We start from the raw sequence: 127,618 nt of genomic DNA, 5'->3' as shown, positions 1-127,618 counted from the left end.
TCCACGGATACCTTATAGAAAGCCGTCGCGCAAAGGCAGAAAGGTCCCTCCGATAGTGAGAGATTGCGATAATATAACCCTTTAGGCAAAACGGCCGAACGAGCCCCAATACCTAGATACTCCAGGAGCTCGAAGACTCTTGCACACCTATAGTTACCGGCAACGCTAAGGAAAATATAGACACCCTCTACAACGGTTGTAATACTGCTAAAAAGCAGCCGGAACCCCTCTGGCCCTACCTAGGCTAATTGGAAGATTAAGCGCTAGAGGCGACTTTAAGATCTTCCCCTAAGCTAAAAATGCCAGAGGAATACACTAATGTATCCGACCAGGGAACCAACCGGAACCCTCCCGGAAGACCACCAGCCTATAATCGGCATAGTAGTGGTATATAGACTGCTTACAAGCTAAGTAGGCCTACCCCTTTAGGTAATCTAAGCTAATTACTAACTTAAGACCCGAGCCCCGTTAGGAAGCCTATACTAGCTACTAGTACCAACACTACCTCTATAGTAGGAGCCTCCCTAGGCCTAAGTTTGGAAGGTTAAGAGCCCTATACCAATCTCCTTTAAGATAGATATTGGGAAGCTATTGCAAGGCTCTCGGAAGCCATGCGGGAGGAAGCCACTAATAAATATATTAGAACCCTCTAAGGGTAAATCCAGATCTAGTAGGGTCTAATCTAAGCTAGATAAATTCTTTTATAACCTAGTTAAGGCTAAGGGCTTCCTAGGGGCTACCTAGTACCTACCTAAGGAGGTATAGAAGACTTAGAGAGGCACCTACGCAATAAATAGAAAAAGGATATAGACTAACTGGCTAAGGCCTCTAATAGTCTAGAACTTTGTTATAGACCCAACGCCTAATAGCTAGACGATTGGGTTTATAAGGTAGACAACTTCTTTAAGATGCTAATAATATAAGATAATACCAAAGAGCGTACACACTGGATTATTAGCAAGATTAAAAACTAATTGCTAAACTAGATCGCGCTTAATTAACTTAATAAAGAGCAAATTATAATATGGCTATAGTTATAGACCTTCCTAAAGGGTTAGACCTAAGATCCGTATGTCGTATAATATAATAATATAGAACAATTCTGGAATAGTACGTAGCTAAACCGTTAAGACTTCCGCTAGTTTATAAACTTCGTAGAAACTTGTACTTAACAGATAAATCCAAAGCCCTTTAAAAATAAGGACGGCAGCGTCTATAAGAAAAAGAAAATTGGATTTATCTAGGCTAAAATTAAGCTAGTAATTTGTGACGAAATAAAGCGCGTAGGAGCCCTACCGTGGATTACCGCATATGCGGATTTTGAACGAGCGGTTCTAAATGCTGAGGATACGGTAAGGAACCAGACCTCTTCCGGTAGGAAGCCGGGGGGTTACTAAAAGCGCGGGTACTCTAGTAGTAACGTAGGGTAGACCTAACCTTTAAAGAAGCCGTTCTTAAAGAGAACTTCAGAAGGGTTAAAGTTAGGAACCTTAAATAACGGGAAAGACTCCTAGGGCCAACCTAATACCCGTCCGGCACCTTTACAGAAACACTCTAAGAAGTTAAGAGAAAACTCCAGAGGCAGATCCTATTGGAAAAATAAGCAGGGCGATAACTACACTAACGATCTAAAAAAAGAAAAGCCCTAGTCGTAGACCTCTTCCGGCTATAACTAGGGCAAGATATAGAAGGAGAGACTCTCTATATTACTGTTAAGCTAAAAATAACACTCCCTATGGGTAAGGTACGACAGTTTTAAGCACTATACGACAGCGGCGCTAAAATTAATCTTATATAATATAATTTGGTAAAAGAGTATAAACTTATCCTATTGTAAAGGTAGCGGAAGCCTATTATAGGCTTCCTAGATAAGTATTGGATCAAACTACACAGTGCCTATAAGCTTATAGTGTTAGTAGCCGACATATATAACTGCACTAAGGTAGTCGGCCCGTAACCCTTCTAGGCGGCTAACTTCGTAGGTTACGACTTTATCCTTAAATACCCTTAGCTAGCGGAAGCAGATCCTAAGATACGCTTTAAAACTAGAGCCTTTAAATAGTGGAACAATAAAGATTTAGAAGGGCGCATATTACTAATAAGCCTAAAGGACATCTTAGAGAATGTAGCCCTAGGCGAAATAGTATACGCTCTATACCTAAAGGAGTATCAGATCCAACCCCTATTTAGTAGCAAGATAGGTATAGAGCCTAGTATAGGTAATAACCCCTCTATAATGGAGACCCTATAGGGAACTACTGGATAGGTCGCGGAGATATTGCAGGGAGGCGGCGATCTTAAGGATCTTATAAGATACTTTAACCGCTACGGATTACTCTAGCTTAAGTAATATGCGGAGAGCATACTACGGCACCTTAAACGCTGTGTTAAGGAGTTCCCTACCCTCTACTAGCTACCGCATAAAACGGTTTAACGTACGGTGGCAACCATATACGAGTAACTATTATAGCGCACGACGCTGCCCGCGAGCATTTTAAGGGAGCTCTGGGACCTACCTAATAATAACGCGAAGGATAAACGCGACCCTAATTTATTAAATATCCTAGTAGGCCTAAGGGACTTACTAAGGGTATTTTCGGGCAGAAGAGTAAAAGTCCTACCGCAGAACTTAGAGTATAATTATGTAATTAATCTAAAAGAAGGCAAATAACTGCCGAACCTTCCTATCTATAACCTCTCGCGTAAAGAGCTTAAGATCCTACGGGAGTACCTTAATGGGTCACTAGAAAAGGGGTGGATCCGGCCTAGTAAGTCGCCGTTAGGTATACCGATCCTCTTTATCCCAAAACCAAATAGAACTATAAGGCTATGCGTAGACTATCGCGGTCTTAATAAGATTACAATTAAGAACCGTTACCCACTACTACTGGTTAGTGAAATGCTGGATTAACTATTTAGGGCGAAGATCTTCACGAAGCTAGATCTACGAGACGCCTACTATAGGCTCCGTATTAAAGAAGGGGATAAGTAAAAGACCGCTTTTAAGACCTGATACGGCCACTTTAAGTATCTAGTGATGCCTTTTAGGCTAGTTAATACGCCTGCGACATTCTAATTGTATATTTACAGAGCCTTAGGGGGACTAGTCAACCGTATATGCGTTATCTATTTAGATAACATCTTGATCTACTTAGAAGATAAGGATTAACATAAATAACACGTCCGCGAAGTGCTGGAACGTTTAGATAATTAGGGCCTCTACGCTAAGGCGTTAAAGTATGTCTTTAATACTAAGCAGGTTAAGTTCCTAGGTTATATTATAACGTTTATAGGTGTAGTTATAGACCTAGTACGGGTGTAGACGATTTAGGAGTGGCCAGAGCTAAAGAGCTATTAGGATATTTAAGTGTTCCTAGGCTTTACCAATTTCTATAGGCGCTTTATCTATAACTACTCGGACGTCACCTGATACCTATTTAACTATATTGCGAAAGCTTCCTAAGACCTAACCTAAGGAGCAAAAAGCTTAAAGGCGGTAAGGAAGAAAATTAAGAAGGGACTAACTAAATGGTATAAGCTATGGTTATGGCCCGGAAAGGTTTAGGAGGCCTTCTGGGAACTTCGCGTAAAGTTTATAGAAGCTCTATTACTACGGCATTTTGACCCAAATTAGCTATTAATAATGATTACTAATGCATCGAATTTTGCCTTTGTTGGTATCCTATTATAACCTAATAGGTATCTAGACGCTACCCAGCTCTATTAAAGACTAGTAGTATTTTATAGTAGAAAATTCTAGGGACCTAAAGTTAGGTATTATACCCACGATAAGGAACTGCTAGCTATAGTCGACTGCTTTAAATAGTGGCGACACTACCTTAAGCACGTAAGCTATACCACTCGTATACTCTTAGATTACTATAATCTACGCTATTTTATAACTACGAAGGAGCTTATACCTCGACAAGCTAAATAGGTAGAGGAGCTTACGTAATTTAATTTTAAGATTGAATATAAGCTAGGGGAAAATAACCCTACTAATAGACTATTATGACGGCCAGACTATGCCAAAGGCTTTAAAATGGGAGAAGGAAAACAGATAATAGATATCTTACTCCCTATATTACAGAACAAGCTCCGGGTGTGGGATGCTTAAGTACCTATAGCTCTATGCACTAAGTCTTAGGCGGTGTAAGCCCTATTAGTTTCTACTAACGTTCCGGCTAGTACCCGGTTTATTGCCGATAAGGGTCCGAATATACCTAGACAGGACGTCCCTGATATATTCTTAGAACCTAGTAATACACCATCTCTAATTGCTGAGCTATCCCCTTAAATAAATAGTGAAGCTATAGAGTAATCGGAACTCGGAGCCCTGTAATAACTAAAGGACTTTAACCTCGTAGCGGCCTTCCTAACGTATGCGTATCGAAGAGTTGCAAGATCCATGGTACTATCTAGTCTTGTACTTAGAGCAGTATAGGATAAAATAGCTTTCACCCAGGAACTATCTAAAGGGTTAACGGATTTCATCCGTGAGGTATAATGGAGGGACGCTTCCTATGCCATTCTTAATACGGAAGTAGACCGGAAACGTAACGGAAAGGAAGCTGCTAGGCGCTACTATTGGGAACTAGACCCGATGGGCCTACTACGTAAAGGTGGTAAGGTTTGGGTACTATAAGAAGTAAATCTACGACAGAAGATTCTTATAAAGAATTACGATAATCCTTTAGGCGGCCACTATAGTTAAGCAAAGACAGTAGAATTACTTTAGCGTAAATACTATTGGCCAAGGCTTAATTAGGAAGCAAAGGAGTATATTAGCTATTGTAAGAAGTGTCAAGTATATAAGATCCGCAGGTATAAGCTATGGGGTCTACTTAAATTAGTTCCCCCCGCTAGTAAGCTATAGTAATATTACGCCATAAACTTTATTACGGATCTCCCGCTATCTAAAGATAGCTAAGGACAAATATACGATTTAGTCCTCGTACTTATTAATAGGTTTTTAAAGTACGTCTAATACCTTCCCATTAATAAGACGATTAACGTATAAGAGCTTACTAACCTAATTAAGGAGAAATGCTTTCTTAAAGTAGATTAGCCGCACTCCATTATTACTAATAGGGGTAGCGTCTTTATAAGTTAGTACTGGTCGGATCTATGCTTCCATTTAAAGATAGACCACCAGTATAGTACGGCTTTTCACCCGCAAATGGATGGGCAAATAGAACGCCAGAACTAGGAACTAAAGTCTTACCTATGGATGTATTTAAACTATTAGCAAGATAACTAGTGTAAGCTACTTCCGTACGCGGAGTACGCTTACAATTTAAAGCAATATATATTGCATAAGTATGCACCAATCCAGATTGCCTATAGCGTTCAACTATTTGGGTTTAATGGTATACCCGACGATCACTAGCTAAGGCCGTATAATTAGTTATGGGATCCTACCGGAAAGTCTAAGGACATCTACTGGAGAGTATAAGGATACCTCTAGGAATGGGAGGAGTAATGGAAGTATGCAAAGTAGAGCCTATAAGATGCCTAAGAGTAGTAGAGACTTTAGTATAACCGCAAGCACCAGGACAAGTATTTCGGAGTAGGCGATAAGGTTCTACTACGTTTAATAAATATCAAAACCCGTTAACTATTAAAGAAGCTTAATGTAAGATACCTAGGTCCCTTCCAAGTCAAGGAACGAATTAGTAAGCTAGCCTATCGTCTCTAGCTACCCCTATCTATGGCCTATATACATCTAGTGTTTTATATAAACCTACTAGAGCTATAGTATAGACTACCGCCGGAAAAGAACTTTCGTCTAGGTCTAATTGAACACCCTAAAGTAGTAGGCAAGCGGTATAAGGTTAAAGCTATACTACGCTATAAGTCTATTAAGAACAAGCTTCAATTTAAAGTTAAATGGCTAGGCTAGCCCGCTAAGAACTCTACATAGGAACCAGAGGATCACCTTAATTATTACAAAGATATTCTAAAAAAATATTAGGACTAAGGTCCATAATCTATAAGTCGCAGAAAGCGCTCTAATACTACGGTGTCATCGCGACCTATAAAGAAAGCTCGTAAAAAGAGTAAATAGGTTAAATTGGATATGAAACGGATAGGCTCCGGAAACCATAGGGATAGGGCTACGGCCTAAGGTAGGACGGGTCCTTAGCCTTTTCACGTACATAGTATAGAGTTAATAGGGTATTTTACTAGAATTGCATTCCTATTTATTAATCTATACTAGGAACATTATTCCTAGGGCTTCTAAGCCCTTTCTAAAAGCCTTATAAGGCCTTCCCGAGCACCTAATCGAGGTCCTTAATTGCTACTATGTATAAAAATGAATCCCAAAAGTCTAAACCATAAATGCCCAATCTAAAAAGCCACTACGCCTTATCATTAGGAGTAGGATTAGTATCCATCGGGCCACCAAGTGATGGCTAACGAGAATAGGATCTAGATGCCTTAGTAGGCGTACGAGTAGGTATAAAAACAGGGGCAGGACGATAAGGTGTAGCTAGAGTAGAGACTCTTAAACGCTTAATACTAACATTAGGTCCAAACCAATACCAACAAAGCTCTTGCGGCGTAAGCTTATAGTTAATAAAGACACGCTTAAGCCCAGAATGAACAGAGACATTAGCTGGCTAGCATAGTCTAGAACTACTAAGACCTTACTACGGCAACTGTTAGTTACCTATCCGGCAGGTATCCGAAGGGTAACCTACCTAATAACGCATTATATTATGCTCTTTTGAAACTTAACGCGTATACGCGAACTCCTTCCTATGGTAGATAGCAACCTTCTTCTCATTACCCCCATCCCTTACCCTATCCTTAGTATACTAACCTTACTCTCGCATTAGGCGTTACTAGCTAGCTTGCTAAGAATTATAGGTAGTGTAGATGGCCGTAGCATAGTCTTAAATTCGGCTAAGTTGTTTAGCATTTACGCTAGAATAAGAGAGAGCCCGGGCGATGTAGTAGTTAAGGACATTAAAGGAACGTCGCCACTTAGGCCTAGGCTATTAAAGCTTAAAGTTAGCAATGGAAATCTATCAAGAATAGAAAAGCTTACCTTAACGCAACTGCCGCTCTTGGTACGCATGCATTAATTATAAGGACTAAAAGTATTGGATCTAACGCAGTGCGTCTTATTACAAGCCTCCAGAATCCTGTTATTAGATTTCTGGTCTTTCAAAGACGTGCAGGCAAAATCATTTAGGTAGGACCAGCACTAGTTGCGAGTTAGCGGAGGTTAGGGTTTTATATGCAAAGGCAGGGCTAGGATACGCTATAGAATCTGCTTAAAAGAGCAGTCAGCAGGAGAACGAAGAGGCATATTAAATTATTAATGGAAAAGAAGAAAATCTTAATAATATATCAAAGATACGTCCAAAATTGGACGAAGGTTAATAATAGGAAAGTAAAGTATTAAGGAAAAGGAGCTACTCGATGAGTAAAGGTGTCCTTATACTTCACCGTCCAATACCCTTCCGGTAAATAGCCGCAACCTTACCAATATAACTCCGTTACAATAGCGCTATTTAGAAGGAAGGAAACACGCGTATAAGTCATTTAACCATCACTTCCTTATAAAAACTAACTACGCGGCCGGGGGAAGGCAATTAAGACGTTAAATCAAAGACGTATATAGGTTAAATTAGACCTAAAACAATACTATAGTATTAAAGAACAACGTCATAGACGTTCTTAACAATCGTATAATAGCTACAATTGCCATCGCGAAATGTCCCTGTTTGCTAGGCAGTAGAGCTACGCCAAATATACGGTATAGGACCACCAGATTTAAAACCACATGCACCAAATCTTAAGAGACAAGTCTCTTTAACTAACTAATTAATACCTTAACCGCATCTAATAGCCTAAGGGTAAATGTAGGAGCAATGCGTTAGTGACGCAGAGGATTATAAGAAAAGGATTATAAGAAAGAATTATAGACCACATCTTAGCAGTTAAAGACGACGGCAAGCTAAGGCTCTATACGTCAAATCCTATACCAAAAGGTTCTACAGAACTATATTGGAACATCAAATTGCCTATAACACTTGTAATTAATTACAGACCGGCATAAAGGCTTGGAAGCAGAGTTGCATAAAAATCCCTATATTAGCCTAGGTAGTCACTAGCATGCTTCTAGTAAACTTCTAATAGGTCTCCTAGCAATCCTCGCGTCTTTTCTCCAGTCACGTTTTTCCCTTATTAAGGTTTTTCAGGAGTTTAAAGCAGGGGTTAGATAGATAAATGATATACAGCGGCATGCCGACACCTCTCCAATATCTTTCCGAACCTCTTCCGGGACGAGCCCTTATAATCTCCCTACCGCAAGGTAATGGCGATCGGGGGCCGACCGCAAGAAGGGGGGGGGCAATGTAAGGGATATTATTGCGGACACCTCGGATTGCCCTTAGGACAACCCCCGGACGCCCCTCGGATGGTCGCCGGTCACGTGCTAGAGGCACGTGCCCGTAGTATATAGTCTCCATAATCCTAGAGGCCTTACCTCCTCAAGGATTCGTCTCTCTCACCAATCTATCTTATTCCAATCGTGTCCTTATAGCCCCCTGTCTATAAGATCCCCTCACAATAGTAGAGCAATAAGGAACTATATCTCGCTAGTAATAGTTAAAAGAATGGGATTACCTTATAGGCAAAAGGAGGAACCTTACCTATTAGTTACAATTTTAGGAAATCTAATAACCTATAGAGGAGGGATTATTAATCTTAAAATAGGACCTATTTAGTTAACTATTAAAGGGAGATAAATTGAGATGTCTTTTAATATATTACTATTAGGAAATAATAAGGCAGTACTAAGAATGCCTTAGTTATAGGAATATAATCTAAAGATCGATTAGATTATAGGTCAGGTCGATATTAGGGATACTTAACGCCACAAGATGCAATAATAAGCTAAGATAGTATAGTACTAAGTCGGAGCGATATATAAAGAGACTAAGCGAGGCTTAAGTTATATACTAAAGAGATACCATAAGTATGGTAAGAAACTATAGTTACCGGAAAGTAAAAAGCTGTTAGAGTATATAGTATAGGACTATAAAATAGAATTAAAACTAGGAATAAGTTTAAGGTTCTTTCTAATCTATAAGCTTACTAAAGAAGAAGGTAGAGCATTAAAAGAGTTTATCTAGGAAAATCTATAAAAGGGATATATTAGACTATCGCAGTTATCAGCGGGTTATCTAGTATTATTTATACTAAAGAAGAATAGCAAACTAAGGCTATATATCGACTACAGATAGTTAAACAGTATTACCAGAAAGGATAGGTATCCTTTACTCTTAATTAGCGAAATCTAAAATAGGATAGGCAACGGGCAAATCTTTATGAAAATAGATCTGAGATAGGCGTACTATTAGATTAGAATTAAGGAAGGCGACAAATAAAAGGCAGCCTTTAGGTTAAAGGAAGGACTATATAAGCTATTAGTTATACAATTTAGGCTTATAAATGTATTAGCAACATTCTAGAAGCGAATTAACAATATATTAGGTGAACACTTAGATGAATTTGTTATAGTATACCTTAACAATATTATTATCTACTTAATAACTAAGGAAGAATATAGGGAATATATTAAATGGGTTTTAAAGAGACTATAAGAAGAACAGATGCTAGTAGCAATTAAGAAATATAAGTTCTTTACTAGGAAGACCAATTTTGTTAGATTTATTATTAAACTAGGCTAACTTAGTATAGATCTAAAGAAGATCGAGGCTATAGTAAATTAGTAAGAACTAGAGAACGTTATATAGTTAAGATCGTTCCTAGGGTTTTATAATTACTATAGAAGGTTTATAGCGCAATAGTTAAAGAATATTAAGCTATTTACGCAATTAATAAAGAAAGAAGAACTATAGATATAGGGAGAGGAATAGCAAGAACTCTTTAAGATAGTTAAAGGGTTGTTTACCTAGGAGCTAGTTCTTAAGATCTATTAACCAAAACTAGAGACGGTTATAGAAATAGATGTATTAGACTATATACTAGGGGTATACTTTATATAAAAATATTAAGATAGATGGTACCTAGTAGCATACTATAGTTAGAAGATAATACTACTAGAGTTAAACTATAACATCTATAATAAGGAGTTGTTAGGTATAATTATAGTATTAAAGGAATAGAGAGTATTCTTACAAGGCATAGAGAAACTATTTATAGTTAAAACAGATTATAAGAACCTAATAGGATTCCTAATAATAAAGGAACTTAACTAAAAATAGGTTAGATAGGCAAAGATGCTTACAGAATACCATTTTAAAATTTAGTATACTAAGGGTATAGATAACACGTAAGCAGATGCTCTAAGTTAAAAGGCTAAACTATAAAACGATAAAAAGCTATTAGGGGCTTTACTGCGAAAAGACATAGACGGATTAATTAGGTATAATTATCCAAAAATTATAGCAACTTAGAAAAATAATAAGTTAGAAAGAGTTTATAAGATACTAAAAAGCTTTTAGGTATAAAGAATTCTAAAAGTATAACTAGAAGATCTATAGACGGATATATACGAAAATTAAGAAGTAAAGTATATTCTAAGAAGCATAGCAGAGTAATTCATAGAAGAATTCTATAAGGGGTTGATTTAGGGACATAATAGAGCTATAGGCTTAGTATTAAGACTCTAAGAGGAGTATATTATTAATAGAATCTAGAGAATAGCTAGAAGGGTTATAAAAGAATACCTAGATTACTAAAGGAATAAACTAATAAGGTATAAGCTATATAGAGGGCTATAACCTATTAAAACACTAGAGAGACTATGGGAGGTTATATTATAGGACTTTATTATTAAGTTACTAAAGTTAAGAGATCCTATTACCGGACAAGATTATAACGTAATTTTAGTAATAGTAGATAAGCTTACGAAGTGGGGATACTTTATAGCCTATATAGAAGAAATATTAGTGGAAGATGTCGCTAGAATCTATATTAAGGAAGTGTTTATAAGGTATAAAGTACTAAGTAAGATTATATCGGATAGAGATCTAAGATTTATAGCAGTATTTTAGGAAGTATTCTTAGTAGAGTAAGAAGTTTAAGCAGTAACTTCTACCGTATATTATCCGCAGACAGACGGTTAAATGGAAAGATTAAATTAGATACTAGAGCAGTATTTAAGGCATTATATTAATTATATACAGAATAATTAGGTATCGCTATTACTAGTTATATAGTTTATATATAATGCAACACCTTAAGAGGGAATAGGCACATTACTATTTAAGGCAAATTACGGATATAAGCTAAGAATATCATTATTACTATAATAAGTAAAGAAAACAAGTAGTATAACTAAAGAAAGAATAAAGATATTAATAAATCTTTATATAGACCTTATGGAATTAGTAAAGGAAGTATAAGAAAGAATAAAAAGGTACTATAATGCTAAGAGATCTAAGGGACCAGATCTTAAGGAGGGAGATAAAGTATGGCTACTATATAAAAATTTCAAGAGTTAATAACTAAGTAAGAAGTTAGACCACGTTAGACTAGGACCTTTTAAAATTACGTAGAGGATTTTACCGGTTATATTTAAGTTAAACTTACCAGCTAAAATAAAGATCTACCCTATATAGCATATTATAATACTAGAGCTAGTATATGGGAATATTAAGCCACTAGTTTACGAAGTAGATATATATAGAGGGTAAGAAGAAGATAAATAGCAAGTTTTAAAGATCGTTAATTATAAGGACATTAACAATAAAACATAGTATAAGGTTAAGTGGATAGGCTATAATAAGACTACCTAGAAACTACTAGAGAATTTAAAGAACGCTATAAGAAAGGTATAGGAGTATTAAAAGAAATTAGGTTAGGTAGTATTAATAAAAAAGGATTACTAAAGAATAAGTCACTTAAGGAGAACCTAAGAAGAGCAGTTGCCGAGCTACTTAAATCTATTTCCTTCTTTATTAGAAAAGAATCCATTTTTTTATTACTAAGTTCCTATAAACCTTATTTCACAAATTTCTATTCCTTAAAACGCACCTTCTTATAAACCTTCTTAAGATGAAGTAAACAGGTAGACGCCACAATCTAAGCATTTAGGGCCTTCTGTTCCGCATTATAAGAACATTTTAACTTAGTAAGGGCTTAAGACAGTTTACCATCTAGCTATATAGCAGTAGATTAAACACAAAACCTTAAGATAAATTAATTAGGGAACTAGATAACTATTAAGAGTAATAGGTCGCGTATATTTAGCATTAGAGGTAGAGCAAATATTATAGGATAAATAAATATTCGCTTTAGTGCACTCTAAGCAAGAAGACGGTTATTGTAAAGATAGGTTCGCTAACGTAATATAAACTAACCCCTTTTTTAAACAGCAAGAATATAAAGACGGTATAATCTTACTAAGAGACAATATCGCAGCAATAGTGCGAGCACGACGTTAGGCGTATAAAGAAGAAATTGCTTTAGGCATAATAAGCAATAATATTAACCAAATTAATTAGACGGATATTATACCTCTAGTAAATAACTTAGAGATATTTTAAATCTTTAAGGATAAAGATAAAGAGGAGGGAGATGGTATTACGGACGCTTTAAGTATAATATTATAACTACTTAGAGAAGAGATAAAAGAAGCTAGTTAGTTAATTTAAGCACGGTCTAAAATGGAGCTAATAGAACTATATAACGAGGAATAGTAACTAAGGTTATATAATGTGCTATATATTAAATAAAAGAAATAGGAGGAACTTATATACCTTATATATAAGACGTATATTATATATAAGGAGGATTTTATAAAAGTACGGTTGTGTATTTAAGGACCCTTAGTCCCTACCTAGATAGTTCCTTCCTTATAGTAATTCTTAGAATATAATTAGAGTTAATCTGTTAGGCAACCACTCTACTAGTTATTATTACGTTGTTAACCTCTATACCTGCATTTCCTACACACCTAGCCCAATAATAGGACCTACCGTAGTTCTTACTATAAGGTTCCGTTATAAGCAAGATAAGGAAAACACCCTTAGCTTTAGCCCTCTCTACCTATAGTTTATTGCCAAATTATAGGCTATAAAGTAGTACCTTATTAATAACCTAAATAAGGGCTTTATTAAGCCTAGCTAAGCCCCTTTTAACTTACCTATTCTTTTTATTAAAAAGCTAAATAGAGGACTACGCTTCTATATTAACTACTATAAGCTAAATAATATAACCTACAAGGACCGCTACCCGCTGTCCTTACTTAATAAAACTCTTATCCAAATAAGTAGAGCTAAGGTTTTTATAAAGCTTAATATCTGCCAGGCCTTTTACTAAATTAGGATAAACCCTAGGTTTAAAGATCTTATTATATTTTAGACTTATTACAGGACGTATAAATATAAGGTACTTCCTTTTAGACTAACTAACGGACTAGCTATATACTAGCGGTATATAAATAATATACTCTTTAACTACCTTAACGATTTCTATACGGCCTATTTAAATAATATTATAATTTACTTAGAGAACAAACTAGAACACAAGGAGCACGTCTATAAAGTCCTACAACGGCTCCACAAAGCTGGCCTCCAGGCCAATATTAAAAAGTTAGAATTTAGTATTAAGCGTATAAAGTACCTAGGTTTTATTATTAGTATAGACGGAATTAAGGCCGACCTAGAGAAAACGACTATAATTAACTAGTAGACGCCCCCACAGACCGTAAAGGGGGTGTAATTATTTTTAGGTTTCTATAACTTTTACTAACGCTTTATTAAGAACTATAGCAGGATTACCTAGCCTTTTAACCGCCTTACTAGGAAAAACCAGCCCTTTTACTTTAACGCTATATATATACAGGCCTTTAATAAGCTTAAAAAAAGGCTAGTATCGGCCCCCCTACTTACCTACTTTAACCTAGAATAGCCCTTAATGCTAGAAACTAATGCCTTAAACAGCGTAATAGCTAGTGTTTTTTCCCAGAAGTAACTAGACGGAGAATAGTACCCTATTGTATACTATTTAAAGACTATAATAAATGCTAAATTAAACTACTATATCTATAATAAAGAAATGCTGGCTATTATCTCTAGCTTTTAGCACTAGCGTGCCTAGCTAGAGGGGACCCCTAATATTACGGCACTGACCTAACGCATACTGTTTCATACTATCTCGTACTATTTCCTACTGTTGGCTGGCCCACTACTAGCGACTTGGCGGCCGGCCCTACTATTTATATACAATACCCCCTTTCTACCTTCTTTCCCTCTTTATACCACAACGTAGTTATTTAGTCTACTTTATTGCAGCACTGTAACAGTTTATAGTATCTTTAATTTGCGCCCCATTACAATTACTAATTCCTTATACCCTAGCCAATTAACCTCCGCCCTAGAGCAATCGCGACCTACGCGCGCCTTTGCTGAAACCAATACGTCCCTAGTACAGTCCTAGAATGATCCTTAGTTTTTACCTAGCGCTTAGATGGGCGACACTAACGACGCCAAAATGGCCGAAACCTAGAACCCCCGCGACATTTTTGTAGACCTCTTTATAGAGACATACCCCAATATCGCGTGGACAATCCGCCGCTCCCCACTGTACCCTAAGACCTTTAAGCCTAGCAAAGCTTACCTTACTCTTGTTAACTATACTAACAAGTTCCTTAATAACATTAAAGCAGAACTATAGTATATATATAACACAAACACCGCTAATAAGAAAGCCAACAAAAACCTTAGTACCCTTATCGCCTCCTAGATAGGAACTATTAACTCCTAGGCAGAGACTATTACCATTCTAAAATAATTAACCCCTATAATAATGGTAGTAACCTAGCAGAAAAAACGGAGATCTAAAGACCCGCTAATATTTAGCGGAAAAGGCACCCTGCTAAAACAATAAGCTAAATTTAAGACCTGGCACATTAAGATTAAGGGAGTCTTTAATTAGGACTAGGACTACTTTAACACAGTTTAGTCCTAAATCCTTTATATCTCAGATATGCTAGAGGACAAGGCCTATAAGTTTATTAAGTAGGGCCTAGAGCTTATACATAAGAACCTAAATAACACATCTACGTGGAAATGGCCTATTAAGGAAGATATACTTAAAGACCTTACTACCTACTATAAGGTCCTTAACACGACCTAGGTTATAAAGAATAAGCTTAACTATTTCCCCTAGGGCGAGCGTAACTACTAGTTCTAAAAGGGAGAGCTTAATAAGCTAATAGCCCGCGCCAAAAAGATAGACGAATAGAAAGTAAACCTACTCTAAAAGTTTATCTCTTTAAAGATGGAAGAGCTAGCACTTAGACTTGCCTATAAAATCAATAACAGTAACTATATAGGTTAGAGCAAGCAGATGGATATATTTGCTAAAAACCTCGCGAACTATATACACCAAGCCAACCTTAAAAAGAACGCTAACCACCGCCTACCTGCCCAAGCCCCTACCCCTATATTAACCCCGACCCTAATAGTAACTAAAGAACCTATAAACCTTAATAGAATCTTAGACATAGAGTGTAAGCGCTATATTAATAATAAACTATGCCTTGCCTGTAGCCTACCCGGCCACTAAAAGGATGCCTATAACCCCGCTAAGATAGCAAACCTAGTTCTAATGCCACCCCGTTAAATAATGTAAACTAATAACCGCGGACGTGGCGACTATAGAGTCCATTATAGACGCGGCGACTGTGGAGCCTATTATAGCCGCGGCGGACAACCCCCCCCCTTTAACCCTACGGCTTAGTTACTCCAAACCATACCCTATATAGGAGCCCAACCTATTAACAACGCCTAGTATTAACGACTTCGCGCTAGCGAATACAAACACGGCTACGTCGTTAGCGAGGTATTGTCTTCCTATACCCTAACCAAAACTAAGACTAATACCACTAGCTAGACGGACACTGGACCGCCCCGCTAAGACAGCCCCGTACCCTAGTTGTTAAAAGGTAGACCTTTAAACTAAGTCGCGTCTAAGGGTCTAAACTATATAAGGAGGAAGACGAGAAGATTAGGTCCCTATTACTAGATTAATTAGTCCTTTTTATTAATAAACTACTACTTAATCTTAGATTAGTAAATAGTAATAAGAAATTAATCCTTATTTAAACCCAACTCTCCTTATTATATAACCTATACCCCTAAGTTTATATTAATATAGTAAGCCTAGTGGACTCTAGTAGTACTATAATAGTATTTACTAACATAGAGTCTATTATAAGAAAGTATAATATTATAACTAAGAAGCTGCTAGCACCTAGGCTACTACGCCTTATAGATAGCATCCCAACTTCGCTTATTATGGACTACTTTACCACCTAAATATTAATCGGCCTCCATACTAAAGCCATGCTCTTTTTTATTACTAAACTCTCACCCACTACCCTAATTATCCTAGGTATGCCCTAGCTTTAGAAGCACAAGCCCTGCCCTAGCTTTAGGAAACTTAAGATCCGCTTTAACTTAGACTACTACTCTAGGCACTGCCTTCTATAGGGGATAACCGACGTTAGCAGGGACGCCCTATATAGATACTTAGCACTACTAAGCCTAGTGCCTAGGACTATATATAAAGCCCTAATAGTAGAAGATATTCCTAATAAAGGGGAGCCTATATAGCTGTAAAGAAATAAGATAGTGGAAGACTGGACTACCCTAGCACTTAAAACCAAAACGATAGGCTAGCCAGCCCTACCGAGACTAAGGAAGAAGGTCCGCTTCGCGCCGCTACTACTAAGAATCCAACCTTAACCCAGGCACCATTTAAACCCCAGCCGCCTAGCCCAATACCTAAAACTAAGCTATATGCCATATACGCACACTACAGCTCGCGTTATAGCAAGGACTGGCTATAGAACTACTAAAACCCGGATAATAAAAACCGCACCACTGTAACACCTAACCTTATACCTATCTCCCGCGCGTACTATATAGGGCCGCCGCCTTATTTCCGCCCCCCTAGGCTAACTAAGCTATATTAGCTTAGCTATAGCACCAGAGAACCAGATACGCCCTAACCTAGATAATATTAAATATACTTATGCTATTAATTTCACCTAGTTCTATAAATAAAAAGACGTAAAGGTAATAAGGATCTATATAGCGGAGCTAGTAGAGCTAGTTAAATAAGATAAGCACTAATAGCTACTTAAAGAGCTGCCTATAGGCCTAATAGAAGTACCAAACCTATTAGAAAGGTCTTTCCGCCGGCTAGTAAAAGGCGACTATATAATAAAGAAAGCCTATAAAGCGCTCCCCCCCCTATTTCTATAACTTCCTTAAGATAAATCTAAAAACTAAACCCAAGCTTTTACGTCGGAAGATAGTCAACACTAATATTAAAAAATTCCTAAAAGGTAAACCAGGATTAACCCGCAAAGACATTCTATAACGCCTACTAAAGGAGTTTAGTAAATATATTAAGCACTTCCTCCCTAAAAACGCAGATAAGCTACCCCCTTACCAACTATAGGACCATAAAATTGAGATTACCCCTAGAAACTAGGCCCCATACTAAAAAAAATAGACCACTCTTACCTACTAAACTTAGGTGTGTAAAGAAGTGGATTAATAAGATACTAGATAAGGGTTTTATCCGTAAATTAACCTTACCAGCTACTATACCACTCCTCCTCGCTACTAAGCCCGGCGGCGGTATATAAATCTGCTATAACTACTAAGGCCTAAATACAGTCACTATTAAGAATTAATACCCACTACTACTAATCCGCGAGACACTTAACGCACTTTATAGTGCTAAGTACTTTACCAAACTTAATATAATTACTACGTTTAACTAGATCCGGATTATAAAGGGCCATAAGTAGCTTATAGCATTTATTACCCAGTTTAAACTCTATAAGATACTAGTTATACCATTTAGCCTTTATAACGCACCTACTATATTCTAGAACTATATTAACTATATTCTATATAACGCCCTTAACAACTACTATACTGCCTACCTTAATAACATCCTTATCTTTTCTAAAACACGCGCCGAGCATACTAAGTATATAAATGAAGTTATCTAAAGACTCGGCAATGCTGGACTTTAGATTAATATTAATAAGTCTAAGTTCTACTCTACTAAAACAAAATACCTTGGCTTAATTATCTCGACTAATGGCATAACTATAGACCCTAAAAAGGTACAGGCCCTATAGGAATAGAAGGACCCGACATTAATTAAAGAACTATAACAATTTCTTAGCTTCGCGAACTTCTACCAACGATTTATCTAAGGCTACTCTATTATCGCTATACCTATAATAAAACTTCTAAAGAAGGATATTGGATAGCTATAGGGACTAGAATAAGCTAAATCATTTAAGGCCCTTAAGGGAGCCTTTACTTTAGCACTAGTACTAGCATACTATAACTATATAAAGAAAACAGTGGTAGAGATAGACGTATTAAATTAGGCTTCCAGCGGAGTCCTTTCCCAGTATAACAATAACGGAAAATTAAAACTAGTTACATTCTTCTCCGTAAAGCACTCTACGCTAAAGTATAACTACAAGATCTATAATAAAGAACTTTTAGCTATTATTAAGGCTTTAGAGGAATAGCGTCCTAAGCTGTAAGGGACTAAGGAGCTGTTTAAAATTACTACCGACTATAAAAACCTATAAACGTTTATAACTACTAAGCAGCTAAACCAGCGCCAAGTCTGGTAGGTAGAGTTCCTTTTATAGTTTAACTTTATAATTATATACAGACCTAGTAGCAAAGCCACGCTCCCTAACACCCTAAGCTAGCTACTAGGAATAAGGCCTAAGGACGCTAATAATAAACGCCTCCGCTACCAAGCCTAAGTCGTTATACCGCCCCAGAAAGTTAACCCTATAATCTTAAAAGAATTACTATATAAGTCCCGTAACTCTAACAACGCGGAGTTTCTAGCCGCTCTAGACCCTAAAATAGCTAAAAAGTCACTAAATAAGTTAATTTAGCTAGGATACTAGGAGAACGAACTCGCAAGAGATATAGTGGCAGCCCTATGTAATTAAAAAGCTCGCTATTAGCTAAAGAAGATTAGGAAATTACTTTATTGTAATAAGTTAGAATATAGTATTGTTAACGGACAGATCTACTTCCGTTAACGTCTCTTTATCCCTAACGCCCTAGACCTCTACCTAGAAGTTACCTATTGCTCTTATAGCAGCGGCCCCGCTAGTTACTCTGGCTGGGTTAAAACTCTTAACCTCTTAAACTAAATATACTAGTGGCCAGGAATCTCCTAGTTTATAGCTACCTTTATTAAAGACTGTGCCTTATACTTTCGCACTAAGACCCCCTATTTTACCCCGCCCGGTTTCCTAAAGCTACTAGAATTACCCGCCCGCCTATAAACCGATATCTTAATTAACTATATCATAACGCTGCTAGTATGCTAACGCTATAGTAAGGCATATAAATATATCCTTATTATTATAGACCGCCTAACTAAAATATAATACCTTGTTTTAGTAACAGGACTCTTAATAGAGGAGCTAGTTAATAGCTTTATTAATAACGTATATAAGCTCTATAGTGCACTAAGCATAATTATCTCTAATTACGGTATATAATTTGTTAGTAACTTTTAGCAACAACTAAGTAAACGCCTTAAGACAACCTTATAACTAAGCTTAGCCTAGTACCTAGAAACAGACAGCTAAACTAAAATTATTAATGCTGCTGTAAATAAATACCTTTATACTTTTATTAGCTTTATATAGGACAACTAGGTTAACTATTTACCGCTTACTAAGTTTACTACAAATAACTAAGTCAATAAGAGTATAGGCATCTCCCCATTTTTTATAAACTATAGCTTTAACTCTCGCCTCGGAATTGAGCCTGCTAGCCCCTGCCCACTAATACTATTAGCATAAGTAAAGAAGGAGTTCTTCTGCGCAGACTTTATAGCCAACCGCTTTAAGCGGATATTAATATAGCTTAAGGCCCTAGCCCGGATTTTATAGCAACGCTATAAAGATAATACTAATACCTATAGGGATAAGAGCGCGTTATTCTATAAAGGTAATATAGTTATAGTTAGCTTAGAAAATATAAAGATAAACAGACCTAAGAAGAAATGGGACGATAAATAGGACGGCCTATACCCCGTACTCGCAATATACTAAGGGGTAGTTATAGTAGACCTCCTGGACTATATCTAAGTAAATAAATCCTTTTATACATTTAAGGTCCGCCTCTAGGCTGCTAAAGAGATCCCTAGCTAAGTAAATATTAATACCGCAGAGCGACGTAATATATAAGGACGAATGGTAGAGAGAGATAATAATGGCAATATAGAAGACAAATAGGAGTTTAAAAAAATTCTTAATATATATAACGAAGACCCCTAGGGCCTAACTTATAAGATTAAATGGAAATATTATAAGGATATAACCTAGCAGCTAGAGGAAGACCTAAAGGGTTACGAACAAGCTATATAGCGCTTCTATAAGTAATACCCTAAAAAGCTAGGACCCCCAAACTGGGCATAAGATAAGGAAAAGTCACGCTAAGGTCGCGGCCGACCACCATATTAAAATTTGTGGTGGTTAAGATGTTATAGAACTTTAACTAGCGGTCGAAGTTGTTTAATTAGCCAAATTCTCGCTAAGAAACGCCACGCGGATTGATTTGGGTGGCGGTATGGAGTTCTGCCGACCTTACTTACTAAACTAACCAATTAGGATTTTTTATGCCCGGCATAGAAAATCGCCATTAGCTCAGTTAAGGGCGGTAAATAAAACTAATATCTTTGTAGTAAAAAATAGGCAACCCCGTACACTGCCTATTTTTAAGTTATCTATTTAGTTTAGGGACTAAACCATTTAGGGGAGAGGAGTACTATTACGGCACTAACCTAACGCATACTATTTTATACTGTCTTATACTATTTCCTACTATTAGCTGGCCTACTACTAGCGACTTGGCGGCCGGCCCTACTATTTATATACAATACCCCCTTTTTACCTTCTTCCCCTCTTTATACCATAACGTAGTTATTTAGTCTACTTTATTGCAGTACTATAACACCTAAACCTATTAAAGTAGTATTAAATTATAAGGCCCTAGAATACTTTATAATAACTAAGGCCCTTACGGCCTGGCAGGCACGCTAGGTAGATATCCTATCTTAGTTTAACTTCTTAATTATATATAGACCAGGCGCTATAAACTATACGGATACTCTTACTAGGCGTAAATAAGACCTAGATAACTATACGGCTATAAAGATCTTATTACAGACCTAGACGCTACTATAACTAGAGCACTTTAACCCCTAAATATAGGCAGAACTAAGTATAAACTCCTTAAGCGCCGAGATATATCCTATTAACCCTTTAGGACTTAACTTAATTAACGAATTACTGCAGACAAACCGTACGGCCCCTTCTCTATAGGAGTACCGTAAAAAGGTAAAGAACGTTACCAGCCTATAGTCCCTTAAAAATGGATTACTTAAGCATTAGGAACGGCTAGTAGTAGTAAAGGAATAGAACTTATAGACTTAGCTTATTGCTAAAGCATATACCTAGGTCTCTACGGCCTACCCTAGAAAGAATAAGACCCGTAGGATTATTAGCGACCGCTACTACTAGCCTAAAATAGTTATAGATATTAACCGCTATATACAGAACTATAATAACTACTGTAGGTCTATAATCCTATAAGATAAAACCCTAGGACTATTAAAACCCCTCCTAATACCCGACCGCCCCTAGTAATATATCTTTATAGACTTTTATAAGCTACCTCTAGACCGTAACGGATATAATATGGTTATAATCCTAGTTAACCGCTTTAGTAAGCGCCTATTCTTAATTCCCTGTTATAAGAATATTAATGCTAAAGAGGCAGCCTAACTGTATATCTACTACATCTACCGAATTTACGGACTACTAGATACTATTATATCTAACTACGGGCTATAGTTTATATTAGCCTTTTAGAATAAGTTTACCTAAATCCTAGGTATTAAGCTAAAGCTTTTTATAGCATATTACCCCCAAATAGACGGTTAAACAGAAATTATAAATTAATACTTAAACTAGAGGCTTCGGCCTTTTATTAACTACTTCTAGGATAACTAGGCCAAACTGTTACCCTTAATAGACTACGCCTAAGTAACCCTACCCCACAACTCTACCGGATTTGCCCCTATTTAACTAGAAATAGGTTACCTACCNTATATAAGCTTTAACTAGGAAAGACTAAAAGGGCCCTAAACTATACGCGAAAAACTATCTTATAAGGAAGCCTAGCAGTACGCTAAGCGCTTAGAAGAAGCCTAGAAAGTAGCCTATATAAACTTAAAAAAGGCCTAGAAATTAATAGAATAATAGGCAAATAAGTATAAGCGCGAGCCTAACTTTACTATAGGTAATATAGTCTAAGTTATAATAAAGAACTAAAAGATAGAACGGCTTAGCTATAAGCTAGACTATAAGATAGTAGGACCATATAAAATTCTTAATAAAGTAGGCAATTTGTATAAGGTTAAGCTCCTAGACTTAATTAAAGTCTACCCTATTTTCTTACCAGATAAGCTATAAAAAGCTATAAAAAACCTATTACCTGGACAAAAGAATAAACCTCCTCTACTAATTTAAGTTAACGATAATAATAAATAGGAAATTAAAGAAATACTAGCCTATAAACTTATAAAGGGAACGTTAAAGTATTATATTAGTTGGAAAGGATATAACCTAGACCCTACTTAGTACCCTATATAAAACTTTATAGGTAGCCCCTATAAGCTTTAGGAGTTCTATAGCTGTTACCCTAATAAACCCGGACCGCTAAAGTACCTAGATAAGTAGATAGAATGCTAGTATAATAAAGATAATAAGCTACTAGAAGAATATAAGGATAAAAACACCCCAGAAATTTCTTAGTTATGTAAGGTATTAAAATATCTAGGAACTTTAACCGGCGGTTAAAGTTGTTTAATTAGTTAGATTCTCTTACTAAGACTTTTAGCGGCAAAGCCTAAGGGCAGGCTTTTTTAGAGGGGGGGTAATGTTACGGCACTAGCAGAACTACGCACCGGTAAGTTGCCACAGATTGCCGTATGTTGCGGTTACGTGGCGCGAAGATCGTATATAGCTTCGAGCGGCGCTCCCCTTCTTCTCCTTTCCTTTCTTTAGCTTTAGATTCTCGTTTATAGACAATCCAATCATACAGGCTTGCGCGACCCTTTTGCTGTGCTTATGTCTCGATTGACTAAGTCGCTAACAGGCTATGGCTATAGTCCTATATACATAAAACCATTAAGGCAGCTTAATATATACTAGTAACTATATCCTAGTTTATAAATCCCTAAGCTAGGGGTTTATAGTTTTTATTTATTTATAAGGGCTAGTAAAATATTTAATTATTATTACTCTTTATAAATAAATATATCGTTATAAAGCAATAAATAAAAATATTATTGTAAGGGATATTATTGCGGTCACCTTGGGTTGCCCTTAGGACAACCCCCAGACGCCCCTCGGATGGTCGCCGGGCACGTGCCCGTAGTATATAGTCTCCACGATCCCAGAGGCCTTACCTCCTTAAGGATTCGTCTCTCTCACCAATCTATCCTGTTCTACAATCGTGTCCTTATAGCCCCCTGTCTACAAGATCCCCTCACAATTATCTACTTAAGTCTCTATAGTTTATACCCCTAGTATTCTAACTAACTTAATAAGATAGATTTAATAGTTAATCGCTATCTACCTTAGGTAGATTAACCTTCCTATAATTCTTATATACCTTCTCCTATTCGCGGAGCTCCTTTTTAATATTTTAACTCTTTGGGGCCCTCTTTATCTTAAAATATTAAGTAGCTAGGTTAGCCTTCTAAGTGTTATTAGTTAGAGCGACTACCTACTTAAGTAATATAAAGATATTATAGACGATATTTCCTTTAAAGGTATAATCGATATAGTTATAAGAGATTGTACTAATAATATAGGTATATGGGGATCTGGGGGCTGCTTCCTCCTTCTTATACTGCTTATAGATATACACGACTTTTCTCACATTTGATTGTCAGATTTAGGCTCACCGCCTTATAGATCCACGCGATGTCACTGGTGGCAGAAAACTTAGACTGTGCAACCAGTACTTCATTGCAGGTTGGCATCTGATGCTATTAGGTGTCCGCAGATAGCACTTCGAAGCAAGCCATTGTGTAGTATTATGTAACGCTCAGCTTTGTTAAATTCGTCTAGATTATCCTTGCAGTATCGTCTATGCTATTCTCTCATACAAGTTAGATAATTAGCCTGGTAAAGATCTTAAATATTTGTGTTGCAAATTAAGCTTTGCGGGTTGGGTTAGTATACAATATATCAGATCTACCCTTCTGCGCTTGAAGAGAATAGAGCATATATATGTTTGTTGTCGGAATCTGCTCAGAGGAAAAATGGAAAAGCAACACGCCGTGAGACTAATCATCTTATTTGATGCGAAAACGCCACTCTATGCATCCCATACATCCATAAAGTTACCTTCGGCGAGCGGTATAGTCAGTCACCCACGCCAGCGCTATGCATATACGATCTCAAAATTATTTGTCAAAAATGTAGTATATGGAGAGATATCCCAACTCGTAGTTTGCGCAAGGAGAATGCCATCGAAGGCTCTACGGCCGTTGATCCACGACATGGAATTCTAGCCCCGGTAGCTCGAAAACATGTCCTGGCTTCAACGCATCAGTGTATATGTTGGGCACGTCGTGTGGGTGGAAGAGTCCACTTTTATGGCAGTTTAAGACTGTTTTCATGCCAGGAGGGTCGGTTAGACGGAATACGCCCCAGCTAAAAGAAAATAGTGTTAGTGATAGTGTTTGGAGCTGGTGTTGCGATTCAATTGGAAGTAGTCCGATTTGACAGTGGGAAAATAGAGAAGTGTAACATTAGCAAAGGTGTGAGAAACTCACGATGGGTCTTTGCTTGGTGCGCAAACAATCGCAATACTTTCTGGCATCATCACTTGGTATCCGCAATGAGTATGCAGATCGCGACTGCTCATAAAGCAGGTCTGGCTTGGATGTGTGTGGATCCAACCTAATACCATAAGATCTTCTGAATCACAGTAATCAAAAAGAGCCGACTCGTTCAGGGTCTCGCAAGTGTCCGAGGTACTCTTCTGTTCTGGAATGACGAGGCGTGATACGAAGAGAGCATTAGAAATGAGTGTACCACATAATATGCCGCAGGTCTCGAGGTTATTGCGGGTATTAGATGCAGCTACGTTGAGAAAACGGGTTCGGAGATTAGGAGGAAGAAAGACTGTGCGTAATGGTGTACCGTTTTCGAGATATGCTGTAGGTTTAAAAGTATAGTCTTTGGCATTTAGTTCCTGAGGTGGCGTCGCTGGTAGGGATCGCGAAATAAGTTCAGAAGATTCGAAATGAGGTAGTTTACCAGGAATGGGAGGTGGAGCCACTTTTGTTGGCTCTTGAACTGGTTTAGGGGGTAAGGTTGGAGGTTTAGCTTGCGATAGCGCTTCAAGCGAATGAATTGTTGGTTTTGGAGGTAATTTCGGGATAACGCTTGGTCTTAAGGGTGTCATATCCGTATCATTCCATCCTTGGTAAGTGCTCTTTTGTGGGACGCTAGGGTAATGGTAAGAAGATGTATGCTGGGAGGACGAGCCCCAATACGAAGAAGGATAGAATTGAGTGCCATCCTCGCCCGCCCCGTGATTCCTATTGTTGACTGCATCCCTCCGCCGACGAGCTTCTATAATGTCTCGAGAAAGCTGATCGGCTTCATCCTTTTCGCCGTGAGTTGACAGTGCCTTCTCCCAGTCTCCCCACAAGCCACCAACCCGCCTCTCCTGCTCCTCTGCTTCCGAGACACCTGCTTGTCTGACGGCTCTGCGAGCAGTGTCTCTCCTTCTGATTTCTTTATACGCGAGCTGGGCGGCTAAGGCTCGGTTTTCTCCAGCATCCAAGGTTTGCTTCTGATCAAATAATGCCGGATCAGAGATCTGTCTGGAGTGGATGGAAGCTTGGCCCATACCATCCGTCAGCCCCTCAATGTTTTGTCCTCTGCCCTCAAGTGATTTTAGCTTCGCTTTCTTAGCAGTTCGTCTAGCTTGATCCTCCAAGTACAGTGTATATCGTTTCTCAATCCGTGGCTTGAGCTGTTCCAACTTTGCCAAGTCTCTCTTTACAATCTTGTTTGCGTCTACTAGTGCGGACCGAGCCTTAGGATCTTTGGCTTCTGGATGTTGGGTAAGCTTGTCCAAAATGAGGAGTGCATGTCGGAAAAGTAATAGGTAGGTTTGTTGGTCATTGCCTTCCCGTTCGTATATTTGCGCCTAATCGAGTCAGTCAAGGCTATAGTTAGAGAGAACTGAGATTGCATCATACGAACCTCTTTCCGGATTGTGTCGGCGCTTCGTAACCAGTAGCGGAGGGGTATATGAACATTGTATTCAAAGTTGTCCGCTTGCTCCACTATCTCTCCAACGCTCATAGGAGCCACATTAGAAGCCGGTTTTATAATAGCAGCCATGGTGAGCTTCGCAGTACAAAAACTCTCGGTTAGCGGAGGTTGGCTAGCGTGATTGCGAGGCTCATGGAGTCGGGCGGCTAGGTTTAGAGTAGGTAGGTACAACAGTGAATGTATTCTTTCGAGGTGAATGATGTCGCGAAGACTTCATTTTATCAAAGGCCGCTGCCTGGATAGATTCTTGGAAGTCGCGCGTCTGGTGTCAGGCAGGCGCTCAAACGTCCATGCCCAAGACCACCGCGTGCTAGGATACATCACAACGGGTCTTTTGGGTCCGTCCTCCGCTTGAACTTACCTCGGTCCCAGACAATCTAATCACACGTGATCGCTTAATCAGGTTTGACGACGTTTAGAATTTTACTAGCGAGTATCAAAGTTGTATATTCCTCTTATATAAGCACTGTCTTTTTGGCGACATGAAAGGCGGGACACGTTACATTTAATTAGCCTATTAGTTATTATAGTATTTAGAAAGGAATGTTATAATTTTAGTAGCGATTATAAAGCCAAAGCTATTAAGTATTATTATTGCTCTTTATATATAGCTCGCTTTATTAATACCTATAGTAAATATATTATATATAGACTTGTTTAACGTATTGATACCCATATACGCTTCCTTTTCTACTTCTGCATCCGAACGTCCTTGACCCATCACGCAGTTAATGTACGATAGCATGAGCAAATAGCTAGCAATCAAGCTTATTTCAAATTGCGTCGTCGACCCCCGTCACACGGGCTATGTTTTAACAACTTAGCTTATTTATTTTATACTATAGCTAGTGGGAGGCATATGCCCCGTATATGCAACTTAAGTGTTATATAATGTTTTTATATATTAAATACTTTAAATTCCTAAAAAAAGTTATTTATATATACGCTGCAAATGCATAAACTCAGCGTGGTCAGAAGCTGACCACGCCGAGTTTTCTCCTGACCGCTGTAAGCCCCGCGGATATCAGGGGGTGCCCTAACCTCGCACTAACTCGGGTCGTAACTGCGCAAAAATGGCCCTCCCGATATGTGATAGATATTAATCGGCAAAATTACGGTATTAATTGAGTAGTAGTTAGCACCAAATACCCCAAAAGAATTTAATATAGAGCCTCTATTATATAAAAATAAGGCTTTATAAAACTTTAGTAATAGCGTAATTACCATACAATGCTTTTACAAGTGTTTTGCCTACAATCGGGCATTGGCAGCATTTTGGTGTTCGTGAGCCTAATTAGGAAGGCGGTAGTAGCCGACCGTTTCAAAGGGTTTACGCCCTGTTTACTACGAATGTTCTTCCGCATTCTCTCCCACAGTATTCATCGCATCATTGCCTGTTTGCTCAAGCAAATTATCCACACCGTTCCTGTAAGTCACTGTTCGATGTAGTATCCACTCATCTATCTGAATAGAAGGGTAAGCGATAATCGTTCATTGTGATCTGAATCGAATAAATTCACGCCATCACACATAATTATACATGGCATAGCTTTGCCCCTTAGACAGTGTCCTCCTATTTAAGCATTCAGCCAAAAACGAAGCCACTCCACCATACCACTGAACTCTTCATTTCATAAGAGGTTTCCCGTTTTCCTCCATATACCGCCTTCTAACCAACATCCTACCGAATAGCGATGTTCAGGTTTGACGAGAACCATTACCTTCTAAAACGGCTTCGGCGTAGGCGGTGAAGGAGCCGCCAATCTCCACGTCCATCGCACCACTCGCGCCGAACTTGTGGTCAAAGTTGTCAAGACTCAGCTCGAGCGTGAAGACTAGCGCTCGACCGAACTCCGCCGTCTCAAATCAATACCAAACTGCAATCGCATTATGAAGCTCCTTGGCGCAGAAATGAACAAGCCCAATTCAGGATAGTGTTCCTTATTCCTAGAATTCTGTCCCGGGGGTGACCTCTAAGTCCGGTACAGAGAGAAACTTGGTAAACAGAACAACAAGCGGGTGCCTGAGTCGTGCATCTGGAGAGCTTTCACACAGCACTGGCTTTCATCCACGAAGGATACGGTACAACAGGAGCAACGTTCGACGACTGGAGGCTGATAGTTCATCGTGGCGTTAAACCGGAAACGTCCTGGTTACGACCAACGGAACAACATACCCATCATTCAAGCTCGGTGACTTTGGAATTTCTACAAAATATAATCCAGACAATACAGATTGTTCATGTGATACCTATATCTAGCAGCCACCCGAGATTCCACGAATATCAACCTCAGCGGCAGACGTGTGAGCTCTAGGCGCGATTATTCATTTCCTTGCGCCCGGAAAACCTCCGGTGTGAGATATCGAAAAATACAAAGCCGAAGTGATATATGAAGGGGAAAGGAGCCTTGGAATTACGATCCACAAAACGGTAACGGATACTGGAAGCAGAGGGTACCACGTGAGGTACCGCATATTAATATTTTAGTTAATGACCAAAAGCCTCGAAAAGGAAACGACCGCAAGCTGCATGCGGTGTATAGTGACACGCTAAATAAATGGATTCTCAGATCATTGTCAACGAAGGAGAAATACAGAATTATAAGAGATCAACTAGTAAAACATGATTCCGGTTACCGAAGGATGATCCAGGGTTTTGCTGGAAAGGTTCGCATAATAGATTTAGAGATATCATGCGAGGATCGAGAAGAGTCGGATGATGAAGGGAATACGGAGGCCGACGAAGATGAGGGTAGATCAAAAATAGATAACGAGGCCGAGACGGACATGGATAGTACAAGCGACTATAGTCCGTGAAATCTAGGCGTGGATTTGGGATGTTTATAACATCAACTGGCTAATTTTGTTATTTTTCTTTTGCATTCTAATTTAAGTTTAACTGTAAGTCCAGAGACTGTTTTGCGGGAGATAAAGTAGCTCAGTGCTTGAAACAGAATGTGAGGTTCAATTATGAAACGTAACTACTTTGGACTTGATGAATGAGTGGCCGGATTCTCATCGTATAGGATTCATGAATCTATCCAGCAGATGCAATTCTCCAAGACTTTGAATACCGGCCGAGCAAATTGGTGTTGCTAGCTCAAATAATTTTATGGCTTTGAAACTCGTTCTTAGGCTATTTTCAAACCCAATGTTTTGCCACAAGATCTTAGTTCTAGACATATGGCTGTCTTGCTCGTAAAACGACAATATTCATCTTCTGGGCTTTCATGATATTAGTACAGTGTCTAGAGCGTAAGCTCAAATCCGTCCGATCTTTTGCTTACCACTTAGCGCTCTGCTGTTCCAAAGCTATCATCCATTTGAACATACTCTCCATATTCTGAGAATCTGAAGCTTTTCCCATCCTCCTTTCTTCCCACTATATCCGACAGTGTCTACGGCCCATGACTGGCCCCAGTTTCTGATGCACTCCTTAACCTGGTTTGGCTTATTCTGCGCGCATAGCAAGACATATGCCACCCCCAGTTCTGGATGGAGTATGTCCCTCAGCTGCTCCAACAACTTGTTGGTAATTTCCATTCCATTCATACCCCCAGCATATGAAAGAGCAAGGAGATGCGAGTCTTGTTCAAATGTAGTGGAGTTTGTTTCGGGGGGAAGTATGTTGAAGGTATCATGCAGGGCAAGATCTGGAGTTTCTGAGGTTGGCACGTATGGCGGGTTGAAAATGAGGATATCCACAGAACCAGGGCGAATCGGAGTTGTAAGATCAGCATTAACCACATCGAGGAAGTTTCCACGCTCTAGATGATCTGATGGCTCTGTGATAGCTATTTGAACGGTCTTTGTGGATGCTCGGCAGGCGAAGCTATTAATGTCAGTACCGAGTGTTAGCAGGTCGCTGCGGCCGAAGATGGTTCTTGCATTAGCTGCAACAAACGCTAAGACTATCCCAGAGCCTGTCCCAACTTCAACTACAAGCGGTGCGCCTAGATTATGTGTAGAGCTCTCATTTTGGTGTGTATGTGGGTTACTGAATCGTGCTCTCAGAAAGCTCGACTCTGCAGATGATGACAGCGTGTCTAGCAGCAAGAACGAATCCTCGGCAGGCTCATAAACATTGTCGAAGAACACGTGGGAGGTAGAAGGCGTTGGAAGCATGCTATGGTTGATGTTAAGGGTAAATAGATGGTGCAAAGTTCGATGTCGGAGAAGATTTATCTCAGTGACCGACCCAGCCGGCAGGCCGTCTACTGCGCCACAGCTTTTACTCGTCCTGCCGTCTATAGTGCGAGTTTTGGTAAGGCTCGACTTAAGTTTTCGTAATTTTATATAAGAGATCCTGTCTCATATCTATTTAACTACTCAATAACGTTAATTTAATCTAATAAGTTAATAAAGTAAGTTATTTTAATCTCTTTTATAACGTGAGGCAATAGGCTCTACGCCACCTGAGCCAGACAAACCCAAAAAGGTGAGCGAATATCTGGCACACGGGCCCGTCACCTGACATATAACTAACTAGATTTTTATTAAAATACAAAGCTATTAGTTAGGTAAGATTTAGGTAGATTTCTACTAAGATTGCAATATTTTGCGGCATTTTGCAACAAAATCATGCCTAGGCAAGGCTCCGAGTCGAATTAAATAAGTTATTCTGCTTCTTTCTACTATAATTTTAATAACTTTATAGGGTTTATATATAAAAACTCTTAAAAAGTAGCTTTAGTTATATAATTAACTAAAAAATTAAAAGTATATCAATGGGGTAAGAGTAGGGTATTAGAAAAGGGAGTAGAAAGGTACTGGTGTTGGGTAGAGCATGTACAAATTTGCACCAAAGGCCCTCAGACGAAATCTAACAAAGTGTGGCGCTACTGCGCCACCGTTGGATTTGCCATCTCAGTCGCTTACTGAGATAGAAAAGACGGCGGATTGCCGAGGGACGACATCACCTTTTTTTCTCCTTCAATATAACCATTGAGTCCAACACGGAACATTATAGTCAAGATGAAAGCTTCTCACAGAATTTTCGCAACAGCAACAGCTGCTGGGTTGGTGAAACCTCTTAGACCAGCACCAATGGCATTACTACCACCAATACCACTCTATAGACGATTGCTTCGAGCACACAGGAATAAGCTACCTCCGCAAGAACGCCTCCTTGGTGATGAGTATGTAAAGAGCGAGTTCAGAGCACACCGTAACATTGATAATCCAGTGCAAATTGTAATTCATAGCTCTTCAAAGTTCTTTCATAAATTTCAGAACACACTAACTTGTAATCCGTAGATTGGATTTATTACAGAATGGCAATTGTATGCTCAGCGTATAGAAGGAGATACATGGAAGGGTGGGAAAATGGAGAAAGATAAGGTCGATAAAATGACGGGTTGGTGTTCCCTTTCACTAGCCACTGCTTCCTTTCACGCCCACTCCACGTCACGCGTACTGATCTCTTATCCCCTAGACCAACAAATTGGACAACTCTACGAACTCATGCAAGCGATCCGGAAACAGGAGCTCGAAGAGAATGATCCAGAGTATGAATCAGACAATAAAAAAGTCATCACGTAGTAAGCATGCCAGAAGATTATCAAGAACAAAAGCTTCACCTAACCACGTTGGTTAAGAATATAAGAGCAGTCACTGTAGAACAATGCACCAGGCCTCCACCACCGCAAGAAGTCGCGATGCGAGTCATAGATTTACACCTCAAAATATTCACCCACTTAAAAACGTACAAATATGCTAGCGAACAGTCCGGAGCTCCCACCGCATACCTTCCTCTATCTCCATCCCTCAGGAAATACCTCAGTATTCAAGGTGTACGCCTCTTGGACTTCAAATATCTGCTATTGTGACCTCGGTGAGGCGCTTTCGCTCAAGTTTCTGGAGTCCTCAATCTAGCGTTCATAAGTAGTCACACAGCATCCCACCTCTAATTAGCTCGTTACAACCTTCTAAAATGTGCATTTGCACCATCTACGTCTCCCCAATCTGCAAACATTCCTGGCTGAGTCTCGTAAACCCTTGTCTCCCTGGCAGAAATATATCCAATTGTCCACGCTTCCAGGACGGCTCTCCGACCATTCTAGATAGTCTACCACCATTCCAGCGACGAAAGGCACCCAAAACTGCTGTCCGCGCTGCGACCTGCCAACTTACGACCCGAATGCTACGCAGATTATTGAGAAATATGAGACCGGGTGGAAATTTAGGTTTGGGCCACGGATGCTAAAGACGACGTCGAGGCCGGTGCCGAGCGCTACAAGTGGGTATGTTATTTGCTGTGTGGTCATGTAAAGGGAATAAAAGATGTGAATATCATTATTCTGACAATTGTGTGATATAGGGGCTGTAACCTAGGGAATGGCGTAGTTGGAGCGGTACAGCATTCGGTTCTGCTATGTTTTGTTCATATCAATGCACCGAGCGCCATGTTGTTACAATGCGCAGGGCATGGTACCCTGTTAAGGAAAATATCCACACGTTTCAATTGTAACAGTCACAGCAATACTAAGAAAGGAAATTTCGTCTAAATCTATCTACCCAGTATCATTGCAGCAGTATCTCATAGCCTTAACACCTGACGCGTAAACCCGAGCTCACGCATCACCCTTCCACATCACTTCAATCAGTGCGGCCGCGCTTCCTGGTGGCTGCACAATGCCCTTGAACTCAAACCTGCTCTCTGCCATCTCAAACAGCTTAATCCAATCACCAGGCGTCCTCTCCTTCGAGTTGCAAGCTGCCAGCATCTGCAAATCTAGACTGGTTAGCAGCCTCTCGACGCTCAGAGGCACAGCGCCCTGCGGCGGCAATACCCCGTCCATGACAATAACGCGCGCGCCGGGCTTCAGCGCTGGGATAATGTTGCGTAGGATCTTTAGCGCGTACTTGTCGGACCAGTCGTGTAGGATATGTTTGAGGAAGTAAACGTCGGCATTAGCCACGGGCTGTGGCGTGAAGAAGTCGTGTGGTTGGAATGAGATGCGCGAGCGGACGGATGAGGGGACTAGAGTGTTGTGTTGGGGCTCTAGCTCTGCGAAGTCTTGCACGATGAGATGGAGGTTGGGGTGTTTTTTGGCGAGTTCGATTGATGCATGTCCGACAGAACCGCCGATCTAATTAAATTAGAATGTGTTAGTGAAAGGGTCAAGACTGTTCAGAAAAGTATCGGTGAGACAAGGCTTAATTGTCGTTCGAACGCATGCGGAAGAATGGGGGAAAGAGCTGACATCGACAACAGTGGCCTCCCCAAGACTATCCCAATCAAACCCAGCATTTATATGATCGATCTTCGCAGGCCCTGAGTTAGCCATGCTCTCCATGGCCTGTCCAAATCTTCGCACCCGCCACCCCTTCGCCTCCCCCTCACGCTCACTCTCTCCTGCCCACTCAAAGAGTGTCTTATCGGCCGTCCAGTTACCTTTAAACGCCAACGCCGTCGCAACCTCGCCAGGTTCTTGGCTATTAGCGTACCTCCGTAGCGCTTCAGACTGGTAGATCGAGCCGGCTGCGATTTCTTCTAAGTTATGTCCTATCCAAGCTTTTTGTGTCTGGAAGCGGGCTGGCATAGAAGACGTGGCCGTGTGCATTATTTTTCCTGACCCTGGTACAGTTTCAGTGAAGATGCCTGTGGTCATGGCATGTCGCATCACGCGGATGAGTATGTGTTCTGCGAGCCCGGTTTTGGCCGAGATGGCTGCGTAGGTGGTTGTGCCTTCGAGGGGCACTGCATCCCAGACATTGAATTGATTCAAGATGTCAATGACGGATTGGTCGTGCTTGAGCTATATGGGTCCAAAAGTTGAGCACAGGTTCAACTTGAATGACAAGCTTAATGCACAAGCAGCGAATACTTACGGTCAACGACTGCTGCCAGATGTAATCATCCGCACCAATAGCTAGATGGTGTATCTTTGCGGCAGCCTCAATTAATGCCATTCGTGCTGCCTGGACTTCTGGAACGTCTGGAAGCGACCGTGGGGAATCAACGGCAAAGGTCGGCTGAGGGAGATTGTTCTTCTCCAGGTAACCTGCGATCATTGCAGTGCTGGATGAGATTTGGGCCGCCAAATCGGCGAAATTATCTTTGGGGCCAAACATGGTGACGAGGGCAGATGTAGAGATTAGATTTCAGAAACTTCAATACAATGATAGAGGTGCGGAAGAGCTTCTTGCTTGGTCCTTTCGAGATCCTTCAATTCGAGGCTCTTCCCCTGTTAAATTATACCTCGTACCTAGACGTTCATCTAATCACAAGCTAATTACATAATTGATTTATAAACTTAGATGATGATCGTCTAGTATACTAATCGGATTTTTATTAGGATCGCGCGCCGATTTGTAACGGAGCATTGCATAGTTATGACAGTTTCTAACAAAAATTTGTCTGTGCGTAGTTTTGATGTTCCAAACCGTCATACCTCAAGCTCGGACCCGAGAACCCGGTTGCCCCCTGAACGTCAAAATCAAATCACTGATTTGTCAACCTATTTTCTCCACAACGAATCGATTTATAGGCCAAAAGGAGCAGAACTTATACAGTCAATTGCACGACCAGAACATTCAAATTCGCTACGCGCATCCAAATTCGCTTAATCGCCACCCACTGTACGTAGTAATTGTGGCGAACGGCTGTGGCTACATGCAAGGACTTTTTGGTTACCCTAGAGAATCGCCTTAGTTGACCAGGAGAATTAAAGACATACGCTTCTTCTTCTCCCCCTTAACTACGCCTCCGTTGTGGCCGCCAAAACGCGAATACAACGCCGTCTCTACAGAGAGATCGATGAAATTTGGCAATATCGTCGGGTGGAAACCTTACGACATTTAACGAAGATCACGGCACTGTACAGTTGGTGGCAATCAAGCGAGATTGGATGCGCGTACTGAATTTGAAATCTCGCATTGCTCACCAAAGGGGGTGAAGCCAGTGCACACCAACGATCCACGGAGGGTCTGAGCACTGATGAAGGTACGGGAAGGGTTCCACGTGACGTCTGGTCAAGGCTGGGCAGAAGTTGACTTAGCATGCTTAGACCAAGAAACAGATGAATATCCGCAAGCTAACCTATTTGATCGATCCATCTGTTTCTTAGTCTGAGCCACTTTGGTAAGCTTTTGGAAGCCGAGCCGGTCTATTTATATAAGGCAAACCATTAACTTTAACGAAATTAATGTAAGTAACCGCTACGTCTATTATCCTGTTAATACCTACATTAGAATTGCCTTAATTAGCTCTCTAATTAATGGATTTTCCAGAACTAACTGCCAGCCATGGGCGCATCTAAAAGGCGTTAAAGAAACCCCTCTATTTTGTCTAGCAGGAGCTAGTCTTCTTAAGCTTTTAATAATAAACTACCCTCTCTATTAACTAATACCGCTAGAGGATTAAGAGATATAGCGGATATAGTGCCCGAGGGCATTAGCCGTCTTGTCCTACCCCCATTATCTCCCCTATTGTCTCCCCTGTCGTCTCCCCTATTACTATCTATAGCTTAATAGCGGTCCTTAATAGCCTACTTACTACTGCTAAACTATATAGATCCCTAAGAGGATAAAGAAGTAGGAGTTAATAAAATACCCGCAATATCCGCTGTAGAGAAGGTCTGGGTAATTATTAACCGTCTTAGGCCATAGTGGATGTCTATAAGAGACCTAGCGCTTAAATGGATTATAATGGCTAAAGGTTCACGTAAGGCACTAAAGAAAAAAAGAGTAAGGGAGCTCCTTAACAAACTCCTAGAGGATGCTAATATCCTAGATATCTATACTAAAGAGATAGAGAAGCGCGGTATAGTGGGTGCTAGTATTGCTCTTACTATCTAGGGAGAGCTTAAAGAGCTAAGGGAGAAAGAGTTACTATTTAGCAGCTTTAACTAATATGCGGATATTAAGCAGCTTAACCTTAGGCAGTGCTATTAAGCCATAAAGACTTATGCACCTATACTAGAGTATATAATTATAGTATGTTAAGAGGGTTAACGCAAATATTTTTTATATAAAGGCCGTGCGGTTCTAATAGCTTCTACGCTTGTATTTGGCCTTTTACGAAACTCCGTAAACTGTATCCTACGGCTACTAGGGATGTATCTCTAAGCTAACGGCGTTAAGCGCCGTATACTTTCTGTGCTCTATAGGCTTAAATTAATTAATAGTTATACTACTTTAAACCGGTAGAAGGAGCGGATAGCCTAGAAATTAAGGTTTAGCCTATAATCTCCGCGGTGCAGGTATATACTAACCTATATATAGGTAAAAATCCGCTTAATAGGTGCAGCTTCTAATACTATTGTTATCTATAATAACTTCAACTACCTCTAATAAGTTCAGCATTAAACACTTAGGGATACTGGAACGTTCTATTTGCGTACAACTGGTAAGCTTATCTTTGGTATAAGTATACCTAATAGTGGGCTTTAATAGAGTATGCTTTATACGGATATTCTAATTAAGTTCTTAGATATTATAGAGGCTCTAGGTAATTTATAAGACAAAATACAAAAGCAGATCTTAATAGCTTTAATCTATAAAGCTATTATAGAGGCGTACCCAGGCCTTAATATATTACTTAGCAAAAACCCGCGGTTTAAACATCTATATATGCCTTCTATTAATATAATACCCGCTACGCGGACGTCTAGATTTAATCTAGGACCTATTATAACTAGAGAGGCTTCTATATCTAAAACCTATAAGGTACTAGACAACATTTTTTTCTATTAAATAAATCTATAACGCACTAATAAAGCATTTAAGGAGCGACTGTTTCTAATCTATAGTAATTAAAAGACCGTAAAGCTTATTCGGTTATATTAGGGAGAACGTACTAAGTTAATATCCGCCTATAATAGCCTGCGTTAGGCTCTGCCTATTCTAGCTCTTTAGTACCTAAAGCTAAACTACCTATATATAGTTATACGGTATTACTATAGTAGCAAGCAATTAGCCTAAGAGTACTCTACGCTATATACCTATATAAACTACCTAGGTCGAAGAAATATCCCAGCTAAGCGCGCGCCGTTTTATTATATAGAGGAGCTAATTCTCTATAGCTTTAACGCTTATATCGTAGCGTTGCTCTATACTTAGATTAAGGAGTCTTATAATACCAAGTCGCCTATAGATATTAAGCGGTACCTTAAAAGCCTATCTCCGCAACGTCTATTAGCAGTAGTTAAGGATATCCGCACAGCGGTTTTCGGTTAGGAAGTCTCTTAAGCGGCTAACTATGCCAGCCAGCCTGCGGAACTACGGCAAAAGGGTCACCTTAAGTAGGCTAGCAGTGCTATATCCTTACAAATACTTTCTAAGCCTACTAATGCAGAGTTTCTAACGCACGTCCGCTTTTTACAACTGGTAGAGATATATAAGGTCCTCAAGCACGCCATTAAGCTTGCGGATATTGGCCTGCTTAGCCGCGTGCTCCCCCACATTTATATCTATTTCGCAAGTAGTTAAAACAAGAACTATCTACCAGAGATGTTACGTTTCTTCCAGTTAACTTTAACAGATGCTTGTTCCCCTAAGCTCTAGCAAGCTATCTTAGTAAATAGTCTAGTAAATATCCGCGGCAAATAGGATAGTTACTACCTAATAGATCTTAACAACGAGCTACTTAATAGGGAGCTAAAGCAGCTTATATATACTTGTGGCAATTTAACATTTAACCTAGACTTACTCTTCCGCTGGAGCATTTATATAACTAATTATACAGGGCCACTATGTGTAAAGTTTAAGATTATATTCGGTGAACGGATGTCTACTTAATATACTGTTAAATCTCCTGTAGCGGATATTTAATTGCTTACTAATGCGATTGCTAAAGGTTCTATTATCCGCCGTTAGGCACGGTAAGTAAAGATAGAAGCGCCGCCTTTACTATAACTAGGTATTAAACGACTTAATTAATCTGCCCTTAATAAGTTCAATTTATGGCTAGGCGGTAATCTTTCCGCCGTGTTTAATAAGCTTAATCTCTATAATGATGATAATAAGCTAGATAGCTTTGTACTCCCTACCAACTTTACTTAAATTTAGCTTTAACCTGTATATAAGTTACTTAATAAGTAATACAAGATATTAGCTATAAGCTATTACTATAACCGTTTAATATCCGCTATAGTTAGTAGCACTAGTATATATTCCTAAGTAATTAATATTATTAATTAATTAATCTATTTAGTTCCTGGGCCGCGCTTACTAGAGGTATAAGGTATAAGGGGAAGGGGGGGCGTCATCCTAATAGATATTAGCTACTATGGTTATAATATCCGCTTGGCGGATATAAGGTAAACTTACCTAGTATTAGCTAACCCCGCCTAATATTAACTAACCTCGCCTAATATTAGCCCGCTATATACTAATTAGCATTGCCATTAATTTCCTATAGTACTCTTCGTATATATTTGCCTCTATTTAATCGCGCTAACCGCCTTTACGGTACTAATAAAGATATATCTAACTGGCGGGTTGCTAGCGGTATAGATATATCTAATGGCTAGTATAAGGGTAATAATAGAGGAGTAGGAGCTAGAGACCTAAGAGTTGGTAAAGGTATAGGTATATCCTCTTTCTAAGTTATTAGTAAGAGGTTTATGGCTAACTATTAACTAGCCTATAATATATTAGCGCCATAGTAAGGCGCTAATTGCCACGGCGCTAATATTTTAAATCTCCTATCTAAAACCTGCGAAGCCTGTATAAGAGCCTATAATAAGCGCTTATCTGTAATAGCGTGCTGCTCTAACGCTTAGGAAAACCGCTCTAATATCTGTATAATTAACCTAGAAGAACCTAAGAGTTGCCCTATTTCTTTCTATTTCTGCTTTTATTCCTTATCTACTAAAAGCTTAATAAGGGATGGAAGCTCCTTACTAAGGATATTAGGATCCCACTTAGGCATTACTTACCTTAATAATACCGCATTTGGAACCTACCCTATATTATAGAGGCGACAAAGCTACTTATCTAGTATAATATAATTAACTATAGGCGTTTATAATGTATTCTAATACCTAGCCTCCGCCTATTACGTAAACCACTTCTATATATTACTTAATATAGGCTCCTAGTGGGTTTTCGCAATATCCGCACTATAGCTAGTGCGGTGTAAGAGTATATATATTAGGTCCCGCCGCGCTTGCAACAAGTTCGCAAGCACTCTTAGTCTTTTTGGCCGTATGGCGACGTGGAGGCGGGCCACGTTACAATTGTGCTTGCGAACTTACTGGGGCCAGGTGTCGTGGGTTCGATCCCCATCGGTCACTTCGCTCTAGTACAGTCTAACGCGCATCCGTGCGATGAGGCGTCGGTGGAGATTCCGATCGCTTATGTTACTAGGGACTAACTAATATGGTGATACTCTTGGCGTTTAATCCCTGTGGAGGCCCGGAACGGGCGCACAGAGGAATCCCTGCGAGCGCTCGAGGACGAGCGCGCAGAGGAGAGGGCAATTGTAAGAGTATATATATTAGGTCCCGCCGCGCTTGCGACAAGTTCGCAAGCACTCTCAGTCTTTTTGGCCGTATGGCGACGTGGAGGCGGGCCACGTTACATGCGGATATCGTACTCATAATCCATAAATATTGCTAGGTTGCAGTTACTGTAATATAAGTCTTTACTAACAGTAGACTATGGGTCTCTATAGTATGTAAATTATATTGCTTATAAGCATACCTAATTCTTATTAACTAGCCGCCATAGGGTGAACGGTAGTTTACTACGTAACTGCGTATTAGTTAACCGCTTCTTTAGGCATAAAGTTAGTACGATAAGCTCTTTAGGTAGGCGTACTGTAGAACCACTAGGGCTTAACCTACGCCTGCTTCTTATATCTACCAACTGCTTAGTACTAACTAACGCTATAGATAAAGTATCGCCCGCAATATCCGCAGTCTCTACGTTTTGTCGCCCGCGGATATTATTACGCAGCGCGCTTGCGCGAAGATCGCCTATATACTAAGGTTATGTATGCTTAGAACCACCTAATTTATTATAAGGACCCCGCTAGCGGCTCTTAACTATAAAGATTGCTTCGCCTAAAAGGCCTTCTCCTTAGCCTGCCTAGCTAAACCGCTATACCAGCATATTACAGGATTTGTGGCGAGGCATTTTATATTAGATTGAACGGTAGATATCCAGGATATCTGTACTATGTGCTACTATATTTAATATAACGAAAATTTGAATTTGAGACGTTAGGCGCGCGTATTCGGCGTATAAGCGGTCTTTATTAATATCTGTAAGCGTTGCGTAGTAGCTCTACACCGCTTCTTTAGCAATAGCAGTATTATAGCCGCGATAGATTAACTAGCTACGAATAGTATTACGATAGGCAGCTATCCACTCCTTAGAATTAAAGAAGATGATCATCTTTAAAATTAGCTAAAGTTAATTAAACTGTTGGCGGTATATCTGCTATATGGATATTAAGCGGCTTCTTAATTGCTCGCCTTTTTTTTGGTTACTATTACTAGTAGTATATAAATATACTAGAGTAGTAGCAATAATAAAGTAAAGAGCTTAAAAGTCCTTCTTCTCTAGCACGGTTATAACCCTCCGTATAATCTTTAGCTCCGGCCGATTAATTAGGGTTTTAATAATTTGTATATTAGGTTTAAACCTAGCTAGCTTATATATAGTCCAAAACGTAAATAGGTCTAGTATTACGGTATATATAAATTAAGGCTTATTAACTAAGACTAAACGTACTTTAAAGAGTTATATATACGCTATACGGAAGGTCTCTCCCCAATTAATAAGTAGGTGTACTTTATTAACCACTATAAAGGTAATATAGGAACGAAATATTGGGTCTATTAGAACCTTATATAGCTTGTCACTAACTAAAAGCTCTAGGGAGATAAGGATATATGTGTAGCTGCCTATGCGGATATCCTTAATTAGCTTAGTAGATATTGTTTTCTCCTATATATAAACAGGTTGAACATAAGGTAGCTTTGTAATCTTTTTTACTTACTCTAACCTAATTGCGTTAAGTAGAAGAATAATAATAATAACTGCATTAGGTACAAGATATAGTAGTGCTTATATTATTATACTCTTGCTAAAAGACGTCTTTGCCATAAGTATAAGATCTTGCCGCTTAAATATTAGCACCCTTAGGGCCTTAAGCTGCTCCGTATGACCGCGGTACGGATATATCTCCGTAATAGCTTTATCTAGCTTGCTTATTTGAAGTTTATAAGAGCTGCTTATAAGCTAGGGTAGTTCCCTCCGCAGGCTATATAGCCGTAGAGACCGCTAGGGATCCATTTTAATATAATTCCTAGCCCATTGCGTACTGCTAGCTTATTAATCTACTTAACTAGCTTGTAGTTTACAACCTCTTTACCTTATTCGCTTTAATAGAGGTATTAGTAAATAGCGCTTAAAAGCAGTAAAGGGAGAATAGAGGGTTGGATAAAGGTAGGGAGGACTTAAATATATTATAATAGATAGATCTTAATAGGTTTTAATTATTGGATTATGGATATAATGGATAGAGAGTAGGTAGTTAAGATTAACGCGTCATTGGTGCGGATATTGCTGATTGTTTACTTTGGCAAACCGTATTATAGCTATTTTAAAATTAATGTTAGGAATAGGAAGGTGGAGAGACTTTTTACGTAGACCATTTAATTCGCCAGAGCCTAGTATATAATTAATGGATTTTTTAAGCTGCCTAAACTTGTTATAAGAATAAAAAGTGAATATCCGTAATATTAGCTATGCGGATATTGCGACGTGCTTTATAAACGTTGGCTAAAGTGTCTTAGACCACACAGGGACAGATGGCCTAAACTGGTTTAGTGCCATCGGGCCGGATTTATCCGGCGTCCCATGTGGTCTGAGCATGCTGAGACAAGGGCAGAAGCGGGGAGATTCCGCTGACCCAATCTACTACGGTTCGTTCCGTCTCAATCCTCTGGACCACGACCGCGTTTGTCTCGTGCTGTAACCCTGCCAGCACGCAATCGGATCTACAAGGTCTGATGTAGTCACCATCATAGCTGATTAGGGAAGGGGAAGAGGGGTAACTATGAAACCGTTGTTTACTGTCGTCTCCTGTCTGCGTACCTATCATAGATCAGGAAAAGGTATCTCAATCAGCTGCTGCTCTTCTTCAAATCTCCTTGAAACCCTCCAATTACTTATACGGTCTCAATTCGTGTGAAGTATCCCAAAGTAGACCTCCGCAATGCCACCAGCCCTTACAGAAACTCCCGCCGCAGCATCTCACCTGCTATCAACCAACACCACAGCTCCCAAAAGTATTTTCCCCGATGGCATCAAAACCTCAGGCCAGCACCCTCCGCTATACGATCAACTAAAACCTTACTCGTCTTTCCCCAAGGAAATCACCGGACCCACGGTCTGGAAAGCCGAAGAATATATTAACAACCCTGAGCGATGGACACATCCGTTCAGCGAGGACGAGATCGCCGAAATAAGCCAAACCGCCGATAAGTTCCTCGCGGACGCCATGCCGCTAACTGGCATTTCCAAGAACAACTTCCCGCTGCCCAACTTCTCGCGCTTCCTCGGTTCCATGCGGGCCGAGCTACTCAACGGGAAAGGCTTCATTCTCTTCAAAGGGCTGCCCGTAGCCGCTTGGGGGCTGCGCAAATCCGCCGTCGCCTACATGGGCCTGGGGACATATCTGGGCTACTTTGTGTCGCAGAACGGACGCGGACACGTGCTGGGCCATGTTAAAGACCTCGGGGAGGACGCGACGCAAATCGACAAAGTGCGCATCTACCGCACCAACGCGCGGCAGTACTTCCATGCCGACGATAGCGACGTCGTCGGCCTGTTGTGTGTGGCTAAGGCGCTCGAGGGCGGCGAGAGCGACATCGTGAGCAGCCATCATGTGTGGAATACGCTGCAGCAAGAGCACCCGGACGTCGCGGAGCTGCTGACGCAGCCGATTTGGTATTTTGACCGCAAGGGCGAGACGAGCAAGGGCCAGGAAGAGTGGATTCGGACGAGCGTTTTTTACCTCGAGACCGGGGACAGTGGACGAGTGTACGCGAAGTGAGTTTCTTCGACCAATACCACGTGAGTGAGTGGATGATTGCGAAGGTCTGACTATAATTGCACAAGATGGGATCCCTACTACATTCGCTCCCTAACCCGATTTTCTGACGCTGGCCTCATTCCGCCCCTCTCCCCCGCGCAAATTCGTGCCGCCACTCTCCTCGAAGATACTTGTGTCCGCCTCTCTCTTCATATGATTCTAGAGATTGGCGATATTCAATTTCTATCCAATGCTCAAGTTCTGCACGCACGCACAGCATATAAAGATTATCCGCCACCAGCCCCACGAAGGCATCTAATGCGATTATGGCTGAGCACGCCGGAAGATGAGGGAGGATGGAAGTTGCCGTTCCACGATAGCAATGAGAAGAAGAGAGGAGGCGTCCAGGTGGATAATACGGCACCTGTGGCGCCGGAGGACGCAGAGTAGGAAGACAGATGGGTAAGTGCAGTTGGGCATGAAAGGAGTTAAGTAAGGCCTGCGACTAAGTTAAGTAGGTCAACGCAGCTTGGAGGATCTGCTTGTTTGTGAGCCGGAAAGATGGACGTTGCAACCCGATTCAGGGGTGGTTTTGGGGTGGTACATGACCCTTGAGGCGCTCAAATATCAAAATAGAGGAAGTGGAAGAGAAAGCTTGACCAGGATAGTTCGTGTTATAGTTTTTGTAATTCTACGGTCGAGCCAGGTCAATAACCTGCATGAAATCCCATCCAAACACCGTTTCTCGAGCCTTAGGTTTGGGAAGACCGCTTTTTCCGGCACACATTCCACCGCTAATTTCATATGGGACGTACTCTCCGAATAAAGTAGAAGCGCACTCCACTATTCGTCATTATAACACTCTCCACAAAAGTCAAGTGTGATAGTAATGCTTCCGTAATATCGCATTTTGGACCAGCACCGGTAAAAATGCGAGTAGGTCTTCCACCCCGCTCAATTTACCATAATACCACCTCCGTTAGTCCATCACGCTCAGAAGCCCCTCCCGCCGCCTCGTCCCCGTCCCCTACCTCGTCCCCTTCCTCTCGGACCACCTCTGCCAGGCCTGCCGCGATCTGCGGCCTCCTTTCTTGCCTTATTCTTCGGCTTGGGTGCATCGTCGATGAGTAGTGTGTCGAGGGGTAAGCTGTCGGGAAGTATGAAATATCTAATCGTAGAGCCGCGGATATTGATACTATCCAGAGCAATCGGATCGCGGTTCTTGGGTGTCATTTTGACGGTGCGGAGAGCGGTATTCATTTGAGGGGAAACGGATGCGATCGTGCCATGGATTATGGTACCTGGGAAGAAGCCCATTTAGATAGAGTACTTGATAGTAAGAAAATCTCTAATCAAAGTGTCATTTGGAAGCCTTTGAGTGCGCGAGTGCTGAACCTGCAAAGTCAAGATCCGCCCCACTAACCAGCGAACCTTCTTCCGCAGGCAGCACGCGGTCACCACGAAATCAAGAATGCAAGCGCAAAACATGAACGTACCATTCTTCAGCTCAATCGTAACTGTCTCGTTCGCGCATTTCATCAGAAACCTAAAAATATCACACTGCCGTCAGTCAGGTTTCGCGATTCGGACGAAGCCTTGTGTTTAAGAAAGCTCAGCTGGTGCTACGCTTTGGAGAGACAGGTCGGTAACTTACCTGACGAGCTTCATGTTGGCGACTCCTTCCTGCTAATAATTTTCCTTTCGTAAATGGTGGTGTTTAAGCTTGCGAAGGAAGTGGTGGAGTGCGGAGAGCTGGAGTTGAGGTCGAGGTCGAATTTGGCGTTGAAGGCTTGTGGATGTTATTTTAGCGCCATATTAGGACTAGCGCCATTGTTTTCATTTTATATTACCACATTCACATAATTGAGCTCTAAGTATTTAACTCTGCCCTCGAATTGCAAGACATGTTGAATTCCTTCATATTCCTAAGAGCAGAATTGCCAAATCTAATCAAACTCATCTGGGGTATGTGCTTCTACTACAAGTGCTCTCCGATACAAAAGAACTAGAGCAGGATGATTCTGAATCGGATGAATAGCCCACGTCTACCTCTCGTCCTCCTCTGATACCTTCTCCCACTCGCTGTCCGTGCTCAATTCTCCAGTGGAATCCCCTACACTCCTCTTCTTCAATGCATCATCCACCAACGGCTCCAAGTTCGTTGAGGCGCCTGTAGTGGTGGCGCCAGCGGGTCCAGACGTGGACTGTATAGGCGTCGGGCTCTTCTTACGCTCCTCGGCCTGCCCCTGCGGTTTCGGGGCAGGCTTGTCCTGCAGCCCTGCAGTTTGCGCTGTGGTAACAGGTCCTGCGCCAGCCTCGGGCTTGGACTTGGATTTTTCCTCGACCTCCGCGTCAACTTCCGTGTCATCCCCGCTGTCCATTCCCTCGCCCTCACTCCCTGCCTTCTCCTTCTCCTTTCTTGCGCTTCTGATCCTTCGAGCCTCTTCTTCCTTCTCCTGCGCCGCGCGCAGCTCGCCGGCGAACCAGTTGATAGCCCACCATAGCCCCGCAGTCAACCCGGAGAGCACCACAAAGTGCACGCTGTAGGTCGCAACAAGCAGCACAAAGAGAAGCAGCTGGAGTGCGGCGAAGGTGGCGTTGGTGGCTATGAGGAGGGTGGGCGTGGGGCCGGGTGTGAAAATCGAGTTCCACAGGTTAGTGAAGAAGGTAGACATGCTGTAAGAGGTGGCCGACTCAAACTTGAGAGTAGGTTTGCGCAATAGATTGAAGGGGTATCGTGGAGCTGGAGGTGTGGTATACGTGTTCGTAAATAAAAAATCAAAGGCTGGGGTATCAGGGAATGTGGCTTGGTCGCTCTATTGGTGCCTCTCCCTTGCGATGCCGTTGTTTGTTATGCGCTGCTGCCTTGGATTCGAGAAATATCGCTCACGCAACGTCGCCGGTTCAGAAAACTGATAGTAACTTGATTTGCGAGTTGGAAGAAAGGGGAGAGGAGTGTAGCGTCCTACGATGATGTTTGCTACGTCGATGTCGCGATAGCCCTTACGACGTGTCGCGGGGAAGTCAGTCCGCCAGTAGCCCCCCACCATGCAAGGCCGAGAAAACATCCGGCAAGCTCCGAATCTGATTCGCCATGATAAAACAACGTCATTGTCTTAAACNCCCCGCCGTATTCAATGCAGCTATCTCGCCGAAATACCAACCTGTAGGCTGATCGCCCATTAATCATACTATTTCACGACGATATTACATCGTACCTAAGGACACGATCATTCATACATATAGTATATATTTGTATGGAACTTGGATAATTTCGTTACTTATTTAATTTAAATCAGGAGTAATTCCTGCATACATACAGTCTTATTTAACGCCTGCTGCCCCACCAGGGATTCAAGGAGTACTCAATCGCAGATATTTTTACGGTCACAACCAGTGCTGGAGCAGCCACTCCGCTCGAAGAAACTTCTCTGGACTGTTAATATTCCAGGGCTCTGCAGGCCGGCTCCCTAAATCCTCCACCCAATGCTCCTGAGAGTTTTCCTGATATACTGGATCTCTTCAAAAAAATGGAAAAGTGCTACAAAACCTGTCAGAATCGCTCAACAATCTGACAAACTTAGCGTGCCGGCGTTGAGAGGCAAGATGGGACGGTTTTCCGAACGATCAAAATCGGGTTGTCTCACTTTGTTCCAGTTGCGTGTTACCTGTTCCAGCTGCCTATTACCTGTCTCAGTTGCCTACCCCCCCTTTTCCGTTGCCTACACCTTCCTCATATATATATATAGAGGCCCTAGAGCCACATTTAATAGACAGAGTCCTCATTCCTTGATATTCCGATTGACAGATCATTTCTCCGCATTAACGTCGACCCCATTCTTGAGAAGTATCTCCACGGTTTCTGTGTGGCCCAGAAACGACGTCGTTTGGAGGAGATTTCTATAGTAGCCACGGGCAGAGTGGACGTTAGCACCCTTACCGATCAAAAATTCTACGATCCTTACATTACCAGTCGACGCTGCTGCTATTGTGGGACTGCCGCCCCTGAATTTTCCAGGACTATCAACCTTCGCCCCGGTCTGAACAAGCAACCTAACGATGGCCTCAGCGCCCGCCGCTGTAGCTGAAGAAGCGTTCCGTATAAAATATCAGAGGTGTCGGGTTTGGCTCCTTGGTCAATTAGTCGTTGAGTTAATGTTTGGCTCTGCCCTTGAACTGTTATGTATAAAGCGTCCTGGAGTTGACCTGTCGAAGGGTTGTTGTCCAGATCATAGCCGCCAAGGGAAGCTCCCTCTTCTAGTAGGAAATCCGCCATTTCCCCTTGATGGATCTGAGGCGGATCCGGTGTGATGTAGAGGCTGACTTGTCCCGAACATAAAGCCTAGCGTCTCGAGCGGTGGATAGAGAACCAACACCATAATCCAAGTACTGTTTGCGCTTTGAAGCGGCTGATCTCCCCACGTGACGAAGGTGCGAGGAGGATGGTTCAGTACCTGCAGAGACCTCGTTACATTTTCCTCTTGCTGACGCTGCCCAAATTCACTCGAAGCCAACCAGCTGAGCAAAACCAAAACATCTCTTGCACACAGAGCAAAGTGAGTAATTACTATGATGAGAATATTGAAGTAAATGCGATTAAGATCTGGTAGGCCTGTACACGAAGCCCTCCAGGTAAATTTATTTCCGACGATATGAGCATTTTTGAAGTTGAAAAGATCCTGATTGATAAAGCTGAGCCAGTTTAATTTTTAATTCGCTGTGTAGTGGAATTAATGAAAAGGGGACTGGGCATAGATATTTGAACAGCTTAAAATTCGGAAAGGAATAGGGGAGAAGGATTTTTTAATTGAACATGGTGGAAAAAGTTCAATCCGTGCGCCTTTTAGTGGCGGCTACTGCACTGGCTCATGTGAATCTGTAAATGAGTCGATCGTTCGGTAAGCCTCCATATGAGGCTCTAGATTTGGCTTCGCACAATCCGTAATTGACGTCGGTGAGCGATTCGAGTGAGCCCCTCTATCGCGACTCCCAATCGAGAAGTTTTTTAAACACCTCGGGCCTCATACGAGTCAGATTTACGAGTCGTTGCTCGTGGCCGTAGAGCAATTGCGACGTCCATTTTGTTCCCCGCCATATATCAGTATGCTAAGTACGAACACCCCCCAGAAATAAGCTCATTGCGATTATAAGGTCAAAATAATAACATCAGGTAAGGCTTGCAAATGCGACAGCAGTATCGCGATCGGGGTGTGTGGAGTCGCCATATCACAAAAAGTCGTTACTTTGGCGCGTATACGAGAGCTCCATATTGGTATGGAATATGGAACGGAGGCTCGAAGGCAACATATTGAAACAGTGCCAACAACCTCATTTCAACTACCGTATATAGTATAGCTTGCAAATTTGACGCGCTTACCGATATGGAGGAGCTCCATATTCAAAAGTTGTCATATTCAGATTTGAGCTCCGTTTCGGTTAAATATGGAGGTGCAACCGAACGACCCCTAAGAGAATATGCTTAGTCCGAAAGCATTAGCGGAACCTATTGGGTTGAGCCCTATTCTTCAATAGAAGCGCCGGACTTAGTGGGGTTTGATATTGCAAGCCTTCAGCGGCATAGCGACATAGTGGCAGAAGATGATTGCGATTGACATCTTCACTCGATACATCCAACAACTTAGGCTTGTTTAGTTTCCGGAAGAGATGCTTCGCGAGCATCTTCACAGGTACGATGAACGGATAGAGCGGGCAAGATCTTAGTGAAAATCTCCGTTGTCAGCAGATTGGCCACAGCACTTACATTGTCGCTTCATAACTACTCCGTGAGGAAATTTAAATGCAACATGGTGGATCTGGGTAGTTGTTGGCTTGTGGAGATAAATACAATGTTGAAAAGGACACAGCAATGTCACTAGCGAGGCACGTTCCATGCTCTCCGCATCTGCCTTCAGCCTTCACACAATCCCCACGCCAAGCAAATGACTGATTGAACGCTCAAGATGTGACTCAGACTACCTAATTACACCGGGCGCATTCAGAGACGCTTCTACCGGTATATAGCTCAACGTGAACCCCATTAATCAATGACAGCGCATTCTCTATTCAACATGGCATCGCATAAAGCAGTCGGGCGCAGAGCAGAACTCAGAATAGCTGCTCAAGAAACGAAAGAGCTTCTTCCAGATGTCTTATGCCAGTTAAAACGCGATACCACAACCTCCACACTCTGCAGCCTCGAAGATCTGGAGCCCCTCGATCCGGAGGCATGTCCCAAATTCGAACTTCCAGAAGAGGCGGGCAAGCCTACTCAAAAAGGGACCCGCATCCAAGTCTTTGATCAAGACACATTTGATACTGCAATAATACTGCAGCCAGATACCACGTCCGCTGCAAAGGAAAAGCCTGTGGCAATTCTGAATTTAGCCAGTGAGCGGCATCCCGGTGGCGGATGGCTCAATGGTGCTCTTGCTCAAGAAGAGGCTTTATGCTACCGTTCATCTCTCTACCTGACTTTGAAGGACGACTTCTACCCAATTCCGCCCCTCAGCGGCATTTATTCTCCCACCGTCATCATCATTCGTGACGCCCTTTCTAGGGGACATGGCCTTCTATGCGGTGAAACTCCAGCAGAAGACCTTCCTGTCACATCCGCGATCACAGTGGCAGCTCAACGAACACCAAAACTTTCAGGGCACCTGACATACCAGCATAATTCTGATAGACAGTTGATGAAGGACAAGATCCGTCTAATCTTAAGAATTGCGGCGCGGAACGGCCATACAAAGCTGGTCTTAGGGGCACTCGGGTGCGGAGCGTTCAGAAACCCTCCTAAAGACGTTGCGCAGTGTTTCTTGGAGGTGTTTCATGAGAAGGAGTTTGAGGGAGGATGGTGGGAGCAAATGGCGTTTGCTGTCTTGGACAATGTTAGGAATGGTGGAAAGGAAGGGAATGGGAACTATGGTATATTCTACAGGACCCTGAATGGAGTTGTCGTTTGAGGAGATGTTGTCGATCGAGCCCTTCCCTAGCGTCTTTTGCCAAACCCAGAGGATGTAACTTCGTAATGCCTCAGGATGTTAGGCGTCAGCCCTACGTGCACAGGCTGCAGCAAAAGCTACTAATACAAGGGGGTGACATGAGCGGGCTGGCCGCCCTCCCTGCAAGTTTTGGTGGCATTATAGTAGCATCCCACTAAAATGCTGCCGATATGGTTATAATGCCACCAAAACTTGCAGGGAGGGCGGCCAACCCGCTCATTCACCCCCTTGTAGCTCCACCCAAGCGGCAATCATCAACAAACCAGGGTCTAGCCCAACCCACCCACAAAAAGCAACCACAGCGCACACAGCTCATCATTATTTCGCATTTGTATTGTTTGTCACTCCCCCCGCCTCCCCTATGCGCGAGACAAAAATGCCACAAACGGCCATCTCGACGATGAGCCCGTCGCCAAAGCGCAAACGCGATGCTTCAGACCCCGCTAACACAGCAACAGCGATGCCACCGTTCGCCCCGCGCCTCAATACATCCTCGCCCGCTCCAACCCCAGTTCCCGGAGAAAATAGTCCGCGCAGCACAGTTGCAGACCAGCTCCGGGACTTAAAAATTAAAGGAACAATACCAAGACTAGATTTCGAGGCAGGAGACGCTACGCCGGAAGTGCGGAAGCGCGCAAAACGCAGTGATACTATACACAACCGTCCGGGGGCAGCACTGGAAGGATTCCAAGATACTCCGGTACGTGGAGCTCAGTCAGCGGCTGCTCAGGGTGAAATAATAGGTGCGGGCGGAGTGTACTCTTATAGCGACGCGCCGGAAATTCCGGAGACGCTGCAGAGTTCCTTTTCGTCTACCACGACCACACTTGCTATGGCAGCTGAAGGACTATCATCGTCTCCAATTCCGCCAAGCCACGCTTCACCTTCGTCTCATACAATGCCAAAACCTCGCCCGTATCCTCGATCCCGCATGAAGTCACCGTCTCCTCCACTCACGGCCCTCACGTGGCAGGACAGTGAAATAACAGGCCACCTTGTTGATCCTTCACAAGATCCGGATGACGACGGCACCGGCATTAACGGTATTGGATTTAAACCGACTCCCGCACTAGCTTATGCACGTGCACAGCGGAGGAAGCAGCAGGTGATGGAATGGCGCGCGCGAGAAGCGAAAGAGGCAAGACAGAAGAGGAGCGACAGACGTAGGGGAGGTGTTGGAGGAGTTGATGGTACCAGTTCTGGCGCAAAAGATGGAAAAGATAGCATTGAGCGGGTTGTTAGATTTGCCTGAGCGGGTTTTATTGATCCTAGGACTGTATTAGGAACGGGTTACGAGCACTACGAAAAATGGACCACGATTACAATTGATATATGCGGAGTTAGGGGAGAAACTTGGCTACTTATTTGTGTGGCAAGCATTTCTTGAGAGTTTCTGGTGGTTAAGGAGTTTGGATACCTCCACTTGTCGATCGGGAAAGGGATATCCACTGGAGTATGGAAAGTGTGTATCAGACTGAGTCCAGAGGGCGTTCATATGGTATTCGTTCAAGATACGGCTCAGGAGTTGTTCACGCGATTCTGTATAGTATCGAGCGGATTATCAGCCGATTGTAGGATCACCGGCTCTCATACCTTACAGTATTCTATTCAGACATGTATAATCATACAATTTACCACTCGCTTTAACCAGTTTTTCCGTATCACTACCAAAACTTTAAGTTCTTCTCCAGCCAAAACTTCCAGCTTCTTCTCCGTTCCTCCTCCCTCCTTCGCTCTTTCTCCAACCGATCTGCTTCCTCCTTTGCTTTTCTCCTAACTTCTCTCTTCGCTAGTATATCGGCTTTCTTCCTGTCCATAATTTCAATAGCCCGCTTCATGCCTGCTTTCTCAATACCCCGCCGATATTGGCAATACTGGTATGCGCCGAGGGAGCTTAAACAGAATCCTGCGACTGCGAAGTTTGCAGCCTTCCACACGGGTCCTGAATGCGCAACACAAATTTAGCCATCGGAAACAGTCTCTGCTACTCGAGCCCTTGAAGACCGAGGCTAAAAGTGGGAATTGCATACTCCCTAACACAGCGGCAATACCACCCACAGCAAAGCCGCTCCCGATTCCCGTCAGCAGCCCATCCCGTGCACAGGGTTTCTGGTGTATTGTTTTGAAATCCTCTAATTTAATCGACTTGACCGCGTCACCGATTGTGAAATCTACTGGCGTGCCGCCAGCGGTATTGGCCGTTCCGCCGGGCATGATATTTGCGGGTTCTCGTGGCCGAGGCAGAGTCGCGCCTTCAGAAGGCGTTCTTGAAGATTGTGATTGCCTCGTATCATCAGCCATTGCGAGAATTAGCGCAGATTGTATAAAAGGAGGAGGGGGGGTGGGTGGAAATTATTCATTAAATGGTGATGTCCACGAATATTAGACGAGAAGTCGATGTATAATTTTCGGAGCTAGTTCTGCCGTCACCGAGACGCGCCAAGAAAAGTCGCGAAAGCGTGTCAACACCCATTTCATTCCACACCAGGGCTAACAACCCCATGCACCAATTCTTCACTACAACACTCTCAAACCGCTTCCCCGGTGTCTCGGAGGCCTTAATTCTGCCTGCAAGCCAAATGACCCCTTAAAAACTTAACGTAGATTTCCTGAGCTGCCTCGTCCTAGCCCTCAGCCGCCGCTTCCCTCACGCTCCTTTACCATGGCGCCCCGCCGGGCCGGCCAGCCCTACCGTCGCGTAGGCAAGCATGGCCAAACCTCCTATAGCGGACCGCGCAAGCTCAAAACTATCGACGCTTCGTCCCTCCGTAGCACGGAAGCAACATCGCAACATGAGAAGCTCGAGTCAACACGCCTCGCGCACCGCATTGATGAGGCCATGGGCTTCGCACGGTACGATGCCGGCAAGAAGAAGGTAGGCTGGCTATGCAATATGCACTCGACGTCTGTTGAGGATGAGAACGTGCCTGGGGGCCGAGCTGGAGTAGATTATTACTTCATCGAGGAAGACGGAGGCACGTTTAAGGCGACGGTGGAATATGATCCGTATTTCCTGGTCGCTGTAAAGAGGGGGAAAGAACCTGAGGCTGAGGAGTGGTGTCGGCGGGCTTTTGAAGGTTTAATTAAGGGGGTGAAGAAGGTTGAAAAGGAGGATTTGCAGATGGTGAGAATTGACACGCGTCTTTGTGAGCGCTAAGGTTGAGATACTGATGTGCATAGCCAAACCACCTCCTGGGGTACCGAAGAACGCTTTTGAAGCTCTCGTTTGCGAATGTAGGGGATCTGCTAGGAGTGCGCAAGGTCATCATGCCACTTGCAGAGAAGAATAGGAAGAAGATGAATGCTATGGATACATATGCGGAAGTGGCTAGGTAAGCTGGGGCTAATTTGTATGGGTAAGGACTCTCACTAATAATTGGGACAGCGCCAATGCCGGCTTTGATGTTTTTGATGACGACCAAGATTACTATAAACGACCTAATGCCATTGTAGATGCGAGTGATTTCATTGTTGATATCCGAGAGTACGATGTTCCTTACCATGTTAGAGTTGCGATTGATAAAGGCGAGTTAACCAAATTTGCCATGTTTCTGACTCTGACAAATACGTAGATATCCGGATCGGGAAGTGGTACACAGTAGAGGCAAAGCACGGAGTTGTCTCCTTGACTTGTATAGAAGAACGACTGCAGCGTGCAGATCCTGTTGTAATGGCTTACGATATTGAGACAACAAAACTGCCTCTAAAGTTTCCGGACGCTGTAATCGATCAGATCATGATGATATCCTATATGATCGACGGCCAAGGATTTCTCATCACCAATCGAGAAATTGTCTCGGAGGACATCTCAGATTTCGATTATACGCCCAAGCCGGAATACGAGGGTCCCTTTATCATTTTTAACGAGCCGGATGAAAAAGCCGTTCTGGAACGCTTCTTCGAGCATATAAAAGAGGCAAGGCCAACAGTTATTGTGACATACAACGGAGACTTCTTCGATTGGCCATTCGTAGAAGCTCGAGCAAGCGTTTTAGGCCTCGACATGTACCAGGAGATCGGGTTTCGGAAGAACAGCGAAGATATTTATCGGTCAGACTATTGTGCTCATATGGATGCCTTTGCCTGGGTCAACCGAGATAGTTACCTGCCGCAAGGAAGTCGAGGCTTGAAAGCAGTCACAGTAGCCAAACTAGGTTACGATCCTGACGAATTAGACCCGGAACTTATGACACCGTAAGTAACACGAGTAAAAGGTAGTTCCAATTCTGACAATACATAGATACGCGAGCGAACGACCCCAAACACTTGCAGAGTACTCTGTTTCAGATGCTGTTGCGACGTACTACCTGTACATGAAATATGTGCACCCTTTCATTTTCTCGCTATGTACTATCATTCCACTAGGACCAGATGACGTTCTGCGAAAAGGTACTGGTACTTTATGTGAGATGTTGCTCATGGTACAAGCCTACCAAAAAGGAATTGTACTGCCGAACAAGCACCAAGCGCCAAAGGAGGCCTTCTGGGATGGTCATCTGCTAGAGTCCGAGACCTACGTAGGTGGCCACGTTGAAAGTATCGAAGCTGGTGTCTTCCGGAGCGACATTCCTTGCAACTTTGCCCTAGACACCAGTGCTATCGATGAACTAGTAGCCGATCTCGATGCTGCGCTTAAATTCAGCATTGTCGTTGAAGAAAAAAAAGCCATCGAGGATGTGACAAACTACGAAGAAGTCAAAGAACAGATTACCGAGAAACTGATGCAACTCAAGAACACTCCTAACAGGAATGAGAGGCCATCAATATATCATTTAGATGTCGCTTCTATGTATCCAAACATCATGACCACGAATCGACTCCAGCCAGACTCAATGATCCAGGAATCAGACTGTGCTGCTTGCGACTTCAACAGACCGGGAAAGACCTGCGATCGAAGGATGCCTTGGTCTTGGAGAGGTGAATTTCTGCCTGCTAAGAGGGATGAATACAACATGATTCGACATGCCTTGGAGAATGAGCGATTCCCTGGAAAATACCCCAACAGCCCCACCCGATCATTCCAGGAATTGTCTACCGATGAACAAGCCAATCTGGTAAAGAAGAGATTGCAGGATTACAGCAAGAAGATCTACCACAAGATTCATGACGCGAAAACCATTGAACGAGAAGCCATCATCTGTCAACGAGAGAATCCATTCTACGTCGATACCGTGAAGGACTTCCGAGACCGTAGATACGATTTCAAAGGTAAACAGAAAGTCTGGAAAGGTAAGACAGACGCACTAAAAGCTGCCGGAGCGCCTGCAGCAGAGGTCGACGAGGCAAAGAAGATGATCGTGCTTTTTGATTCGCTGCAGCTAGCGCACAAAGTCATCCTGAACAGTTTCTACGGATACGTCATGCGTAAAGGATCTCGCTGGTACTCTATGGAAATGGCGGGTGTAACTTGCCTGACTGGAGCCAGAATTATTCAGATGGCTCGTCAGCTCGTTGAGAGGATTGGCCGGCCGCTTGAGCTAGATACCGACGGTATCTGGTGCATCTTGCCCGCAACATTTCCGGAGAACTTTGCCTTCAAGCTGAAGAATGGCAAGAAGGTTGCTATTTCCTACCCCTGCGTCATGTTAAACCACCTCGTTCATGCGAAGTTTACCAATCACCAGTATCAGACGCTAGTGGATCCTGTAACATTCCGATATGAGACACACAGTGACAATACGATCTTCTTCGAGGTTGACGGTCCGTATAAAGCTATGATTCTGCCTACATCGAAGGAAGAAGACAAGAACTTAAAGAAGCGTTACGCAGTTTTTAACCATGACGGTAGCTTGGCTGAGTTGAAGGGTTTCGAGGTGAAACGTCGAGGAGAACTGAAACTCATCAAGATATTCCAGACTCAGATCTTTAAGTTCTTCCTCGAGGGCTCAACACTCACGGAGACCTACGCATCGGTTGCAAAGGTGGCTAACCGATGGCTTGACGTGCTCGACCAGCATGGTTCTACACTGGCAGACGAAGAGCTTATCGATCTAATTTGCGAGAACAAGAGCATGGCGAAAACACTTGAGGAGTATGGAGCACAAAAGTCCACCGCCATCACCACAGCAAAGCGTCTGGCAGAGTTTCTTGGCGAGCAGATGGTCAAGGACAAAGGCTTAAACTGCAAATACATTATTTCCTCACGACCGAAAAATGCCCCCGTAACAGAGCGTGCTATACCTGTTGCAATATTCTCTGCAGAAGAGTCAGTGAAAAGACATTTCCTCCGAAAATGGCTGCGAGAAGACCCAGGCGATATGGATCCCCGAACCGTTATCGATTGGGGTTATTACATGGAACGTTTAGGGTCTGTTATACAGAAGCTCATCACTATCCCAGCTGCTCTTCAGAAGGTCCGGAATCCAGTCCCGAGAGTACCGCATCCAGATTGGTTAGATCGGAGAATCAGAATTAAGGATGATGTGTTCAAGCAGAAGAAAATGACGGATATGTTCGACAAGAAGACTCTAGCCGATGTTGACACAAATACTCTGGGGAACAGGGTGGCTGACCTGGAAGACTTCGGAGCATCAAAGTTTTCGCAACTATCCCAGACAAAGAAGGGGATTGTCACCAAAATGGCCCAGAAGAGAAAGGCACCTGAACCCGCAGTACCAGTACAAACCGATCCATACGCGAGTCTGCCGGCGAAGATGCCTTCGATCACCGAAGATTACAAGGGTTGGCTCAGGTATCAGAAGCAAAAATGGAAAATCCAAAAACAGGCCCGGATACGACGCCGCCAGCTGTTTGGAGAAAAGCAAACTGACGCCTCAGATGCTATTGGCAGCTACTTCAGGAACCAAGCCGAGCTGTTCATAAGCAGCTGGCAGCTGCTACAGCTTCGAGAAACAGAAACACCTGGTGAAGTCCGAGCGTTTGTTTTGATTGACAAGAAGATTCACACTCTGAAGGTCATCGTACCTCGCCAGATATATCTCAATCTTAGGGGAGATGACTTACCAGACGTGTCGATCGATGACTGTAGGGTGGAAAAGGTCATCAACCATTCTCTACCAAACGGTCACCCCTCCGTGCACCTTTTTAAGCTTCAAATGCCCGAACAGATTTATTCTAGTGAAGCAAAGAAACTTTCCGTATTATTCAATCACCCAAGTGTCGAGGGGATCTATGAAAAGCAGGTTCCTTTGAACATTCGAGCGGTACTTGAGCTAGGTAGCATTTGCACGTTTGATGAGACTCAGAAAGGCGTTTTAGGGAAAGGCCTTGAGCAAGGATTCGACCTCTCTGCTCTTCGACGAGTGCCATCACAACAGCCATATTTAAACCAGGCCTCGCTCGGCTATCTCTATCTCTATCATGTTAGCACGGGCGACCGGCAGATTTTCGCACTGTTTTCAACTTCCAAGGACCGCGCGCACATCATCATCCTTAATAAGTCGAAGGACGCTCAAGGTCTGCCGAATGTCGACCGGATCTACAGGGATATGTTCGCCCGGCGCTTGGAAGACTCTGGCGGCAACCCCTGGCAGGAATCCTTTGAGTACCAGAATGATATTCATTTTAGGACTATCCAGGTGACGACTAAACGGAAAGCTCATCTCGAGATAGGTGACGCTGTCAAGAAGATTAGGAACGAGGAAGGAAAGCCCCTGATTCTAGTAATCCAGTCACAGAACCACGTGATGCTTTCCCACGAGATTCCAATCCTAAAAGAGTTGCCTATTCTACCCTTACGGCCAGATGAAACAGACAAGCAGCTACCTCCCCTTGGATGGCAATCTTTCATTGCGAAACGACTTGTCACTCACTATCTCGATCTGGGTTCATGGATTTCGCACTTAGTTGAACTTGCTAGGTACGGCGATATTCCTTTGTGTAATCTTGAGAGCAATGATCCCCGCTTTCTCATCGATATCGCGTATGCCAGGAGATTGCAGAAAGATAAGGTAGTTCTGTGGTGGTCTGGCGGACCGAAGCCGGATCATGCGGGCTACGAGAAAGACGATATTTTAGGACCTCTAGAAGGTGTCGAAATGCCATCAGTCAATAATCCAGGGACCTACTCTTCCGTGTGCATCGACTTAATCCTACGGAACCTCGCCATCAACACTATATTATCTTCATCTGTCATTAATGAAGCTGAAGGATCAGACTCGTTCTCGTTCAACCCGGCCGCACCAGCTTATGATGCAACTAATGATGGAACTAATGTGATCTACTCGGATAATGCGTTTGCATCTGCTGGCATTACTGTACTCCGTGAGATGGTAAAAGCGTGGTGGAATGAAGCTGAAAAGGGTTCGTATATGGCCGATGTGATGGTCCAACATTTGGTTCGATGGGTCGAGAGCCCAGGATCCTTCCTCTACGATCGCTCTTTGCATTATTATGTGCAGATGATGTCCCGCAAGGCATTACAGCAGCTCATGACGGACTTTCGACGAGTCGGCTCACATATCGTCTTTGCAAGCGCAAGTCGACTCTTGCTTCAAACCACGAAAGCTGAAGTAGGCAATGCCTACGCCTATAGTCAGTACATTCTGAAGACTGTTCAGGCAAAACCACTCTTCCAGTTTCTAGATCTCGAGATCAAGGAATACTGGGATTATCTTGCTTGGTATGATGAGTTCAACTATGGTGGGAAAGGATGTCAACAAGTGGTTGAGGCTGAGAACCAGACCCTTGACACTATAATGTGCTGGCAGCTAGCTACCTTTCTCCCAACGCCCCTTCAACCGGTCTTCCACGACTGGGTTGTCGAATTTATCGATCTCATGCACGCTCGCAAGCATCCCACTATCGACGGCTTAGCCCCACGAGCAACCCAACTGCCCTTACGACCCCTTACTATAGACCCCACAGAAGCTACCCAATTCCTCCCCAAATCTTTCACAAAGCCACTTTACAAACAGGTATCATCCTTCCTCCGCCGTCAACACACTGAGCTCCTCCATCCCGACCTTGCTTCCGACTACGTGTTTCCTCAACTTCCAGGCTCTCACCTACCTCTCACAAATCCTGTCCTCCAGTTGGTCAAGTCCCTTACTCAGGTCCTAAGCCTCGACAAAACTATTACGCTAGAGGCGCGCCTATTAAGAAAAGAACTTCTCACACTCTTCGATATCCGCGAATTCAGCGCAGAGGCTACCTTTGCCAATCCGAGTGCTAGTTTGTGTGTAAGGGGCTTGGTATGCGACGAATGTACTGCCGTCCGCGACCTAGATCTCTGCCGTGCCGCTGAGCTGTTGCCCCCTCCCGCACCTCCATCTGATTCAGCCAACCCTAACCCGCCACTACCTAAATGGAAATGCGAAAACTGTCAAACTCCATATGACAGGCTGCGCATCGAAGAGCATCTAGTCACAGATGTTCAGAAGATGATTGTGGAGTGGTGCACACAAGACTTGAAGTGTGGGAAGTGTAGCAGGCTACGTACGAATGAATTTATGGAGCATTGCGCGTGTGCAGGCGAGTGGGTAAGCACGCAGAAGAGAGAGGAGATTAGAAGTAGGTTAAAGGTCTACGGGAATGTGGCAAGGTTTTTCCAGTTAGTTATGTTGGAGGCTGTAGTAACGGAGTGTGTGGAGGGATTTTAGGCATTTAAAATTTTACACACTCATATTGGGGGATCAACTAGCATTCGAGCGGCGGCGTTGGTGGGTTGACTTTTCGGGTATGTTGATTTGACATGCTTTTCTATTTTGTGACTTCGGGAATGCATTGATACGGCGTTTTCAAGTTTGCTTCATTCTCAGTACGTCGGATAATGTTAGTTATTAACTTGCCTCCTAAAGATGTTCTTTTCCATCCCTGTCACCTCACGATGCACGTCACCAGGAGATCATCGCTTGAGGCGTAGTTACGCATTCTTCGTCCGACGCCCGTCTACCCACGAACGATTTCCTAATTCGCACCATGACATCAATAACATCATCGAATTGTTCGGAGGTTCACCTTCTATTTATCAGCCGTTCCGCAGTATATTCCGAGGCCCTCATGCCCCGTCTCATCCCTCCTCAGCCCTCTCAAATTTCATTCTGTATCAATAGCTCATTTTTCTACGTAAAAATCAATACTTGATCGGCCCTTACAACATTCTCACATCCCACCGACTAATCGAGCTTCTAACATAAATGTCATAAAATTGGCATCGGTGTCCCAATGCCCATGCTAGCCACTGTCACGGTAGCTTGGTCCCTTCCATTTGCCGCATACAACTTTCTCCTACAGAACCGCATTGTCCTCCACCGGTTGAAGAACGAAAAGTAAGCCACTATTCACCTAAGACAAGGCCAAGTAAAAGGATTTTGTGGCCCCTTACACTAACCTATTCCACCTACAAGATACCTCGGGGACACCCTCTCCTGCGCCAACACTTCCTTCTCCTCGGACGCCCTCTATCACATCGCGCAGCCACGTAAACTGCGGAAAGAGCTGGAGCTGGGAAAGAGTAGAAAGGTCTTACTGCTCGAGCACACAACTTTCGAGTTTGCAAGACTTCTTATCCTACCGACTGAATCACACCGCATGTCGACGAGAGGCACCCATCCCGGGCCAGTCCTTCGGGCGTGGCTGGTACAGCACCTTCTCCTGCGCAATTGAAAGCATGCAAAGATCCAGCAGGCCTTTCTGCTTTAGCTTTAAGTTTTCCCTGAATCGTAACGTAAATGGCTCGCTTTGCCAATAGAATGAAAGAGTACAGAATAAGAAGTCGTACGAGATCTGCGTACGGTTTCCAAGGCCCGTATGAAGGTACCTCGAAGTAAAGAAGCAGATACTTGGGGGTTGACATAGCCACTAATCTAGATTTTTGGTTATCAATATTGTGACATTTACAGTCATGGGCCATAAGTCTCCGGTCGGAAGCGATTTCCCACAAAAACTCAACTTCTTCGCAGCACACCTTTATAATAAAAATTTTTTAAAAATTATGCTACAAAATTTAATAATTCTCTAGATTTGCTTTGTAAATAAAATTATCTACTTATATTTTAATAATATATTATTATTATTAAGATAAATATACTCTAAAGTTTATATACTTAAATTTTAAACGAATTTATATAGTTTTTTTTTAATCTTTACTTAACTTTATAGCTTTATAAAAAAATTCTACGTTATTATTGTAAAAATCTACTAACAGCTTTAATTTTAGCTTAATAAAATATCGTGGTAGGTATAAAATCTTAAAGTGCTTTAGGTGAGTTTTGGTGTAAAAAGGGTCCCGACCAGAGACTTTTGTCCTAGCACTATAGCACGCCATGTTTCTCGCCAAAAATGTGGGGCTATTATTTAAAACAGCATGGACCTATTAAGCTACCCTGTAAGAGTACATATATTAGATCCCGCAACAGTCGCGACAGATTCGCGAGCACTGTCTGTCTTTTTGGCCTTATGGCGACGTGGAGTGAGACATATTACGTACCCAAAATTATATTAAAATTAACTCACTTCATATATTAATAATAATAATAATAATTCATTGCTTAACGTCCAATTCGGATCCCTATTGGGCTTATATGGACTACTCCTTATTTATATATGGGGAGAAAACTCTATTTAAGAAAAATGAGAAAACCCCGTGATCCATCTCCCCGCCTTTTAGGACTCGCCTACTTAGCGCCTGCGAGTCGCCTATAGTGCTCTACTACCTTACTATTTAACCTCCTTAGGAACTACTGCTACCGTAATAAGCCTACGGACGCGCTAGTATCACAAACTATTACTCTACTACTGTAGAGTTACTAGGGGGCACCTACTACTTGCCCCCTTGCCTTCTATTACTATTTCCCTTATAACCTAGAACTAATTTAGTATATTTTAACTAATAAGCCACTAGGTAACCGCCTTAAGGCCTTTTTATATTAAGAGTAGTGTATTATAGTTCTCTATACTAGCTGCTAAGAGTATTATTTCTTAATTAGTGCGTAGGGGGTATAGTAATATTATATATTTTAGTGTCTGTCTTAGCTAGCTATATTTATATCTTAGGCTACCTACTAGAACACCCACCTAGTAAAGCCAATCTTTTAGTCCTATTATTCCTGTTCTTAAAAGTGTTACTATTATATTTTCTGCCTTTATTAGGCCTTCTCAGAGCCCTTAGGTATTTACCCCCTATAGCGTTAACTATACTATAGCTTAGGTTCGTCTTACCTAAGTTAGCCTCTATACCTTTAACTCCTATTTACCTTTTTAGCGTTAGTCTAACTAGTATTATATTACGGTAGATGGTTTCCTAGCGTTCTTATATATTTTACTTTAGCTCCTTTCTCTATCTTACTATTATCTTTACTGACCTCTTATGCGTTTCCCTTTCTCTTCTATATAGGCCTAGGCCCTAAAGCGGCACTATTCTTCTTTTACTTTCTTTACCTGTTTCTCTAATATCTCTTCCCTACTTTAGGGTTATTGGTTTATTCTCCTATAGGGCACCCTAGGGTCCCTCTATAGTTTACTTAGGCATGTCTTAATATACTTTATAACATTAGAGTTACGTTTATTTTACGTCCTTTATATTACAGCGGCTTTAATATATAACTATAGGGGGGGAATATTGGATTCCTTCTTAAGTAGTGCTGTGGCCGTTTGCTTATACCCGCCTATAATACTTTAAAGGTAGGCTATTTAGACCTTTTGAAGTAGTTTAAAAAGTAATTTAGGAGGGCCCTTCTTAGTTTCTCTAATGGCCTAAATACTGGATCTATATGTTATAGTTAGCTAGACGACTGCTATATATAGTAGGCGTAACCTCTAAAAGTATAGACCCTATATAGAATTAACAATTCTAGATAAAGCGATAAACTGTGCTTAGCCTTTATGGGCCGCTTACGCTATATATACGCTCTACCAGAGCTTACTATCTACCTATACTCCTAATACCCTTAGGCCCTAAACTGGTTAACCCCTAAAGCCTTAGATGTAAATTATATGCTAGAGATCTACAAATTAGTTGCGTTTTCTTATAAAATAGATTAGCTGGTATTTCTCTAGTAAGAATTAGACTCTATAATGTTTTGCCTATTCTATATAAGTGTTATAGGCTTTCTCTAGTGTTTTACAATTTTCTATAGCTGTTGGCCCGTATATAATTAGGTTTATATTGTCAACGAAGCCTATCCCCTAGGTTGCCCCTTCCTTAAAGGAGTTAAGTAGGTTGCTTATAAAGAAAAGGAAGAGTATAGGCGAGAGGGGTAATCCTTATGGTATTCCTATTATAACTGTAATAGGGGGGCTCTAGTATTTACTAAAGACTAGTGATATTTCTTTCTGGCCTATAAACCCTTAGATAAATTATATAATCCATTTTAGAAAGCCCTTTACCCTAAGGATATGTAGGAGACGCTTATAGGGTATATTATTATAGGTACCACTAATGTCTAGGCTAAGCATTAATACTATAAAGTCCTTTCGTATCGCCCATATAGATTTAATAGTGGTAGTAAGTAGCGTAAGTGCTAATAGTGTTAAGCGGTTCTTTCTTGCCCCTATTTAGCTTTATAGTAGTAGGGCATATTCCTCTACCGTGTCTACTATGCGTTCCGCTATTACCCTTTTTAAGATCTTGCTAAGGGTATTTTCTAAGGCAATAGGGTAGTAGCTTCCTGGGATTAAGTAATTTACTTTACCTTCTTTTTATAGGACAACCGTCGTTATAGATCTTCTAAGTCGCGGGTAGTAGCCTATAATAAAGTATACTTTGGCTATATCTATAAGCTAAGGTGCTATAAGTAGCCCATAGGTTTTTAGGGCCTTATTTGGAATCCTATCTAGTCCTAGTACTATATTATTTAAAAGGCGGCTAATAGTTCTAGCCATTTCCTCTATTATTATATCGCTGTTAACCTATAGGCGAGTTACTAGTATTTCGCCTGTAATATTACTAAGGTCTACTAGAGCCAATTAGGGGAAGAACCTTTCTATAAGGATCTTTACCTTCTTATTATTATTATTTATAGCCTATAATTCTCCTACTCTTTATAGGGGTAGTAGGTATAGGTCTTCTACTAAACACCCTACCTTTTTCTTTACCTATTTCGCTATAGCCTAAAGGCCCTTATTATAGGGGAGGCTTAGGTTAGAAGTATGCTTATTTATAAACCATCTCTAGTTATTCCTTACTTCTTTTTTTAGGGTATTCTTTAGCTGGTTTCTTGTGTCTTTATATTGTCTCTCATTTTTAGGGTTATAGCTGCTTATATATTTCCTTCTTGCTTATCGTTAGCTAGCAACTAAAACTGTGTATTATGTAGACTATACGTATTGCGTATAGGGGCCCGGTTTTAAGATCGGGTAGTGCTCTTCTAGCCTATTTTTAATTACTGCCTAAATCCTTTCTAGTCTTTAGTTAATTTCCTTAGGGGTGGCCAATAAGCCTCACTTATTTAGTATTAGGTAGATTTCTTCTAGGTTTTAAAGTTATTATTTAACTATATTAAGGAAACTGTTTATCTTAAGCTTCCTTATTATATATCTTTTTCTATTTAGTTATGCTTTAGTATCTAGGTCTAGCTATATCTAGATAGGGATATAGTCTAGGGTAAGTACCTATTCTTCTTTAGGGTTATACCTTTTAAGTCTCTAGTATAGGCCTTCGTCTATAAATATAAGGTTAATTATACTTCTAGCGGTGCCTTATTACTATATAATTACTCCTAGGGGGGTGGCTAGCTTAAGGCCCTAGATATCTATAGCTCTTAGTAGGCACTCTAACTATTAATCTGCAGTAATATAGATACCCCCCTACTACGGGTAGTAGAGGTTTATATCTCCTAGTAGGATAGACTCTATACCTTTGGTTTCTAGTAAGCTTATTACTAATATAATATTCTCTATTTATAGGACCCCTTTAATCCTAGGGTTATATATATTAATAATTTATACCGGTCCCCTATATATTTGGATTATTATAACTGCAATATCTAGGTTAACTGCCTGCTATAATTATAAGGATAGGCTAATAGCCTTACTAATTATAAAGTATACGCGTATAGCTGCTTTTGGTTTATATAGGAGCTAGAATCCTTAGGGGCAGTATATTAATTATATAAAGGTATTATAATACGGTTTTTATATATTAAGGATATAGTATTTCTCTAGGTCTAGACTATTTAGTAGGGGCCTTACAAGGCGGTGGTTTATGTTGCCGTAGTTATACTATATAATAGATAGGTGGCGGACCCCNAGNNAGGGTCCTTTAACTCTCCTTNNTTCCTTACTTCTTCTATTTCNANTTTCTCTAGGATATTTAGAGCTTTTATCTCTTATATCTATACCCTAGTTACTACTTATTTTATATAGAGCTTTCTATTCCTATATTTTATGTTCCGATTAGCGCTTCTATATCTAAATCTGTTATTATTACTAGTTCTTCCCCTATTCTTACTAGTTAGCTATATACCCTTTATAGGTCGGCTGCAAATATTATATTTGCCGTATTAAGTCTAATTCTTAATTATCCTAGTCTTAAGCCTACTATCGCTGTCTATAGGGGTCTTCCTATAGGGCGTCCTCTCCCTTATGTCCCCTATAACCCTTATGTCCCTAATTAGTCTAGTAATATTACACAGCGTCGCTTCTAGCCTATTAAGGCTTGGGATAGCTAGCCTAGCCCTCTAGTATTAAAGATAGGAAACGCTAGGAAGGCGCCTACGTCCCCCTAGCTTATTACCTATTATTTCTATTTATATAACCTAGCGTGTAGTTATTCCCGCAGCTGTTAAGCCCTTACCTTCCGTCTCCTATATTTAATGCAGTTTTCTCTCTCCTACGCCTTATATGTGCTTTAGTAGCAGTTTACGCATTTTGTTTAGTCTTAATTTAAGCAATATCTTATATTATAGGGGCCTGTATAGTGGCCGCAGTATACCTATACTGCGTATATAGACTAGGTATATCCCTATTATACACAGCAATAGTATTATTCTAGGCGTAGTCTATAGTTATAGAGCCTTGTGTTGTATATAAGGCCATTTATAATTATTCCTTTTTAGATAAAAAGTTTTTGCATTCCTGGTGTATATGTGCTGACAATAAGGGAGCTATGCGTTCGTCTAGCGTCTCCCTAGCGAGTCTCCGGCGACCTTTATATCCTCTTATTATTCTTATTATATACTTAGTTTGTATTTTCCTGTTAAAGCCATTAGATTTAGGTGATTTTAAGTCCTAGTATAAGGCGTTCCGTTTGTCTTACTATCTCCTATATAATTACTATATTGTCCGCCTAGCGTTCCTTTTCTACCTGTTACGGAAGTGGGCACGAGCTGGAATACAATGTACTAAACAGGGTAGTAATTGAAGAAGGCTACGTACGCGTAACTATGCGTGGTTGATACAAAGACATTTAGATGAAGAAGAAGATTCTTCGTGTGCCAGGTTGGGTATAAATAGGGGTTGTAGGGGAACGTGCGTAGGTGTCTCGGGACGAACGTGAGCACGGCTCTACGTAGCCGAAATAAGTGTCGGTTTGGGGCATGTGCACGCCCCACCCAAACAAAGCCCCTAAGCATGCCTCACAATTATAACAAACCTCACGACACCACTATTTCGCACCCAAATTCGTTCGGTACAATTACCAATCATGGCCCGAGTCACTAAGGAGCCTGTATCCCGAAAGATGCGGGCAAAACACTTTACCCCACCCCCAGAATTGTACCATAATGCTGGGGAAAATAAGCATCTAAAGACTCCTCCACGTATAGGAGTTCTCTACGCCAAAATCTATGGCCAATTGCTGGGCAAGGCCATTCCTCTAGCTATTATATAGCAGGCTACTGGAATTACTGAGCGCTCTTAGCAACGTATTATAGCCTTAAAGTAATACAAAACCATATATAATTCTAGGCTAGAAATAAGAGGGAGAAATTGAGCCCTTATAAAGGAAGACACCTACGCTATTGCCGTATATTTGGACGACCCTAATCTCAATTAAGACTCGAAATCAGCCCTATAGCAGACTATTATTTAAGAGGCCCTAAATTACAAAGATCTTCTAATGGTTTTAACTTGGAGAATAGGTTACTAACCTCTTAGAAACAAGCCAATTTAAAGAGCTATAAAAAAGGATAAAGGATATATTAATGCAAAGATGGAGGAAGAGAAGTGGCTTAACCCAGAGCAGGCAGATAAAAGGAAGAATTGGTGCTATTTACAGCTAAAAGAAAGACCCCATCCCAAGGACTAAAATAATGTTGCTTTTTATAATGAATATCACTTTGGTTTAGGTACAGAAGAAACCCATAGGATTAAAAGAAGGAGTGGCAATCTTTACCGCTATTTACCACAGAATATTTATAGGAAGAAGGGAGTTACTAAAAAGGATAAAAAGGAGAAGGCCCAAGAGAAAAAGCATCTTAAACTGTTTAATGTTTTTATTGTTATTGGCAGGACCTGGAAGAAGTTCTTCTTATATAAGGTAGATAACCAAGTAGGCAAAATAAACTTAAAAGTCTATACCGAGCAGGTGTTGCCATGGCTTCTTTTAAAGTTTAATATTAAGGGAATTACTTTATGTCAGGATGCAGATTCAGCGCATAAATTAAGGGAGTCTTTAGCCTGGGCAAAGGAATGGGACTTAAAGCTTTTAATATTGCCTGGTTTATTACCAGATCTATTAATTATAGAGTCCTTAGCCTATCCTGTTAAGAAGAAGTTCCATTTAAAGCGCGTGGAAGAGGAGGATATAGCATTGGAGCGTTTTATAGATGTTTGGGAGAACTAAGTGGATCAGGAGAAGATTGCAGAGATGTACAGCTGGTACACGAAGCGCCTGCATAAGTGCATTAGGGCTGACGGGCAGATAACTCGATATTGAATTGATTTGGCTGTATTGTGGTGTTGTAAACGATCGTGAAGCAATGATTTTGGTGGATGCGCACGTGCCCCAAACCGACACTTATTTCGGCTACGTAGAGCACGGGTCAAGAACGTCAAAACGCGCAGGGACGTGAGAGCGTGTGAGTCCCGTGACACTACCCTAAGGCTTATAGGAACTGCTAGGACTTTAACTAGGTAATTCTTATGGAGTACTTTTATGCCAATACGTTCTCCTAGCCTATCCCCTGCCCTTATGGCTCATTCCTTTACCTATTAGTCCTTTAAGGTGACTCTAATATCTCCGCTCTTAAGGTATTAGACTATAACAGTGTTATAGACCTCTTTATATATCTCTATAAGGACTTCTATTTCTAATTATCTCCTAAGCCCCTCTACTTGTTCTATATTTAGTTATATTATAATTATATACCCAGTTATTAACTTAAGGGGGGTAGGTTTCCTATACTATAAAAGCGTAGCTACGGCGGCCTAGGTATAGTTCGCCGGTAAGGGGGGGTTATACTTATTTTTAATTTTGCTTAGCCGTTAGAGGATTTAATTAAGGGTTTACTAGAGGGGCGCCTAAGGTTCGCTAAACTAGCAGAGCCATTTTACTAGCTATATTAGTTCGTTATAGCTAATAGTTACTCCCCCGCAATTTTAAATACTAAACGCGTCTAATAGGCTTTATATTTTATTAGATGCCTTCTTAATAGAGGTATTTCCGCTTTATAGTATAGTATTCGCCCGTCTTTATTGTGGAGGGCTATTACTAGGCGTAGTTCTAGCGGTTACGCGCGAGTGCGAGCCACTGTTGTTTAACGTGTGCCTCCCCTGCGATGCATGCATCTTAGGGGGATTCTCTAGGTGTTTTTTAGGGTTCTTTTGGTTAGTTTTGGTCTTTTTAGGCCAGGTATAGCAAGAGCTCCTTTTTTAAGATATTCTTTCACTTTATATATTAATAACTCCACTATTACTTAATATAAAAATATAAAAATATAATAAATGCTTATATATTTATACTACTAATATAAGAGGCTCTTAAGTTTTATTTTTATTTTTATCTATTAAAGTTATACGTTTACTATTAAAACTTTTTAACCTTTTTAAAAGTCAAACAATTAAGTTTTTAATATTATAATATTATAAAATATTATTTGTTCTATTTTATTTCTCGATTCGGTCCCTTTTCTAGGTCTATATAGGCTTCTACCTTCTATCTACAGGAAAAATCCCTAGTATTATAAATTAATAATAATAATAATAATAATTTATTGCTTAATGTCCAATTTGGATCCCTATTAGGCCCACGCGGACTACTCCTTATTTATATATAGGGAGAAAACTCTATTTAAGAAAAATAAGAAAACCCCGTAATCCATCTCCCCGCCTTTTAGGACTTGCCTACTTAGCGCCTATAAGTCGCCTATAGTGCTCTACTACCTTACTGTTTAACCTCCTTAGGAACTACTACTGCCGTAATAAGCCTACGGACGCGCTAGTATTATAAACTATTACTTTACTACTATAGAGTTACTAGGGGGCACCTACTGCTCGCCCCCTTGCCTTCTATTACTATTTCCCTTGCAACCCAGAACTAATTTAGTATATTTTAACTAATAAGTCACTAGGTGACCGCCTTAAGGCCTTTTTATATTAAGAGCAGTGTATTATAGTTCTCTATGCCAGCTACTAAGAGTATTATTTCTCGATTAGTGCGTAGGGGGCATAGCAGTATTACGTATTTTGGTGTCTATTTTAGCCAGCCACATTTATATCTCGGGCTACCTACTAGGACACCTACCTAGTACAGCCAATCTTTTAGTCCTATTATTCCTATTCTTAAGAGTATTGCTATTATATTTTCTGCCTTTATTAGGCCTTCTCGGAGCCCTTAGGTATTTACCCCCTATAGCATTAACTATGCTATAGCTTAGGTTCGTCTTGCCTGAGTTAGCCTCTGTACCTTTAACTCCTATTCGCCTCTCTAGCGTTGGTCCAACCAGTATTATATTACGGTAGATGGTTTCCCGGCGTTCTTGCGTATTCTACTTTAGCTCCTTTCTTTGTTTTACTGTCTTTACTAACCTCTTACGCGTCTCCCTTCCTCCTCTATATAGGCCTGGGCCCTAAAGCGGCACTATTCTTCTTTTGCTTTCTTTACCTGTTTCTCTAATATCTCTTCCCTACTTTAGGGTTATTGGTTTGTTCTCCTATAGGGCACCCTAAGGTCCCTCTATAGTTTACTTAGGCGTGTCTTAATATACTTTATAATATTAGAGTTGCGTTTATTTTGCGTCCTTTATATTGCAGCGGCTTTAATATATAACTGTAGGGGGGGAATATTAGATTCCTTCTTAAGCAGTACTATAGCCGTTCGCTTGTACCCGCCTATAATATTCTAAAGGTAGGCTATCTAGACCTTTTAAAGTGGTTTAAGGAGTAATTTAGGGGGGCCCTTCTTAGTTTCTCTAATGGCCCAAATACTGGATCTATATGTTATGGTTAGCCGGACGACTGCTATATATAGTAGGCGTAACCTCTAAAAGCATAGACCCTATGTGGAATTAATAATCCTGGATAAAGCGATAAACTGTGCTTAGCCTTTACGGGCTACTTACGCCGCATATACGCTCTACCAGAGCTTACTGTCTACCTATACTCCTAATACCCTTAGGCCCTGAACTAGTTAACCCCTAAAGCCTTAGATGTGAATTATATGCTAGAGATCTGCAGATTAGTTGCGTTTTCTTATAAAATGGATTAGCTAGTATTTCTCTAGTAAGAATTAGACTCTATAACGTTTTACCTATTCTATATAAGTGTTATAGGCTTTCTCTAGTGTTCTGCAATTCTCTGCGGCTATTGGCCCGTATATAATTAAGTTTGTATTATTAACAAAGCCTATCCCCTAGGTCGCCCCTTCCTTAAAGGAGTTAAGTAGGTTGCTTATAAAGAAAAGGAAGAGTATAGGTAAGAGGGGTAATCCTTATAGTATTCCTGTTATAACTGTAATAGGGGGGCTCTGGTATCCGCTAAAGACTAGTAATATTTCTTTTTGGCCTATAAACCCTTAGACAAATTATATAATCTATTCTAAAAAGCCCTTTACCCTAAAGATATACAGGAGATGCTTATAGGGTATATTATTGTAGGCACCACTAATATTTAGGCTAAGCATTAATACTATAAAGTCCTTTCGCATCGCCTATATAGATTTAATGGTGGTAGCGAGTAGCGTAAGTACTAATAGTGTTAAGCGGTTCTTTCTTGCCCCTATTTGGCTTTATAGTAGTAGGGCGTGTTCCTCTGCCGTGTCTGCTATGCGTTCCGCTATTACCCTTTCTAAGATCTTACTAAGGGTGTTTTCTAAGGCAATAGGGCGGTAGCTTCCTGGGATTAAGTAATCTGCTTTACCTTCTTTTTATAGGATAACCGTTGTTATAGATCTTCCGAGTTACGGGTAGTAGCCTATAGCAAAGCATGCTCTAGCTATATCTGCAAGCTAAGGTATTATAAGTGGCCTATAGGTTTTTAGGGCCTTATTTAGAATCCTATCTAGTCCTAATGCTATATTATTTAAAAGGCGGCTAATAGTTCTAGCTATTTCCTCTATTATTATGTCGCTGTTAACCCATAGGCAAGTTACCGGTGTTTTGCCCGTAATATTACTAAGGTCTACTAGAGCCAGTTAGGGGAAGAACCTTTCTATAAGGATCTTTACCTTCTTATTATTGTTATTTATAGCCTATAATTCTCCTGCTCTTTATAGGGGTGGTAGGTATAGGTCTTCTGCTAAGCGCCCTGCCTTTTTTTTTACCTATTTTACTATAGCCTAAAGGCCCTTATTATAGGGGAGGCTCGGGTTAAAAGTATACTTATTTATAAACCGTCTCCAGTTATTCCTTGCTTCTTTTTTTAGGGTATTCTTTAGCTAGTTTCTTGTGTCTTTATATCGTCTCTTATCTTTAGGGTTGTGGCTGCTTATATATTTTCTTCTTACTTATCGTTGGCTAGTAACTAGAACTGCGTATTATATAGACCATACGTGTCACGCGTAGGGGCCTAGTTTTGAGATCGGGCAGTGCTCTTTTAGCCCATTTTTAATTGCTGCCTGGATCCTTTCTAGTCTTTGGTCAATTTCCTTAGGGGTAGCCAATAAGCCTCGCTCGTTTGGTATTGGGTGGATTTCTTCTAGGTTTTAAAGTTATTGTTTGACTGCATTAAGGAAACTATCTATCTTAAGCTTCCTTATTGCGTATCTTTTTCTATTTAGTTGCGCTTTGGTATCTAGGTCTAGCTATATCTAGATAGGGATATGGTCTAGGGTAAGTGCCTATTCTTCTTCGGGGTTGCACCTTTCGAGTCTCTGGTATAGGCCTTCGTCCATAAATGTGAGGTCAATTGTGCTTCTGGCGGTGCCTCGTTGCCATGTAATTGCTCCTGGGGGGGTGGCTAGCTTGAGGCCCCAGATATCCATAGCTCTTAGTAGGCACTCTAACTGTTGATCTGCAGCAACATGGATACCCCCCCATAGTATTATAAATTATCAATTTAAATACTTAAATATTAAATTATATAAATATTTATTAAGTGGTAGTAAACCTATTAGTATATAAAACTGGCTAATTTTAGTGCAATTTTAGGTGGCTCGCTTGGGTGACTCGTTTAGGTGCGGGGTGAAGATCTTATGTCGGGACGTACCGTTCCTTCTTTTTACTGCAGGCAAGCCCGGCAACTCGTCTTTACTGTAGATTGCTCCTGTCTGAAAGCAAACTTTGGGCCCGTAAGCGCAGTGTGGCTTGGGTTAGCATGGCTAGCATGGTTTGGTTGTTGATACCGGGATCGATACTGTAGCATAGACGTTCGGGCCACTTCGTGCACGAGGTGGGACCGTGCACGAGGTGCCGAACTTCTAATTGCTATCTCAATCGATATGCCTGTTTCAATTGCTAATGGTATCTTGCAATAATATTTCTAGCAATGGTTTATCCCACATGAAATCGTCCAAAAGTTTTACAGCGAAGCTTCCGATTACGATATTTATCCCGCAGCACCTATCTTACGACATACGATAAACGTCGTATTTACTTGAGATTTGTGGTATTTCCCTTTGATGTAAAATTAAGCTTCAGAGAAGCAAGGGATTAAAGTTCGTCAAGGGTATTTAGTAACACTGAAGAAAAGTGGCCGCGGCAGCACACAGTGATTCGAGATTCCATGGTGCATTCTCTTAAATACGGTTAGTTGTTCTGCCACTGATATTTGCCTGGCAACTTCTATAGCACATAACCCGATCTGTCCTCCACCCATCCAGCTCACAGATACATCGCAGCATTTCAACCCCAAGCAAAGACGTAATCCTTCCTGTGACCATTTGCCTGATGAATACGCTGGTTCAATATGAGAGGTGAGTAGATGTGCTGGACACGAGGCGAATTCAGGCAAAATTAGGCAAATTCAGCTGACTAGGTTCAACAAGACTGAGAGTCCTCCCGGTGCGTGCCAGCTCAGTGCGCTTTTCGCGCTATTTCTGTTTCCGGCGAAAACGGATGGGTGGGAATTCACGTGAGTGGTACTACACCTCTGAACAGGGGGAAGTCTAGCATATGACATTAATTGCCTGCTGCACGACGTGTCTGTGGGCAGTACTTTCTGCATACAGAAGATGGGAGACTTGGGAGACCTGCAATCCATAGGGACTGCTATTAGGAAGATATAATTTATATGCATACAGCGACGCAGTTCCGCTACATCACAACCTAAGTAAAGGTAAATCCTGATCGATATTTTTTAAACGTCTACATTTCAGTTTACCACATGTCTACTACCAGCACATCAAGCAACGGTTCTGGTCAATGGATCCCTCAAACCGCCGAAGGCCGTTACTACAAGCTCGAGAAAATCACGAATCTTTTGAAGCAAACCTTTCCTTCAAAGAGCGAGGCAGAATTCCAAGTCACCGTGAGTGTTCTAGTGATATTGGTCAAGCAAACCGCAAAGCTGAATAGAGCTGTTCAAGCTTGCGAACGACGTTATCTCGTGGAATTCGCCCAAGAAATTAACGGCAGTAAGTAAATCTTGAGGCCTACCCTTCCAAAAATAAAGTCTAGATGCAGTATTCTAACTGCTAAAAACATAGAGCCAACTTAGGTGAGGAGAAGCTTTCAATTCTGTGTGTAACTTGTTTTGCTCGTTAAATAATCATCTAACTTACGTAGAACTGTTAAAGAAAAATAGTGGACGGCAACTGCGACTGATTTTGAAGTGGTGCCGCCCTGCTAGAAGCGACGAGTCTGAAAAAAGAAAGTAGGCAAATCTACTGCACGTAAGCCAAACTTGCAGGATGCGGGGCAGCTGTACTCTAAACAGAGCCTTGTGGGGCTTGGACAAATCCGTGTAGTTAAAAAGCAAGCATTGATTAGCTCTCCTCCGGGTGCGCCTCCTAGCCTTGTCGATTTACGATGAGTTGAATTTGTGCAATTCAGAAGACAATCTGCTTGCTGTTTACGCTAGTCCTGCAAATCTGCCGGACACGAAGACGGGCCTCTACTCATGGCACTTGAAACTCAGTTGAAAACTCACCAGTTGCTTCACTGTTCTACCCAGCCAAAATATGAAGCAGGGAACACTCTAGACCTTGATTCGTTAAACTCTCATCAATGTTTCATTGAGCCTGGGGAGGGCGAATTGGTGGATTTGATCCATGTCCGCCCACGGAGCATTGCCGGGCAAAGTATGGAACGGTTCGGTTACTATTCATCACCGTTAATAGTTTCCAGATCGAACACCCCTATCACAGTATACTTTCTCATCGTTGAAACAGCTCCAGGATTACATCAATGATGAGAGCAGCAAAATCTACAGCCTTCGAGTTTTGTATGTTTCATTACACATTGACTGTAAGGCTTAAGCATAAATACTTACTGTACTTGCAGCTCGATATGCCAGTCAAGTNCATGGGAACCACTTGATGTTTCAAACAAGATGCTGTCGGAAATCTTGAAGCACCAATGTGTTCAGGAAGAATTTATAGAAGTGATACGATCATTTAGATATAGGGAAGCCCCCACAGAGGAAGCCTTTTGTGGACACTGGTCCTGGAAGACTTCGCTCAATCGCGATGGTGCGGTATTGGCAAGTATCCCTATTCGGACAAACCGTGCTAAATCCTTTGCAAAGAGATCAGCTATACGTTTAAATATCCCGAGCGACGAGGTAGGCCTTCAGGTGAGCCTTGGTCAATCAGGCAGACCGCAGTGTACCAGGGCATCGACCACCAATCGAAGCATTCATGTTGGATACTCCTACATCCAAAGTACAAGTCTGTTGCAGGCGTACGCTTAAAAGACGCTCTGTCAATGGATGGGAGAGCTCAAGAACTCGTGGCGCAACCGCTTCAGCAACATATCATGCTCATATCAGCTTATTTCGCCAATTGGAGAGACTACATGGAGCATTATGAGGAGGAACTTTTGTCTATCGTAAGCTTGAATGACCTGAACCGAGTGTTTTATTGCGATGCTTACGGGAAGGGCAGTCGAGGGAAGTCATGGGAGCTTCATTCTGCGCAGGGCTTGACACACTCACCCGAGTCCGCTTCATCGAAAGCCGTCTCCTGCCTCTCCCGCCCATATTCCATTCCTACACCGAGACGCTTGGAAACCTCTCATACTTCAGCACGATTCTTTTCACGGAGAAAAACATAGGCTCGGATGCAAAATCTGAAACAGCCTGCATTCTCCGGAACCTGATTCGCCAAACGGCCTCTTACACTCGCAACGCGCGCCTCCTGCTTGTCAAAACGACCAGTATCGCACAACTGTTGTCTGATGTGCTTGCACTCAAGAACCAGCACATCGCAATGCAACAGAGCGGCCACCTCTTCGACTTGACGACAACCTCGCATGCTCAGAATGAGTCTATATGTGCAATGACCCGCGCATCGGTGAAGGATTCGTCAACCGTTCGCGTAATCACTGTCGTCATGCTGGTGTATTTGCCAACTACCTTTGTCTGTGTAAGATGTCTCGAGTTCCTTTGAGGATTCTTCTCAAAATTGCTAATCGGGTGGTGAGCAGACGCTGTTTGGGACCCAGTTATTATACCTGACCCCGACGCACTCCCTAGCCGCTTCTCCGCAGCTTTGGGTGCTTTTTGCTGTCTCAGTTCCTCTCACCGTCTTGACCATGCTTTATTGGCTAGTGCGCAAACGAACTGTCGAAGCAAAGCGAGCGTTGGCGAGCACCGGGAAAGAGTCGGATGTTGAAACCGGTAACGGAATCGACTCAAAGGAAGAGCAAAGTGGGGATCTGCCTTATCCCCAATAGAAAGCACCAAAGCAATAAACCCTCAACAGCCTTTTGAGCATGGGATCAGGGATGCATATAATCATTATAATCGCCCAAAATTGGTGATTATGATTATATAAAGACTCCAATTCCGAGCCGCCCGGCCTCCGGGTACGCGATTATATATCTAGGTATATAAGTTTTCTTTAAACTAATACTATTAGTAAGGGGCAATATATTATAAATAGTAACTTTTTATAGTTATAAATGGTGTTAATTTTTTTTAACTTAGTCTAAGCGTGATAATAATAAAGTTTATTCCGCCCGGAGGCACTAAGCCTAAAGGGCACTAGTACTATATTACATAATTACGCTTCCTTTAGTCTCGCTATATTCTCGTATAAGCCTATATATATACCTTATTTTATATTCCCTAGTATTACTTATACCTTATTCTACAAGATCTCGTAAATAGTTAGTAGCAGGTAGTCTTAGGGGGCTGTTCCTTTAAGTGTTTAGTGTCCTATCTTTGGTAATTAAAGCGAGATCTGCTGGTGGCATAAGGGTGCATAGTATAGGTTGGTTAAAGTGTAGAGGAGGGGGGGGAGTTTCTAACTGTGGTGGATGGGTTATTAATTTAATTCTGCCTTAAGTTGTCTGGTGGCTATTACGTATTTTACTATTGCTTAGACCACGTCCACGTTTAGTGTCCACTGTCTAGAGTTGGTTAACGCCTTCCCCCTAAGATAGAAGGATAAGCTGCCTCTTCTTATATCTGTTTGCTGCAGCATTTGCTCTTAATATAATATCCATTTTATACACCTAAAGAGGAAGTATTTAACTATTTCTCTTACCTATCCGTAATTATATTAATCTAATTCTGCCGCTCTAATATGGTATAAATACCTATTAAGTTATATTATTCCTATCCATAACTAAGCCAATATATTTACCTCTTCTTGCTTAAGGGAGTTATATAGCCTATAGGTATGTTTACCTAGTAGTGCTATGTCCATTTTTCTTAAATACCTTCCTACTTCTTCCGGTAGTGTTTTCCTACCCCACTATTTTATTCTTGTGGTGTTTATTGTTATAGCCTTAGCCTAGTATTATTATTCTTACGGTAGGCGTCCTTATATAGTAGCTTACTGTGCTACTATTTTTGCCTTCTTGCCTAGTTTAAACTCCCCTTAAGGGACCTATATAATAAGAAAACGGTTACTTCTTTACCTTAACGTGCGGGCTATGTTATAGATCTGTGTAATACTCATTTGGCTAGATTATTACTTAGGTTATCTAATTGCCAGTAGTACTACCTAATTACTAGTGAATATAGTAATCTATCTCCCCTATAGATCTAGCGGTAAGCACCTTATCGCTATTAATATTGCCGCCAGTTTAGCTATATATAGGTTCTATTCTACTCTTAATTCTAGTGTAATTAAGTATATAATAGCTTCCCTATTTAGCGTATTACTAAGGGTATTATAGACGATACCTCCTATCCCCACTATGCCTCTCCTCCTAGACGAGCTTATTGCGATCTGTATACCTTAGGTGGAGTTAGCGGCTTTAGTTGCCCTATCTTTATCTAGGTTAATGCTTATAGGTAGTTAGTCCTCCTATAGTAGTACCACGTAGGGCTAAATAACCTCTATCTTATCTGTTAGTGTATATTAATATATATAGGCTATCTTCTATAGTAGGGACGTGAACCTCTAAAGCACCTTTATATAGAGCCTTAAGAGCGGGTTCGTCTTATATAGCGTATTAAGGTTAACCTATAACTTAGTAGCCCTCTCTAAATGCCGCTTGCGTACTAACCGTATACTTACTTCGGCCTCCCTAATAACCGTAGCTACTATACGGAAAGTTCCTATAATTGCCTACGCTCTAATTTTTTATACCTTATTTATTGCGGCTATAGCGGAACCCCTATAGGCGTGTATTTAGATATTTAAGGCGTAGTCTACCGCTAGCGCTACCGTTGCCCTAAACAGTTATCTTATAGTTAAAGGGGATACTATCTAGAGTCTCTTTAGTGCTATAGCTGCGATAAGGCCCTTAGTGGCTACTTTTATAATATATTGCTTATACCGAAGCTCTACATCTATAACTACCCCTAGGATCTTAGCTATATGCTTTAGTGTAACTGTTTTTCCTTTAATTATAAATAGGGTAGTATTAGTCCGGTCCGCGTTTCTTATAAAGTACACTAGCATAGTCTTTTCACCTTTAAACGTTGCGCCGCTTTATTTCTCCCAGTTTATTACTCTATTAATAATAGCCTAAATACCTTCGTAGTTTGCTGCTGCCAATAATCCTATAACCTATACATTATAGTTATCCATAAACGCTATTAAGCCTCTATTTATATTAAGCCGGTACTAGACTAGATTAGCGTTAAAAAAGAGGAATAGTATTAGCGAAAGCGGCAATCCTTACGATAGTCCTACTTGTAGTAACTATTGCTAGTTAGAGGTATAGCCGTTAACTAAGATAGTCGCTATACAATTAGAGCAGAATGCATTAATTTACCGCACTAGCACTAGCGGTATACCTCTTGCTATAAGCCTCTATAGTAGCCTCTCTTTATATACTCCGTTATATACACCCTTTATATTAAAGCTAATAAGACTAAGCACCTTCTTAGACCTCTACGCGTTGTAGATATATTCTTACAGTAGCAGCAGCGCCTATTTAGTAGAGCGCTTCTTTCTTACCCTAAAGTAATTTATAGGTAGTAGTCTAAAGGTCTTTACTACGTGCGATATTCTCTTAGTAATTATAGACTTTAGCACCTTGCCTAACGTAAATAGCAGAGAGATAGGCCTCTATGCCCTTACCTTTATATAGTCTCCTTTATTCGGCTTCTTAAGTGGTATAATCTTAGCATTTCTCTATTAGTTAGGAAGGTCGCCCTTATCTAGTAAGGTTTGAAAGAGGAGTAGGACCCTATCTTTTATTACTGGCCATATCTGCCTCTATACTATCGCTAGTAGGCCGTCGTCCCCTAGCGCTTTCTAAGGCTTTACCGTAAATATCTTCCGTTCCACCTCTTCCATTATAAGACGCGGCATTAGTGTTGGCGTTTATTAAGGCCGCGGACCCTTATTCTCTATTCCTACTAGTAGCGGGGGAAAGAACGTAGTTAATAGCTCCACTGCTTACTTATCTTTACCTTCTATAGTAGATCTATTTGTTCTTACTAATTGTGGTATTTTATTAAACACTAAGTTGCCGCTTAGGTTAAGGTATTTTGCTACTTACTAAATGTTTATATTATTGGCCAGGAAGTCGTTCTAATATGTCCTTTTCTATTTCTATATTACATCGTGGTATTCCTTTAAGGCCTCCTTTACTTATTGCTTTAGTTCTGGTACTATCTAGCCCACTTAGCATTAGTTCTTTACCCAGTTTCTCTAGTAAGTATATACCCGGTAAAGCTTTATAAAGTCTATTATCTACTACCTTTTTATATATAGTAACGGTCTAGATTTCGGAGTTAATATATAAACTGCCTCTAGCACTACCTCTATAAGCTAGTCTGTTTGCTACTACACTTTACCACCCACTAGAATAATATAGAGGGTGGTAGTAATCCTATTCCTAATTTTATTCTATAGTATATTTTTAAAAAGCATTATCTATTCTATAGCGCGTTTAGGGACTATAATATTAAATGTCGTCTTAATTGCCCTATAATTAGATTTATGTTCTGTCTTATATATAGTGCACTTTACTATTATAGATGCTAGCTTATCTAATGCTAGGATTAGGTTAATCGTTATCTTATAGTTGCCATTTTGCTATATTTTTATACCCTTAGGTAGCAGGCTATATAGGGAGTAATCTTCTATAAGATTAATAATTGGGTTAGCTTCTCCCTATCTTGCCGGCAAGACGTTATTTCCTCCCTATAGCTAATTATGCCGATTAAAGTCTCCTATAAGTATTATATTGGTTTATATACCTATCTTATTCTATATTTCTTAGATTAGTTAACATAGTTTACTAGTTATATCCTATAGTGCTTCTATATTCTTTCCCTTAATATATACCGATATTACCAGTACTAATCTATTAGGAAGGCGTAGCACCGCCGCAGTAAGGTCTGCCGATTATACTGGCACCTATACGGCCTTAATATCTTTTTAAATCCATAGCATACTCCGTACCGCCCACCTCTCTTTACGCTAGGCCGTAGGTATTACCTTAGTTTAATTTAGGTGTCCTATAGGGACTATTATAACTATATTATCCGTTTTCTATATATATAGCTCTAATATTGCTAACACTCTAAAGTCTTTTAGTTATTTATTATTTATTAGGCTCTACTATACTATACTCTACTTTTAAATATTTAGTTAAAGTACCTAAAGTGTCTTATATATAGCGGGTAGGATAAAGCACTTAACAATTTTTACTAAATAATTTATATGGTCCTCCGCAAGGTATACACTTTAGAATCTATCCTTAATAGTTATTATAATAATATTCTTCTTAAGCGTATCTAGTACATACTTGCGGTCTTATGTATGTAAATGCTTTATGTCCTAGTGTCTAACACTAGTAGCATTATATTAAACCGCTTTTAGGTTTATAGGTTCTAATATAGGCTAATTCCCCTATAATATAAAAGTATTAATTCTGTAGTAACTATACTGCCTTACTACTTTTAGTAATATATATAACTATTAATCCATATACTTTTCCTATATTTTTTTTACTAAGCCATCCTATCTGGGCTATATATATATTATTCTCTTTTCCTAGCACCTTTACTACTTTATTTTAAATCTTTCCTTTCTAGTTAAGAACTACTGTTTAGTTAGCGTTGTTAATTTTTACTAGGTAGAGCTAGTCTTATAGTACCCAAATACTAAATACTAAGGTCTTTTAGGCCGCTTCTTTTATATATTAGAGCTTAACTTTATTCCTATAAGTTATCCTAATACATACGGGGTTCCTAAGGTCTTTAATTACTACTACATAGCGCTAGCTCTTATAGCCTTCCGTTATATATATACTATTTTTAATTACTTACCTAATTACCCCTAGTTATGCTTTATTCTTATTTTCTTCTTTAACTCTAAATATATTAACTATGCAGTATAGCGTATTAGTGATAGTTAATGGCATAGTATTCCTTAACAGGAAGGACGTTAGGTTGCTTAGTTAACTATTTAGTGGCGTATAGGCAACCTCCGCGTATAACGGATCCGCGCTTAGTAGTGTTTAAATATTAGACAATTGGGTTTAGATTACCTCCATCTTTTCTATAACCTCTACTCTAAGCGCGTTAATCTACTCTATAAATATTTCGGTAAGGGCTTTAATTTAGTTTGCTTATGCCTCTTTCTATTCCTTTATTACCCCTAGTAGTGATATAACTAGGTTAGTTAGCACCTTAATCTGCATGCTTATTGTATTTATCTTCTTAGTTATTACTTAGTTTGCCGTGGTAGCTGTTATTGCCGATTGCTCTACTCTCTTTTTAGCCATTATGCGGTTTCTTGTTGACCCTATCTGATCCTTAGGACGTAGTTTTTTCCCCATACGCTTTGATCGTGGTGCCCCAGGGGCTACTGCTGCCACGTGAACCGTATCTTCTATATTGCTCTCGTAACTATCGTGTTCAAAGGCCTTAGCTGTCTTGACGCGTTCCCGACGCGATTGACGCGACAAGCCTCCTTCCCCCTCTGTCGTCTCCATCTTCCCTCTCTCAACTTGAATACTGCGTGTTAGGGGGGGGGGTGTATAATATAGATAATCGAGCTCTCGCCAGTGAGAGTACGTGTGTTGCATCAACGATAAAGCTCTCCAAGCGTGATAGTTATGCGCATCCCTGCATAGGATGAGCTTCTAGTCACAATATCTAGGTTCATACAAGTGGTGCGTTTCCGCTAATATAGTGTCCGTCTCAACCATGAATTACAGATCCGACAATTTAGGTACTGTGAAAAGTAATGCCAACCAACTCCCACTGACTCATTCCACTCGGTAGAAGCATTTCATGTGTCATAAGTAGCCAAAAAAAAAAATCATCAACATGCCGATACGTATTCCACACGCCTTCTTTCAAATAAGACCAACCCCATCCGCCGATCCAAACAAACGCCAAGAACTTCCCTAATAACACACTTCAAAGGTTCGAATCGAAACGCCTCTTATTGCCGCCATTTGTACTCTTAGGTCGGCAGCGGACCACCAGTGAACCCAACGTATAAGCGTATAAATCAAACGAAGCGGCTTTCAACCACTCTACCAAACTTCGTTATAGCCCGAATCCTTTTTTTCCGAAGCAGGCCACCACGGAGAAATGCAACGTCAACGACCGTGTCATCATCGTTAAGATCCAACCGGCCCATGTTAGCAAGGCGTTGGCCAGATATAATGTTATTGATTTTGATTTTCCAGGCTCGCAAGACAGAGCGATCTCTATGAGTTTCTCGTGCCAGCAGAACAACATTCCTATCGCTCTCTGTAATGAACGCGTGCTCAATGTTTAGCCCAGTATGCAGTGTTGTCACACGGTCATTGCCTCGCTCGCAGATGAGTGTGCCGGACGACGTGATAGCAACGCGTAACGGCACTTTGTGCCGAACAACGAGGCACTTTAGTGCGTCTTCCGCGGGGCAGTCATCCTGTGACGGTTAGTGTTTCTTTCTAACTGTGGCTCGAGTAACACCTACAACTCCGTACAGCGGTTTCCATTCTTTGTGATCTGCCCCTAATCTGCCCCAAGAGTGTGCACAAGCATCGTTCTTCTTCAAGCGTGTTGTGAGAAAAATCATGTTATGAGCAGAGAAGCGCAAATCGTACTCGTGCTGTGATGGGATTGTGACTATTAAAGGCTGTCCGAGAATGTCGGGTATATTCTGCTCATTAATTGGGTCGCGTGGATCGGGTCTTAAGAGCAGGCAACATTAGCATAGTAGTGTTTGGATGGGACGATGCTTTGAGTGTACCTCTCTTCATGCAGACTTTTAAGCTGGTCTATTCGGCATTTGTACAGCGTGCATCGGGTTGGGACGCCTTGGCTTCTTATGGTAAAAGCTAAGAGTGTGCCGTCGGCAGATATGGTCGCCTCTTCCAAAGCATCCACATATGAGAGGGAAATGGATGATATGCAATTGCCTGATTTTAATTCATATATAGTGAACTGAGAATTCTGTTAGAGTACTATAACAAGGCGGGAGGGAAATACGCATTACTTGGAAGTGTCCGCACTGGGGAAAGACAATAAGATGAGCTTGGCTGACATGGTATCCCCTGATAGGCTGTTCGGATCGGTGCGAAAGGATTGGTTCGGGAAATTTAGAGGATTTTTCCACGTCACCGCCGCTCTCGTGTGTTTTACGTGCTGTTAAGGGATATACGTTAAGCCTCTTCTTGTCTTCTGAAAGACACAACCAGTATATTCCGTTCGGAGCAATGCCGAATGTTGATCCATTGTATTTTTTTCTGTCAACGTAATTTAGCAGGTCTGACGAGGAAAAGGGAATCCACCAGTTCAATGACGTTAGTGTCTTAAGGCAGCTCTGTTCGTGATCCTGAGGGCGGGAGATTGCGGGTATCTCAGTTGCCCCAGGTGCCTGAGCCATTCCAAGTGCCTGGGTTACCACAGCTATCTGAGGTATCGCAGGAATCTGAGCTACTGTGGGCATAGCAGGTTCTAGAGAGGACTCGGAAATTATTGTGGCTTGGTCTGGCTGATCAGAGGGCCTGGAAGCAAGCTGAGATGCGTTTCCTTCTTTCAGGCGTTTGGACATTTGGTATAGCAGTACGCTGAGGTCCCCTGCCTGAGTCATTTTTCGTGTTTTGACATCAACCACGAGGACCTTGTGCTCCAGGAAGTGAAGTGTCTCATCGACCACTTCACCTAAGGGGCTGCTATTTTCAGCAGCAGCTCTTCTGAGATAATGCCCCCACTGCGTCACTTTCTCATTCACTGTGGTTATGCTGTTCCTCTCGACAAAGAACCTGTCGTGTCTTTCAGCTGTTATGCGATTCTTACGAAAGTCTTTAACCAGGCATGATCCGCCGACGGCAAATGTTAGGACCTCAATAAGAACAGCACCAAGACTCCACAGGTCGCTGATGCTGTTGACACCCTTTAAACTGGCTTCGGGGGCAACGAAAGTTCCATCGCCACGCCGGTTTGGTGTCGCTTCGGGCGACTCTTCCATCCCTGGCCGAGGATGTTTGAGTCTGGACAAGCCAAAGTCGGCGACCTTCCACAAGTCTCCGTATATGAGGATGTTCTGCGGCCTGAAATCTAGGTGGTACCCGACGATTCGATTGCCATTGCGGGATAGTCCGTGGTGAAGATAATCGAGGCCACCGCACAAACCAGCTGCACATGCGAATATGACAGCAGGTGACAACTCCATGTCACCACGGACAAATAAATCCTCCAAGCTGCAGTCAGCGAGCTCGAAGAACAGACTGTACTCGTCATGATATTCTAGGCTGCCGAGACAATGCACTAAGTGCTTGTGACTGGTAAGGTCTTCCCTGATTTGGAGGTGAATATCGTGCTCCTTTAAGAATTCATGTTGTGCTTCCTCTCTGAAAGCACCTTTGAAGACCTTTTGAGCGACACGCTTGGGTTCTCTGTTGGTGCTGCCGTCCGAGAACCTCCAGCCACCCTTTTCGATGGTCACATCAAAGACATCGCCATACGCTCCGCTTCCCTTGTGCTTTCGTTCTAGTATGGGTAAACGTCTCGCTGTCTCTGCCGGGCAACACTTGTTCTCTACACCTTCGATAAAGGTGAAAGGCGTATAAATGTTCTGACTGTGGAAAAACCGTTGACCGCAATCCGTTCCGAAAAGGGATTCAGTCGTCTCCCACCCGAATGGGAGATTCGTGTCGCTGAAATCGTTTGCAAGGTCCGAGGTGGCGCTATTAGCTTCCAGGTACTCAAGAATAAGTCCATCACATCGAATATGTACTAGCGTGGCCAGTATATTGAAGAGACCTTCGCTCTCTCCTTGTCCCTTGACCTTAGCAATAAGTTTTTCTATTCTCTCCTCCTGTATTTGGTCTGCAGCTCTATCTGAGTTTCTCTGCACTTCGAATAGTGCTTTAAAGAGCCTTCTGAGTCTGTCGTCATGAAAGAAGTCGCGCGCAGTTCCAGCCGGGGCAAATCGCTTATCTGATATTTTTCGAAGAGACAGTCTTCGTTCAAGTTTGTTCGCATACCTTGTGATCAATTTAGACAGTACCACCGACGGGGGTTCTGGCAAAGTAGGCCGAGGACCGTACAAGTCGGTCGGTAGGTCGACTGCGGAGGCGAGCGAAGCATCATCAACTCCTGAACTTATCGATGAAGAAGGTATATTCTCTGTGGATGGTATCTCAAGACGAAGCTGAGGCAAAGATGTTTCAGGTAGCTTTCCAACTTGCTTCACCGAAGTGTCTGAGGTGGCCCTCGGAGCTTCATACTCATGGCGTGAGGATTCATGGTCCAAGGAGATAGGACTCGATGAGGGAGGATTCGAGGGTAAGAGGTTCGAGAGTTGAGTGTTGGAGGTGGACTCCACGGGCAAGGGCGGAGTAGAAGGACGAGGAGTAGAGGGTGCAGGAAGAGCCGGAGCTTTGAACGAGCCAGACGAAGAAGTTGGAAGGGAACGGGTTGGAGGGGAAGAGACTGGAGGGGAAGTGCAGGGCGCTGAAGGCGAGCGCACACTAATGAGCGCGTTCTCCGCCGAGGACATGTTGGCTGTCTCTTCTCCAGGAGCGTCCCGATGCCCCGAAGTGTTCTTTATGGCTCGATGTATGAAGTGATAAGTGATATTTCGAGGAAGAAAAGAAGGACCGGGGGGGGGAGGGGGAGGGAGGAAATATAGCTGAGTCGGGAGGCAACAGCAATCGTACAATAACCGCCGTCGATTCCCACTCAACCACGCGCGTGGTCACCAACGGAAACCAGCGGCGATACCAACGTCCGGTTCGTGATGTACGACTGTTGAGTTGAGCTGGCCCGAGGGCCTAACTCGAGCTGCGCCATCCATAGCCACATCTACGACCAACAAGACTGGCCTATCACTGCCTCTCATTTATCCCTTAGGCAGCCAGATTAAAAACCTCCTGGGTCATGGCATGGATAAGGGCTTTGCGAATGTTTTCGTCGTCGTAAGCAGCGCTTGCTGGCATTGTTGAAACGGGATCTGGGAAGCTTGAATCAGAATTGATGCCCAAATCGGTGCCTTAAAAAGGAGATGGGGGCTGATGCGGCAAAGTCGGTGAAAGGGAAGGTAAAAAGATGGAGAAAGCAGGCTGCGGAGAGGTCGCGAGGTCGCGGAGAGGTCTCACGGACAGTTGCACGTGTAAAGTGCGCGTAGATGGTAGAGGAGGGCTCTATTCTACGCATCAGCTATGGGTGGCTCAGGGTGCTGTCGTCCGAGATTCTGTTCGATGGGGCTTCGGACTGGATCGATCTTCGTGAGCATGAGCGAAATAGTCACAACCTTCAGCCTGGAAGACTTTCCTTCGGCGCCAATTAATGGGAGTGCTGGAAGGCTGGTCATTCAGCCCGCCATGCAAGCCACAAAAGCAGGAGTAATATCGAAAAGGCAGATTAACCCGCGAGGCGTCTCTGGTACTAATGGACAAATCAGTAAGGACCCGCGCGCCATTACTGCAATCAACTGCTTTTCAGTCCCTCTATCACGCACCCCTACAGTAGCAGAGATCTAGATCGCCACTGTATGCTTGGTTTCGGCGCGCTGAGCAGGCGCGAGGGCCGGCTCTCGAGCAAATCGAAGCCGCCAAGCTTCAAGGGACAAGTACCTCAAAAGACGCCTCATAGAATGCCTCGTAGGATGGTGGTACAGCAATACGAGAAGTCGTTGAGGTGAGAAAGCAGAATCTTATGTAACGCCCGATGATAACCACCGGTACGAGTAGAGGGAGTCAGACAATCAGACAATCATGTCAATACAACTCCTACCACTGACTGGCTTCGACGTCTGCCGGTACAGAAACGACGCTGCGCTTGCTCCCAAGTTCGTATGCTTGCAGCTTCAGAAATTATATGCAAGTTGGCAAACATAAAAGGCCTGGCGTTTCAATGGTAGCTCGCCTGTTCAGATCCCTTTGGATAATCGTGACATTGATTGGAAGAACAAGCATCTATGGCATGATGGTATGTCAAGTGGAGTCTAGATGCACACGGTAGGGCTGATTCAGAAAGTGAGACAAACTGCAGACTCGGAAACAAAATTTCCTTTCGCCCAATCCACCTGACGTCAGGACGCATGAAAACCTTCGCTCTTAGCGTTAGTTCAACTGCGAAGTTTGAGTTCCAGTCTCAGACTCCCAACTGAGTTCTAGATTCAGATTCCAACTCCATCTGAAGCCTTCAACTCGCGCGTGTCATGTGCGTCTAGCCAAGCCATAGCGCGTGGCAGACATATCCTTTCGGATTGGTAAACCCGAAAACGTTGGTTGCTAGCTGGCATTGTGGCGTAGTTCGAGTGGTATCATTAAGGCAATGAAATATCAATAAGGTAATGAAATATCAATAAGGTAATACTCACTTCTAAAGCCTTTGCAATACGCCTATCTACTTGGGTTGAGACAACACACATTTCTACACAATGAAACCTACAGACATTAATATTCGCATGAACAAAATGTCCGGATACCTGTTTCCTCACATCATGTCAGTGCGGTAAAAACTCGCTTTAGTCAGTCAACATATTGGGTTAAAGCACAAAACCTGCCGATTGACACGGTATATATATTGACATTATGTGACAATCCCTGCTCGGGCTATGCAAACGACCATATTAGCAATTCCCGGCGCGGAGAGAGACGGGTCCACATCGCATCTAACCAAAAGACAGAAAAACCACCTCATGCAACGAACAAACGAAACCAATCACCCCCCCCCCATCAGCTCCCTCTAGTTCTTCTCAGCATACAAGAAGTTGCCGTTTATATCGACATACTCGACAGTGGTTTCGACCTCGCAGTAGCCGGGCTCGTCGGCTGGGTTGCTTGGGTTATACGGGCTGCCATGGTTGTTGGGTGTGTACGGGTAGTACGGGGTGCCTGTGCCACCGGGAGAGTAGGGAGAGGATGGCGAGCCACCGGTTGGGATGTAAGGTGTGCCTCCGGGCATGCCGGCCGTGATGTTGGCCAGGACTTTCGGGTAACCGACCCAGGTAGGGAACTCATCGAAGGACGCGGCGGGCACGATTGGGCAGGTGGCGACGTTCATGTGGAGGCCGGGGACCTGGTCAGGGGGAACGACAACACCGCCAACCTATCAAGGAGCGGGTTAGTGAGTAGCTCCTACTTTACCATTGATGAGATGATTCTTACCTTGACGACTCTCCAGGACAGATGCTTCTTCAGGTAGGAAGACACGGAATATACGTCCAGGCCCGAGAGCTCGCCAGATGCAACCTTGCCCTGAAGCACGGTTGTAAGCGGGATACAGCCTTCAATCGGCACATCGCTCGTGTTCGTCTGGGAGTAAGCTCCCAAGACACCGTTGCTACCGATAAGATTGGGGGCAGTGGCCCAGGTCGTGTCGTTAGAACTGACGTTGCCCAAGAAAGCGTAGATCGTGAAGGGTCCTCCGAGGCCGTGCTTCAGGCAGTTAATGTTGAGGAGATACTCGTGGTCACCAACGCGCGGTGGGCGACCCTCATATGGAAGGGCAATGTGGACGTCACGCTTGCTGCTGCTGGAGCCGGGGCCATAGAGGGAGTTCACGGCAGCACGGACGGAGGAGGCGGAGGCACCGCTCTGGGTTTCTGGGTATACGTAGCCGAGAACGGAGGTGGACTTGATATCCATTGAGGTGAAGAAATTGCCAGCAGTGTCCTTGTGGAAGGGCTTCAGGGCTACTATGTATTAGCAACACGGAGATATCCGAGTGAAGGTTCGATACATACGCGTATAGGCATTCTTAACCTGTCCTGCATTCCATATGAAGGTATTCTGGGTCAATTGTCCGGTGCCAACATATGTGCTGGGCTGAAGAACCTGCCACATAGCCATCTGTCGGTCGACATTGCTGTGGAAGAATTAGCCTATATGCTTTTATGTTTGAAGCAATGACTGACGTATGATGGAGCCAGAAAACCGGATCAAAGGCAGAGAAGTCCACGTAATACATGTGGCCACCGCTCTCTCCTCCAGAGATAACGTGGATGCTGTCGTGTGTACTCTCGAAGCTGTCATGGGACGAAGGGTTTCCAGTACCAGGACCGCTAGCTTCAGTGCTTACTTGAACAAACTGAGCGGGGGCCACGAAAAGGTTGTATACTCTGTCACGGAGAGAGACGCGGTTCTGGTCCATGATTGAGGCGAACATGTTGTTGTTGCTCCTCGTGCTTGCGGAACCACCATCCACAGGGCGCCGGAGAGTAGTTGTCCAGGTGTTATACTGAGTGATATTAATACATATACTGGATCATGATATTAGGATACCTACCGGGAAGCCGCCCAAGGCATTGCTAACCGGGTGGAAAGTGTACGAATAGAGAGGGTTTTTGATTGTCTGTTGACCAGATGGCGTGGTAACGGTGACAGTCTGGTCCCTGATGAGAGTAGGAACAGAGCTCTGACCAGATGGAGGAGCCATCGCCCAATCCCAGTATGGCATACGAAGAGTCGCAGCAGCATTAGTCCATCGGCCTCGCGTAGATGCGGGGAAAGAGTTAACAACATTTTGCACATGAGAATACCAGGTTTGCTAAAAACTATATTAGTTGATTCTCAACGCATGGTATTCGCAGCACAAACCTCGAAAAGAGCAAGGTATGGCCTGTGCCAAGGCCAGAAAAGAGTGGAAACGTGAGGACAGTATCCAACCTGGTTGATTCCGGGAACACCATCCCATTCGACGTATGGCCGGCCGTGAATACCTTTTGTCTATATCAGCGTCTGCTGCAGAAGGACGGTTGCCTGTAGAGGGCGACAAACCTGCAATTTGATAGTATGACAATGGGTCGGACTGGGACACGGCTTGGAAAGCCTGCATTCCGAGCAGGTACAGGTTCCATTGGTCCGCGTTCTTGGCCAACGTGCGGATTTCCTGGCGTGGGTACACTGAACCCTTTATGCCGGTAATGGCAATGTTGGCCCGTTTTTGCAGAATGTTCTCGCGTTCTTGAATCTGCTCCAATTTCGACCGGTGCACATGCTGATGGCCGTGGTTTGCCAAAACACCTTGGAGAAGAACGATGAGCGTGAGGATAGTGGGCAAAAGACCCCGCGGCTGTCGTGTGGAAACCATCGTGAAAGGTGAGGAACGATTCGTCACACAATCCGGGCGACCGGTTCTTATGAGCGTGGAACACCGGGTTTAAGTTTGATAGATATGCAAGAAAGATCTATTAGTGAAGGAGAGAACGAGATGAAAGTCGAGGGATTGAAGACTTTGCACCCAGAAAAAGAGCACAAATTAGAATTAAACGAATTACAGAAACGACCGTAGTGACGAGGAGAAAACCCTTAGTCGGATGAACAAGGAGACAAAAGCAGGAGACTCCTACTCTCGGGTTGTTGAAGACTGACAGGGCGGGCGGCTGCGTTTTTTAATAATAGTCAGATCCGGGGAGCGTGGTCAGCCGAAGGGGTGTGACGGGATGGTAATGTCAAGGTGCGAACATGGCCGGGCTGAAAAGAGAGAAGTTATGCAAAGTGATCATCGTATTCGTACCGGGGAGTCCCTGCAACTGGTGGGCGAGCGAGGGAGCTGAAAGCTTGAAGACTCGAAGCAGCGAAACGGCGTCGAGGGTTGGGGGGGGGAAGGAGGCCGGTCAGCCACCTTGTGCCCTGGGCTGTGTTGACGTTCATGTTCCCCTGAGTTAAACTACAAGCGTCGGTCGGACCTGCATTAGCAGGCGAACTGCATCCCACCGCTAAGCTCCATCCGTCTGCTCGGGGGTTGAAAAGGGGGGGTGGTCACATCACCACACATGCATCTTGAGACTTCTCTTATACCAATCTGCCTCGAACTGCACTCTGTCTTTGTCTTGTCAAGCACGTGCATAAATGTCGTCCGAGATCTTCTTCTCTTCTGGCCATATGAAAAGCCTTCTCCAAGGACGCGCGTAAACCTTCACAGATATCTTCATATGTCTTCATAACTCTGATGATGAAATGCAAGCCACTGAACATAAACACGCGAAGCCCTCGTGTTTTCGCGCTGCTAGACGAGCTGCGATGTCACCGGGCAACGAAAGACTTAGCAGCTTCACCGAATTTGCGGCCGGCAGTCACGTGCTTCAAGTCCTATTCGCCTTACGGGTCTGCAGCGTATCGCCATGCGTGATCCGTGCCAACGCTGCTATACATCACTCTGGCTCATTGTGCAGGCGGGGCGTTTTTCACCGATGTTCTTCCTCTGAACCGCCAGCGTCAAATTGAGTCGACGCAAAGTATCCATTAGGATAATATGCTGTTGCCTGTAAGCAATATCCTGAAAAAGAATCACCCGTCAAAATGTCAGCGTGCCTCGCACAATTGTCGCCCCTTGTCGAGTTAAGTAGCCATTCCCACGTGTATGTCAGACACGCTACAAAAGTTACTGTGCCGTGTCTGCAAATCCCCCCTTCTAGTGCAGTGTTCACCGGCAGAGTGTGCCGACCCGTTGCATTTATATCTGCATTTTGTTTTAGGCATTCCCTTACTCGACCATTAACTCTATTGGATGGCTTTTCAGATACGTAATATTTTAAAGCAGCATATGATACAGGTTCCTTTCTTGTGTTTGACCGAGGTCAAGGCTACGCAATGAGCTGAGTGTTGGAAAACAAGCCCGCAACGATATCACGTGATGAGACTTGTGGGAGAATGCTTTTGGCAGGAATCTGACCAATTAGACAACTTCGACCGCCGGTCGAAGTTACTTGAAATCTCTTCAACCACTTATATAGAAGATAAGCAATACACAGAGTTTTAGCCCCATAACCTCATTTCAACACTGAGTGCATTCCAGCCCTCCTCAGCCTGGCTCCACAGTTACTTCTTTGAGAACAGGGACAGCACGGAGAGCTGTTGGGAAAGTAATTCTGAGCTTCATGCTGCTAGGCACAACTTGGGTTTATCACGCAAGAAAATAAACGAGTGCGGCTTCAGATATGCGAGGCAGGTGAAGTTGAGCTTGCAGAGCCAATCATCAGCAAGGGACGAGGAACCTCTCAATGAGACTGGCGGTTGAGTATATCTAGAGTATCGCCCTGCGGAGAGTTGTGGGCTGCATCATCATGTTCCAATCGCCAAACTGTTAGTAGCGCGTGCGACAAATTCCTTTCATAGATTATTTGATAAATTTATATGAATTACTTGGTGATCGATGCATGCACATTGGCGCCCGCAATAATGGAATATCATGTCATCCTAGTTAACAACTCTATCGCCTTGGATCCAGCTCACACATACGGAGATGATAAGTTCATTATGGTTACACTTGCTTTCGTCAACACAATCCAAAGCCCCACTACTTACGGCGGTCTTTGGCTCGTTTTAAATCGAGCCCTCAGTACATCTGAATTCCGCAGGACCGGTCGGTTACCACTGGGCTTCCTGCATTTGAATATGCGAACAGCACCGATACTTTAGAAACCCCAGACTATTCAATCAATTGGAGTAGCCCAACAGACGACATGCTTGCCACAGCTCGCGAGATGCTATTCCGCACTGTTCTTCTTGCAGCAAACTCATCGACAGCACAAGCGCTACAAACCGGTCACCTGACCGTCTTCAAGTCTCACTACGGGCCCTTCTGGTGACTTTTCCTGGCATCCTCTGTGTCATTCCCACGTTTCTCGGCCGGTGGAATCTCGGAAGAACGGTATCATTGCCGCCTGTAGAAATTGCAAAGGCATTCAGTGCACATATGCTCTACAGCTCCGATTCAAATGCGATGGCTGACCAACTCCTTCGTGATGTCGGAGGCCGCAGGGTCCGTTATGGTGCGGTTGCAGTGGTTGATGGGCGGGCAGTAGGACAGGATGAATTTGTTCCTATGGTATGGAAGTTCGGCAGAAATTGGAAATGGCAGATCCAGGTTGGATAAATAAGCCGAGTAATGGTGCTTTATTTGATGGATGGCGGTCTCATGTAATTTTCTAGCCTTTTCTTGTATTGTTCATACAGGAACGATATCTGTTGATGAAAGAAGAGATTCGTGAGCGTAAATTAATTTTACGTTAACGCCATTACTGCTTGCGAGACCATCTAGAAGCGGTGTCTTTGACAACTGCGATATCCTGTGGAGTCGTCCGACAGCAACCGCCGATCAATCTTGCCCCGGCCTCGTGCCACTGCTTAACAAGCTCCGCAAGCCGTGATCCCTGCGCTCTTTCTCCAATCCAATTTCTACTCTTCACGTCCCATTGCTCGCCTGAATTAGGATAAACTACCAGAGGCCTTTTTGTTAATTTCCGTAGGATGTGCAGAGCTCCCAATACGTCTGTTTCAGGAACACAGTTAATCCCCAACGTCACAACTTGATCGGACCTATCAAGTGTTTCAACAACTAGTTTTAGGGGCGTTCCATCACTAATATGCTCCGAGTCTCGCAGCGTGAATGAGAACCAAGCAGCGGCCTGAGGAAATTCGTCCCGCAGCAGCTCCAAAAGTGCATCCGTCTCCGAGAATGAAGGCAGAGTCTCACATGCCAGGATATCAACCCCGGAATCAACCAAAGCTTTAATCCGTAGTCGGTGAAACGCTTTCATCTCGTCTCGCGGAAGCTGATAATCGCCGCGATACTCTGCTCCATTCGCCAGAAACGCGCCATACGGTCCTACACTCCCAGCCACAAGCAAATTCCTCGTAAGCCCCACCAGACTTACTTCTTTCTCTTCCAACTCCTTCTCAAACGCATCGCGCGCCTGCTTTGCAAGCTCAGCACTTCGCTGAATCAGCTCAATCGAGCGGTGCTCGTCGAGTCCTAGGTGCTCCTGCAACCCCAGGGGCGTGGCTTGGTAGCTAGCTGTGATCGCTACATCAGCACCTGCACGGTAATAGTCAAGATGCGTTCGATAGATTAGTGATGGGTCGGAGATCAGGACTTCGGCAGACCAAAGCGCGTTGCTGAGGTCGCAGCCGCGAGACTCGAGCTCCGTTGCTAGAGCGCCATCTAAAATGATTGTTTCCTTTTGTGTGAGGAGAGTTGATAGAGGGTTGGGAATAGGCATGATGATGGAAGTGTAGTTAATGATACTACGAAATGCCAATACGCATAGCAATACTTGCCGGGCGTATTTTTCAGAACGCTAGACCCCAGACCTGAGCAACGCCATAAGCAGAATTCCATGTTTTTATCTTCAACGTCACTCCTTGGACGCCTAAGACGCCTTTTCATCACACATAGCCCACATTTTCTACACCGATATGATAGTTACCACATGTAGGAATCATATCCAGCTTAGAATGATTCTTCAGCGCCGGCCCCACTTATCCCTTTGCGACCCATGCCGAAGATCTGCAACGTCCGTAAGGACATCTGACCTCAGACTTACATGTGATAGAACTGAGGTAATAGTATAAATGAGCTTCCCAACTCCACCTCCACGTCTTTATGCAGTGTCAAAGGAAACAGCCCAAAGAACCCCCAAAAGGCGCATTTCTCTCGTGATACCCTTCCAGTTTCAGGATATCCATTGTTAAGAGCACTATCCTGTTCTGTCTTAAAAGTGAGAGATTCCAAGTCTTCCTAGAATGGATCCTGTACCCACTATACATGTGCTAGAAAAGGCGGACTACACTAGGCAGCACATTATCCCACTTCCCGATGCTCTACCGCTTCCTCCGCTAGGACCTTCCTCAGTCCGCATGAAAACATCTCTGATTTCCCTAACCACAAATAACTTGACATATGCCCGCGCAGGACACCTGCTCGGGTGGTGGGACGTCCATCCTCTGCCGCCCTCGATTCCAGACGCATTCAAAGATGCATCAAAATACGGCCGGATTTCTGGCTGGGGCTATGGAGAGATTATCGAGAGCAATGTCCCCGAGATTCCAACAGGAAAACAACTCTTTGGCTACCTACCCATTGGCACGCTCCCCGTCGACCTAGAAGTGAAATTCCCCGGCACGAAAAACCAGGTCCTGGTCACGAACTCCGACCGCCAACATATCCTCCCCTTCTACAACCGCTACCTCCTCGCGCCGTCCAAAGCGGAAAACCCGGCTCCCGCCGCGCATCTCGGCTACGACTCACTAATGCAAGTCTTATTCGAAACATCCTACAACCTCAACCGCCACGCCTTCGCCTGGGACGACGTAAAGCGCGTCCACCCGATGGGCGACGCAACGTCCTGGATCGCCTCCGACGCAACGTCTTGGACCGCCTCCGACGCCTCCCTCACCGGCGCCACCGTCATCATCTTCGCCGCCTCCGGCAAGACAGCCGTCAGCTTCGCGCACCAGCTGCGGCACAACCGGCCCGCGGAGTTCCAGCCCGCGGCCATCATCGGCGTCTCCTCCACCGCCTCAAAGGCCTTCACCGAGCGCACCGGCTTCTACGACCGCGTGCTGCTGTACTCGGACCCCGACGGCGCGAAAGCCGCCGCGGCATCCGGTGCCAAAATCGTGCTCGTCGACTTCGGTGCCCGCGACAACGCGCCCGCGATCTGGCACGCCGCGCTGGCGCCTACGGCTGCGGAGATCGCGTTTGTTGGGGTGGGTGGCGAGGTCAGGCCGATGAGCCATAATGAGATCATGGCCGGGTTCGCGGAGGGGGCTGGGCTGGGGAGGGTACAGGCGAATGGGTCAGGGCTGCGGGACAAGGCGCTCGAGGTGGGCGAGGAGGCGTATTTCGAAGAGTTTTTGAAGGCGTGGGCGGGTTTTAAGGACGGAGGTGGGATTCCAGGCGTTACGCTTAAGTGGGCGGAGGGGATGGGGGAGTTGGCTAAGGCTTGGGATGAATTGGCTGATGGGAAGATTGGACCGGAGACTGGGTTGCTGTTTTGGCTGTAGGTCGGTCCGTGGAGAAAGGGAGGTAGGAAGGTGTGTTGCTTTTGGGCAATTAGGTGTGTGTCATAATGGATTACGCTACTGGCGTTCAATTGACGTTATCTATTAGTACAGAAGTTCAGCAAGAGCCGATTAGCTTTTGCTACTCTCGTCCGTCACTAGGTTTCTTTAGTAACGATTTTTTTTGAAACTGGAGTTAACACTTTCAAAAGATAAAATAAGAGGTCTTCAACTAATATCCCCATAAAGAGCTTTCATAAACTCACCTCACCTACCCCTTAAATTTAGTGAAAAAATTTAAATATATGTGTTTTAGGTCACCTATATAAGCCCACCTAGCTTGGCAAACTGGACCTGAACCTCCTTCAGTCGGCCATGTTTGGTTGGATGGGCCCAAGGGAGTAAATAAAGAGTATCAGTCGTCTACGAGCTAGGAGGAGAAACACTCTTCGCCTGTATTTTTCTTAATAGTATAGTTCAGGGGAAAGCCTGATGCTGAAATGTTTGCGCAAGACTTGGTTCTTAAGCAGTTATCAGCATAGGGTGATGGTAAAGAAACAGTGTTTCAACGAGTGGAATTTTTCGAATGTTCTGATTCTGCTGAAGAAGCCTTCTTGGAAAATACTGTCACAATAGTTTGAATCGCTGTTTGGAATCTGTCGAATAAAATATTGCAATAGGAACTATCGCAGGCCATGAGGCCTCTTTCTAGCTGTTCATAAAGTCACTGAGGCCGAAGGAGTTGCTGCCATTGGCATCCGGACTGAATCTAGGCTGAACTTGCAGGCAGCGCCATGGAACCTAGGTGCCCTAGAAAACTCAAGAATAGCATGGTTTTCGAGACTTGTTTTAGTAATAGCAATGCCATAACCGATATATAGAAGTCAATCAGCTTGCAACTTCCCGATGGTACCGCCGCCGCTAATTGTGTAGTCGAAATCTGTAGTAGCAGAAGGCGTGTCGATAGGAAAAGTTTAGGGAGAAAGGACGGGGTTTCTCTGGTAATTGTGTGGACTGTTTAGCAGGCAACTAGGAAGTGTAATAGTGAAGAGAGATACTTCCCTATAAAACGCTGGTATTTTGAGGGTCCAGGGTAAGCTGGGACGCATTGCTATTGATTGCTGGGGATCCTGTCGACCACCACCCTGTTCCAGATGCGTATCACCCTGCCTTTTTCCCTACACCTTCCTCACGTATATATAAGGCTCCTTGGAGCCAGCTTGAACGGACAGAGTCCTTGTTGAACGGACGATCAAGGATGAGGACTCTGTCTATCGAATGTGGCTCTAGGGCCTCCATATATACATGAGAAAGGTAGAGGGGTAGCAGACCAAGTCGGTGACCGAGTCGATGACCGAGTCAAGGTAGGTAACTGAGATAGTAGTAAGACGGTAATAAGTAATTCCGATTCAGGTCGATAGTCCTCATTCTTGGATTTTCCGATTGACAGATCCGCTTAATTTCTCTGTATCTGGAGAGGGCTGCAGACTTGAACACTTATGCTCTGATATAACCCGATTTGGTGGTAATGGACATGCTTGATCGCTTTTGGCTTTCGCATGTCCGATTTGGGGATGGGGATGAATCTGGAGGTGGAGATCGGACAATGACGTGTGCCGCGCTCGTAAGGCTGTGTCGTGGCCTTGTCATTTCAAACAGTCCCCGTACTCCAACTTCCGAGCACAACGGGTGGGCTCACATCAGCAAAATACGAGAGGCTTAGAGAGATGCGATACTGCAAGTTTTGACTAGTAGAACTTGGATTTTTACGATGTTAATGTACAAAAACTCACCCTCAACTTCTTCAGTCCTGCTATTACAATAGGCCTATTCGAGCACCTCAGAGATGGGTCCAAATCCTTGGATACTTGCATTTTTCGGCTGCAATAAAAATCCACTGTTAAAATATAATGATTAGGAAATTATTTTAGCATACCTTATAGTTTATTTACTAGTGTTGTTATTTATTGCTACATGCCCGTAGCCGGACACCAGACGGACTTCTGAAACCGCGCCTCGCACCAACCAACATATTCCCTGGTACGCTTTCCCAATGCCTTTATTTACAATGGTTCCGTGGACTCGCTCTTAATCTACGACGAATCTTTTGCTTTTGCAACAGCAGTTGGTTCTCCGACCATTTTTACGCGGTATTATTCATACTTTCGGACTGAGTGATCATCGGGGCGAGAGATATGTACCTGAAACTCCCTCGTCATCGCCATATTCCGGAAGTTTAGGATCACTTTGACGGTGTTGCCGCCAATATTAGTTGTGTTCTTCCAACCCGCACCCTGCCCTCTACTTTCTACGAGCAGAATCATGACCACGGATAATTCTGCCTACCTTGATGCGACCAAACAGCCGATAATCATTGGCGTCTCTATTTCATTCATTATCATTATCATCCTCTGTGTTGTATTGCGGATTTGGGCGCGGTCAATTTCTCGTGTTGGATTCGGCTGGGATGACTGGCTCTGTCTTGCTGGCGTGGTAGGCATACTTTCTAACATTCCCTCCTTTCCTTCAAAATAAATGAATACGTCCATTGTCTTCCAAGGCTAATATAAAACTCATTTGACAGCCATTTGCGCTATTATCTCCCATCTTTGGTTTGATACAGCTATCCAACGGATTCGGCAAGCATGAAGAAACAGTCTCTCCAGAGGCTCTTAGGCGCTATGCTTACCTGTTTTACATCCTCTTACTCTTCTACAACCCTGGTCTTTGCTTTTTCAAATACTCAATCCTGGCATTCTACCTCCGTGTGTTCCCGATTGTCACCTGGTTGCGTTACTCTGTTTACGCACTCGCCATACTCGTTACAATGTGGTTCTTAGGTACAGAGTTTATCCTAATCTTCCGTTGCTCGCCAATTTCAGCAGCCTGGACGCCATCTCCTGGAAAATGCATTAGTGAACAGACAATATTCATTACGCAGTCTGTGCCGACTATCTTTTTTGATGTTGCTATTATCACACTTCCCATAAGCTTGATTTGGGGTCTTCGACTGGCTCGGTCATCACGAATCGGCGTTGTTGCTATGTTCCTGCTTGGTGGACTTGTTACACTTATGAGCATAGTCCGTCTCACAAGCACACTGACTTCGAGTGATAGTGACTTGACCTGTAAGCGCCCATATCATTTCCTCCCTAGCAAATGAACTTGAGAAATGGAAATATTTCATTACTTTGATTTTAAACTCCACTAACTCATCGTTACAGGGGGCTTCGTCAACCTGGGCCTCTGGTCAGCCGCAGAACCCACCACTGGCCTACTGTGCTGTTGTCTCTCGACATACATGCCGCTCCTCAGGTCCTTCTGCCACAATATAGGTTTGGGGTCGGGTCATTCAACACTAAGCAAAAGCCCCGACCTTTCGCAACTCAACCCACCTAGCACTGCCGAATCACAGAAAGGTCAATCGGCAGAGTACAACCACCACCGATTCAGCGAAATGGTCAAGCTAGAACAAAACGTGTGGATAGGGCATGTGGAAAGAACTAGCATCTCGCTCGGCGCTTCTAGATCTGGGAGCCTGGACGAGGATATGGAGAAAGGAGATCCGGATTTGCTGGGCGGGCAAATTATGATTAAGAGGGAGATTACGATTAAGCGGGGTTCTCGCTAATCAAGGTGCGTTTTGGCGTTTGGTTGTTTTACTTTATCAATATTAGGGACCTTTAGCCATCAAACTTGACGGCATATTGACGCTATTTTAACGTGTATAGTTATATAACCTAGGCCCAGTTAAGGAGTCAGCCCCGAGGATCGTTAACCTTAATATTAGTAGGTTTAATATAGGGTTCAAAAAGCCGCTGATAGTTAGATTTTAATAACTAAGTACGATATTTAAATACTAAAAGGTCCCTTTTATTTTCTTTCTATACTTTACTACAAAAAGAATAATATATAGGTATATTATTACCTATAACTTCAATACTTTACTAAAAAGTAAATATATTATAAAAATATAGAGCTTAATTATAAGGCATATTGCCCAGGTGTACGGTAGGGAGCAGGTGTCGATCGGAAGACCAAAAGATAAAAAGAATGATGACTCTGTCTCATTGCAAGGGGCCCTAGAGCCTCACCATATACACTAGATGGGTGGCAAAGACTAACGTCGACACTGACGTCGATTTGAAACTGTTACCTTATAGCTAATTAATTAACATTGCTAATAGGTAATAGAAGGGTAATAGAAATAGTATAAAGTTATAAGGTAATAGGCAACTAGAACAGGAATAGGGTAATTATTAAAATCTAACCTAGATTGACACTCCCCCCCCCCAGCTTTAAGCTCCCATAGGTTAAAGCTGCATCGCGGGTCTTGGCATGGTGCTAAGTCAAATATACCCCATATCTTCCTCCTCGTTTACCTTTATTAGTTTAGACCCTCTCCTTAATATTAACTAAGTTCAATTAATAAATAAATGTCTCGTACTTCTGCCTTAGTAGAGCTTTTATTAAGCCGTTTACTACTATTACTGCAGTAGGCATCTAGTTAATCTTAATTTAATCGTTACACACTTCTTAACGTAGCTAGTAGTATATATTAACGTGTTAGAGCTTTATAAATAGCTCTATTCTATCCTTTATAAGTAGCTAAATCGTCTATATATTATTGTAGTTAGTTATTTACCTATTATCTAAGGTTAGTCTAATTTCTTTAAAGAAGCGACTCTATTAGACTAATTTTATGCCTGTATATAACAGAGCTATAAGCTCTACCTCTATACTTAACTTTATTACTAATATCTGCTTAGTAGAGCGCTAATTAATTAGTTCCCTAAATAGGGTAAATAGATATCTTTTTGTACTATATTTACTTATTAAGTTGTCTTTAAACGCTATATCGCTTGCTCCCGTAAAGACTTAAATCCCTATATTATATCTTAAGTATTTAATCGCGAGAGTCCTTATCTAATATATATAGGTAATTACTTAATAAGATACTTATAAAAGGAGCTCTTACTGCACCCGGCCCAAAAAGACCAAAACCAACCAAAAAGAACCCTGAAAAACACCCAGAGAATCCCCCTGAGATGCATGCATCGTAGGGGAGGCACACGTCGACCGACGGTGGCTCGCACTCGCGCGCAACCGCCAGATCCACGCCCAATAACGGCCCTCCATAATAAAGACGGGCGAATACCACACTATAAAGCGGAAATACCTCTATTAAGAAGGCATCTAATAAAATATAAAGCCTACTAGACGCGTCTAGTATCTAGAATTATAGGGAAGTAACTATTAGCTATAATAAACTAATATAGCTAGCAGAATGGCTCCGCTAGTCTAGTAAACCTTAGGCGCCCCTCTAGCAAACCCTTAATTAAATCCTCTAACGGCTAAGCAAAATTAAAAATAAATAAAAACCCCCTTTACTAGCGAACCGTACCTAGGCCACTATAGCTGCGCTTCTATAGTATAGGGAACCCACCCCCCTTAAGATAATAACTGGGTATATAATTATAATATAACTAAATATAAAAAAAGTAGAGGGGCTTAGGGGATAATTAGAAATAGAAGTCCTTATAGAGATNTATAAAGAGGTNTATAACACNNTTATAGTCTAANACCTTANGAGCGNANACATTAGAGTTACCCTAAANGANTAATAGGTAAAGGAATAAGCCGTAAGGGTAGGGGATAGGCTAGGAGAATATATTAGTATAAAAGTGCTCTATAAAGACTACCTAATTAAAGTCCTAGCGGTTCCTATAAGCCTTAGGGTAAAAAAGGAACACTAGGTAAATAACACAGCAACTATATAGGAGATAGTAAAATATATAGAACGCCTTATACTAGGCCTTAAGATTACCTAAATTTAATAGCTTTAATAGGAAAATATAAACTAAGCAAATAATAAAAATAATAAGAGGATATAAGGGTTGCTAGAGACTTACTAGGGAGACGCCGGTTAAATATATAGCTCCCTTATTATTAGCATATATATACTAGGAATGCAAAAACTTCTTATTTAAAAATAAATAATTATAAATAGCCTTATATATAACGCAAGGCTCTATAACTATAAACTACGCCTAAAATAATACTACCGCTGTATATAATAGGGATACACCTAATCTATATGCGTAGTATAGGTGTACTACGGCTACTATACAGGCCCCTATAATATAAGACACTGCTTAAATTAAGACTAAATAAAATGCGTAAACTGCCACTAAAGTATATATAAGGCGTAGGAGAGAGAAAACTGCATTAAATACAGGAGGCGGAAGGTAAGGGCTTAATAGCTGCGGGAATAATTGCACGCTAGGTTATATAAATAGAAACAATAGGCAATAAGCTAGGGGGACACAGGTGTCTTCCTAGCGTTTCCTATCTTTAGTATTAGGGGGCTAGGCTAGCCATCCTAAGCCTTAATGGGCTAGAAGCGGCGCCGTGTAATATTACTAGACTATATAGGGATATAAGGGTTATAGGGGACATAAAGGAGAGGACGCCTAGTAGGAAGACCCCTATAGATAGCTATAGTAAGCTTAAAACTAGGATAATTAAGAATTAGATTTAACGCGGCAAATATAATATTTATAGCCGACTTATAAAGGGCGTATAGCTAGCTAGTAAGAATAGGGGAGGAACTGGAGATAATAATAGATTTAGATATAGAAGCGCTAGTAGGAATATAAGATATAGAAATGGAAAGCTCTATATAAAATAAGTAGTAACTAGGGTATAAATATAAGAGATAGAAGTTCTAAATATTTTAGAGAAAGTAGAAATAGAAGAAGCGAGGAACAAAGGAGAGGCGAAGAACCCTCGCTAGGGGTCCGCTACCTATCTATTATATAGTATAACTGCGGCAATATAAACCACCGTCTTATAAGGCCTTTACTAGATAGTCTAGACCTAGAGAAACACTATATCCTTGCTATATAAGAGCCGTACTATAATACCTATATATAATTAACATACTGCCCCTAAGGATTCTAGCTCCTATATAAACCAAAAGCAGCTATATATATATACTTTATAATTAGTAAGGCTATTAGCCTATCCTTATAGTTATAGCAGGTAGTTAACCTAGATATTGTAGTTATAACAATTTAGATATATAGGGGACTAGTATAAATTATTAATGTATATAACCCTAGGGTTAAAGGGGTCCTATAAATAGAGAATATTATATTAGTAATAAGCTTACTAAAAACTAAAGGTATAGAGTTTATCTTATTAGAAGATATAAACCTCTACTACCTATAATAGGGGGGTATCCATATTGCTGCTAATTAATAGGTAGAGTGCCTACTAAGAGCTATAGCCTGAGATACCTAGGGCCTTAAGTTAGCCACCCCCCTAGGAGCAACTATATAGTAATAAGGAACCTCTAAAAGTATAATTAACCTTATATTTATAGATGAAGGCCTATACTAGAGACTTAAAAGGTGCAACCCTAAAGAAGAATAGGCACTTGCCTTAGACTATATCCCCATCTAGATATAGCTAGATTTGGATATTAAGGTGTAACTAAGTAGTAAAAGATATATAATAAGGAAGCTTAAGATAGACAGTTTCCTTAATATAGTTAAACAATAACTTTAAGACCTAGAAGAAATCCACCCAATTCTAAATAAGCGAGGCTTATTAGCTACCCCTAAGGAAATTAACTAAAGACTAGAAAGGATCTAGGTAGTAATTAAAAATGGGCTAAAAGAGCACTGCCCGGTCTTAAAACTAGGCCCCTATACGCGATATATATAGTCCGCATAATACGCGGTTCTTATTACTAGCCAATAATAAGTAAGAAGGAAATATATAAGTAGCTATAACCCTAAAGATAAGAGACGATATAAAAATATAAGAAACCAGTTAAAGAATACCCTAAAGAAAGAAGTAAGGAATAATTGGAGACGGTTTATAAACGAGCATACTTTTAACTTAAGCCTCCCCTATAATAAGGGCCTTTAGGCTATAGCAAAATGGGTAAAGAAAAAGGTAGGGCGCCTAGTAGAAGACTTATACCTACCACCCCTATAAAGAGTAGGGGAATTATAGGCTACTAATAATAATGATAAGAAGGTAAAGATCCTTATAGAGAGGTTCTTCCCCTAACCGGCTCCGGTAGACCTTAGTAATATTATAGGTAAAACACCGGTAACTCGCCTAAGGGTTAACAGCGATATAATAATAGAGGAAATGGCTAGAACTATTAGCCGCCTTTTAAATAATATAGTACTAGGACTAGATAGGATTCTAAATAAGGCCTTAAAAACCTATAGACCACTTATAGCACCCTAGCTTATAGATATAGCTAAGGCATACTTTGCTATAGGCTACTACCCGCGACTCAGAAGATCTATAATGATAGTTGTTTTACGGAAAGAAGGTAAAGTAGATTACTTAATCCTAGGAAGCTACCGCCCTATTGCCTTAGAAAATACCCTTAGCAAGATCTTAGAAAAGGTAATAGCGGACCATATAGTAGACATGGCTAAGGAATATAACCTACTACTATAAAGCCAAATAGGGGCAAGAAAGAACCGCTTAATACTATTAGCACTTACGCTACTCGCTACCACCATTAAATCCATATAGGCGATGTAAAGAGACTTTGTAGTATTAATACTTAGCTTAGATATTAGCGGCGCCTACAATAATATACCCTACGAGTGTCTCCTATACATCCTTAGGGTAAAAGGCTTCCCAAAATGGATTATATAATTTATTTAAGGGTTTATAGGTTAGAAAGAAATATTACTAGTCTTTAGCGGATACTAGAGCCCCCCTATTATAGTTATAATAGGAATACTATAAGGATTACCCCTCTCGCCTATACTCTTCCTTTTCTTTATAAGCAACCTGTTTAACTCCTTTAAGGAAGGGGCGACCTAGGGGATAGGCTTTATTAACGACACAAACCTAATTATATACGGGCTAATAGCCGCAGAGAATTACAGAACACTAGAGAAAGCTTATAATACCTATATAGAATAGGTAAGACAATATAGAGTCTAATTTTTACTAGAGAAATACTAGCTAATTTACTTTATAAAAAAACGTAACTAATCTATAGATCTCTAGCATATAATTTATATCTAAGGCTTTAGGGGTTAACTAGTTTAGGGCCTAAGGGTATTAGGAGTATAGGTAGATAGTAAGCTCCGGTAGAGCGTATATACAGCGTAAGCGGCCCATAAGGGCTAAGCACAGTATATTATATTATCTAGGATTGTTAATTCTATATAGGGTCTATACTTCTAGAGGTTACACCTACTATATATAGCAGTTGTCCGGCTAACTATGATATATAGGTCCAGTATTTGGGCCATTAGAGAATCTAAAAAAGGCCCCCCTAAATCGCTCCTTAAACCACTCTAAAAGGTCTAAATAGCCTACCTCTAGAGTATAATAGGCGGATATAAGCGAACGGCTATAGCACTGCTTAAAAAGGAAGCCAATATTCCCCCCCTATAACTATATATTAAAGCCGCTGTAATATAAAGGGCGTAAAATAAACGCAACTCTAATGTTATAAAGTATATTAAGACACGCCTAAATAAACTATAGAGGGACCCTAGGGCGCCCTATAGGAGAATAAACTAATAACCCTAAAGTAGGGAAGATATATTAGAGAAACAGGTAAAGAAAGCAGAAGAAGAATAGTGCTACTTTAGGGCCTAGGCCCATATAGAGGAGAAAGGGAGATGCGTAAGAGGCTAGTAAAGATAACAGTAAGAGAAAGAAAGGAGCTAAAGTAGAGTATAAAAGAACGCTAGGAAACCATCTACCGTAATATAACACTAGCTAGACTAACGTTAGAGAGGTGTATAGGAGTTAAAGGTATAGAGGCTAACTAAGGCAAGAAGAACCTAAGCCGTAGCATAGTTAACGCTATAGGGGGTAAATACTCTAGGGCTCCGAGAAGGCCTAATAAAAGCAGAAAATATAATAGCAATACTCTTAAGAACAGGAATAATAGGACTAAAAGACTGGCTCTACTAGGTAGGTATCCTAGTAGGTAGCCTAAGATGTAAATATAGCTAGCTAAGATAGATACTAAAACACGTAATACTATTATACCCCTTACGCACTAACTAAGAAGTAATACTCTTAGTAGCTGGCACAGAGAACTATAATATACTACTCTTAATATAAAAAGGCCTTAAGGCGGTTACCTAATAGCTTATTAGCTAAAATATACTAAACCAGTTCTAGGTTGTAAGAGAAATGGCAATAAAGGGCAGGGGGGGCGAGCAACGGGCGCCCCCTAATGACTCTATAGTAGTAAAGTAAAGTTTATAATACTAGCGCGTCCATAGGCTTATTACGGCAGCAGTGGTTCCTAAGAAGGTTAAAAAGTAAGGTAGTAGAGCACTATAGGTAACTCGTAGGCGCCTCGCAGGCGCCTTATAGGCGAGTTCTAAAAGGCGGGGAGATGGATTACGGGGTTTTCTTAAATAGAGTTTTCTCCCTATATGTATATAAGGAGTAGTCCGCGTAGGCCTAATAGGGATCTGAATCGGACGTTAAGCAATAAATAATAATAATTACTTAATAAGCTACGGCGTTATATAGAGGTAAGGAATTATATAGAAATTCTAATAGCTTACTTAAAGCTTTAGCTATATTAGGTCTTATAATATAGGTTATATAGAGTAGTAATCTAATTATTCTCTAGTAGATATAAATATTTTATTTTAAAGCTTCCTCTAGGTTTAGTATAAGCCTATTAGTACTTATAGGTATACTAATAAAACGTATATTAGTTAAATAAATTTTATTAGCGATCTTTTTAATAGAGCTATAGCTTCCTCTCACTCCTATCTTTTAAAACTTAAATATTTAAAAACTAGGATAGTTTACCTAGGTCCTTTATCTTATACTTCTTTATAAGGATATTCTTAAAGCTAAAAAGCTTTAATTAGTTCTCTTTAGTATATATAGTATAGATATTGTCTATATATAAGAATATAATTAGCTAATTATTATAGTAGAGATACGGCTCTCTACTAATAGGCTTTAACCCTAATTTAGTTAATTCCTAACTAAAGTTATTATACTAGAGATAGAGCGATTATTAAAGTCTATAGAGAGTTTTGCGTAGTAGTAAATATTTACCCTTAATAGTAAATTTATCCTGATACTTAATATAAACTATTTTATTAATTAAGCTGTTTATAAACATATTAATAGCGTTGTCCTACTAAACGTCTAAATTAAATACTATAATAATGACGGCAAGAGCTCTAAAGACTTTAGCTACCAGAGTTGCCGTATAGGTATCTTTATAAATTAACTCTTATAGATCGCCTCTTATATAGAGTTAGGCTTTAAATCTCGCTAGGTATCTATTAGTATCCGTTTTATAGGTAAATACCTAAGTAGTAGGTACCGTTTTAATAGATAGAGTCTTATCTATAACCTTAAACATTTTATAACCCTCTAAGTTTATATACTATAAAGGGACTTTATAGATAGGGGGCTATAAGGCATGATTATAGAATAGGATAGATTATAGAGAAGATAAATCCTTAAGGAGGTAAGGCCTTTAGAATTGTAGAGACTATATACTATAGGTATATACCTCTAGTACGTAATTAGTAACTATTTAAGAGGTATTTAAGGGTTATCCTAGGGGCAACTTAAGGTAACCGCAATAATATCCCTTATATTACCCTCCCCCTTTTTTACAGTTAGCCCCTAATTGCTATTATCTTATAGTAGAGGGAGATTATAAGGGCTTATCTTGGAAGGGGCTTAGAAAGATATTAGTATACTACTATATATTATCTATCTATCTAACCCCTACTTTAAACTTCTAAAAAACCTTAATAAGGAAAAAATATAACTAGAGAAAAGACGTAAGGATTACTGGAAGATATATTAGAAGCTTACTAGAAGTATACTAGTAACTACCTTAGCTAACCTAAGGATTTTTATATAACTCTACTTTTAACCCTTTATACTAGTCTATAATTAATCGCAAGTATTATAGATAATTTAGTATTCCTAGTATAGTTCTATAAAACCTTAGCTTACCGTTATCTTTAACTGTTAAGATATAATCCATAATCTATAATCCATTCTTATAATCTCCTATGTCACTAATATATTACTCCTATACTTAACCCTAAGTTATTATATTTAGCTAGGTAATTAATTAATTAATTAAAGAGACTTATCTCTTAAGATTTGGTGTATATACTTTTAAATTTAGTGGACCTATACTATTACTTACACTGCTAATGTTTAATATATTAGAGCCGTACGCGACGCTTAAGTACATTAATTTTTTAAGGCCAGTAATATAAATACACCTTTATTAATTAAATAAACTACTATAATGGTATGAAATCGTAAATATAATAATATAGACTTTGTGCAGCCTACCCAATACCCTAAAACTGCCGCGCGGGTTTGCAAAAAAAAAAAAAACCCCCCCCTCTAGAGCCCTTACTACTATTCGACTTTAAGCCTCTCCTTATTAATAATATGAACACCTATAGTACCTTAAAGCTTATAGCTAATATTAATGCTAGTAATCCGTATTAAATATTTAAGCTATTTTAGATAGACGAACTACTAGATAAGCTTGCAAAATATATAAATAGAAACGCGGAGCTGTACCCACCTTCTAAAGAAAAGGACTTCCCTTGCCTATAAAAACCGACATCTAAGTTAGAGCTTTATGCGTACTTAGTAGTGCTTATTTATATAAGGCTTTATATAGAACCTAGTATTAAGGGTTATTGGCATAAAGACTTTAGCTATAGCTTAATGCATATACTTAGGAAACATATTAGGTTAGAAAGGTAGTAGCTGCTTAATTACTACTTTTACTGCACTAAACTAAAGGAAGAAAATAACGAGCCCTTTTAGAATATATTCGAGAGGATCTAGAAGCTTAGTAAGTACGTTCGGCCTCTATATAGGAAGTTTTATCAGCTAGAAATTAACCTTGCCGTTGACGAGACGATTAAATAGTTTACTGGCAATACACCTAAGATTATTAATATTCCAACCAAACTAACGCCAGAAGGCTTTAAAATATAGGTATTAAGTAACTAAAGCTATATTCTAGATTGGGTATTCTATACTAAAGGTAATAAGAAGGGCCTATATAATTTAGACAAATGCTAGTATAAGGAAGGCTTTTTAGGGACGTAGGTAATAGTGCTTAACTTCCTTATACAGCGAGACGTTAAAACTAATAAGCGACTCTATCCCCCCTCTAAGTACGTTATTTGGCTTAATAACCTATTTATATCTATTTAACTTATTTAGCGACTTTAATAGCTAGGAATTAGTAGTACTAAAATAGTTTAATTAATAAAAATAAAGCGTAAAAAAATAAGAGGAAGGCTAAGCGTAGTCTTAAAATAGACGTTAAAATAAAGCATCTTCTAGGTAAATTAACTCCAACCTTAAATTCCTTAGGGTATATTATACGCAGAGACTTCTAAAGATAGTATAGTAATAGAGTTTGATTAGAAGGACGTTTAGATTATCTTATTTATAAGTACTATTGCCAACAGTAAGTATATTGGGCATTTCCTCCTATAATAACGTTATATATTACTAGGTTTAAAGTATAAATAATAACTTTAACAACGGCCTGCTAAGATAGCTAGCGGCGCTGTATAGACCCGCAAGATCTTCAGCGATAAGGTAAGGAAGTAGCTATAGATTCTAGCGTTTATTAACTACTACAATCGCTTTATAAAAGGTGTTAATACCACCAATTAAATAAGATCGTATTATTCCTCTTTAAAGCAATATCGGAAGACTTAAAAGCCGTTATTCCACTTTATACTTAATATAATTATTACTAACTGCTTTAGGATGTCCTCCTTTGCTAATAGAGGCTGGCCGCACCACGCTAGCTATAAAGCCTTCATTAAACGACTCGTTAACTCCCTGTTTAAATACTCGATTTAAATAGCTAGATCCTACTATATATAAGTCCCTATAAACTAAATACTGTAGTACCCTATAGTAGAGTATAGATATAAGCTAGGGAAGATAAATAAGAAGCTTATAGCTTACTTAGCGTGCTTAAAAGCAGGAAGGAAGAGCTTAATTAAGAAGCCTTTAGCTAGGAAGCCTCTATATGAGCTTTTACAAAATACTATCAAAAAACCTCGCGATAGTAGGGACTAGGAGAGGCGTTTAAAGGCGCTAAGGACTTAATTTGGCTGTAGGCTCCGTAAAATACCGCTCTGTAAGATAGGGCCGTATTAGTAAGCCTGTATAGATTGAATTAACACTAAGGATTAAGTGTAGATATAAATATATATATGTATTTAAAGCTTTATATTAAGCCTTATATATATAGCAGAACGCCTAACCGCCTATAAACATAGTTAATTAATTGGTTACGTATAGGCTATAAGTTATTAAACGAATCCAACAGTGCAAGGGATTTAGTTAGTATAGCTCTACTATCTAGTAAATGGGAGGGGCACTTTATAATAGCACCTATAGCTATTATATAATTATTAAGAACATTTATAACGTTGTTCTTTAATACTAAGGTATTATTTAATCTATATACGTCTTTAATTAATGCTTTAATTGCCTTCCCTTAGCTACGTAATTAGTTTTAATAAGGAAGTAATAGTTAAATAGCTTATATACGTGTTTTCTTCCTTCTAAATTACGCTATTATAACGGAGTTATATTAGCAGGGTTATAGCTATATACTAAAAGGGTATTGGAAAATAAAGTATAAAGATATATAAGTTAGCTATTTTCTTAACTAGCTTGTCTAGCTCCTTCATATTAGCAGTATTAGGTAAAACGTTAGTAACCTTACTAAGCTCCTATTAAGCCTAAGTATATAAGTTAAACTAGTCTCTAGCGTTTATAAATGTCTAATTATTTTAAGGTTTAGAAGGTAGCTTAAATTCTACTAGTATACTTCTAGCGTCTTTGTCTACACTAGATCCTAAGGCGTTTTGCTATTATATTATAGGCGTATTACCGTTAAGTATAGGCGTTGATCTTGCCTTTAGAGGTATTGTAAATTATAGAAAATTAAACCGGCTATCCTCTTAAGGGGATTAGTAAGGATTTAAATATAAGGTAAGAATATAGATAGGGAGTTCAATTAATAGAACAATAGGGTATATTATATAGATGGACAAATCCTTAAGGGAAAGAAGAAGTCTATATATAAGGTAAGGAAGAGGTTTCCCTATATAAAGGCTCGGTCAAGAGAACAGAATCTATTAGTAGCTAGTAAATAAGAATTCTAAGACAAGGACTGGAAGAAGGTTAAGGAAAGGACACGCCTATATACAAGGCGCTAAGGCTTAGCTCGGCCGAGCCCCTAACTAGGGTCTATAACAGTGCCATAATACCCTAAGCACGTATAGCGCACATGCCCTATAGGTAAGTTATCCCTAAGTTATCCCTAGGTCGCCTATACCTTATAGCTATATAATTATCTACTTAGGTTTTACCTAATAATAATATTCTTATTTTCCGCAGTTTATATAAGCTCTTTTTTTAAACAACTTTTTTTAACTATAGAGTCCGCCTAAACATCTTCTCCTATTAAGGTCCCTAGTTTAGCCTCTACTTCTTAATTCTTTAATTACTTAATCCTTAACCTTTAGGTTTCTATAATTTCCTATTTCTTTTTAAATCTCTTTAGTACTACTTAAGTCTATAGGCTCTACGCTATACCATGGTTTAGATACCTATTATTATGTCTTCTTTATATACGTTAGTCCCTACTATCCTTTACTTAATTTCTTGCCATAATATAACTGGTTATCTATCTTAATAGCTTACTAAATTAACTCCCTTATATCGCTTATATTGTCTATTAGCATTATTATATTTAGACCTTAGTCTTTAGCCCTTGTTAATACTATACTATCAGTACTCCTTAGTTTTATTTAGTCTGCGCTACTAGGGTCTAAAATTGCGTTATATAATCTATTCCTAATCTTCTTTACATAAGTTAATAGATTTTTCCTTCTACTATTACTACCAATTTTAGATCTCTATATATCTATATAAGCCTACTAGTAAATCTATCCTAGCTTAAGAATATATACCGCGTTTCTAGGTTAGTAGTTATTAACCTATTAGTTTATATCCCCGTAAGGTAAAGTTTAGACCACTTTAATACCTACCTTATTAAGAACAGTCCTAGATACACTACTTAATTAATTAGTTCTGCTAGTTTAGTTCCTTTATACTAAATCTTTAATCGTACCTAAGTAAGGAACCCTTTTAGCTTATACTTTTCTTTTATAAACATTTCTATTAATAGCATCTTAATCTTTTCTCTCTTTATATCTTATAGCTACTTAACTAGTACTAGTTGATTATTGTCTGCTTAGGTTATAAAGTCCTTAAATTATATTATAGTAACTATTTACAAATCGTCGCTCCTTATACTAGTATCTCCACTAGATCTTAGGGTAAATTAACTATTATATACTATCCCTTGCATCGATAGGTGCCCCAAAGTGGTGGTCCGTGCGAGGAAACACTAGAATTAATATTTAGAGTTCCTGGCAGAATGATAACCGCCTCTAAATAATACTACTTAATTGGCTGAGTTTTGGCCACCATTTTAGAGCATAAATTATCGGTGTAAGGGATAACCTTAGTAATAAATATATAATAAAGCCTAGTAGTAGATACTATGGTAGACTTATTAATAGGCTAGGTATATATATAAAATAATAATAAGATCTAATTGTAAAGTAAGTGTCTAATAGATTAACTCTAATTATATTTTAAGATTTACTATAAAGAAAGAACTATCTAAGGTAGGGATTGTAGTCCTTTAAATACACAGCCTAATTCCTAAGAAATGTACTAGGTATGTTAGTACGTTAGTACGTCTTATATTCCTATATTTTTACATTTCTATATTCTAAAACTAGTCCCGTAATTTATTATATAACTTAACTACCCCTTATCCTATAGCTTAATCGGTTTAAACGCCTCTCGCATTATTATTACTAGCTTATTTATCTCCTCTCTTAGTAGCTATACTACTGCTAATATAAGGTCTGTAATATATATTCTTAGTATATATTTAGTAAACTAGCTCTTAAAATTGGACTTTATACCTATATAAGGTAATTATAACGGATCCTTGTAGTAAGAACTACGATGTGACCTATTATTGGGCTAGGTGTGTAGGAAATGCAAGTNNAANAGTNGACAANGTAATAANAACTNGTGGAGTNGTTGCCTAANAGATTAACTCNAATTNTATTCTAAGAATTACTATAAGGAAGGAACTATCTAGGTAGGGACTAAGGGTCCTTAAATACACAACCGTACTCCTATAAAATCCTTCTTGTATATAATATACGTGTGCTTTATCTACTCTGTTACAGATTATATAGATCCTATAGATTATATAGATCACCTTATATGACCTTGGTTACTATTCCTCGTTATATAGTTCTACTAGCTCCATTTTAGACCGTACCTAAATTAACTAATTAGCTTCTTCCGACTCCTCCCCTAATAGTTATAATATTATACTTAAAGCGTCCGTAATACCATCTCCCTCCTTTCTATCTTCGTCCTTAAAGATCCTAAATATCTCTAGGTTGTTTACTAGAGGTATAATATCTATCTAATTAATTTAGTTAATATTATTGCTTATTATACCTAAAGCAATTTCTTCTTCTTTAACTGCTCGCCGTGTTCACACCGTCGCTGCGATACTATCCCTTGGTGAGATTATACCATCTCTATATTCTTGTTATTTAAAAGAGGGGTTAGTTTATATTGCGTTGGCGAACCTATCTTCGCAATAACCGTCCTCTTGCTTAGAGTGCACTAAAGCGAATATTTATTTGTCCTGTAACGTTTGCTCTATCTCTAATACTAAATATACGCGACCTATTACTCTTAATAGTTGTCTAGTTCCCTAATTAATTTGTCTTAGGGTCTTATATTTAATCTGCTGCTATATAGCTAGATAATAAACTATCTATTGCTCTGGCGGAGTTATGCCGTTCTTATAACGCGGAATAAGAGGCTGCTAAAGCTTAGCAAAGAGCTCTTAATTCCCGTCTAGCTGCGTCTACTCGGTTAATCCGTTTTAAGAAGGGTTATAAAAAGGTTTATTTTAAGGAGTAAAAACTTGTAGAATAAGGTTTATAGAAACTTAGCGATAAAAGAATGGATTCTCTTTTAATAGAAAAGGAAATAGATCTAAGTAGTTCGGCAACTACTCTTCTTAGGTCCCCCTTAGGTAACTTATTCTTTAACAATTCTTCTTTATTAATGCTGCCTAACCTAATTTCTTCTAATACTCCTGTATCTTTCTTATAGCGTTCTCTAAATTTTCTAGTAGCTCCTAAGTAGTCTTAATATAGCCTATCTACTTAACCTTATACTATATCTTATTGTTAATATCCTTATAATTAACGATCTTTAAAACTTGCCATTTGTCCTCTTCCTGCTCTCTATATATGTCTACCTTATAAACTAGTGGCTTAATATTCCTATATGCTGGTTCTAGCATTATAATATACTATACAGGGTAGATCCTTATTTTGGCTAGTAGGTTTAACTTAAATATAACCGGTGAAATTTTCTATATAATTTTAAAAGGTCCTAGTCTAACGTAGTCTAACTTCTTACTTAGTCGTCGGCTCTTAAAATTTTTGTGTAGTAGCTATACTTTATCTCCCTCCTTAAGATCTGGTTCCTTAGATCTCTTAGCATTATAGTACTTTTTTATTTTATTTTATACCCCTTTTGCTAATTCTATAAGGTTTGTATAAAGATTTATTAACGTCTTTATTCTTTCTTTAGCTATACTACTCGTTTTCTTTACTTATTATGGTAACAGCGATATTCTTAGCTTATATCTATAATTCGCCTTAAATAGTGATATGCCTATTTCTTCTTAAGGTGTTATATTATATGCAAACTATATAACTAGTAATAACGATACCCAATTATTCTGTACATAATTAATATAATACCTTAGATACTGTTCTAGTATCTAATTTAATCTTTCTATTTAACCGTCTATCTGCGGATAATATGCGGTGGAAGTTACTACTTAAACTCCTTGCTCTGCCAAGAATACTTCTTAAAATGCTACTACGAATCTTAGATCTCTGTCCGATATAATCTTACTTAGTGCTCTATATCTTGCGAATACTTCTTTAATATAGATTCTAGTAATATCTTCTGCTGATATTTCTTCTGTATATGCTATAAAGCATCCCTACTTTGTAAGCTTATCTACTATTACTAAGATCGCGTTATAATTTTGTCTGGTAATAGGATCTCTTAACTTTAGTAACTTTATAATAAAGTCCTATAATATAACCTCCCATAGTCTCTCTAGTATTTTAATAGGTTATAGCCCTTTATATAGCTTATGCCTTATTAGTTTATTCCTTTAGTAATCTAGACACTCCTTTATTACTTTTCTTATAATATTCTAGATTCTATCGATAATATACTCCTCCTAGAGTCTTAACACTAAGCCCGTAGCTCTATTATATCCTTAAGTTAATCCCTTATAGAACTCTTCCATAAATTACTCTGCTATACTTCTTAGGATATATTTTACTTCTCGATTTTCGTATATATCCGTTTATAAATCTTCTAGCTATACTTCTAGAATCTTTTATGCCTAAAAGCTTTCTAGTGTCTTATAGACTTTATCTAGTTTTTTTTAAGTTGCTATAATTTTCGGGTAATTATACCTAATTAATCCGTCTATGTCTTTTCGCAGTAAAGCCCCTAATGGCTTCTTATCGTTTTATAGTTTAGCCTTATAATTTAGAGTATCTACTCATGTATTGTCTATACCCTTAGTATACTAAATCTTAAAATAGTATTCTATAAGCATCTCTGCCCATCTAACCTATCTTTAGTTAAGTTCTTTTATTATTAGGAATCCTATTAGGTTCTTATAATCCATTTTAACTATAAATAGTTTCTTTATGCTTTATAAGAATACTCTCTATTCCTTTAATGCTGTAACTATGCCTAATAACTCCTTGTTATAGATATTATAGTTTAACTCTAGTAGTATTATCTTCCGACTATAATATGCTACTAGATGCTATCTATCTTAGTGCCTTTACATAAAGCATACTCCTAGTATATAGTCTAATATATCTGTCTCTACAACCGTTTCTAGTCCTAGTTAATAGATTTTAAGAACTAGCTCCTAGGTAAACAACTCCTTAACTTTCTTAAAGAGTTATCTCTATTCCTCTCCCTATGCCTATAGTTCTTCTTTCTTTATTAACCGCGGAAATAGCTTAATATCCTTTAACTACTGCGCTATAAACCTTCTATAGTAATTATAAAACCCTAAAAACGATTTTAACTATATAACGTTCTCTAGTTTTTACTAATTTACTATAGCTTTAATCTTCTTTAAATCTATACTAAGTTGGCCTAGTTTAATAATAAATCCAACAAAATTGGTCTTCCTAGTAAAGAACTCGCATTTCTTAATTACTATTAGCATTTGTTTTTCTTATAGTCTCTTTAAAACCCATTTAACGTATTCCCCGTATTCTTTCTTAGTTATTAAGTAGATAATAATATTATTAAGATATGCTATAATAAATTTATCTAAGTGTTCTTCTAATATATTATTAATATACTTCTGGAACGTTACTAGTGCGTTTATAAGCCTAAATTGCATAACTAATGGTTTGTATAGTCCTTCCTTTAATTTAAAGGCTGCCTTTTATTTATTGCCTTCCTTAATCCTAATCTAATAGTACGCCTATCTTAAATCTATCTTTATAAAGATTTGTACGTTGCCTATCCTATCTTAGATTTCGCTAATTAAGGGTAAAGGATACCTATCCTTTCTAATAATGCTGTTTAACTGTCTATAGTTAATACACAGCCTTAGTTTACTATTTTTCTTTAGTACGAATAGTACTAGATAACCCGCTAATAACTGCGATAGTCTAATATATCCCTTTTATAAGTTTTCCTAAATAAACTCTTTTAACGCTCTACCTTCTTCTTTAGTAAGCTTATAGATTAAAAAGAACCTTAGACTTATTCCTAGTTCTAATTCTATTTTATAGTCCTATACTATATACTCTAACAGCTTCTTACTTTCCGGTAACCATAGTTTCTTACCATACTTATAGTATCTCTTTAGTACGTAACTTAAGCCTCGCTTAGTCTCTTTATATATTACTCTAACTTAGTACTATACTAACTTAGCTTATTATTATAACTTATAGCGTTAAGTATCTTTAATATTAACCTAACCTATAATCTAATTAATCTTTAGATTGTATTCCTGTAACTAAGGCATCCCTAATACTGCCTTATTATTCCCTAATAGTAATATATTAAAAGACATCTCAATTTATCTCCCTTTAATAGTTAACTAAATAGGTCCTGTTTTAAGATTAATAATCCCTCCTCCGTAGGCTATTGGATCTCCTAAAATTATAACTAATAGGTAAGGTTCCTCCTTCTATCTATAAGGTAATCCTATCCTTTTAACTGCTGCTAGCGAGATATGGTTCCTTATTGCTCTATTATCTATTAGCGCCTTAAACTGCTAATCTTGCTATTTAACTTATAAATTTAGGTAGCGTCCTTAAATTCCTTTAAGGGTCTAAGGCTTTACTACTAGCTCCCTTTAGTCCCGTAAGCCTCTACTTTTCCTAACTATTAGCTGCTTAATCCCCGTATACTTAGCTCGCTCTTTAGCCAATGCCTAGTTTGCTTTTTATCTTTGATATACTATAGATATATATTCTCTAGGCATTCCCACTACTATTATCCGTCTAAGTATTCTTCCATAAGGAATCTTTCTAGTTAAAGTACTAAACTTCCTTCCTTTTAAACTTCTGCTGGATGCTATCTATGTATATATTTAGCATTCCTGTACTACCACTTGTCTATTATCCAGTATATCCTTATAGGGTATTTCTAATTCTTTTTCTTTAGATTCTTATGCATCTTATATATATCGTCCACGCACGCAATCCATAATAATGTGTGGTATGCTAGGTGCTTTAGATTAACTCTTAACTTGTTTTCGTCTTTAAGTTTAAACCTTTATCGTGCTGATTTAAACGTTATAACTTCGTTCGCAGGTACTAAGATATGTCTCTCGCTTCTCTAATCCTCTAATTATTCTTCTAGATCTTTTAACATTATAATTAAGGCTCCTTTGATATGCGTTATAGCCTTTTCTATAATTAGGTGGTCTTGGATAACTCTTTTATCTAACTATATATAGAAATCTTCCCACTTATCGTTATGCCTTTGCCTATATTACTTTTAGTATAGCTGCTAGAGTATATACGGCTTATCCGTAAGGAAGTATCTTCTTATTACTATGTCGTAATAGCCTTTTATATATCGTTCTTTAAACCTAGTAGGGATCCCTAGATCCTCTTCGTCTTCCAGTTTAATAAGCCACTTAGCTCTTAATATACCCGCCCTAGGCCTATTAGTAATTCTTTGTACTAGTACTCTATCCCTTATATATCCTAATGTACTAGATCTCTTATTTAGTTTCTGCTCTTACTATACGATAATTCTTTGCCTAAACTCTTCTATAGTTTCCTTTGGTTTGCGCCTTACGCTCTAATCCTTAAAGTTCTCTTGCTTCTTAATCTTGGTATTAACTTTTTAATCTTTAGTCTAAATACTGTATTTTACTAGTAAGTCCTTTAGGTCTATATATCTATCTCCTAGTTTAGTTACTATTTGTATTATAGATTCTCTAATCTATAAAGAAGCCTTTTGCCTCTTGTTTATGGGTGTCTTAATTTATACTCTAAATTCTTAGTCCCTTAGATTTTTTAATCCTAAGCTTACTTTTAACTTAAGCTTAGCTCCAGCCTTAGTCCATTTAGGCTTATTTAGTGTTCTTATTTCATCTTAAGAGTCTTAAATTTCACTTATCTTGTCTTAAGAATCTTATACCTATAGGAAACTTTGTCCTAAGCTTATTTATATATTACTAAACTAAGCCGTTGCTCTGCTCTATTGGTTATTGTCTATTATAGGTCCTTAAGCTTACCTTATCTTATCTTAAGAATCTTAGTTATCTCTTATCTTATCTTAAGAATCTTAAGCCTTTAGCCTTTTGCCTTTATTAAGTACCGAAGTAGTTTACTATTCTACTTCTCTTGCATCTTATAAAGCAATAGACACCGTGTCTAGTGGGGTCTTAATCCCTACTAATGTTCCTTATTCTATAGTGGAATTATCCTTTACTTCTAGTGTAATATTTCCAATAGCTATATGTTCCCAGTAAACCGCTCTTATTGCCTTATTATTACGGAATGTTTCGCCTATATTAAATTTATTGTCCTTAATATCCAATCTGTAAACTAGTTCGTTAGTTCCTCTGCATCCTATAGGTACTAGCTCTTACGGCTAGTAGCTTGCGCCGTACTTAGCGTCCTTATAAATTTAGCATGCGTTATTATAGCAAAATGTAAAACTTTTAATTAAACACTCTTTTGTTCCTTATAGTATACTATTATCCCTCTATACGTGTGTGTCTTTTGCTGTTAGTCTTATTCCCTTTATTATATAGTATCTCTAACCATCTTTATAATCCCTCGCAAAGTAACCCTATTTTCCGTAATTTATATAAGCTCCTTCTTTAAACTATTACTTTTGCTATAGAGTCTGCCTAAACGTCTTCTGCTACTAAGATTCTTGGTTTAGCCTCTGCTCTTTAGATCTTTAATTACTTAATCCTTATCCTTTAGGTTTCTATAGTTTCTTACTCTATCTCTTATAGGCTTCTTTAATACTACTAAGGTCTATTAGCTCTGCGCTATACCATAGTTTTTAACTTAGCTTTGGTTGTTGCGTGCTCTACGCCTTATATAACTATAGAACTCTATCCTAGCCCTTATTAGCCTGTTCCCTTTGGTAGATCTAATTATTAATCTTAATCGCTTAATCTATTAGTTCCCTTAGGGTATCCGCATCTTTTATTAGAATAATTATATCCTAGACTTTAGCCTTAAGTCCCTATTTATACTGTGCCATAAGCGCCCTATTATTCTACTTAACTTATATTGCTAACGTCTGGAACTATATTATATACTTAATTACTAAGGTTTATTGCGTAATATCTTAGAGTTTTCTTTCCGCCGTGGTTACTGCCTCCGGGTCTCTAAATATTTATATAAGTTATTCCACGAATCCATTTTAGCTTAAGAATATAAACTATACCTCTTAGTTTATAGTCGTTATTCCGTTTACCTGGATCTCTATAAGGTAAGGCTTAAACTATTTAAGTGCTCTTCCTATTAAGAATAATCCTGCGTATGCTATTTAATCTATAGGTATTGCCAGCTTAACTTCCTCCTGCGCTACCTTAAAGTGCATCTATATAAGGAATCCTTTAAGCTTTAATCTCTCTCCTAAGTATCTTTTAATTAATAGTAACTTAACCTTTGCTACGCCTATCCCGTTAATCCTATTTTCTAACATCGCATTATTTTTTATTAGCTAGTTAACTATCTTTTATAATTATCCAACCGTTATAGGTTGCTGTAAGTTAGTGTCTACTATACTAGTGTCGTTACCTAACCTTAAAGTAGTTGCCGCCGTTAATGGCGTTATAGTGGCTGCTTTTGGTAGTATGTTGTCTAACTTTCTATATTTAATACCGTAACTGGGTAGTAATTATATAACGGATCCTTATAGCAAGAACTACGATGTGACCTATTATTGGGCTAGGTGTGTAGGAAATGTAAGTATAAAAGTTAACAATGTAATAATAACTGGTGGAGTGGTTGCCTAACAGATTAACTCTAATTGTATTCTGAGAATTACTATAAGGAAGGAACTATCTAGGTAGGGACTAAGGGTCCTTAAATATATAACCGTACTCCTATGAAATCCTTCTTGTACGTAATGTATATATGCTTTGTCTACTCTGTTACGGATTATATAGATCCTATAGATTATACAGATTACCTTATATGACCTTGGTTACTATTCCTCGTTACATAGTTCCACCAGCTCTATTCTAGACCGTGCCTAAATTAACCAACTAGCTTCTTCCGACTCCTCCCCTAGTAGTCGTAATATCGTACTTAAAGCGTTTATAATAGTAATAGATATAAACCTATTAGTTTTTAGATTTAGTAGAGCTAATGTAAAGACGTTGTACAGCGTATAGGTAAAAGCCGATAGTTATTAAAATATTATAAATAGTAAAATTTTTAGGGTAGTAAGTCTCTAAAAACTGCTATTATTAGACCCCTTTATAGTAAATAACTACTACGCCCTTAATTAAATCTATCTATATAATCCTTATAGATACGAAATAGATTTAACGCGTCCCTAAACTCTAAACTAAAGATTAATAATAATACCTTATAATTAATAAGTAAGTAATAAATAAATATAAATATACCCCTTTTTAGCCCCTAGGGTGATTGCCTATAGAGTATACAGTTACTTACTATCTATATTATATTCTACCTAGTAGCCTAAATAATAACCCTATAGTTTACCTTGTCTTCTTTTTATAACTAAGGCCTAGATATAAAAGATGCCTAATATATATATATATATATATATACTGCTTACCTTTTAGTGTTATAAAGCTAGTTATAAATAAATACCCCTACGCCTTTAATAGGCCTTAGGGGGGAGGGGGGAATAGTATATAGTAATTTATAAGAGGTAGTATAAGGGGATAATTAAGATATAGAAAACTATAGTATATAGTAATTAATTAATAAGTTATAAGACCTAGCTAGGCTAGGATATAGTAAACCCTAGTTTAAGCTATAAGCTATAAAAATATTATAGTTATTAAGAAGATTTAATATTTAATAGAGGTTAAAGATATAGGTTAAGTAGCTATAGTGTTACGGCACTGGCAGAACCTGGCAGAACTTGGTAGAACTTCGCGGTCACGTGACTAGAAGACCGCATAAAAAGAACCCTACTTCGACTAGCGCTGCTCTTCTTCTCCTTTCCTTTCTCTAGCTTTAGATCCTCGTTTATAGACTACCAATCGTATAGGCTTGCGCGTCCCTCTTGCCGTGCTCGTGCCTTAATTAACTAAGTCGCTAATATTATCTAAAGCTTAACTACCCTTTCTTCCTAAGAAGGAACTTAAATATATTTACGGACCACGAACCAAAACAAAACATAGAATTAGACCTAAAGAATATTACCAGAACTAGAAGAATAGAAAAGAATAATAAGACCTATAGAATACGCATAGACCAGAACCCCTGTAGAATTCTACTAGAGGTTACCCTAATAACTGTACCACGATGCCAAGAAATACAGCAGCCGGCAAAGCAGCTGTAGGACCCTTGAATACCTCCGATGGTAAAACAGCAACTGACTTAAACTTCTAAGTGGAGCTTGCAGCAGCTAATGCCGAAATTAAATGACTTCGAGAGCTGCTTAAAGCCAGAGAACCCCCTACGCTTAGCGAGGAATTATTAAACACCTAGAGACTTGCTACGGTCCTTAAGGCTTTAGCCTAATATATAGTATTAGCATTATCGCGGTCCGTAAAGGTTGTGGACCCCCTATTACTTACAGACGGAACCAACCCTATATTTAATAATTAGAAGCTTTAATTATAGGATAAGCTTAAAGTTAATGCGGACTACTTCCCTACTACTTAGGCTAAAATGGCCTACGTCTTCGGCCGTACCGGCAGGGACGTATAGACGCACCTACGTCCGCGGTACGTATAGGACTTAGTAGAGCCCTTCCTCTCTAAAGAAGAGATGATTATTTACCTGTCTTCTATTTATAAGGACCCCTTTAAAGTATAAAACGCCCGACTTAATTATAAAAGCCTAAATATAAAAACGACAGAGACCTTCTTGGCCTTTTAGACCCGCTTTCTATACTTAGCCGGCCAGGCTTAAATTCTCTAGGAAGATCTAATGCTAAACCTATTTAATAAGCTTACCCTAGACCTGCAGCGAGCCGTACTGCTAGTTTTTACTACTATATAGACGCTAAAGGAACTTATGGACCAGTGCTTGGCTATTAACTAAGGCCTTTGCCGAATTAAGGCATACGCTAAACAGTATAAAGCCAGAAACCCTTTAAATTAGACCATAAGCAATATAAGAACGGCCCGTAATGCCCTGGCACGATTAGTAACCCCTATAGCACCACCCGTATAGCCTACCGCCAATTTAGCAGCTAGCCGTGCAGCCAGCCCTGCTATAGGTCTAGCGAATGCTCGGCTTACGTACAGCAACCCCCGTATATAGGCCCTTAGTAATTAAGGAGCTTGCTTCTCTTGCGGACAGAAAGGTTACTATATAAGGGATTACCCGATAAACGCGAAAGCGGACAAGGTTCTATTAATCTAGGAAAATAGCGCAGAGTTGGAAAAAGAGGAACCCTAGAGGAAGACTCCTCTTTAGGGTTAAAAGGGATTAATATGTTAGATGTTAATCTAGGTCGGCTAGTTAGTAAAAGAAGCTGCACTATCCCTTATACTTTATTCTGTAATAGATACCAAGTTTTAACCTCTACTTTAGCTAACTCTAGAGTAAATGCCTTTACCTTAATAGATACCTAGTGTGCCGTAAAGCTAGCTAATTTTCTAAATGCACTTATTAAAGAACTGCCTAAACTAATTCCTATTTACGGGTATAATGGGTAAATAGGACTACCTATTACGACTATCTTGCGGATTTACCTCCGTGTTAATAGACGAAGGTAGTATAATACCCCCTTCCTTATTACGGACCTAGGTAGCTATAATATAATCTTAAGGCGAAAATAGCTAGCCTATTTAGGCTTATAGCTCGATATATAGAGTAGATGGCTTACCTAGCCTAAAACCCTACCCCTAATCCCTTTCTTTATAAAAGAAATTAGCATTACAATAAAAAACCTTATACGGCCCTAGATTAATACTATTTACTAAGCCGATGCTATACGTAGGGACTAGGCCTTTAAGAAAGATATATAGCTTAATTCGCAACGGATCTGTATACTACGTCGCCCCCAGACTACCTATGTCACGCCACCCGCATTAAAGACCTAGGAAGTTAGTAGTAACCCAGAAAAGCCCCCTATGGAGAGCTTAGGCCCTATACAGCCACGAAGAACAGTAAGGGATATCGGATGTTATACTAAACTAATAGATCGGAGGGATAACCTATAAAAGATAGAATAGGAGCTAAGAAAGATTATAAACCCTAGACCGCAAAATACGGTCCGGAAAACGGCTGTAAGGAAACTAGCGGACCTCCCACTAGTTAATATCTGCTACATTAGTGCCGTAGGATTCTACCAGAACTTAGTTTAGCCTAATACCATTGCCTTTATAACGAGCTTATACAAAATTAATTAAATAATTAAGGAAAAGGGAAATAAGCTTAGCGGATAAGAAAGTAAGCTTATAGATAAGGAACTAGTAGAATAAAAGCTGCCCTATCAACACCAGAAATTCAAGGACGTATTCTCCAAAGCAGCGTCCGATATACTTCTACCTTACTAACCGTATAACCACAAGATTGAGATTAAGCAGGGCAAAGAAAACACCCTTAGCTTTAGCCCCCTCTACAAGCAGTTTATTACCGAATTGTAGGCTATAAAGTAGTATCTTATTAATAACCTAAATAAGGGCTTTATTAAGCCTAGCTAAGCCCCTTTCGCCTCGCCTATTCTCTTTATTAAAAAGCTAAATAGAGGACTCCGCTTCTATATTAACTACTATAAGCTAAATAATCTAACCCGCAAGGATCGCTATCCGCTGCCCCTACTTAATAAGACTCTAGCCCAAATAAGTAGAGTTAAGATCTTTATAAAGCTTAATATCCGCTAGGCCTTTTACTAAATTAGGATAGACCCCGGGTCTAAAGATCTTACTATATTTTAGACCCGTTACGGAACGTATAAATATAAAGTACTCCCTTTTAGACTAACTAACGGACTAGCTATATACTAGCGGTACATAAATAATATACTCTTTAACTACCTTAACGATTTCTATATGGCCTATTTAGATAATATTATAATCTACTCTAAGAACGAGCTAAAACACGAGGAGCACGTCTATAAAGTCCTATAACGGCTCCGCAAGGCTGGCCTCTAGGTTAACATTAAGAAGTTGGAGTTTAGTGTTAAGCGTATAAAGTACCTAGGTTTTATTATTAGTATGGACGGAATTAAAACTAACCTAGAGAAAACGGCCGTAATTAACTAGTGGGCACCCCTATAGACTGTAAAGGGGGTACAATCCTTTTTAGGGTTTTGTAACTTCTACTAATGCTTTATTAAGAACTACAGTAAAATCACCCGGCCTCTTAACCGTCTTACTAAAAAAGACCAGCCCTTCTACTTTAACGCTATATATAGGCAGGCCTTTAATAAGCTTAAGAAACGGCTAGTATCGGCTCCCCTACTTACCCATTTTAACCCAGAACAGCCCTTAATGCTAGAAACTAATGCCTTAGACGGCGTAATAGCTGGTGTTTTTTTCCCAGAAGCAACCGGACGGAAAGTAGTACCCTATTGCATACTATTCGAAGACTATAATAGATGCTAAGCTAAATTACTACATTTATAACAAAGAAATGCTAGCTATTATCTCTAGCTTTTAGCACTAGCGTATACAGCTAGAGGGGACCCCTAAGCCAATTAAGGTAGTTTTAGATCATAAGGCCCTAGAATACTTTATAATAACTAAGGCCCTTACGGCCCAGCAGGTACGCTAGGCGGATACCCTATCTTAGTTTAACTTCTTAATTATATATAGACTAGGCGCTATAAACCGTGCAGACGCTCTTATAAGGCGTAAGCAAGACCTAGATAACTAAACGGCTGCGAAGATCTTACTATAGACCTAGACGCTACTATAACTAGAACACCTTAACCCCCAGATATAGGCAGAACTAAGTATAGACTTCTTAGGCGCCGAGATATATCCTATTAACTCCTCCAAACTTAACCTTATTAATAAACTACTACAGGCCAACTAAACGACTCCCTCTCTATAGGAATACTGTAAAAAGGCAAAGAATGTTACTAGCCTATAGTCCCTCGAAAACGGACTACTTAAGCACTAAAAACGGCTAGTAGTAGCTAAGGAACAGAACTTACGGACCCAACTTATTGCCGAAGCTTATACCCAGGTCTCTACGGCCTACCCTAGAAAAAATAAGACCCGTAAGATTATTGGTGACCGCTACTACTGGCCCGGAATAATTATAGATATTAACCGTTATGTACGGAACTGCGACAGCTGCCGTAGATCTACAATTCTATAAGATAAGACCCCAGGACTATTAAAACCTCTCCTAATACCCGACCGCCCCTAGCAGTATATCTCTATAGACTTCTATAAGCTACTAACAGACCGCGACGGATATAATATGGTTATAATTCTAGTTAACCGCTTTAGCAAGCGCCCGTTCTTAATTCCCTATCATAAAAATATTAATGCTAAGGAGGTGGCCCGACTATATATCCACTACGTCTACCGCATTTACGGACCACCAAATACTATTATATCCAATCACAGCCCGTAATTTATATCGGCCTTCTAAAACGAGTTTACCTAGATCCTAGGTATTAGGCTAAAGCTCTCTATAGTATACTACCCTTAGACAGACGGCCAGACGGAGATTATAAATTAATATTTAGATCAGAGACTCCGGCCTTTTGTTAACTACTTCTAGAACAACTGGGGTAAACTACTACCCCTAATAGACTACGCCCAGGCGACCCTACCCCATAACTCTACGGGATTTACACCTATCTAACTAGAAATAAGGTATTTACCCTAAATAAACTTTAACTAAGATAGACCAGAAGGACCACGGACCGTATACAAGAAACTGTCTTATAAGGAAGCCCAGCAGTACGCTAAGCGCTTAGAGGAAGCCTAGACGGTAGCCTGTATAAATCTAGAAAAGGCCTAAAAATTAATGAAATAGTAGGCAAATAAGCATAGGCGCGAACCCGACTTTACCGTAGGCGATATAGTCTAGGTTACAACAAAGAACTAAAAGACGGAACGGCCTAGCCGTAAGCTAGACTATTAGATAGCGGGACCGTATAAGGTCCTTAAAAAGATAGGTAACTTATACAAAGTAAAGCTCCCGGATTTAATTAAGGTTTACTCCATTTTCTCGCCGGATAAGCTATAAAAAGCTATAAACAACCTATTGCCTAGACAAAAGAACGAACCTCCCCTACTAATTTAAGTTAATGGCGATAA

The 127,618-nt window shown here is 40.9% G+C and overlaps 21 protein-coding genes across 21 annotated transcripts; 11 read left to right on the top strand and 10 right to left on the bottom strand.

Moving 5' to 3' along the window:
- Nucleotides 1-24,180: 24,180 nt before the first annotated feature.
- K441DRAFT_652771 (uncharacterized protein) lies at nucleotides 24,181-26,731 on the bottom strand. The gene is made up of 3 exons (XM_067647421.1): nucleotides 26,360-26,731; nucleotides 24,916-26,303; nucleotides 24,181-24,793 (listed from the first exon to the last, which is right to left on the bottom strand). The coding sequence occupies exons 1-3, from the start codon at nucleotides 26,498-26,500 to the stop codon at nucleotides 24,619-24,621; spliced, it is 1,704 nt and encodes a 567-aa protein (XP_067508821.1). The 5' UTR covers nucleotides 26,501-26,731; the 3' UTR covers nucleotides 24,181-24,618.
- A 2,139-nt stretch (nucleotides 26,732-28,870) lies between these two features.
- On the top strand, nucleotides 28,871-29,248 carry K441DRAFT_539468 (uncharacterized protein; the record flags this gene model as incomplete). Its single annotated transcript, XM_067642557.1, has 1 exon — nucleotides 28,871-29,248. A coding segment is annotated over one exon (378 nt), but the record flags the coding sequence as incomplete, so codon positions are not given.
- A 204-nt stretch (nucleotides 29,249-29,452) lies between these two features.
- On the bottom strand, nucleotides 29,453-30,610 carry K441DRAFT_212165 (methyltransferase). Its single transcript, XM_067640543.1, has 2 exons — nucleotides 29,719-30,610; nucleotides 29,453-29,656 (listed from the first exon to the last, which is right to left on the bottom strand). Exon 1 carries the CDS (start codon nucleotides 30,554-30,556, stop codon nucleotides 29,747-29,749), a length of 810 nt encoding a protein of 269 aa, XP_067508819.1. The 5' UTR covers nucleotides 30,557-30,610; the 3' UTR covers nucleotides 29,453-29,656; nucleotides 29,719-29,746.
- Nucleotides 30,611-31,405: 795 nt separating this feature from the next.
- K441DRAFT_538077 (ACN9-domain-containing protein) lies at nucleotides 31,406-31,972 on the top strand (the record flags this gene model as incomplete). Its single annotated transcript, XM_067642513.1, has 3 exons — nucleotides 31,406-31,624; nucleotides 31,688-31,787; nucleotides 31,866-31,972. The coding sequence occupies 3 exons, from the start codon at nucleotides 31,406-31,408 to the stop codon at nucleotides 31,970-31,972; spliced, it is 426 nt and encodes a 141-aa protein (XP_067508818.1).
- A 1,031-nt stretch (nucleotides 31,973-33,003) lies between these two features.
- K441DRAFT_692892 (O-methyltransferase) lies at nucleotides 33,004-34,511 on the bottom strand (the record flags this gene model as incomplete). The annotated part of the gene is made up of 3 exons (XM_067652601.1): nucleotides 34,265-34,511; nucleotides 33,637-34,191; nucleotides 33,004-33,522 (listed from the first exon to the last, which is right to left on the bottom strand). Exons 1-3 carry the CDS (start codon nucleotides 34,505-34,507, stop codon nucleotides 33,004-33,006), a joined length of 1,317 nt encoding a protein of 438 aa, XP_067508817.1. The 5' UTR covers nucleotides 34,508-34,511.
- A 7,826-nt stretch (nucleotides 34,512-42,337) lies between these two features.
- K441DRAFT_652767 (taurine catabolism dioxygenase TauD) lies at nucleotides 42,338-44,021 on the top strand. The gene is made up of 2 exons (XM_067647420.1): nucleotides 42,338-43,441; nucleotides 43,511-44,021. The coding sequence occupies exons 1-2, from the start codon at nucleotides 42,606-42,608 to the stop codon at nucleotides 43,872-43,874; spliced, it is 1,200 nt and encodes a 399-aa protein (XP_067508816.1). The 5' UTR covers nucleotides 42,338-42,605; the 3' UTR covers nucleotides 43,875-44,021.
- A 21-nt stretch (nucleotides 44,022-44,042) lies between these two features.
- Nucleotides 44,043-45,182, bottom strand: K441DRAFT_652766 (Sm-like ribonucleoprotein). The gene is made up of 3 exons (XM_067647419.1): nucleotides 45,079-45,182; nucleotides 44,921-44,970; nucleotides 44,043-44,725 (listed from the first exon to the last, which is right to left on the bottom strand). Exons 1-3 carry the CDS (start codon nucleotides 45,090-45,092, stop codon nucleotides 44,418-44,420), a joined length of 372 nt encoding a protein of 123 aa, XP_067508815.1. The 5' UTR covers nucleotides 45,093-45,182; the 3' UTR covers nucleotides 44,043-44,417.
- A 126-nt stretch (nucleotides 45,183-45,308) lies between these two features.
- Nucleotides 45,309-46,435, bottom strand: K441DRAFT_652765 (Pkr1-domain-containing protein). Its single transcript, XM_067647418.1, has one exon. It carries the CDS (start codon nucleotides 46,097-46,099, stop codon nucleotides 45,470-45,472), a length of 630 nt encoding a protein of 209 aa, XP_067508814.1. The 5' UTR covers nucleotides 46,100-46,435; the 3' UTR covers nucleotides 45,309-45,469.
- Nucleotides 46,436-47,233: 798 nt separating this feature from the next.
- On the bottom strand, nucleotides 47,234-47,512 carry K441DRAFT_539919 (uncharacterized protein; the record flags this gene model as incomplete). The annotated part of the gene is made up of 1 exon (XM_067642578.1): nucleotides 47,234-47,512. A coding segment is annotated over one exon (279 nt), but the record flags the coding sequence as incomplete, so codon positions are not given.
- A 1,820-nt stretch (nucleotides 47,513-49,332) lies between these two features.
- On the top strand, nucleotides 49,333-50,518 carry K441DRAFT_652762 (uncharacterized protein). Its single transcript, XM_067647417.1, has one exon. It carries the CDS (start codon nucleotides 49,493-49,495, stop codon nucleotides 50,381-50,383), a length of 891 nt encoding a protein of 296 aa, XP_067508812.1. The 5' UTR covers nucleotides 49,333-49,492; the 3' UTR covers nucleotides 50,384-50,518.
- A 244-nt stretch (nucleotides 50,519-50,762) lies between these two features.
- K441DRAFT_652761 (uncharacterized protein) lies at nucleotides 50,763-51,892 on the top strand. Its single transcript, XM_067647416.1, has one exon. The coding sequence runs from the start codon at nucleotides 50,799-50,801 to the stop codon at nucleotides 51,672-51,674; it is 876 nt and encodes a 291-aa protein (XP_067508811.1). The 5' UTR covers nucleotides 50,763-50,798; the 3' UTR covers nucleotides 51,675-51,892.
- Nucleotides 51,893-51,952: 60 nt separating this feature from the next.
- On the bottom strand, nucleotides 51,953-52,780 carry K441DRAFT_652759 (cytochrome oxidase biogenesis protein, Cox20 subunit). Its single transcript, XM_067647415.1, has 2 exons — nucleotides 52,453-52,780; nucleotides 51,953-52,364 (listed from the first exon to the last, which is right to left on the bottom strand). The coding sequence occupies exons 1-2, from the start codon at nucleotides 52,721-52,723 to the stop codon at nucleotides 52,087-52,089; spliced, it is 549 nt and encodes a 182-aa protein (XP_067508810.1). The 5' UTR covers nucleotides 52,724-52,780; the 3' UTR covers nucleotides 51,953-52,086.
- Nucleotides 52,781-60,265: 7,485 nt separating this feature from the next.
- On the top strand, nucleotides 60,266-61,107 carry K441DRAFT_212009 (uncharacterized protein). Its single transcript, XM_067640542.1, has 2 exons — nucleotides 60,266-60,651; nucleotides 60,730-61,107. Exons 1-2 carry the CDS (start codon nucleotides 60,548-60,550, stop codon nucleotides 60,986-60,988), a joined length of 363 nt encoding a protein of 120 aa, XP_067508809.1. The 5' UTR covers nucleotides 60,266-60,547; the 3' UTR covers nucleotides 60,989-61,107.
- Nucleotides 61,108-67,682: 6,575 nt separating this feature from the next.
- K441DRAFT_652757 (uncharacterized protein) lies at nucleotides 67,683-68,162 on the top strand (the record flags this gene model as incomplete). Its single annotated transcript, XM_067647414.1, has 1 exon — nucleotides 67,683-68,162. A coding segment is annotated over one exon (285 nt), but the record flags the coding sequence as incomplete, so codon positions are not given.
- Nucleotides 68,163-74,993: 6,831 nt separating this feature from the next.
- Nucleotides 74,994-76,416, top strand: K441DRAFT_729710 (uncharacterized protein; the record flags this gene model as incomplete). The annotated part of the gene is made up of 5 exons (XM_067654200.1): nucleotides 74,994-75,079; nucleotides 75,139-75,326; nucleotides 75,383-75,710; nucleotides 75,746-76,214; nucleotides 76,279-76,416. Coding segments are annotated over 5 exons (1,209 nt in total), but the record flags the coding sequence as incomplete, so codon positions are not given.
- A 6,791-nt stretch (nucleotides 76,417-83,207) lies between these two features.
- Nucleotides 83,208-86,300, bottom strand: K441DRAFT_211945 (uncharacterized protein). The gene is made up of 2 exons (XM_067640541.1): nucleotides 83,709-86,300; nucleotides 83,208-83,656 (listed from the first exon to the last, which is right to left on the bottom strand). Exons 1-2 carry the CDS (start codon nucleotides 86,214-86,216, stop codon nucleotides 83,405-83,407), a joined length of 2,760 nt encoding a protein of 919 aa, XP_067508806.1. The 5' UTR covers nucleotides 86,217-86,300; the 3' UTR covers nucleotides 83,208-83,404.
- A 1,747-nt stretch (nucleotides 86,301-88,047) lies between these two features.
- On the bottom strand, nucleotides 88,048-91,252 carry K441DRAFT_652754 (Di-copper centre-containing protein). The gene is made up of 7 exons (XM_067647413.1): nucleotides 90,442-91,252; nucleotides 90,262-90,383; nucleotides 89,951-90,211; nucleotides 89,580-89,902; nucleotides 89,409-89,530; nucleotides 88,831-89,357; nucleotides 88,048-88,771 (listed from the first exon to the last, which is right to left on the bottom strand). Exons 1-7 carry the CDS (start codon nucleotides 90,752-90,754, stop codon nucleotides 88,409-88,411), a joined length of 2,031 nt encoding a protein of 676 aa, XP_067508805.1. The 5' UTR covers nucleotides 90,755-91,252; the 3' UTR covers nucleotides 88,048-88,408.
- A 1,555-nt stretch (nucleotides 91,253-92,807) lies between these two features.
- Nucleotides 92,808-93,222, top strand: K441DRAFT_211885 (uncharacterized protein). The gene has a single exon (XM_067640540.1). It carries the CDS (start codon nucleotides 92,845-92,847, stop codon nucleotides 93,082-93,084), a length of 240 nt encoding a protein of 79 aa, XP_067508804.1. The 5' UTR covers nucleotides 92,808-92,844; the 3' UTR covers nucleotides 93,085-93,222.
- Nucleotides 93,223-93,683: 461 nt separating this feature from the next.
- K441DRAFT_684258 (homocysteine S-methyltransferase) lies at nucleotides 93,684-94,667 on the bottom strand (the record flags this gene model as incomplete). The annotated part of the gene is made up of 1 exon (XM_067651763.1): nucleotides 93,684-94,667. One exon carries the CDS (start codon nucleotides 94,665-94,667, stop codon nucleotides 93,684-93,686), a length of 984 nt encoding a protein of 327 aa, XP_067508803.1.
- A 175-nt stretch (nucleotides 94,668-94,842) lies between these two features.
- On the top strand, nucleotides 94,843-96,506 carry K441DRAFT_652753 (uncharacterized protein). Its single transcript, XM_067647412.1, has one exon. It carries the CDS (start codon nucleotides 95,191-95,193, stop codon nucleotides 96,451-96,453), a length of 1,263 nt encoding a protein of 420 aa, XP_067508802.1. The 5' UTR covers nucleotides 94,843-95,190; the 3' UTR covers nucleotides 96,454-96,506.
- Nucleotides 96,507-98,638: 2,132 nt separating this feature from the next.
- On the top strand, nucleotides 98,639-99,613 carry K441DRAFT_729703 (uncharacterized protein; the record flags this gene model as incomplete). The annotated part of the gene is made up of 2 exons (XM_067654199.1): nucleotides 98,639-98,943; nucleotides 99,035-99,613. The coding sequence occupies exons 1-2, from the start codon at nucleotides 98,773-98,775 to the stop codon at nucleotides 99,611-99,613; spliced, it is 750 nt and encodes a 249-aa protein (XP_067508801.1). The 5' UTR covers nucleotides 98,639-98,772.
- Nucleotides 99,614-127,618: the final 28,005 nt, after the last annotated feature.

Source organism: Cenococcum geophilum (assembly GCF_001692895.1).
Source record: "Cenococcum geophilum 1.58 unplaced genomic scaffold K441scaffold_4, whole genome shotgun sequence".
Classification (NCBI taxonomy): Eukaryota; Fungi; Ascomycota; class Dothideomycetes; order Gloniales; family Gloniaceae; genus Cenococcum; species Cenococcum geophilum.
This window is presented reverse-complemented; position numbering and strand designations above follow the sequence as displayed.

Bases quoted from the DNA above. Each gene is read 5' to 3' on its own strand.
- K441DRAFT_652771 (XM_067647421.1), bottom strand. From the start codon at position 26,500: ATGGCTGCTATTATAAAACCGGCTTCTAATGTGGCTCCTATGAGCGTT. The intron at 26,304-26,359 runs GTTCGTATGATG...TGACTCGATTAG, and splicing joins CCGACACAATCCGGAAAGAG to GCGCAAATATACGAACGGGA. The intron at 24,794-24,915 runs GTGAGTTTCTCA...ATTTTCTTTTAG, and splicing joins GCACCAAGCAAAGACCCATC to CTGGGGCGTATTCCGTCTAA.
- K441DRAFT_212165 (XM_067640543.1), bottom strand. From the start codon at position 30,556: ATGCTTCCAACGCCTTCTACCTCCCACGTGTTCTTCGACAATGTTTAT.
- K441DRAFT_652767 (XM_067647420.1), top strand. From the start codon at position 42,606: ATGCCACCAGCCCTTACAGAAACTCCCGCCGCAGCATCTCACCTGCTA. The intron at 43,442-43,510 runs GTGAGTTTCTTC...TAATTGCACAAG, and splicing joins AGTGGACGAGTGTACGCGAA to ATGGGATCCCTACTACATTC.
- K441DRAFT_652766 (XM_067647419.1), bottom strand. The intron at 44,726-44,920 runs GTACGTTCATGT...GCTTCTTCCCAG, and splicing joins TACGATTGAGCTGAAGAATG to GTACCATAATCCATGGCACG.
- K441DRAFT_652765 (XM_067647418.1), bottom strand. From the start codon at position 46,099: ATGTCTACCTTCTTCACTAACCTGTGGAACTCGATTTTCACACCCGGC.
- K441DRAFT_652762 (XM_067647417.1), top strand. From the start codon at position 49,493: ATGGCATCGCATAAAGCAGTCGGGCGCAGAGCAGAACTCAGAATAGCT.
- K441DRAFT_652761 (XM_067647416.1), top strand. From the start codon at position 50,799: ATGCCACAAACGGCCATCTCGACGATGAGCCCGTCGCCAAAGCGCAAA.
- K441DRAFT_652759 (XM_067647415.1), bottom strand. From the start codon at position 52,723: ATGGCTGATGATACGAGGCAATCACAATCTTCAAGAACGCCTTCTGAA. The intron at 52,365-52,452 runs GTATGCAATTCC...TTGCGCATTCAG, and splicing joins TATTGCCGCTGTGTTAGGGA to GACCCGTGTGGAAGGCTGCA.
- K441DRAFT_212009 (XM_067640542.1), top strand. From the start codon at position 60,548: ATGCCCATGCTAGCCACTGTCACGGTAGCTTGGTCCCTTCCATTTGCC. The intron at 60,652-60,729 runs GTAAGCCACTAT...TCCACCTACAAG, and splicing joins CACCGGTTGAAGAACGAAAA to ATACCTCGGGGACACCCTCT.
- K441DRAFT_211945 (XM_067640541.1), bottom strand. From the start codon at position 86,216: ATGTCCTCGGCGGAGAACGCGCTCATTAGTGTGCGCTCGCCTTCAGCG. The intron at 83,657-83,708 runs GTAATGCGTATT...CAGAATTCTCAG, and splicing joins CCCAGTGCGGACACTTCCAA to TTCACTATATATGAATTAAA.
- K441DRAFT_652754 (XM_067647413.1), bottom strand. From the start codon at position 90,754: ATGGTTTCCACACGACAGCCGCGGGGTCTTTTGCCCACTATCCTCACG. The intron at 89,531-89,579 runs GTCAGTCATTGC...ATTCTTCCACAG, and splicing joins GTTTTCTGGCTCCATCATAC to CAATGTCGACCGACAGATGG. The intron at 88,772-88,830 runs GTAAGAATCATC...GCTCCTTGATAG, and splicing joins TGTCCTGGAGAGTCGTCAAG to GTTGGCGGTGTTGTCGTTCC.
- K441DRAFT_211885 (XM_067640540.1), top strand. From the start codon at position 92,845: ATGGAATATCATGTCATCCTAGTTAACAACTCTATCGCCTTGGATCCA.
- K441DRAFT_652753 (XM_067647412.1), top strand. From the start codon at position 95,191: ATGGATCCTGTACCCACTATACATGTGCTAGAAAAGGCGGACTACACT.